General features: G+C 30.4%; 13 protein-coding genes and 1 pseudogene across 24 annotated transcripts; 6 read left to right on the forward strand and 8 right to left on the reverse strand.

Moving 5' to 3' along the window:
• The first annotated feature begins 13,774 nt into the window (after positions 1–13,774).
• Positions 13,775–15,824, forward strand: LOC114377391 (dof zinc finger protein DOF1.4-like). The gene is made up of 2 exons (XM_028335874.1): positions 13,775–14,009; positions 14,221–15,824. Exons 1-2 carry the CDS (start codon positions 13,926–13,928, stop codon positions 15,196–15,198), a joined length of 1,062 nt encoding a protein of 353 aa, XP_028191675.1. The 5' UTR covers positions 13,775–13,925; the 3' UTR covers positions 15,199–15,824.
• A 5,219-nt stretch (positions 15,825–21,043) lies between these two features.
• Positions 21,044–23,057, reverse strand: LOC114375744 (dof zinc finger protein DOF1.4-like). Its single transcript, XM_028333590.1, has one exon. The coding sequence runs from the start codon at positions 22,183–22,185 to the stop codon at positions 21,202–21,204; it is 984 nt and encodes a 327-aa protein (XP_028189391.1). The 5' UTR covers positions 22,186–23,057; the 3' UTR covers positions 21,044–21,201.
• Positions 23,058–24,370: 1,313 nt separating this feature from the next.
• Positions 24,371–26,032, forward strand: LOC114374871 (uncharacterized protein C6G9.01c-like). Its single transcript, XM_028332589.1, has 2 exons — positions 24,371–24,482; positions 25,310–26,032. Exon 2 carries the CDS (start codon positions 25,326–25,328, stop codon positions 25,704–25,706), a length of 381 nt encoding a protein of 126 aa, XP_028188390.1. The 5' UTR covers positions 24,371–24,482; positions 25,310–25,325; the 3' UTR covers positions 25,707–26,032.
• A 949-nt stretch (positions 26,033–26,981) lies between these two features.
• Positions 26,982–29,600, reverse strand: LOC114372856 (40S ribosomal protein S6-like). Its single transcript, XM_028330398.1, has 6 exons — positions 29,440–29,600; positions 29,295–29,359; positions 28,705–28,762; positions 28,491–28,599; positions 27,909–28,181; positions 26,982–27,428 (listed from the first exon to the last, which is right to left on the reverse strand). The coding sequence occupies exons 1-6, from the start codon at positions 29,443–29,445 to the stop codon at positions 27,190–27,192; spliced, it is 750 nt and encodes a 249-aa protein (XP_028186199.1). The 5' UTR covers positions 29,446–29,600; the 3' UTR covers positions 26,982–27,189.
• A 7,230-nt stretch (positions 29,601–36,830) lies between these two features.
• LOC114376837 (30S ribosomal protein S5, chloroplastic-like) lies at positions 36,831–39,375 on the forward strand. The gene is made up of 2 exons (XM_028335132.1): positions 36,831–37,638; positions 38,931–39,375. Exons 1-2 carry the CDS (start codon positions 36,938–36,940, stop codon positions 39,178–39,180), a joined length of 951 nt encoding a protein of 316 aa, XP_028190933.1. The 5' UTR covers positions 36,831–36,937; the 3' UTR covers positions 39,181–39,375.
• A 322-nt stretch (positions 39,376–39,697) lies between these two features.
• Positions 39,698–41,755, reverse strand: LOC114374323. Of its 4 annotated transcripts, none has more exons than XM_028331957.1 (3): positions 41,514–41,755; positions 41,250–41,407; positions 39,698–40,659 (listed from the first exon to the last, which is right to left on the reverse strand). In XM_028331957.1, the coding sequence occupies exons 1-3, from the start codon at positions 41,598–41,600 to the stop codon at positions 40,563–40,565; spliced, it is 342 nt and encodes a 113-aa protein (XP_028187758.1). In that variant the 5' UTR covers positions 41,601–41,755; the 3' UTR covers positions 39,698–40,562. The 4 variants fall into 4 exon arrangements, with proteins under 4 accessions (XP_028187758.1, XP_028187760.1, XP_028187761.1 ...); XM_028331959.1 differs by having other exon boundaries at positions 39,698–40,402; positions 41,514–41,753; XM_028331960.1 differs by having other exon boundaries at positions 39,698–41,165; positions 41,514–41,752.
• A 1,724-nt stretch (positions 41,756–43,479) lies between these two features.
• Positions 43,480–49,086, forward strand: LOC114376418 (pre-mRNA-splicing factor CWC22 homolog). Of its 4 annotated transcripts, none has more exons than XM_028334523.1 (9): positions 43,480–43,658; positions 43,836–43,972; positions 44,009–45,151; positions 45,258–45,447; positions 46,232–46,335; positions 46,469–46,571; positions 46,674–46,972; positions 47,462–47,767; positions 47,974–49,086. In XM_028334523.1, exons 2-9 carry the CDS (start codon positions 43,937–43,939, stop codon positions 48,337–48,339), a joined length of 2,547 nt encoding a protein of 848 aa, XP_028190324.1. In that variant the 5' UTR covers positions 43,480–43,658; positions 43,836–43,936; the 3' UTR covers positions 48,340–49,086. The 4 variants fall into 4 exon arrangements, with proteins under 4 accessions (XP_028190324.1, XP_028190326.1, XP_028190322.1 ...); XM_028334525.1 differs by having other exon boundaries at positions 43,930–43,972; XM_028334521.1 differs by having other exon boundaries at positions 43,836–45,151.
• Positions 49,087–49,434: 348 nt separating this feature from the next.
• On the reverse strand, positions 49,435–54,904 carry LOC114376416 (protein SMG7L-like). Of its 4 annotated transcripts, none has more exons than XM_028334518.1 (6): positions 54,642–54,902; positions 53,389–53,511; positions 52,695–53,297; positions 52,466–52,588; positions 52,149–52,357; positions 49,435–51,576 (listed from the first exon to the last, which is right to left on the reverse strand). In XM_028334518.1, the coding sequence occupies exons 2-6, from the start codon at positions 53,446–53,448 to the stop codon at positions 49,569–49,571; spliced, it is 3,003 nt and encodes a 1,000-aa protein (XP_028190319.1). In that variant the 5' UTR covers positions 53,449–53,511; positions 54,642–54,902; the 3' UTR covers positions 49,435–49,568. The 4 variants fall into 4 exon arrangements, with proteins under 4 accessions (XP_028190319.1, XP_028190318.1, XP_028190320.1 ...); XM_028334517.1 differs by having other exon boundaries at positions 53,389–53,516; XM_028334519.1 differs by having other exon boundaries at positions 49,435–51,573; positions 53,389–53,516; positions 54,642–54,900.
• Positions 54,905–61,690: 6,786 nt separating this feature from the next.
• LOC114373596 (protein RALF-like 19) lies at positions 61,691–62,489 on the forward strand. Its single transcript, XM_028331090.1, has one exon. The coding sequence runs from the start codon at positions 61,872–61,874 to the stop codon at positions 62,205–62,207; it is 336 nt and encodes a 111-aa protein (XP_028186891.1). The 5' UTR covers positions 61,691–61,871; the 3' UTR covers positions 62,208–62,489.
• A 4,308-nt stretch (positions 62,490–66,797) lies between these two features.
• LOC114377587 (VQ motif-containing protein 4-like) lies at positions 66,798–71,042 on the reverse strand. 3 transcript variants are annotated; one of them, XM_028336174.1, is made up of 3 exons: positions 70,068–71,042; positions 69,167–69,226; positions 68,863–69,035 (listed from the first exon to the last, which is right to left on the reverse strand). In XM_028336174.1, exons 1-3 carry the CDS (start codon positions 70,870–70,872, stop codon positions 68,959–68,961), a joined length of 942 nt encoding a protein of 313 aa, XP_028191975.1. In that variant the 5' UTR covers positions 70,873–71,042; the 3' UTR covers positions 68,863–68,958. The 3 variants fall into 3 exon arrangements, with proteins under 3 accessions (XP_028191977.1, XP_028191976.1, XP_028191975.1); XM_028336176.1 differs by lacking the exons at positions 68,863–69,035; positions 69,167–69,226 and adding an exon at positions 66,798–66,999 and having other exon boundaries at positions 70,068–71,040; XM_028336175.1 differs by lacking the exons at positions 68,863–69,035; positions 69,167–69,226 and adding an exon at positions 66,798–67,002 and having other exon boundaries at positions 70,068–71,040.
• A 9,207-nt stretch (positions 71,043–80,249) lies between these two features.
• LOC114373917 lies at positions 80,250–80,586 on the forward strand (annotated as a pseudogene).
• An 8,559-nt stretch (positions 80,587–89,145) lies between these two features.
• Positions 89,146–91,291, reverse strand: LOC114377206 (non-classical arabinogalactan protein 31-like). Its single transcript, XM_028335624.1, has 2 exons — positions 90,600–91,291; positions 89,146–89,658 (listed from the first exon to the last, which is right to left on the reverse strand). Exons 1-2 carry the CDS (start codon positions 91,186–91,188, stop codon positions 89,369–89,371), a joined length of 879 nt encoding a protein of 292 aa, XP_028191425.1. The 5' UTR covers positions 91,189–91,291; the 3' UTR covers positions 89,146–89,368.
• A 7,819-nt stretch (positions 91,292–99,110) lies between these two features.
• Positions 99,111–100,103, reverse strand: LOC114374234 (transcription factor bHLH162-like). Its single transcript, XM_028331852.1, has 3 exons — positions 99,966–100,103; positions 99,539–99,868; positions 99,111–99,464 (listed from the first exon to the last, which is right to left on the reverse strand). Exons 1-3 carry the CDS (start codon positions 100,086–100,088, stop codon positions 99,399–99,401), a joined length of 519 nt encoding a protein of 172 aa, XP_028187653.1. The 5' UTR covers positions 100,089–100,103; the 3' UTR covers positions 99,111–99,398.
• Positions 100,104–108,551: 8,448 nt separating this feature from the next.
• On the reverse strand, positions 108,552–112,677 carry LOC114376696 (serine/threonine/tyrosine-protein kinase HT1-like). The gene is made up of 3 exons (XM_028334932.1): positions 111,097–112,677; positions 110,136–110,591; positions 108,552–109,168 (listed from the first exon to the last, which is right to left on the reverse strand). The coding sequence occupies exons 1-3, from the start codon at positions 111,850–111,852 to the stop codon at positions 108,896–108,898; spliced, it is 1,485 nt and encodes a 494-aa protein (XP_028190733.1). The 5' UTR covers positions 111,853–112,677; the 3' UTR covers positions 108,552–108,895.
• Between the last annotated feature and the right edge of the window lie 5,096 nt (positions 112,678–117,773).

The following is a 117,773-nucleotide window of genomic DNA, read 5'->3' on the forward strand; positions in this document are numbered from 1 at the left end:
TTGAAACGGCTTAGGCTACATTTGATTTTTCATTTGGGGTGTTTTAAATTCAGTTTGGAGAGTAAACTCAGTTTAGTGACATGATTAGTTATCCTAAAAGATAGGTTTGCATATTAAAATTTTACCTAAAAACTAGTCTCGTAAAAACAAAACTTGAGTTACTATTGCAAACTTTTATCCAAATTAGCATACACTTAATTAGTGACTTTCCCTATATTAATGAGATTTCATTTTTGTAACACTTATCACCTACATGTGAATATTAATTAGTTATATAGCTTTTATATATTACTATAATTTTAGTTTTTTTACAATTGGCACAACATTCTCTCATTTCTTAATGGTAAGCAGAGAATTGCTGTGGCATGCCAATTCCTTCCAGCATTGCTTAATTATTTTATTACCTACCCAAATGTCACATTGTTGTTTCCCCACATTTAAAATTGAGGGAGGACTACCTGCTGCTATATATTTCTCATTGGAATGGCAAAACACGGCTCCCACTATCATTATCATGACGTTACAATTAAGATATATGCTGAAAGACTTTTATATAAGCATATGAGACTTGTATATACTAAACTAATAAATTATTAATTATTGTTGTCAATGTAAAATAACTATCTAGTACGTAAATTTGTATAATCATTTGTAAAAGATGATAATATGTCATGTATGTGTATTTAAATATAGAAGTTGGTGGCCAGTTGGTGACTGAGAAGTCAATCCCTACTGTTTTATTTCCACGAGAAACCATCAAATCTTAACTAAAAAACAGAAACCCAACAATTATGTTATGGTAATTTTCATGGGATAATGGGTATATCTTGACTTCTTCGGTCAAAATATGAAATAATATATATAAAAGTAGATACAATATATAAAAATTGAAGTCATAGGTACTTATGGCTTTCCAAATTTGAACAAGCAGAGATACAAAGTAATACTACCTAATTAAAAGACTGGTAAGGTTTGGATTTAACTACTTTTTAGTTGTACGGCTATGTCTAATTGATATTTCATCATTTTAGAGAAGTATGAGTGATGAAAAATTTGTGCTGAAAAAGTATTACTCTTACAGAGAAAATAGTTCTAGCTAGTAGCTACTAACGATGTAGTAGAAGCTACTGTGGATACCATTATTTTAATTCGGGGTCAAGTGGCCCAAAATCCTCAAGTACCTTACTAGTCCAGTAGTGCATCCAGATGATGCAGTCGTGAATCACATAAGGCAAAAAAAAAAAAAAACATATAGGACCGAACCAGGTTTAAATGACAAGGAGGTAAACTATAATAAAAAATACATTAATTTGCACATAAGAAAAAATAAATATTTTTTATCCTATATATTATTTGGTTTGTTTTATGCTATATATATAGATGATCGATCCATTAATGAAAGGATTTTTGTTGAGCATATTGCTCATGTAGGCGTTAATTAATTCTAACGATACCTTTGTTTAGTGGGAGCATATTTATGTTCTATGTTTTGTTTTCGACAATGTATTGTTTGTTTTTTCGTGAAATAAAGTTGATGATGTATTGTTCTATTTTGAACCCATTCTTGTTTTGTTATATATATGCAATGTTTGCACTGCATTTAGAGTATGTTTAGATGGAGAAATTGAAAATTCTGTAAAATTTTAAATTTTAAGAATTTTAAATATTTCAATTGAAATTTTTTTATTTTCAAAATTTTGTGTTTGGATAAAAAAAATTAAAATTATGAGAATGAAAAAAATGAATGAAAAAAGAGAAAATATCGTTGGTGAGTTAGTTATACGTATTCCTATATGCTCACACCCGATTGATATTTTAGGAGTTCAGACGGTGTTTCTTGAAGAAGACGGTAAGAAGAGAATTTCAATTTCTCACATTTTAGAAGGAAATTGAAATGCCAGATTTTTAGTTGTTTAAAATTCTGTTTTAAAATTCTAAAATTTTAAATTCTTCATAAAAAGCATCCAAACAATGAATTCTAAATTACAGAAATTCAAATTCTCTAATAAATTACTTTCCTTAGTTAAAATTCTCTATCCAAACACACTCTTGAGGATTTTGAATATATCTTACTAAAAACTAAAGAATTCACAATTTATACAGGTTTGTCTAAGATCACATTGCATGTAATGTAATGTTCATGCAAATCAATGAGGAGGAACTCTAAATGCCATTGGCCAAAATGTTCACGAGGCAGCCAAAAATGAACTATAAATTTATTATATTATCTGTATTGAATTTGTTATTAAAAAATAGTAAAATTTATTTTCTCTCTAAATATAAAGTAGAATAATTATATTAACTGGGAATACCTTTAAGAATTATTCTTTAATAAGAAAATTTTAAAGATTTTTTCTTTAGCAAAAATCTTTTTGGAATTTTTTTGTTAAGTTTTTTTCTCTTTCAATCTATTATTTTTATTGGTGCACAATTAAAAGCATAGATTCAAAGAGAACAAAAAATAATAATTAATTATATTTGTTGCACAATTCAACTTTTCATCTTTGTTTTTAAGTTTAATTCAAATATTTTTAAATAAATTATTAATAATTAAAAATAATTTTATATGACAATATAATTATTTGTTAAAAAATTGATAAGAATTTTAGTTATAATATAATATTATATATAATAAAAAAATTAATATAAAATAAACATTTATCTTATGAATGACGCATACTAATATATTATAAAAATTAATCACGTTCAATTATATATATATATATATATATATATATATATATATATATATATATATATATATGCACATGTGTGAATTTAATTTATTGTGAGCATCAATTTGATATCAGTAATTTTGATATTTTTTCTAAATTAAAATTAATAAAATAAGTATTAATAAAAGAAATTAGTATCCTAATCAAGTATTTCACTGTATTAAAAAATCTTTAAGTACATGTAATGTTCATAGAATATTATTACTTTTGTAATTATTATCAATGATTATTGAAAAAAAATTAAAGATCAAATTTTTTTAAGACTTAATTTGAGATAAACTGTGTTATAAAATAGTGATAAAATCAGTTATTAAAAGATAAAATATTAAAATTACTTCATTATTAAATTTTAGTTATTAAATATAATTCACAAAATTAAAAGACTAAATTAAAAATTGATAAATTATATTAAAGTGAAACTCAAATAAATTAAAAGACTTGTCTAAAACATCAAAACTCATGGACACAACTCTAACTGTAATCACCTATATTTAGAAACATTAAATTGTCAATACAAATATTTACAAAATGAAAGATCATCATATTAATTAATAAATCATTATGTTAGCATAGAAAATTATATATATCATTAATATTTATAATTTTAGAATGATTAATCATGTTATTAATGTAATGCTTTTATGGGATGTAGTAAACTAGTCCACGTCACGTCTCTTTCTCAGTTGTAGGCTGTCCAATGAGATATTGATCAAATGTTATATATGTTTGGTTTGATTATGATTTAATATTGTTAATGATTATTATATGGGAGTGTACCCTCAACATTTTTCGTCGGCAAACTTCAAACATATTTTTGTAAAGAGAATGCGTTAAATTAAGATTTTAAAAGATTATTTTAATATAAAAAATTGTGTGAATTTTAAAGATTATGTAATAATATTGTGATTTATAAGATTTTTATGATAGTTTGGATTTAATTTAATAGATTTATATCATAAAAATTTAAAGAATTTAATTTTTTTTATAGATTTATAAGATTTGAGAGGACTATTTTATTTTTTAAAAACACATTTAAAATTATAAGAGTTAATGAAAAAAATAAGAAATGATGAGATTTAGATAAAATAAAATAAAAAATTTTAATAGCTATATTGATTGTAGCTTGATGCCCTCCTATATTAATATTTCTTGTAATAGAATCTTCTCATTCTCATTTTTGGATTTGAATATTAGATTTAAAATTATACCTTGGTTTTCTTATTTTTTTAATTACTATAATTATTTCATGATAAATTTAATGACATGTTTAAATGAAGTGCAATAATAAACATATACGAAAAGAGATTAATGAGGGTAAAAAATTGTTAGAAGGATTACTAAGTTTGTATGAATGATGAAACTAAGAGTGACAGTCATGAAAACACTATATCGAGCGAATGATAGACATAATTAGTATAACAAAAAAACATAATTAATCTTAACGCATAAGAAAAATATTAATTTAATTTTAGAAAACAAAGAAGGAAGAAATATATTTGATATTTTTTATTCCAAAAGAATATGAAAATATATATGACACGCATTTTGAAGAATATTATTAAAGAGAAAAGAGGATATATGTGATGAGATAAAAGAAAGTCGGGTAACCAATAATAAAAAAGGTCTAACAAAATCTTAAGGATTTGAGTTAGATAGTTTGATAAATATTTTATAATAAAAAGTCGAATGAAATCCAACAAAATCATTCTTAAAAAATAATTAATCAAAATTTATATATTTTTAAATACTAATTTTTTTTTTATAAGTTATTAAAATTTTTAATTGAATACCATCAAATTTTTTATCTTCCTTAAAAACCTTTAAAGTCTTATTTGAATATCACAAGACTTATTTTTACTATTTAAAATTTTTGATCAAATACTACAAAATATTTTTATAAAAAATATTCTTTTAAAATTCTTTGAAATCTTAATCCAATACACTTTAAAATGTGCTGGTATTAAGATGGGCAAAATTTCCAAGGTATGAGTTATAATCTGGTTTGCCGTTATGTGGACCATTTGGAGACAATGGCATTATCTTCAACCATGATGGGTTGGATTTTGAAAATGTGTTGGAATTGATTAAGCTTTAGTCCTAGCTATATTTGAATTAGCTTGAATTAAAAGATGCTTGTTTCCTTTTTTGATTGTACTTCTAATAATTAAACATTTTTTGTTGATAAAAAACAGTTACTCTAGTATATTATTAAATGAAACAATCATAAAATTCTCAATGCAAAACACCTTTTTTGTTTTTTTTGTTTGTTATTAAATGATTAAATGATGATGTAATTGTTGTTTAGTCATAAATAATGTTTTAATTAGTAATCGAAGTTCCTAGTTCTTTTATAGTGTAGGAAATCCTATTGTGGAAAATGAAATCATATTTTGATCTGGTAATGCAAAAACAAGAATTCAGAAGAATGGTCCAGTCTAATATTTCTTTCTCAAGATGCAGTTTGCTACATTTCAGATGAATAATTACGTGTTTTAACAAAAAAATATATATGAATAACTAGGTTAGCTCAATCTAACATAGATATAAAATTTATTGAGTGATTAAGAGGGAAAAAAAAAGGTCACGAGTTCGCTCACTTCGCCGTTCCTTCAATTCTTAAAAAAAAAAGTTAACAAATTAATAATTAACATTTATTGATAAAAAAAAATGTTACCTTAATCAAATTTAAGACTCCGCTTGATTTGTCCGAGTAATTATCCTATTTTTTTAGGATCATTTGGAAAGAAATTAAGTTGTAATTTTAGATTAAAAAAATTAATATAATTTTTTTAATCTTTTAATACCTATATTGATTTTAGCTTGATGTCCGCCTATACTAACATGTCTTGTAATAACATCTTTTCATTCTCACTTTTAAATTTTAACAATAGATTTAAACTTATAAGTTGTTTTTTTTAATTAATATAATTATTTCATGATAAATTTAATGACATGCTTAAATGAAGTGCAATAATAAACATATACCGAAAGTGAGTAGTGAGGGTGAAAATTTGGCAGAAGAATTACTTAGTTGTGTAGATGATGAAATTAAAGGTGACAGTCATAAAAATACTATATCAAACGGGTGATAGACATAATCAGTATAAGAAAAACATAATTAGTCTTAACATATAAGACAAACATTAATTTAATTTAGAAAACAAAGAAAGGAAAAGTATATTTGATATTTTTTTATTCCAAAAGAATATAAAAAATATATATGACACATGTATTTTGAAGAATATTAAAGTGAGAAAATGACATGTGTGATGAGATAAAAAAAAGTCTGATAACCAATAGAAAAAGAAAGAAAAAAGTCTAGCAAAATCAAAAGGATTCGAGTGACATTGTTTGATAGATGTTTCATATTAAAAGTCTAATGAAATCTATCGAAATCTTTTTTAAAAAATATTTCATCAAATTTTTTATATATTAAATACTAAAAGACATTTTATAAGTTATAAAAGTTCATAATTAAATATCATCATTTTTTGTTGTCTTTCTTAACAAATTTTAAAAGTCTTAATTAAATACTACAAGACTTATTTATACTATTTAAAAATTTTGATTCAATACTAAAAAGTATTTATAAGAATTTTTTTAAAAAAAATCTTTTGTAATCTTAATCCAATACACTTAAATGTGCAAGTATTAAGATGGGCAAAATTTCCAAGAAGGTATGAGTCATAATCTGGTTTGCTGTTATGTGGACCCTTTGGATAAAATAGCATTATCTTCAACCATGATGGATTGGATTTTGAAAATGTGTTGGAATTGATTAAGCTATAGTCCTATCTATATTTGAATTAGCTTGAATTAAAAGATGCTTGTTTCCTTTTTTGATTGATTAGACTTCTAGTAAACATCTTCTGTTGATAAAAAAAAACAGTTACTCTAGTATATTATTAAATGAAACAATCTCAAAATTCTCGCAAAACACCTTTTTTGTATTTTTTTTGTTTGTTATTAAATGATTAAATGGTGATGTAATTGTTGGTTAGTCATAAATAAGGTTTTAATTAGTAATCGAAGTTCCTAGTTCTTTTATAGTGTAGGAAATCGTATTATGGAAAATGAAATCGTATTCTGATCTGGTAATGCAAAAACAGGGATTCAGAAGAATGGTCCAGTCCAATATTTCATTCTCAAGATGCAGTTTGCTACGTTTCAGATGAATAATTACATGTTTTAACAACAACAAAAATGAATAATTAGGTTAGCTCAATCAAGCGGGGATATAAAATTTGTTGAGTGGTTAAGAAAAAAAAATCGCAGATTCAATCTCACCTTATTAAAAAAAAAGAAATTAACAAATTAATAATTAATATTTATCAATTAAAAATAGTTACCTCAGTTAAATTTAAGACTCTGCTTGATTTGTCCCAGTAATTATCCTATTTTTTAGATCATTTGGAAAGAAAATAAGTTGTAATTTTAGCTAGACAATTCCCTGTCAAGGATAGAAAAATCAACTAATAAAAAAATCCTTATTGATTGGATTTGTATAGGATTACAACCCATCATCAAAAGTGGTGGATTTTCTATGGAACCTTGCAGTTTAAAGTCTTGTAGACCTAATTTAATTCACTTTCCTCAAAAATCCTAATCAGGGACCACAGCAAGCTGAAGGTATAAAATTGAATATTTATTATGCTCTGAAAATTGCAATCTGGTTTTGGCTACACAAGCAGATCCTATGCTCAGCAGCCACAGTTCATAATGGTAAGATTAATACTACAAATAAAAGGAATGTAAGCCCGTAATTACGAAGGTATATGATGATTAAAAATCATTAGCTATTGTTGGTGATCGGAAATTTTATAAGAAATTCATACATATTGTACAAGTGAACTTCACAGTTGACACAACATTTAATAAAATGGAGTTTCTTAAAAGCTTTAGATATGAGTTATTCTCACTATATGCTACTCAATCTGTCAATTTCTATTTAATTTAATATGAAATTTCTTACTCACTTTCACTGCAACCATAATAAACCAAATTACTCACTTTCATTTAATAAAATGGAATCCCAAACCAATTTGATTTCTACAGCTTAGTTAGGCTACTAGCATAATTGGGCTCCCGCACCCATTCCAAGGGAATGAGCAAAATATTAGAATAATCTTTATAAGGCATCTCAATATATAAGAAAATTTTTAGATGAACATCCATTATTGTATTTAATATCTAGAGAGGGAAAATATATATATATATATATATATATATATATATATATATATATATATATATATTAGGATTTATGATGTGATATATAAAAAGAGAAAAAAAAATGAAAAGTGATGAATGAATGTTTAAAATGATGAAATATTTTTATATTCTTACTCTATATATAATACTGCAGAAGAGTGATCCCCCAACATTCTCAAGGTCCAGGATTGAAGATACTTGAAACTTCCATAAGCAACCGTCCAAACCATAAGTATTAATTTGATTTAAATGGTAGATTCTGCTGTTAAAAGACCGTGTATGACCATTACCTTGCTGGAATTTTCTATGGTTGCTGTTAATGCCACTTAAATGGTCCAGTTCCCAGGTGTGACTGTTTAGCATTGCTGACTAGTAAGTAGTTTTCATTGTGATAAAGTGGTCAATTATTATATTAATTATCATAGTGCTTAGATAAGGTGTATAATTAAACAATTCCAACATGTAAAAGAAAATTAATTTTATAATAATTTGACAATCAAAACCTTGGACTAAGGTTCTTTAGGTTGCTATGTGAGATTTGAAAGCAATATACATAAATTCATGTCGTAATTAAGAATATTATAAACAGTAGCGAGAGACTTGAAAGAAAAAGAAAAATAGACGCAAGATTGATAAATTTCCAGTCTTTTTGTATGTTTTGGCGGCAATAGAAACTTGTTGGACGGGGTGACCATCAAATGTGGTTAATTATCTAAATTTCTAACAAAAATCATAAATACTCTGTATCAATAATCTGATAATAAAAAAATGAATAACATTGATAATTTATATTATATATTTAGGATATAACTTTTTGTTTATATTTAGCTCATCATTATATAATGTGTTTAAATATATACCAAAAATTCATTCTACTTCTCAAAATTATGATGATATCGTAAAAAGTAAAAGTAAACTATTCGATGATGCTGTGCTTTCATCATAAAAAAATAATTAATTATTTTTTACCATGAATCCAATCCAGACACACTATTGGTTCTGAGCAAAATCTTGGCGAATCACCTCAAATTGATGCTGTATTCATGGTAGATAAATTTGATGTGAGGCTCCAAACTCCAAAGCTTTTAAGGTTTGCAATGCAATCATATGGTTTATGAATTATTTCCCTTGATTTATAACCTAGCTAGATTGTCAATGAGGTGAAATTATGGTAGGGAGAGGTTAGTCCCATCTTTTTCTACCATCATAAAACTTGCCTGTTAAGTCATGATGAACCATGGCATGTGTGTTTCCTCTTGTGGTCTAATTCTTTTTGGATTATTACAGGACAGCAATCACCGTCTGCGCATAAGTACAGGAGGTACATGATGTATGAGTCCACCCTATGGAATATCAAGCTCCGCAAAAATCCATTCACATTCTTTCAAAGACCATCACAAAATTTAATTTAAATCCTTTTATCATAATGTATACAAAGCTAATTGAGAGAGACAATTTGTGATTTTTTTTAGAAGTTTTGATATTTCAAAGTCATGTTAAGTTTTAATTAATTTAAATGGACTTGAGACTTTTATTTACTATGTGATAGTTGCCGAGTTATTATAAATTATTTAATATTATCTTTTATTCTTATGAATAAAAAATATAAAATATTTATTAATTTTGTTAATGATTATTTTTTATAAACAATTTGATTGATTATTTACTTTTGGATTCTTGATAGTTGCTGAGTTATTATAATTATAAGATTTAAATTTGAGACTTTTAAAAATTCAAATTTAATTTCAATTTCATTTAAACTAAGATAGTATTGGTGAACTTGGGTGTTTATTTAAAAGAAAATAATCTTCTTATATTATATATTTTTTCGTTCGTAAGATTTAATCAAGATCTTTTACTTAAAAAAATTTAACTCTTTGATCACTTAAAGCAAACTAGACATTGATATATAAAAGATAGTGATTTGGACCTTATAAACAGAAGCACATGCATGACTATGCTTATCACAAGGGAATAGTCCATATTGTACATGGTCTAGCAAGGCAGAGAGAGAGAGGAGAAAAGAGTGGCAACATGGTCTTTTTCATGTGCATAGACATGGAAAATCAGAATGAAGTTAGTGGGTGTGCAAAATGGGTGGCCAAAATGAGATGAATGAAATTGGAAAATATTTGATAGAGATTTAATATATTATTTAACAATATCTAGAGAGAGAATAAATTATAAAATAAGAAAGAAAAATGAAAATATCATAAAATTTATGATATGATAAAAAAAAATGTTATATATATCATTACTCAATAAAATTGGAATAAGGTCTAGGTAGCTAGGAAGTGGAGAGTGAGATCTATGTCTTGCCATGTTGTGGGTGCACAATAGTGGAGCTTTGATGGATACAGTTGGGTTGGGATTTGATGCATTGGTCCCCCAAGACGTCTACTCTGTGCTTTAACGTGCGCGTTGGGTTTCTTTCATGCTTTGCCAAATTGGAATCTCTTGTCCGATGGTGAAGTGTGGGTAGGAGGACCCACCTCCACATTGTATTCTACCTGTACCCCTAAATTGACCAATGTCCCTCTCTATACTCTATAGTCTCGCGTGCTTCTTTAACTTTTTGTACTTGCAAACATTATAAAACTAAAATGCAAAATAATTTGTGGACATTTGGTGCTAAATAGTAATATTTAAACTAAAATATATATAAATATGCTATATAATATGATTTGATAAAAAAGAAGAAGAAATAATTCACTATAATTGACTTGTAGTATGTATGTTTGAAATTTTTAGTTTCTCATATAATTGAACTTTAGATTATGGAAACGAAAAACAAACAGACTCTTAATAGTGAGAGTTTAGATTTGAATAGTTTAGATTAAGTTTTAAGCTAAAATCTTATTATCGTCCTTATACATCAAAAAGAGATAGAAAGATAAAACGAAGTATAGGTATTAATGAGGTGTTTCATTTCGTATATAATAATGTTTACACTTTATATATTATTATTACTCCATTTTATAAAAATATAAGAAAAATGTTATTTATGTAATAAAATAAAAACAATAATTTCTATAACATTTTTATTATTATTTCTATAATATTTATTTTGTGTTCATAAAAATATTGTATAAAAAATTAATTTATTTAGGCATGCATGTTAGTGTGAAAACTTTATCAACCAAATACGTACAAATCATCCTCACTAATAAATATTGATCTAATTAATAAAAAATGAACTTATATCCCACAAAAACATGAGTATACTTTTGGTTGCCAGACAGACATATTGACTTTATTAATGAATAATTTATAAATATTTTTATAAAAAAAAAACTTAAGCCTTCAGATTTGTAAAAAAAAAAAAAAGAAGAAAGAAATCATCCTTAGTTTTATTTTTAATATAGTTAAAATATAAAAGTCATCAAAATATATTATACATAACACTTTGTTATTAGATAATAGTTTTAAAAAATCTTAATATTATCGTGAATATATTATTTATTCTAAAATTTTTTGTATAAATAAAATCTCTCTAAGAATAATAATTCTAAATTCCATGCAGCATTTATAACAATCTTTTTAACTATTAAATATAAAATAAATTATTTTATGTTTTTAAGATAAATATTATATCTATATAATATTTTTACGAAATAATAAGACAAATATTATAAAAAGTTATAAGACTGCTCTTAAAATCAACATGACCCCACTCACTTTCTACATTGATAACGATTGCTCTAAATTAATATTTTTTTAAGAATCTAACACTGAGATGTCTCTCATTCTCAGTGTATGGTAACCATTGGTTAAGTGGGTTAAATTATTCTTCAGTCTTCATTCACATGAAAATAGTATTGCTTAAATCATTACTCATAGGCCATAGACATAGTGGCCGAACTCAATTAGTGAAGATAGTAGTAGTTAATTAATATTGCATTTTACTAATGATTTTTATATGTATCAATTTTGCATCTTCTTTTTATAGAATCATACTATAAGGTTTATAACAAAAAATTATATAATTAACAATTTATTGACTTAATCTATTATTTTATTGACAATTTATAGACTTATTATCTCAATTAGCTATTGAAGATAGTAATAGCCAATATTAAAATTTACAAATATTTACTTCACATGTTTATCAGAAGAAGAAAAAAAGAAGCATACCATAACTTTTATGTAAAATATATATATATATATATATATATATATATATAAAAGGCTGCGTACAATATTCCTTCCCCATACCTTCGCATAGCGAAGAGTTTTTAGGCAATGGGAATATATATATATATATATATATATATATATATATATATATATATATATATATATATACTTATTATCTTTTATTTTGTTGCTAATTGTATATTTTGTATTTTATGATAAATCCATATAATGAATGTACAACCTTACATGTATTAACTTAAACAAAATAAAATATTTGCATATTTAGTGACCAGATACCAAGGTTTAACGGAGAATTTAACTGCTAAAGAATAATGATGAGAAGTAGAGAGGATGAGAAGATCCCTTGGAGAACTACAAAATCTGTTTATTCACACCCATATCTTTGCTTTGCTTTATCTCTTTCTTTTTATTCTTTTTCCTTCGAAGCTGAGCTGCCTACCACATGGCTGTGCACATTTAAGGTTCCATGCCTCCATCTCATAACATTCACCATCCTCACTCTCTGACACACTCACACTCTATTAACGGTTTATTGTCTTTGAATCTTTGATTAAAAATTAGTAAAAAAAGCTAGAACAAAACTTCTCTCTTGGTCAATATGAATTGAACGATAGAAGAAATAACACTCTTCCTCATTGCAAAGCGTGGTCTTCATTTTGAGTCTTGAAATGTAAATAGCCACATGATGTCTTTTTGTCCTCTTCATTTGGAGCTTTTTAGCCCGTAACACAAATTTATTGTTCTCATTTCCCTGCTTTCTACCATGATATACTTTTTTCTTTTAATTTGTTTCACCCTTTATGTGTAAATCCAAGCAAAAAAGAGTAAATCCTTTATATATGTTGCCTACTTTAATGTACTTAGGTTTATGTACTTACTACTTGTTAATCTTTAAATAGTTCATGTAAATGTCATATTCTCTAGCTCCTGTTTTTATTCAACAAGACTTTGCATTAAATTTCTTCAACAAGAAGTAAAAGAATATATTTTTGACATGAAAATAAATTATATTATACTATCATTTAGAATTACTATAATAAATAATAATGGGAGCAAGTAGAAGTGGGATTTGCTCTTAGCTAGTCATGCTTTGGACATTGAGCTCTTAGGGATTCCCTTGATGTGGTTATCTATATGATCCTCTCACTCTCGGCACAAGGGAATGTTATAACATTGGAATATATTTGCCATTCTTTTCTTTTCTTTCTTGAACCACTCAAGATCCACCCCCCTAATTCCGCTTTACCTCTATGTCCTCTTCTTGGATTTCGAATGTTCTTTTTTATATTCCTTTTCATTATTCCAATTCCATTATATTAATCACCCAAATTGGATTTTAAACCAAAGCCCATCACGTGAAACTATACACAAACATAAATTATTCTTAGGGGACTAATTAATTAATAATTAACCACGTTCATCATATCATGCTACTAGATAATCAGCCCTCGATCTCTACCGCACTGGCATGAAATTATTTTAATTTAAAGATCTTGAATTTGATTAAATATGTAGTTACGTTAACTATTTAAAAGAAAATAGTGATCCACAAGACTCAAATAAAATCATTTTTCATTCGGAGAAAGAGTTTATCGCCCATAATAATATCATAAGATTCAAATAGGATTACTTTAAGTTATAGATAACTCTGGTGTATACCAAAAAACGATAATCAACACTCTCTCCCAATCCTTTTCTTCTTCACTCCCTCTCTGTTTATGCACATAACCATTTGAAGCGTAACTCAAGGGGCCACACTCTCTTTCTTTGTCTCCCTTTATGATCCTGGTTTTCAATTTTTAGATCGAGAGAGCAAAAAAAATGTTTGGTGGTAATAACTGTGAGAAAATGGTAGCAGTAGTCACCCCTCAAACAGCGTCTAACAAATGGACACAGACACAACAGGTTCACGTCTCTCTCTTAATTATTAGACAAATACATGTCCACCCCAATTTTGTTGCTTTCCTTTTGGAAGAGAATATCTCCCACTGTGTTGTTATTTTTACCCTAGAACTCCAACTTAAAACACTTTCTCTTTCTTCACATCTTCTTCTTTTCCTTTTCCTCTTTTTTCTCTCATCAGTTATCTTCTTCTTTCTCTTGTTTATTATCTCAGATAGATGATCACAAGGCCCCAATGATGGGAAGAGTCATGGAAAAACCAAGCCAAGATCTTCTTCAGCAGCAACAACAAGCCCTAAAGTGCCCTCGCTGCGAGTCTTCAAACACCAAGTTCTGCTACTACAACAACTACAGCTTGTCACAGCCTAGGCACTTTTGCAAAGCCTGCAAGCGTTACTGGACAAGAGGTGGCACTCTCAGAAACGTTCCCGTTGGTGGTGGCTGCAGAAAAAACAAGCGTGTGAAGCGTCCAACAAATCACGGTGATTCTTCTTCTTCTGCTGCTAACTCTCCTTCTTCGTCCAATTCAAACCCTCCTTCACAGCCCCACATCGATAATATTATTGCCTCTAGCTCCACCACGAACCATATAAATAATATCAACCCTTTCTTTTATGGTGGTGATGTGATGAGTAGTGTTCCTTTCCCAAGGTTTAATCTTCATTCTCAATTGAATGCTCTTGGGTTAGGTTTTTCAACTGGGGTTAGTGAGAATGGGTTTAGTACTTCAAATAACAACAGCTTTTTTTCTGCTTATAACTCTATGTTTGGTTCTTCTTCTTCCTCAACTTGTGCACCTTCAACTCCTGTTATGGCTTCCTTGCTGAGTTCAACTCTTCTGCAGCAAAAGTTAATGAGTGGTGGTGGTGGTGGTGGGGTGAAGGGTAGTAGTGATCATGATCAAGGTGGCAACACTTTCCATGGCTTGGCACCGCTACAAGGGTTGCAAGTGGAAGGGAATAATAATAATAGTAATAATATTGGCACAAAAGAAGTGAGAGGTGAGGGACAAAACAGGTTTGATTGGAGTAATAATAACAATAACAACAATGGTGGTGGTGGTTGTCAAAACCAGATGGAGCATGTGGGTTTGTCTGATCCTAATTCGCTCTATTGGAACACTGCAACGGGTTTGGGTGCTTGGAGTGATCAACCTAACAACATTGGTCCTTCAGTCACTTCTCTGATCTAGAGAAAAAGATGAAGCATCGTTTTCAAAAAGCTACATATGAAGAAGAAGAAAGTCTCTCTCCCTCGTTTAATTAAGGTCATCTTTTGGTCCCTTTAGGCTTAGGTTTTGTTTTTATTGTTTTTCTGCTACTTTTTCTTTTTCTTTTTTTCTTGGGGTCAAAGTGGGTTGGTTGGATTTACTACTAGTACTTACATTGAAAAAGAAGAAAGAAAAACGAAAGAAGAAGAAGATACTTGATGAGATGAGAGCAGTTTGGGATCGGAGTGATCATGTCAGCTGCAAGAAATTTAGTTACTACACTTCAGCCTGTTAGTTTTATGTGTCAAGGTTGAGAAACATTGGTTATATTTGCGCTGAGAGGAACCTCGGATCCTCTTCTCTCATCGTGCCACCATTAGTAGTGTTTGTTTCCTGTGGAGATAGATCAAAAGGAGATGAATCCTTTGATGCAAGTTCTCCATAGTTGAGTAAGTTGGTCTTTTTTCATTAATGTATATAAGATGCAATGACATGTCCTTTTTTTTTCTACTTTCTAATGTATTGTGATTAGGTAGATGAGGTGGGAATTTAATTTCTTGTTCTATGCTGAGATATTGTTGGTTTCATTTACCTTAACTTTTTCTCAACATTTGTTTGGGAATATGGCAAAGTAGGAGAATTATTATTGGGGTTGATTAATTATTACTTGAATTGGGTGATTAATGTATGTGGGGTTGGTTTGGGTTATGTGTAATTGGCTTTGTGGTTCTTCTCTATTGGCAATTACTTTGGTCCTAAAAATAATTTTGCTATCTTTTGAAAATAAAATAAAATAAATGTGTCAATTATAAAGGACAAGTCATGTTAAATACTACCAAACCATGCTGAAATGATGTATAACTGTAAGTGGGCTATGAAGTCTGGCTAAAATCTGTAGCGCACAATAGGAATGTAAGCAGGACTCGGACTCATATGTTGTTGTCCTTTAGTGATAGGGGACATTTCGTGTCTATTTATCATTTCAGGTGTGTCTAGAACCAAGTAATAAATAGCTAGTGTGAAGTTTCGAACTAGACACTACATTAAATATAACCTCTTAACAAACATGAAAAATTTAATTTCCACCCTCATATTTTGTAGGGAAAAAAAGACAACGTGAAATGAACGTCCAAATTATCTAACGCTAATGTATAAATTTTGTTTTTTTTTAGCTACCAAATTAAAGTAATCAGTATTAGAATCTTTGCCTCTATACAAATCCAGCACCCTAACCCAATTCAAAAGTCTAGTGTCCGAGAAAATTCACGTTCTCAAATTTAGGACTTATTTCTCCATTTAATTTAAGGCTGAATGTCAGAACGTGTCTGAAAAGCCTTTAAAGTTAAGACATAGCTTACATGCTCTCAGTAGTCAGTATCAAAATCAGTGTGAATCTCGTATGCAGTTGCGGATGTGTGTGGTGCCATATTACAATGATAAATTCAAATTACTTGTCTCCTTTACCCCTTCTTTAGTTACCATGCATGAAAAAAAGAGAAGAAAGAGAGTTATGTAGAAGTGTAATGTGTTTGGTTGTGTAGAATTATATGAATTTTTAAGAATAAATAATCATTTTATGAAAATTTTGATTTAGTTTTTGAAAGAATAAAATTATTATATTTTTATACATTCAAGAATTAAATTAGAATTTTTTATTTTTTTATAAACTAAATTATCATCAATTTACCTATTCAAGTACCAAAATTATTATTTATTCATGTGAATCTCATATCTTTATTTCTCATGTATCAGACAACTTTCATTTAAATATTTCCTCTCTTTCATTTCATTCTATTACCTTCATTTCACTCTAGCTAATGGGTAGATTTTTTTGACAGGATGATGTTCTTGCGTTTTGCTCCTCTCATTTGCCTGTAATTTTAGAGGGCTCCCCATTATAGGTTTGTTTTTCCTTGACATGAGTCTTGGTGTAGTCCCCCATGTGGTTTTGTGTTTGTTTCTTTCTTGAATAAATTTAGGTGGGGTGGTAGCATGGGTTGCTTGAGGCCAAGGTGTCAATATATAATTAGGATATTGCTCTTAGTCTTTTTTTTATTCCGGAATCAAAAGTAAAAAAATTTATTATAATTATTCATGTATCTTATTCAATCAAGTGAATTAAACTCTCATCCTTGATGCTTTCTTCTCCCTTTTTTCTAAAAAAAATTACATTCATTTCTTTCCTCATAACCGACCAGACACACTTAATGTTTATTATAATCGTAAAAAAAATACTTCAAAGTTCAAAATATTTCTCTTTCTTCAAATAACAATGGGTGATGTATCTAGCGGGGATAGGAACTAATCTTTTACAATGATGTTTAAGTCTTCCTTGAAAGATGTGTTTATATTTTTTTTTGTCACTATAATATTTGTGTGAAATATCTATCAATTTTGTTAATGACTAATCTTTGTCAAAAAGATCTAGTTAATCACTTTAAGTAGAATATCTCTTTTCAATCATATTTTTCATTTACAAAACTCGAAATTGAAATCTTATTTAAAAGAATTGGGTCTAATTTCATTCAGAGTTATATTGGGGTATAAAAAATTTTAAAAAATATAAACGTTTGATAAATAGTTGTCATTTAACAAAGAATTATGTAAGTACCAACTAATACCAATTCAAATTACTTGATCAAGCAAATAGTTGAGAATGTTTTATTTGAAAATAAAGCAATAGAAATAATGAGTTGGGAGATGCGCTGATCAAATATACAGTTCCCTCGTCGACAAACAAATCAAATTGTCCGTTATTTAGTAAGGGTGTCTAAATTTAACGCTAATCAACATATTTTTTATTCGATTCTGAGTCGTATTAACATTTGATTATGAATGAAAGCCTTTAAGCATCCTTTATTCAAAAAGAATAAAAAAAACAAAAGACTAGGATACGAACTCCTTTTTCATGCTACGTAATTAAACTCACTCTTATATACAATTCATTCCTACAATTTTAGTTAGAACTTACGAAATTATATTAAGCTCAATTCCTTGGGTAAGAACTCTTTGCCTATCTTCAACTTGGAATTCAATTTGTCAACGAAATTTGCTCCAGCAGACAAGTAGAGAGGTTGTAGATCGAGCAGAGAACGTGAACTCAAGTTCAAGTTCTAACCTCTATTCTTACTGAGGAAAATATTCACACTTTTTTGAGTTTTTTTTCTAAGGTTCCACACTTGAACCGTGTATGCACGGTGGATTGGTGGAAGGACCCACTAAATGGAGTGGTGGAGCTCTAATAGAATTCGGGGAAGAAATCTGTACACCTAAAAAAGTATAGGAGGTCATTAATGAGGCATAAAATGTATCTGAAGTCATGAAATACCTTTTTATTTATTTATAATATAACACTAAATTAGTGAGAAAGACGATTAGGTTACTGTGGACTACAGGCCAAGTAGTCCTGCCTAGAATGAGTCCAAAACAAGAATAATGATACTTATAGGGTACATTTATTTAAATTTAGAAATAAAAAAATTTTATGATATAACTTTTTTCAAAATTATTTTTAAATTTGGGGAAAAAGTTATCAAAAAAATATTTTTTAATTTTTTTTTAAAAAACATTAAATGATTTTTTTATATTTTTTAAATATATCTTAAAATTCTGTAAAAAAAAATATCTTAATGAAAATGGTTTTCTTAAAATAGTTAAATGCATAAAATATTAGCCTCTTAATCTACTAAAATCATTTACAATTTTTTATATTTTTGCATGAGTTTGATAATAAAACGTTTAAATAAAACTCTTATAAGAAAAAAAAAATGAAAACAGTTGTTATATATGAATATTTGCTGTAATGATCGTGTATAGAGTATTTTTGTCTCGTCTTAAAAAGCCATCTCGTTTTCATTCTGATTGATGGGCATTATTATTTGCACCCTAGAATTTCTATTTAAACCCCCCATATTTTCAGAACTTTGTTTCTTGATGAAAATATCAAAACACAATGAAAACATACTTATATTATATATCTTGACAACATCTTATCAAGATACCCAACAAAAATGTATTTCCACAATGTATATATTTTGTTAAGATATATAATGAAATTATATTTTGTTGTATACTTCAGCAAAAGATGGCCAAGATTTTGTCAATATATACAATGAAAATATATTTTGTTTGGGACAAGATTTGTGGAGATGTATAATGAGAATATGTTCTTATCATATTTCTTTGACAAAATCTTATCAATATACATAAGGTAATTGTCTTTTCATTGTGGATCTTGACAACATTTTGTCAAAATACACATAAAAAATGTGTTTTTGTAATATTACTTATATATCTTGACAAAATTTTGTCTAGATATCAAATGAAAACATATTTTCATAGGATATGTTTAGACAAGATATTCTTTAGACATGTATTGATAATGTGTTTCCATTATAAATCTCAACAAATGCCAAGATATTTTCGTCAAAAGAAACATAAATTTTTTAAAAGGTATTTTCATTAGTAATTCATGGATACCAATATCCATTCATACTTTATTTTTGGTGTTTTATTAATTGACACTAAAAACATTAATGAAATTAGACAAAACAACAATATTGAATTATTTTTTTTAAAAATTAAATGATCAAATTGAACATTCTAAGTAGAGGAACCAAATTAAATAATAATTAATAGAATAATTTATTCATAAGTGTAATATTTAAATAAATGTTTTTAATTTATCTTTAAATTATTATTTAGATTAAGTAAAAATAAGAGTAAATGATCTTTTTAGTATTTGATTATGTAAATAAGTGAGAATTTAGTGTTAAAAGAATAAAAGTTTTGATTTAGTTTTAATGAAAAATAAATAAATTCAGTCTATTTTATTTTATTTTTATTATCAAACAAATTTGATTATAAGAAATTTAAATTTAATATAATTAAGTTAGTTTAGATTGAATTGATCCTTATATATATATATATATATATATATATATACTGCGCCATTAGTTGTCCTTTATTTCAATACAACATTTTGTAAATAAATATGTGATTTAATTAGTTATCTAACGAAAAAAAAATATTAATATTATAAAAAGTATAACTTTAATAAAATAAAATAAAAAAAAAACTGGCATTCAGCATTTCTGCTGTGAAAGTATGCTTGGAACACAATATTCAGCACTGAGCAGCACACGATTTTGTTTCGAATAAAAAAGGAATTAAAGTTAAGCATTTAGATTCTCGGCCTACAAATAAAGCAAAAGTGATTTAGTCACCCCACATGCACAATTAATGGGGAACCAGCTTTTACATCAACTTTTTAAACGAAGATTTCACATCTTTTTTATGAATGGCTTCAGCACTTAAGTCGCCTTAATCCTCGTTAGTTAATAGCAATCTACTTTTCTATCATACTTATGTTGAACACTAGTTTTTTTTTATCTTAATATTTTAGTCATTAAAAAATTTTAACTAACTCAAAATTCTATCGAAAAATAAGTAAAATTTAATAAAAAAATATCTTTGTTAAAGATCGGTGTTAAACACTAGTTTGCTTTGAATAAGATTGAGGATTGGAAGAAAAAAGCAAAAGGGCTCGCAAACTTTAGCTTTTGACTACATATATATTTAACCAAATTATATGTGAAGTTAATTTCCAAATTAAACCTAACCCAACACAGAAAGTCTCTAATTGTTACCCAAGAAACAAAATGGCTATGGTTGCTAATGCTCCGTTTAGATCGAATACCAGAATATAAAATAAAATCCTCTTCCATCAATAAACTAGATAACTAATTAAAAACATATTTTGAAGTTATAAAATTAACTTAATGAATAAAGAAAGAAGGAAGAAGAGAAACGTGGTGAATTCAGAATCTCTCCAAAACTCCTGCTAATAAATTAACTAAAAACTGAAATAATATTGGCTACCTTATTATGATAGTAGAAGGAAATCTAACACATGAAGGTGGTGACAAGACAAAATATATTAATCATTCTCTATCTCTTCATTTTAAGGGTGCTAGTGCTGCAAAATTATTGAGGAGGACCAAACCCAGGGCGATGAAGCCAAAGATTTGGGACCAAAGAAGAAGAAGAAGAAGAACTCCCTTTGACGACATTGTTCTGATCAGAGTTTCCACCGATGGAAGTGGCGTTGATAGTAGCAGCACTCCACAAAGAAGCATCAGAAGTAGTAATAGCCCTATGGTTTGTACTTGTTGAAACATTATGGTCTGTACTTGTTGAAACATTGTTGATCAAGCTTTGCGGGCGAACACCAGAATGAGAAACATCACTGCTACTACTAGCCATGTTTGATGGAATGTTAATCAAACGTTGTTGTTGTTGTTGTGCAGAATGCATAGATTGTTGCTGCTGCTGGTGGTGGAATCGCGGTGGAAGCGAATAACTAGCAGCGTTATTGAAGCCAGACACAAGAGGAGAAATATTAGAAGAACCAGCAACATGATCACCACCACCAACTTTCAGATACTGATCGGAAGGCTGTGATGGTGTGTTGTTGTTCAGAGAAGAATGAAAAGAGAGATACCCATTTCCACCAACACCAAGATTATAATAATAAGGACTAGTTGACTGAACCATAGTATTAGTAGTGAGTGGTGGTGGAGAAGGCCTCATCAACAGATTCTGCTGTGGCTGTGAGAGCAAATTTGAACAAGAAGAAGAAGAAGAAGAAGAAGATGGAGAATTTGTTTTGCCACGCTTCACTTTGCGGGAACCGCCACCAACGGGTATGTTCCTGAAGGTTCCACCGAGTGTCCAGTACCTTTTACACGCTTTGCAGAAATGACGAGGCTGCGAGAGGCTATAGTTGTTGAAGTAGCAGAACTTGGTGTTCATGGAATCGCAGCGTGGACATTTCTGATGCTGCTGAGGAGGAGGTTGCTGTTGTTGAATTTGTCTTTTCTCCTCTCTCCCTTTTTCTCCCTCTTGTTCCATATCTTTGTCTCTCTGTGATCTGAACTTAGTGTAGTGTGTGTTTGTTTTTTTTATCATGTGGATGGGGTTATAATTTGGTTTGTATTTATATATGTGTCCTATGAAACAAGGTTGGTGGATTGGATTCGAATTTTAAAAGCTTGTATGTGTTTCAGATTTCGGGGGGCTGTGTAATGGCTCCACGTGTCCATTGTCTTTGAGATTCTTCTATACTTTGTGCATGTTTTTTTACTGCCTATACCCACAATAAACTCAAAAGGCAAGGAAATCATATCTGAGATTTTATTAAAATTAAAACATTATGAGCATATCTGAAACTATGTGATGGAATTAATTCACCAGGATCGGATCTTGTTAGAAATCTAATAAGTGGATTCTCGCAATCTAGGATCAATAAATTTAAGAGGATTGAAGAACTGAACATACCAAATGAGAAAAGGTGAGAGGAGGGAAACTTGGTGTTTCTGCAAATATGGGTGATGGGGGATTGATGTGAAAAGTGTGCAAAGTCCAAAAAATGAAGGGTCTCAATCTTGGGGAGAGAGTTTTAAGTGGGAGCTTGGATTTACGAGTTTGATGAGAGAGAGAGATGACAGATTATGGTAAAAGTGTAAACAAAATAAATGGGGGTGGACTGTGGAGTGTCTTCTCTGACCAACTCAGAGAACATGAAAATGGAATAGAAATAATGCACTGAAAAAGTGGTAAGGTTTGTGAGGGAAACGATACAAAGAGAAGGGGAACAAAGACAACCTGAAACTTATTTCACACGGTTGATCTTTCTCTATCAGCTCTGGCTCAGAATGAAGTAACAGCCGGTACAAGGAGCAAACAACAAGAGAAGTAAATACCAGACTTGTGTGACATGGTTGGCTTTTGGCAATGCCGTATAACCTTAATTATCTCTTAATCATGTAGTCAGGTTACGAGTTCCATTCTTTTTCCCAAGTGAGAGAAGACATGTGTTTCTTAATTATTTATAGAAAATTTTACATACCAATTATCTCATTAAATAAATTATTCTCATAACCGTAAACATAAGGAAATCTTAAATCATTATACCCACCATTTGAGTTCAGAGTTCATTTCAAGTATTTGTGTGTAGAAAAACACCTATTAGGAAAAGATAGTTTCTTAAATGGATCTAAAGTGTTTCAACCAAAAAAATATCTTGGATTCCTAAAAAAAAGAAAGAGATAGAAATAAATTAATTTATTAAGACGATAGAAATAATTCTAAATCTTTTATAGCATTCTCAAATTTTATCCTTTTTTTGTAAATATTTAATACATTTATTTTTATTTAATATTTTTTTGTAAAATAATAATTCCTATTTTTTCATATATTTGTATGTTTTAGTCTTCTTTTTATTTTAAAACAATGGATGTTTTAAAATTTTGAAGTCTTAATTTATTTATTTTTTTAAGTATATCCTTATTTAATAGTTACTATGAGTGTAAAAATTAAAGACTAATAAGAAATTTATAACAACTTACATATTTTATTTAACCAACTAGGTTAGACTTCATTGATAGAGTTATTATTGTTGAGATAAGTAAAAATTTATAATATGATATCTTCTGTCCTTACTATAAGACACTTAAAACAAAATTAAACATACCAATAATAGGTAAATTTTGATTTAATTGGAATTTTTTTTTAAAAATGTTACTAATGTACCAATTTTATCCTTATTAATAATCATTAAAGTATTAAGAATGATGTAAAATTATTAAAGTCTAAGAGAGTATTATTCATTATTATCAATAAAAAAACACAAATATTTAGAGTATTTAAGAATGACAAACAATGAAAAAAAATATTTCATAAAAATTGTAAAATATCTTAAAAGAACAAAAACTATCAATTCTTTCTAAACGGTCTCTCATATTAACAACCAGAGGAAATAATTTATAATTACTAATGAGATACTATTAAATAAGGAGTTGTTAGTCCAAAGTTATATTTAATTAACTATTTCTTAATGCAGGTGCATTAACCATAAACATCTAAATATATGAAAAATTATATTTAGAGAGAGATTCATATTTTTAATAGTCATTTTATTTTTATTTAAATATCACCCATTATATTTAGTTAATATTATTTAAATTTTAAAAGTCCAAATACTTAATTTAGCCTTAATCCTAATTATTTTTTTAAAAATAAATTAATAATGTTCGGGCCGAGGATGACTCGGTTATTTTGGGCTGGCCCGGTACAAACACTAACTCACTCGTGTCATGTTTTCCACTGTGCTGAATCGCGGAAACAAAAACCTAAACATAACAACGCATAAAACAAACACATTTCGATTTCTCACCCCTGCTCGTGCTCGATTCATACTTCATACAGTAAGTGTTTTATTTTTCTACTAGTTTGAAAACGATTAAGCTGATTCTCTATTTTGTTGATTTTTTTTCCTGTTGAGTGAAGCTGGGGGTTTTGCAATTTCGAATTGTTTCATATAAATATAGCATTTGTCTCTGATAGTGATAGCAATGCAACTTAATGTGATTATGCGTTGCACAAGAGAAGAGAGTTCATCCTAATTATATATTATAACGTACACTGAATGAACATGTGATTCTTTATAACTTTGGTTCTCTTTTTGAATTGTATATCTGCTGCTACGGCAAAGATCCTATTCCTTATGAATATGTTAACTTTTGGGGCCGGCTTCTGCTACCAGATGCTTTGCTCTTCAATTCTGCAGAAATTCAGATTGGTCTATTAAATTAAAGGGGTAATGGGTTTGTTGGAACATAGGCTTGGCTTGAGTTAGATTTGTGTTTAAGTGATATTGGGTCAAAATTTGTAGTGGGCTCACTGAGGGAAGAATAAGTTCTTGTTGATTTTAATTCTTTACTTTATTTTTTTTCATTTTTTTTTTGTTTTCATTCTTACTTTTCTGATATTGCGGGTTTTAGTTAGGTTCTTTATTTTCTTCTTTGTATTGTAAGCCTTCAGATAGATGGCATAAAATGTATCCATTAATTTTTTGCCCCTTTATGAATATCCAAAATGAGAGAATCTAAATCTGAAATGAAAAAATGCTGGACCTAGCTACTGTGCTTTCAAATCTTAGCCAGCTGGTCTTAATCTTCTTTCTGCAAGTGCTTTTCTTCTTTGTGTTTGTTGAATATTTCAGTACTCACAAAGGTTGTAACATGATATGCAGCTTTCTTTTCACTCCAATGACGAAGAGTTCTAAAAAGACACCAACTCAGTTACAAGAGAATACTGTTGCAGAAGAGGAGAGATCTTCATCTACACCCAAAAAAGCAAGTAATGAAATTGATGAAATATTTGCTGCTGGGAAAAAGAGGAAGAAATCTGAAATGGAAAAGACTGGAAAATCTGGTGAAGTAACTAAAAAGACTGACAAAACGAAGAAGAAAAAGAAGAATCTGAAGAGGAATCAGTCAGATAATGGCAAGTTTGTAGACCTGCCTTCTCGACCAAGAAAGAAAACAGAGGATGGACTTACTGTCTACACCGAAGAGGAGTTAGGTATTAGTAATGCAGATGCTGGAAATACGCCTCTCTGCCCATTTGATTGCTCTTGTTGCTTTTGATTGTAACTGTATAATGTTATATGCACTTTATTCCTTGCTGTGGTGATTGACAGTGTTGTGATTGTCACTTACAGTCTTGGTTTTGTAAGCTAGGGGCATAGTTTTTTTCCTTTATTATATTTATAGTTGGACCAAAAATGGCTTGAGTTATCATGTGCTAAGCTTGAATTCTTTAGATCTAGATATGATTCCTCAGGTGATTTCAGGTAGAACTTTGCAGCAATTGATCTGCTTCCCATGTAACACAATTGTTTTAAGCATTGCACTCATGGCAGCATTTTTGAGAAATTTATTGCAAACGGGGGGAAGTGTACTTCTGGGTGCTAGAATTTTGTCTGTTATATATTTAAATCTTGGCATTTTCTCATGTTTAACCAAAGCAAACCCAACTTTATGAATTTGATATCCTTTTTTATTCTCTTGTTACGATTCATACCACCCATAAATTGCCTAACATCTTTATTTTTTGCTTGAAAGTTGAAACATTGATAGTTGAGTTGATATTATTATTTTTTGTAAATTCATAAGTCTGGTTTTACCACTCCATTGAATTGAAGGTCTCACATACTGTTGATTTGCTGGTCACTTTGAATATGATTACTATATACGAATCATCTAATCCATATTAAATGTGATATTTCATCATATCCTTTCAGGTTTTCGCCTATTACAAAATAAAAAACATTCTAAATATAAATTCTAAAACATTATTTAATTATTTAATAAGGACTAAAATGTATAGATTTTAGAACGTACCAGCTTACTAACCAATCGGTAACTAAAAATAATTAATAGCCATAGCTATTTTTTAGCACTGTTATTGTTAAAAATAATAACTCCAAAGTGAAACTCACAAGAGTAAGATTAGCAACCTCAGTTATTGAGAAAATAATAAATTTGATATTGCATATTCGTTTACATACCAAATCATGAAATTATGATGTTAAAACATCAACTGATAATTTTAAACAATGATTAAAATTACTTAATTCAGTCTCAGCTCTAAATCATTAGACGAGTCATACAATAAAAAAACTAGTAACGCATACACCAATTTCAAGCTGCAGCATGTTAGAACCAGTCCTAACGTAAAACTACAATTCTTTTTAGTTTTTTACTGTTACAAGATTTAATTCGAGATTTCCGTAAAAAAAATTGAGATCATATTTAGAATCTGCATCTACCTTTCGATTTGTGCAATTTTCCTGGGTGAAAAAACATATACATTGCACCCTACAAGCTTACGAGGCTTGTTCATGTTAATCACGGCGAGCATAAAATGAAAAGTATTATGCAACTTTATAGAAGCCAACAACACATCAATTCGATTCGATTGAACTCTCAAAAATTTGCAAAATACTTAAATGAACTCAAATGTATTTAAAGTGAAAAACCATAAATGTTTATCATAATCACCCTCAAACAAGACTACCAAAAACTAGGGTGAAGTTTAAACTTCGCCATATCTCTACCAGAAAGCAACCTATGCTGAGACAGTTGGTTTTGCAGCACTGGAAAGTTTGGATCTCCGTTTAGCCAAGCTCTCACTCCGGCGATCTCTCTGCTCCTTCAATCTGGAAGCAAGGAGTTTTTGATACTCTGCTGCTTCTGATTTTGCCTTAGCAATTCTCTTCTTCTTGTCGGCAATCCTTGCTCGTTTCCTTTGGAGTGTCAAAGGAGTGACCAATCGTTGAATCTTTGGAGCTTTGCTCACTTTTTTCCCTGCAAACAATTATTCATTACTCAGACTATAATTCACCACTAATCATGACCAAATTAATTGGATGTCCACAAAGAGTCCATAAATGTTGAGTAAAAGTGTAAAACAATTCTTTTATTCAAATAGATCCTCTATCAGACCATATCATAAGCATGCATTACTTGGTTTCATATTTGGAACTGTACAAGGAGATTGTTTCTAATTAGAAAAAAATGTTAAATTGATAAGTATTCCAAGGACTGAGGTAAAGCAACACTATAGTAAAAGTCAAGTTTTTCTCTCACTGAAAAAAAAAATTTAAAAAAATACATGTCCACAACAGAAAATACAATTATGTTATAAGAATATCCATCAAACAGATGAATAAATACAAACTTGGAAATAGGAAGTTTTCATAATTGATTTTCATTAACCAAATATATTTTCTCCATCTGCTCAAAATACATAGACAGATAGAGAATTTGTGGACCTCAGAAACTTACCAGCTTTTGTTATAAAGGTTCGACGGTATGTGTTAACATACTTTCTCACATCGTCCTCCTTGGACAGGTTGAACAGCTTACGGATTTTGGATGCTCTCTTTGGACCCCTCATCCTTGGCTTCTCAACATCAGTGAGACCGGGCAAGTCACTCTCACCCTTTTTCACAATTACCAAGTTCAAAACAGAGAGGTCTGGGCTGACAATGCACCCACGAACAGATTTCCTTCTACGCTCTCCATTGCGCCTTCCATATCCACGGAAACAAGGAGTTCCTGCTCAAATGCAAAAAAGATTAACAAGACTGCAAACAAGCATGGCTATGAGAATCTTGCATAAATAGGTTTCTAGTGAAAGCTAAAGGTCATTGCATATAGACATAGGCATTCTCCAATAACAACACACATAAAATAAGAAGTCACAAAAGAAGCCAGTATAGAAACAGGAAACCCTTCTAAAATTATCAAGGCCACAGACAAATGTAGAACACGGCAGTTGTATCAATGCCATCAACAGCAATCAATTATAATCATGATATTTATAAACCAAAACAACAATACATTGAGGCAGTAAAACAATCCTACCTCTATGGAGCAAGAGTCGAACACGACCAGGGGTCAACACTCCCTGCTTCATTGGGAATCCTTGTTTGTCACACCCACCAGTGATTTTGAAAACATATCCTTTAAACTCCTTCAGTAGCAAAGTTATATAGGTTAATAGATCAGTAATTAAAGCTCCACCTAAAATAGGAACAACTGACATTGATATAATAAGATTTCCAGCTAACAAACATACCTCACCCAGGGCGTCACCAAGGACCTCCTGGGAGATCCTCTTGTCCCAAAATGCCCGACTGCAAATATAGAACAATAGAATACAATAACAGATTAACAAACTAACAATACTAACAACTAACATTTTCCAATTAATAAAAAAAAAGAATAACATGTCACATAAAATTCCACCAAAAGAAACTAACTCCCCATAGTAACTACACAGAGTAATAGTAAAATTCAAATTCCCAAGAATATCAAGTCAACTAAGACATAATGTTCATTATGCACGCATATCAGCAAATCTATGGAGAAGCAACTAACATGATTGCACTACAGCTTTATGTGTCAGGTTAATCATAAAGCTAACAAACTTTAATAGAAAAAAAAGACAACCCTAAGATAGCAACGATTAAACTCAAAATCCCTTTGGCAAATTCGAAATCGTAATCAATAAGGAGTCCCAAACACAGCACAAAGCAACACTGAAGTAAAGCTTCGTTTCTGAGCATCCCCACTTAAAAAGCAACGGTTTTTCCTCTAAGCACAACACACGACACACAATCAGAAGAGTAATACAAATGAAAATTGCAGAGAAAGTGAAATGATTACAGCTTCAGGTCGTCATCGATTTCCAGCTTCTTCTGGCACCCAGTGGTGGGATTTGCAATGTTGAACTGCAGCAAAACCGAACATGTTTCAGCGACAAACACACAAAAATCCAAACACGGAAGCAATTAGGGTTCAGAGACAACACCTTCATTTTGCAATCTCGTGATGATCCCGCCGCGCCTAAACTCGCTGCGTGCCTTTGGAAACTATAATAACATACGGTAAACTAAGTAACGACAAAAAGGGTTAGGGCTTTACCCGTTTTGTGCTTTTATGCTCACATTTGCTTCCTGTGCACCCCCATTTCAATAGACAAAAAAAAAATATTTCATTGGGCTAATGTAAAACTCGTTGGGTGAATGAACGGTGTTGCTTAGGTGTACCTTGCTTGTGCATCCAATAATTTAAGTGAAGGGGTAAAAATGTTCTTTATTTAAATTTTAAAAATTCTCCCTCTTCTTCTTCATCCGTATCCTATTGTCATCTTCTTTCGTCTCATCTTCTTCCATCATCTTCTTTGGCTTGTATCGCGTCGTCGCTTTTCGTTGCTTTCATTGTCGATTTTGAGGATGTCTCCACCATCGTCGTGTCATTTCTGCCATCAAGGCAGGGTTTCATTGTTTCGTCTTCTTTGAAATTTATATAACATACGGATTATCGAGTTATACGGATTAAATAATCTGTATGTTTTTTTTTTAATTATTAATAAATTAATTTTATTTATTTTTTTAATAATAAATATTTTTTATTTATAAAAATTATTATTTTGATTTTTTTTAAATACTTATTTTTTTATTAAATATAAATATATTATTTTGTTTTTTTGTTTTTAAATAGTTATTGTTTATTTTTTAAATAAAAATAGATTATTTTGAATTATGTTTTCAAATAGTAAATTTTTAATTGTAAATATATTAATTTTCTTTTTTTAAATAGCTATTGTTACTTTTTAAAATAAAAATAAATTATTTTGAATTATATTTTTAAATAGTTATCTTTTTAATTGTAAATATATTAATTTTATTTTTGTTTTTAAATAGCTATTGCTTCCTTTTTAAATAAAAAAATATTATTTTAATTTATTTCTTTAAACCAATTTTTTATGTAAATATATTAATTTTATTTTTGTTTTTAAATAGCTATTGTTTCTTTTTAAAATAAAAATAGATTATTTTGAATTATTTTTTTAAATAGTTAATTTTTTTAATTGTAAATATATTAATTTTATTTTTGTTTTTAAATAGCTATTGTTTATTTTAATTATAAATATATTATTATGATTTTTTTTGAAATAGTTGTTGTTTATTAATTATAAACATATTATTTTGAATTTTGTTTTGAAAAAGTAATTTTTTAATCAAAAATAGATTATTTTGAATTATGTTTTCAAATAGTTATTATTGTTTTAATTAAAATATGTCGTTTTGAACTATGTTTTTAAATAGTTATTTTATTTTTTTAATTATAAATATATTATTTAGAATGTTGTTTTTAAATATTTAATATATTTTAATAAAAAATAGATTATTTTCATTTTTGTTTTGAAAATTTTATTGTTTTATTTTTAATTATAAATATATTTATAATTATTATATAATAGTTTTTTTATGTAATTAATTAATTATAGTGTTTTTTTAAGTTGCTTTTTAATAAAGAAGTTAATTCATTACATAAAATTAATTTAAAATAAAATTTGAATATATATATATATATATATATAATAATTTTTTTATTTATGAATGATTGTAAGGTAATTGATTGAAGTGTTGTTTGAATTTTGACGTAAATTTGCATGTATGTTCAAATTTGCATATTATGGTTAGAACTAGAGATTTAGGTTGTATTTTAGGCAAAGTTATAGGAAGAGTCCTAGGAGAGAAGATAACTATGATTCAGATGAAGCTCCCTAGCGATAAAGGCCCACAACATCTGCCGTAGGCAACGGGAAACTGCCGTTGTTGCTAAGGATGTTCATCACGTGGATGACGCAACTGAAGAGATCTTCCAACAACCTAAAGAAGTAGCTTTTGATGCCCATGGTTTTCTAGACAGGCCGCGTGACATATCAATTCTAACTTGCCTATGTTGATCATGTTGCAGTCATTGTTTGACATGGAGAGGTATTTATAATTTTAAATAAATTATATTTCAATAAGTATTTGTTATTATTGTTAAGATTGTTAAAATTATTTAAACTTTTTTTAGGAACGTCTTGAATTGAAGTTATCCTTCCACGGAAGGAAGGTTCATAAATTCGGGAGGCCAGCTATTGAGATTGAAGGGTTAGTTGTTACCACAAGATTAAGTCCTCTGATCACATGTTCATTGGACACTGGCGATCGGGGACTTATATCGGCTTTTGCAAAGAGGTGACATAAGGAAACTAACAGTTTCCATCTTCCAGTAGGAGAGGTCACCATCACCCTCGATGATGTGGCCTCTTTGCTTCATCTACCCATCACAGGCACCTTCCATAGCTTCGAGACTCTTCATGTCGACGAAGAGGTGTTGATGTTAGTGAAATTACTTGAAGTTAGTGTCGATGAAGCCAAAGCTGAGACAGTACAGTGTCATGGGGCATATGTACAACTATCATGGCTACGAGACATTTATCGTAGCAAATGTGATGTCGAACACTAGATTGTAGTAGCTCGAGCTTATCTACTGCATTTGCTAGGTTGCACTCTTTTTGCTAACAAGAGTGCAACACGCGTGAATGTGGTGTTCTTGGAGGCCTTTCGAGACCTTAGCTAGAGTGGAAGCTACGCATGGGGAGTTGTCGCCCTTATGCATATGCACAATAATTTGAATGATGCTTCTAAGAGCAACGATAGACAACTACTGAATATATCACACTATTACAGGTAATTGTAATTGAATTTGATTTAGTTTTTTTTTATGTATTGATTTGATATTTTTTTTTTTGTTTTTAAAATATGTGTAGTGTTGGATTTATAAGCATTTTCCATTTGTTGTTGAGGCTATTACTACTGAAGACTATCATAAAAGGTCACCATGTGCATGCCGCTAGACCTCTACGAAGGCATTACTAGGGTCGATGTATCGGAAGCATCTAGATCGAATGACGTTTGATGATGTGTGTTGGATGCTTTACGGTTACCACCGTGCAGTTAGAGACTTCGAGTTGATTTCATGAATCTTCACCCATAACTAATAAGGCAACAATTGCACGATATCCACAGTTACCGTCAGTTTTGACATTGACAATGTTTTCAATGGAATCATGAATGCATGAATAAAATTGATCCCAACATTGGCATAGTCCTTCTTGGAATTGACTGGTCAGATGATGATGCACTACGTTTGACTGAAGAATTACTATTTTGCACAGAATGTAAAACATCAACATACTCCAGTAGGACGGATCACACTTTGTTGATCTTTGATGTTTGGTCATCGGTTTTTATGAGCACCTTTGGTGTTGACCTTTTTTGGAGGAGGACACATAAAGTTTAAATAAGGGTAGGCAATTTCTCAGAGTTTACTTTTTAGACTAACTTTGCCATAAACAACAAGCTCTTCAAATCGCTTGGATATGATTTTCATCTCTTCGGTTATGGTCACTTGGAGGCTCAGATAATCCTTGGTCTAAAAAACTTAACCTCTGTCAAAACATATGGATTGCCTCAAATGGTATGGTACCAACAACATATTTGGATAGCTCACATGCACATGGAAGACCGTGAGTAGTTCTCATGACACATCCACAATGAGAAGGGTTTTTGCTAGCATAATGTATATGCTCAAACTTAGCAGCAATTTGATTTAAAACATACCTTGATACCATGCCAAGTAGAACCTTGTATAAGGTAACTTTAAAAACATGTCCAACCACATGTGTATTTGTTTCAAAGAATGCCTTGATTTCAATGTGTTGCAGTGTGATCATGTTGTTCATGACTTCCCAAACACTACATAGGTCTCCAAAGCTATTCTGTAACAGTCTTTTTAAAGTCCAATGAATAGATTCAACCCTGCATATGAAATACACAAAAAAATAAACAAATACAAGTATTTTTATCCACTAATTCCTAAACCCTAGTAAAAAAATGAAAATTTTCATACCTGTTTATTGTTGTATTTCCTAAGTGCATCACCTTATTCATCCAGAATTTAACAAATTTTTCTTTGTGGAAAATTATCCATGTTTGATTGACATAGTCAACAAACATTGGCCATGGTGAACAAACAATTTCAAACTTCTTAAAGCAATCATCGAATTGATGCTCGGAAGGACAATCAACCAAACTTTCCCAAGCATCCATGACATAATCTCATGCATTTTTTTAACCAATTAGGGATTTACATTTTGTCTTGACATTCTTGTCGATGTGAAACCTACGCAACATGTTGTTACACCCAGGAAATACAATTTTCACTACATTCATCAATGTTAGGTATTTGTCGGTAACAATAATTCCAGGGAGGACATCACATCTTAAAAAAGACCTTGAAACCGTTCTATAGCCCATACCACATTATTTACACGTTCTCCCCTAAATAGGCAAAATCAGTAGAAAATGTTATCCTTGTTGGTGTCACACCAACAAAGTCAAGTAATGGAAGTTTATACATGTTTGTTTTGTAGGTACCACTATCAAAAATACAAAATTACAGGCATTGCATAACTTCATTGCATCAGAATGACACCAGAAGATATCACGTACAACATCTTCATCCTTTAATTTATGTCAATGAATATACTGATCTCGTTCAAGAAGCTTCATTAGTTGTTGCATTTCAGTATCACTGTCTCTTATGGAAGAACGATATGCACTTCTTACATTGTATATTTGTTTGATTGTTGTATAACTATTGACATTGTGCTTCTTCAACGTTAGCAAAATATTTTTTGGTTTCACAATTGACTTTGTCATATCATCAATAATTATCTTTTCATCTTTAGTCAATCGACCAACGTATGGATGCTCAACAAATGAATTTGCCATTTCATGATTGTGACTCCCATACATTAACTTCACCATCCATACTTGGCCTTCAACCACGAAGTTTAAAGGGACACCCACATTTCTTACTGCCAGTATATCTTCTTACAAAATCTTTCTTCTTAGACCTATACTAACCACTTCTTTCACAACCAATTAAGATAAATGAAGTCCTTCCTCTGATACCAGTGAGCGTGTCTAACCTAATAATCATCGCCACAAATCTAATTTCATAAGCAATAGATTAAGCCTAGTGCAAAACATCATCTCGGGTAGCAAACACTTACAATGCAATCCACACAACTTTAGTCTTCAATGGACATTCATTTTATTACTTTAATAACAATAAATCACATTAATACCTAAGAAGTATTGAACGCATCAAAACAATCAACATGTTTTTCATTCACAACAGCTCCATCTTCATTTTGTTCATTCATATAAACTTCTCCAGACATTATATTGTCATACATCCATTGATCTTTGTTCATCTTAACAAGACATTCAAAAATTTTAACATCACAAGCAAACAACCCCTAACCGTACCATACATATACTATCACACAAAATCCTACGTAATTTTTTACTGCATATAATATTATAAAACATAGAAAATTTATTACCCTATATATTACAAACCAAAAACATCAACTTTTTCTACTTACAATTCATAACCACAAAAAAACAATCAATTTTAGACAACAACAACTCAAATAAATTATACATAAATTACAAGTGTAAATTATTTTACAATTAATACCATTTCCAAAATATAAAAATAAATAATTACAAATCAATTATCAATCTACACTTGTTTAAAAATATTTAAAATAATAATACGAATTACATTTCAAATAAACAAATAAACTTTTTTATACACATTAATTTAATTTTTTAAACAATCATATTAACATATTTATAATTTAAAAAAATTCAAAATTTAATATTTCTTTTAATTAAAAAAGTTAAAAATCTATATAAACTCAAATGGATTAACCAATCCGTATGAGTTATACGGATTACATAATCCGTATAACTTATACGGATTAATCAATTTGTTAGTTATATAAAACTTACGGATTAATCAATCTATAAGTTTTATATAACTTACGAATTCTTTAATCCGTATTTTACGCAAAAGAAAGAACACTAATGTACCTTCGTTAACAACCAAACCAACAACCGCCACAACCACCATCGATTAACCTGTGTAAAACTTTCATCTCGACTGAAGCAGCACAATGCACCTCTCACGACAATGAAAAAACCAAAAGAAACTGAGAAAACAAATGAATGAGTGCACTATCATAAAAAAACTTACTTAAAAGGAAGTAGAAAACACTCAAGGACATTTTTGAATTTTTTTATGTTGGATGCACAAACAATATGTTTGGTGCACCTAGCAACACTCCTGAATGAATTTGTTGGGCAAATTTGTGACAAAGAAAAGGGTGAGCCTATGTGACTATTTCATTGGGCGAATGTAAATTTTGCTAGAGGAGTTGGGGGCCTCACTGGTCAAACTTAATGACTAAATTAACCTTAAGGGGCAAGGGGCAAGGGTGGGTATATGCATCTTTTGAATGTGCGTAAGAGGGTGTTAAATAGTAATCAAGAGGTGCCAATAGTTAGACTAACCCACCCATGTAGGTTGAGATGACGAATCCAACTGACCCAAATCCATCTGTTACACACCGAACTTTGACTTTAAATTCTCTTGTGAATAATATAAAAATGTATTTATTGCCAAATCAACTAATGATAAAATTTTCGAATTGCTTGAAATAATTTTTAATACTTCAGAAGTATTATGTATGATACATGATGTATATAGTTATTTTTCTTATTTAAAATGATTCAGAATAAAATAGAAAAAAAAGAATACCAACTCTTAAATAAAACTTATTCATGAAAAACAATAACAGTATAAAAAGATTCACAATAACTCTTAAGAAATTAAGCAACATGTTATAAAATAAAAGAAATTAAACAACATAAATGCAGTGATTTTTTGCTGTTTTGTAGTTATTGGATGCGTAGAATAGGTGAAAATGAGTTTTACTCATTCTTCATCCAACTTTCAACCAGAATTTTTTTTTATACAATGAACATTTTTAACTACAATCAAATATAAATATATGGAGTGACTAAGATTATACTACAATCAGATAGTATTAATTATTTTATTATTTAAATTTCAAACGTAGGTAAATAATTTTTTTGAGACACAAATACAGGTCAATATAATTTTTGATATATATGAGATGAAAAATGGCATTGAGAACTTGAGGTAGAACAATCAATTAAGAAAATATGGGTAAATGAAAAAAAAATTTAAAAAAACTTGGGCTTAAATAATTTTTTTACTACATCTAAAATAAGTCATTTTAATTTTATCACTCAAACTATCATTTTATTTATTTATTTTAATATTTTATAATTTTTTATGTTTCATTTTAAAATAATATGATACTATTGATTTATTACTTCATGATTGAGTTGATAACATACACTCTAGTCTATCAAGTGATATATAATATAATAGAGGCTGACTTATGACATATGCTAAAATCCAACATAAAAAAAAAAGTCTATAGGTTATTTTATTACAAATTTAATTTTATCTTCCTGTATTACCTCTCTGAGCAGTCCACAACACAGTGAGTATTGTTCAGGATGAGGATAAGCCTTTTCCTGAGTTTCCCTCCTTCATCCCCTTCCATGGCAGCACCTTCACTCTCCTCCGCTCTCAACTCTCTCTCCTCCCCCTCCCTCTCTCTCTCCTTCTCCACCTCCTCCCGCCGCTTCTCTCTCCTCCCTCCACCCTCACACCAACCCTCCAAACCCCTCTTCCTCACCCTCAAATCCAAACCCTCCGACGACATTGACACATCGTTCTTCGACAACATCAACCCGCAAGATGACATCACATTCAATCCCCCGGAGCCCCCGGAAGGGTTCGTGGCGCCTCCCTCCTTTGACGACGGCCCTCTGGAGACCGAGGACGAAATCGCCGCTGCCTACGAGGAGCTCTACGGCCCCGGCTACAGCGGTGTCTCGGTCCTCGGCAACGACGTGTACGTGATGGACGCGAAGGTGAAGAAAGAGACCGGGTTCGGGTCCGGCGCCAAGAAGGAGAAGGTGAGGGACGGGTTCGAGGAGAGGGTGGTGCAGGTCAGGAGGGTCACCAAGGTCGTCAAGGGAGGGAAACAGCTCAGGTTCCGCGCCGTGGTCGTCGTCGGCGACAAGAAGGGTCAGGTGGGAGTCGGAGTTGGCAAGGCCAAGGAAGTCATTGCCGCGGTTCAGAAGTCCGCCGTCAATGCCAGGAGGAACATCATCAAGGTGCCCATGACTAAGTACTCCACTTTCCCCCATAGGTACGTTTTACATTCTCAACCTTAGACAATTCTCTTGTTGGAGTAGCGGAGTTGGAGTAGCGGAGTACAAGTTCGAGGTGAAGTCCCACACATTGGGTGGATAGAAACGGGAAATTCCCACATTGGATAGAAATGAGAAAATTTAAGGTCTTGGGCTAAATTGTGGTGGCAAGTCCACTTATGTGGTTTTCCTGGTGTTTACCCCCTCATATGCACATCAGACTCCATTTTTCCAAGATGTTGTAATTCTGTGTTTGACATGTCACTAGCTGTTAACTATTGGATGAAATAATACAGGAAAATTGAATTGATGGAAAGTAGTGTGGAATGTGGATATGTAATTGTTACTTTCTAAGTGACTATGGCTTGGTTTGGATAAGTTTATCCAGAAGTACTTTTAGAAGAAAATTAAATGAGTTTCTTCATAAGCTAAAATTAGCTTATGCATAAGTTAAAAATCATCTTTTAGAGAAACTATGAGTGAGCTTCTACATAAACTAATTTTAGCTTATAAACTATTAAGAAGCTCATTTCATTCTTTTTCTTCTTAGAAGTACTTCTAAAGAAGTTTATCCAAACAAGTCTTATATGGGACATGGTTCTGCCTGGTTTAAGTTGGTTACCAGCAAGACCCTGGAAGTACTGAAAGGAGCATGAATTTTTTACTGAGCCGATGGATGTAGGCGTGTGGCAACTTGTGATTGAAAGAGTATTTGATTGAGTACAGTTCTGGAATGCCAAAGATTCAAAAGGTTCTGATAAAGTAGCATAGTGATCCATCCCACCAGAAAGTCTCACTACTTAGAAATCGAGGTCAATGATAGTTTATAAACACTCTTCTTTTTTTACCCACTGAAATGTCTTTGAAGGACAAAACCATGAAGATGAAGGACTTTAAGCCATGATCAATATTAACTTTAACCAAGCAAGCAATGAAAGCTAAAGGTAAAGCTTAATAATGCAGCAGACTTGAGATTGAACACATAGTATTATGATCACTTTAAGCAGTAGTAACTTGAATCCTATCTCCCGTTGTAACCAAAGAAACTTTGTTCTGGAAGTTTCTTAACTTGAATAGGACTTGAAGTGCATAGTTTCTTCCTGATAAGAGTTGGAACATTTACTCGGAGTAGAAGTATGTATGTCAATGGTTCTGATATCTGGGAATCTGGATTGATTGACCTCATGTTTGATGAGTTATTTATGTATGAATGATCATGAGTTAAAAATTATGAATTGCTCTCATTCTGGATAGCTGATACTAATTTTTGTGTTGTAAATTGTTTTTCCAGAGCTGATGGAGATTATGGAGCGGCAAAGGTGATGCTTAGACCTGCTTCTCCCGGTACTGGGGTTATTGCAGGTGGGTCTGTGAGAATTGTTCTGGAAATGGCAGGAGTTGATAATGCTTTGGGAAAGCAACTAGGGAGTAATAATGCACTCAACAATGCCAGAGCGACTGTTGCTGCTGTGCAGAAAATGAAGCAGTTTCGTGAGGTTGCTGAGGAGCGTGGGATTCCAATGGAAGAATTGTGGAAGTAATGAAATTTGTGAAGGGAATGTAATTTTTAGATGTCGATGTTTGTGATATAGAGCTGGTCATAGTTCTGTTAAGGAAGTGAAAAACATTGTTCAATTTTTGTTGAAAGTTTTATGAAAGTGAACAGTTTCTTCAAAAAGCTACTTGTTCAGGTTGAATTCAATATATTCTTTATCTATCTGTTTGATTTGTATTTATGGTCGTCCAATTTACGCTTGGCTAAATCAATGTCGATGACTCAATTATTCAATTGCAGAAAGATTGTGTGAATCTTCCACCATTAGAGTGTTTCCTCATCACCTTCGATTAAGGAACCATGATGGTTAGTTAAGGTGTCTCTGAAAGGGGTGCTTTTTTCCAACCCTATTTGCTCCACCATTATTTTCTTAATGGTTGTTTCCTGTTTTCATCAAGGCTCAAAATTTGAAAACTTATATGCTTATTTTAGGTTTTTGATTTTGATATCAACTGATGAGGTGTTGAGTTGACGAGAAAATTCAAGGTAAGAAAAACCATTACTTACATAGGATAAAAATGACTATATATAATTGAGGGTAAACACAGTTCATCTAATCTACCAAATTACTTCTATTGAGAAGTTTCAGATTTACAAGTTTTTGGACTACGAATATTGAGATCCTCTTCATTATACATTAAACCAAAACAACCATAGAGTATTTCTCAAGCATTTTAAGACAGTGTCCTCGGAAATGCTCCCAATCTCACGCATCTTATAAGAAAAAAGTCATTTGCTCTTTAGGTTCTCTAAGCCCATCTCGCGCATTTGATGTTCAACAGAGACTAAACCGGTTTGTGTAAGAAACCTGCAGAAAAAAAATACATTCAGTACTGCAAAGTGTTATGAAGATGGATCAACAATAGTTAGTTAGCTAAGCTCTAGCCTTATAACAGAAATCTGTTCTAAACCTATTAGCTGTGTGATACCTATATTTGTAACTAGAGTTGGTGTATATAAGTCTCAGCTGATGTAATTCTTGTAGGACATATTCTTTAGTTTCATTGTGATCAAAAACAAACTCTGAGTGCAAGTGAGGAGAGGACATATTCTTTAGATTCATTGTGATAAAAAACAAACTCTGAGTGCAAGTGAGGAGAGGCTATTGTAAACTTCCCTAGAAGTCTTGCTGCTGCATGCTGTGTAGTTGTGATCATTGAATGAAGAAAGAATCGGCTACAGTGTGGATGTAGGGGTCTCCAATTGTCCTGAACCACGATAATTTTCTTGCTGTTTTACTCTTTCTTTAGCTCCTTTGTCCTTAGTTTTATTGCTCATTACAACACAAAGGAAAACCACTATAGAATATTCTGAGTTCTAGCCAACAACTCACTCATAATTAGATGCCAAAAGAAAACCAATGCTTTTCTAGAATTTACTTATACATATGCCATAATGATACAACATGCATTTCCTTTTTATTCTTCTCTTTGCAATCTTCCTCATGAAGGGAACACAAAGTGGCCTGTGGAATCACAATATGCTGACTAAATCATATCTGCACCTATGCGTTTTCCATGCTATTGCACCATGAAAAACTAAATCTAATTCACGAATTACAACATCACCAAATCCATCACAAAACATTTTGCATTGCCATGTGAAGTGCCACACACACACACACTTTTATAAAACAAAATACACACAAACATGCATACATGAAAAGCTTAACTAGGAGATATAAGGTTGGCTTGATGGTAAAGGATGAAGGGAGGGAGAGATAGATCACAGGTTCGAATCCCCCTATTACAATAACTAACAACTAATATTTGTCGATAAAAAAAATAAAAATGAAAAACTTAACTCATGCATGGGCATAAAACTTGGTCTTCCTTATTACAATGACAACACTTCCAATCCAAGTTGTGTCATTTAGGAACCAACATGGTCAAACAGAATGTCACATCACATTCACAAATCATAAGTGCATAGTTGTTACATGATCAATTTTAGACTCCACAAGGATGCAAACTGCATAGAAAGCATAAACGATGAACGAAATCTCAATTTAAATTTGAAAGCAATACACTTTACAATGGGTAAGGATGAAAGTACCAGCTGAGAAGCAAGAAGAGGGTGAGGCAAATTAGAACAAGGAATGCAACATGGAAAATCAACCATGAATCACTGGAAGAGAATGCTAAGGCCAGCATAACAGCAAGACAGAGACCCAGCAATAAAAAAGTGGACTTTAAAGTAATCCATGTAGGACCCTGAATCAAAACACACAATAACAAAAAAATAATCACAAAAATTTAACGAAAAAAAGGGTATACTAAAAGTTAAAATTGGAAGAGATCGCAGAGTGAAAATACGGACATTAACACCAGGAGCTAAAGCTCCAAGGAGAACTGCTGTGGCTGAAGATACATCTCCAGCATCTGATCCTGTGTTCCGGTTTTCCATCTTGCAACGGAAATTGAAGTTAGTTGATTAGGGTTTATAGCTGTTGAGCCAAATCTCAATTTCCCGTTAAACTCTTATTCTACATTTCTACCAGTTTTAGCCTTTCAGTTTCAGATTTAGAAAGAAGGAAAAATAATATTTTGGGTAGATAATTGATTGGGCTTCGAACAATTTGGGTCGAAGAAAATGTTATTATTTATACCTCCTTAATCCTTTTTATATTAATATATTTTCATTAAGCCAAAGAGAAAATTATAAAAATGATTAATTTGATTTTCTTGTAAAGATTAATTATCAACTCAAGTTGATGAATACTTTGTCCGAAAGTCATAAGTGAAAAAAAAAATATACTTTCAGGTTCTTCGAAAAAAACAATCAATGGCTAGAATGCTAAAAGAAAAAAAAAATAATAAGAATTTGACATGTGTCCTATAAATAATGGCGGGAAAAGACTCTTAATGGATAGTAATAGAAATAATAATTTTTTTTTTGAGTTGAATAGAAGTAATAGATAATAGATTTGTGAAATAAAAACATGTAATACATAATAGATAGATCGACTAGAACTTAATTTTATAATTAATGCAACAAGTGAATGCCCTTGGATTTATGTGGCTAAAAAAATCAACCTAACTTTTTTTTTCTTTAAAAGGAAAAGTTAGGTCAAAACACCTCTATAAAACATCTTGAAAAGAAAAATAACTTATTTTTTTAAAATATCGTAAAAATATTTAAAAAGCCAATGTAAGGAGATATTGAATCTCTATTCGAATCCCGGTGAGTAGCTTTTTCTTTTCGTTAAATGATATTTTGTTCTTTTATCTTATTCAAAAATATTTTAAAAAAAAATTATTTTAGCCTTTATCTCATTTAAAAATTCAAAATATTTTTTAAAAATTTGCTTTCATACTTTATCTTATTTCAAAAATTTAAAATAATTCTTTAACTAACTAAATATCGGCTAAAATATATATTTGGACCCCTAATGTATTTTTGGTTTTGAATTAGTTTCTTATGTTTTAAAAGTTCTAAAATGGTTTCCTAAAGATTTTTTTTTTAATACGTTTGTCCATCTATTAGTTTTATCCCAAATAATGTTAAACATGATAATCGATTAAGTCAATCGTGGCTCCACTGCAATGGTATGTAATGTCGTTACACACGAGAAAATTATCTAAATGACATTAATGGGATAAATTTTTTGGACATATACCTTATCAACCTCTCCATAATCATGGAATCCCAAGGCGGAATGCTAGAAATTGCATCACCACGAGAGTTAAGGAGTCTTTGGGTTAACTGTTTTTTTTTTTATTGAAAATAGAAAATAGTAATAAAAAAATGTGTTTGATTGAATTTTTAAAAATATCTAACAAGAAATAATCAAAAGATGAGAATAATAAAATCTCATTTTCAGTTGAAAACAAAAATCTTATTTTAGATAAAATGAAAATATAATGATAAAAAATGTAATTTTAAGGAAATTTAAAAATATAAAAAAGACAAGAAGTCAATATATCATAAATTTTTAGTATTTTTATTCTTGAAAACAGAAAATAAAAAATTAAACCAAACATATTTTCAAAATTCTAATCTTTTGATAATGAAAACAATTTTCAAAAAATAAAAATAAAAATACAAACTAAACGCCCTCTAAATAAAAAAAATGATTACGTTAACCACATTTAATGTCGTTGGAATTAAAACTAATGGACAAACAGACGTGCTATTAAAAAATCTTTAAAATATTATTTTAAAACTTTTAAAACGTAAAATATCAATTTAAAACCTAAAAATAAGTTTAGAGCTGAAACATATATACATGTATGTTAGCTATAAATATATTTAGTTTTGTCATTTGTCATTCAAAACTATTTTAAAGGTCATTTATCATTTTCTTTTTGGATTTTCCTTTGAAAAGCTCGTTCTCGTTCTCAAGTCTCAACCCAGAAGAGAAGTGTGCGCGCTACCGTTTCTCAACTTAACTCAACTCAACTCAACTCACATCCGAGGCTTTCTCATTCATTCTCTGTCGTAGTTCTGCGATTCACCACTCAGGCATGATTTTTCCATCAATTAATACTCTCATCTCTGCCATTGTTCCTCTCTTTCGCGTTTCATCTCTTTCACACTTCCTTTTTTTTTTTCTCGCTTACATTGCTTTTCCAAAACCTCTATGCTCCATGTTTTTTTTTCATCCAATACATGACTTTTTCTCATTTTCTGTAACTGCAGTTATTTTTATCGTGTGCTCGAAGTGAAGTCTCTGAAATTTGTGCTTTCTCTGTGTTCTTCGATTTTGGATTTGGCTTCTGTCGAATTGAATTAGGGTTTGTATGGCGAGAAGAAGCAGCAGCGAGTCTGAGGATGACGCGAGGAAGCGCAGTGGCAGCGAATCTGAGGATGAGGAGAGGTATAGGTATCGGCGGCGCGGTGCTGAGAATGGTAAGAAGAGTTCCGGTCACCGTGATGACGGTCATTCGGGGGAAGAACGAAGCGGAGCCAAGAGGGATGGTGGAATGCGAGGTGATAGGAAGAGTACGAGTAGGGACAGAAAGGAGGAGTCTGAGAGCTCTGAGGAGGAGGGTCAGATTGTGAACAAAGAAGGGGTTAGGGAAGAGAAGGGAGAGGATGAGAGATTGCGGCGTGGAGGGAGAGAAGATGAAGGAGATGGCTGGGGTGGTAGGGATTCTCGTCCAGGGAATGACCAGGGTGAAAGGCGGGGGAAGAAGGAGAGTCACAGATTGCATCATGGCGATAGATGGCGTGGAGGTGAGGAGGACAGATGGAGATTTAAGGATTGCCACCCACATAGTGATTCGAAGGAGGAGGATCACAGGGAGCTGGCCAGGAAATCAGAAAGGGATAGAGATAGAGATAGGAAGCGGAAAGTTGAAAGGGGTGGAGACAATGAGAGGGATCGCCATGCATGTCATGATTCGGATGAAGAAGATGATAGGGAGTTTGCTAGGAAATCAGAGAGGGGTAGGGATAGGGATAGGAGGCGTAGAGTTGAAAAGGATGGTGACAATGAGAGGAACCACAGGGAGAAGGATGTGAGCAGGCGGCAAGAAGAAAATGGGAAGAAAAATGACAGAAATGGAAGAATGGTTGAAGATGCAAATCCTCGACGGGGAACAATACCAGGAGGTAACTTGAATGGTGATGTATCTAATTTGGGCAAGAGTGGAGGTGTTTACATTCCCCCCTTTAAGATGGCAATGATGATGAAAGAAGTTCAGGATAAAAGTAGTGTAGAATATCAAAGGTTAACGTGGGATGCTCTGAGAAAGAGCATTAATGGGCTTGTAAATAAGGTTAATGCTACTAATATAAAAAATATTATTCCGGAATTGTTTGCGGAAAACCTGATCAGGGGAAGGGGACTCTTTTGTCGGTCGTGTATGAAGTCTCAGATGGCATCTCCGGGATTTACGGATGTTTTTGCTGCCTTGGTTGCTGTTGTTAATACCAAGTTTCCTGAGGTGGGGGATCTTTTGCTAAGAAGGATTGTTTTGCAGCTTAAGAGAGCTTATAAGCGAAATGACAAGGTGTGGTGTGTAGCTTGTTTTCTTGGATCAATTTTATGCATCAAATTTGATTTTATTTTTGTTTTGTTTCTGGTTGTGTTTTTCATTTGTCTTTCATCATTTATAGCCTCAATTACTAGCAGCTGTCAAATTTATAGCACATCTGGTGAATCAGCAAGCAGCTCATGAGATCATTGCTCTAGAGTTACTCACAGTTTTACTCGAGAAACCTACTGATGACAGTGTGGAAGTAGCTGTTGGTTTTGTCACAGAATGTGGTTCAATACTGCAGGATCTCTCACCTAAAGGCCTTCATGGTGGGTATCCCTTTGAACTATAAGGCAACTGTGTGATGACTTTGCCATTTGTCTTTTTTCTTGTTTCCTGTTACACTTCATTTTACATTTGGAATCTTTTTTTTTTTCTTTCCTTTTTTCTACTTCATGGTATTAACTACTGTAGGAAAGCATGGTAAAGCTAAGTAAATGATATTTGAGCTAAGATTATACCTCCTACTCTGCAAGAGAGGGGAGTCTGGAATCTAGGGTTTTAAGATTCCAGTTGCATGAAATTGTGTTAGAGTTTAAGGGAAGATTAAAGAAACGAGTTAAGATCGAAGGTGCTTGAAGGTGCGTTAGATGATATCAGGTTCGCAAGAAATAAAAATTAATTTATTTGGGTGCTGAGTGGTTAAAATAGGAGCCTGAGTCCCTTACTGAGTGTGGCGTAAGCAATTCTTATTTAAAATATCAAAGTTGTAATATTATCATTTATTATTTATTACTAAAACCTCCATGTGAACTTTTGTATCTAGTTTTTAGTTGTTTGATTCTGAGAATTAAAAGTTTTCTATCTAATTATAATGCCCAAACAAAAGCAAACATCTGTAATTTTTATCAAAACAAAAAAACTATGTATCTAATTATTGCTCTACTGAAGTGCTCCACTTGCTTCAGGTCTTCTGCTGGTTAATATTTGTTTATTTTCCTGCATGCTTGCAGAAATATGCTAATGCAAGACACTTATGTATACGTGCAAATGATGCTTGAGATCAATTTCAGTCTTGGAATTTTTTGTTAAATAAGATTTATAATTTTGCAGGTATCTTTGAGCGTTTTCGTGGAATTCTTCATGAAGGAGAAATTGACAAACGTGTTCAGTTTCTGATAGAAGGCTTATTTGCAATAAGAAAAGCGAAATTTCAGGTACTTCTTGTTTATTGTTTGTGAGGGGAAATTGCACATTAACAAAATAACACAGAATTCAACTCTTTTGTTAATCAGTTAAAAGGAATAGTTTGAAATTGAAATGTGTTACAATGGTTGCATTGTCTTATAGGGCTATCCAGCTGTTCGTCCTGAACTGGATCTTGTGGAGCAGGAAGATCAGATAACTCATGAAGTCTCCTTGGATGAGGAGATAGATCCAGAGATTTCCCTTGGTATATTTTGTATTGATAAGTTTGTATCTGTTTCGAATTTAATTGATTGTGGAAATACTCATGTCATTTTGATTTTTTTCATTTTCCATTTTGTTTTTTCAGATATATTCAAGCCAGACCCCAATTTCTTGGAGAATGAGAAGCGTTATGAAGAGTTGAAGAAATCAATGCTGGGTGAGGAGTCTGAGGATGATGAGGAAGGCTTGGATGCTGAGTCAGATGATGACGATGAAGATGATGACTCTGATGAAGAGGATGAAGAAGAGATGCAAATAAAAGATGAAACAGAGACAAATCTTGTTAATCTTCGAAGGACAATATACTTAACAATTATGTCTAGTGTTGATTTTGAGGAAGCTGGTCATAAGCTTCTGAAAATTAAGCTAGAGCCGGGTCAAGAGGTGAGCTTGGATCTCTTCTAGCAGTTACTTTTCTGTTGCTAGAATGATCGACTGCTGCCTTTTACTTATTCTAATTTTTTTGGGTACATTAAATTTATATTTTAATAATATGGAAGAACTTTAGAATCTAGTTCAATGATTGGTGTGATTATATTGAAAAAGATGAATGCTCTTTTCTTTATCTCTCCCTTGTATATAATCACTAATCACTAATTTGCCAATTTGTTTCTCGGCACTTATTGATCTTTTATATTTGGATTTAACTGGGCATGACTTGGGTGCAAGGTTATTTGGTTCTTTTGTTTTTATTGTTGTCTAATTTGATGCTCTTTTAAAGAACTAGTGCTTACATCATGTCTAACTGTTGTAAGTTATAACCATTGGCTGCATCTTTACATAGTTACTCAGATTGAACATTCATTTCCAACATCTGATTTATCATTCTCCACTAGTTACCTTTTAATTACAATTTTGTATAATTGGTTGCAGATGGAATTGTGCATTATGCTTTTGGAATGTTGCAGCCAAGAGAGAACTTATCTTCGATATTATGGTCTTCTGGGGCAGCGTTTCTGCATGATCAACAAAGTACACCAAGAAAATTTTGAAAAGTGTTTTGTGCAGCAGTACTCAATGATTCACCGACTTGAAACAAATAAACTGCGAAATGTGGCAAAGTTTTTTGCTCATTTACTTGGCACAGATGCTCTACCTTGGCATGTTTTATCTTATATACGCTTGACTGAAGAGGACACAACTTCTTCTTCACGTATATTTATTAAGATTCTCTTCCAGGTACTGAGAATGAAAATCAAATATTCCTCTTTTTGTTTCTTTATGCACTTGCATTATTATTTCACCAAGTTTGAATTATGAGTTTTAGAAATATACTTTTCTTACAATGAGACCCGCAAAGATTTCGGGGTTGTTTTCTAGATTGCATAAATTATGCCTACATCTCTGTATGTGGAAGATGCTGATTTCGGTTTATGATGTTGCAGGAATTATCAGAACATCTTGGAATCCGACTGCTAAATGAGCGATTAAATGATCTAACAATGCAAGAATCTTTTGAATCCATATTTCCAAAAGATAATCCAAAAAACACACGGTTCTGCATTAACTTCTTTACATCTATTGGTCTTGGTGGTCTTACCGAGAACCTACGTGAGTATTTGAAGAATATGCCACGTCTTATCATGCAACAACAGAAACAAGTTTCAGAATCTGAATCAGATGATGAGTCAGGGAGTTCTGATTCATCAGATTCTGGATCAGCTAGTTCAGACTCAGACTCAGACTCAGCAAGTTCTGATGAAACTGACCGTGCGAGTGACAGAAGACAAAGAAAGCGGAGGAGAAAGTGAAGCAATTGTATGCTATTGTCGAAGGCCCTTGCATCCACAAAACTGAGTATCCATGGTTTCTCAATCTTTAAATCACTGAATAAACTTGCCTTTTTATGTGCTGTGAAAGGGATATGTGGGCTTCCTCGGTAAGTGAAAACTGTGGCATGTGCTGTGCTGTTTAAGCAAATTTGACATGGTTCACATTGTTCCATGATCACCCCTTCATCATCGTTAGATCTGGAAAGATCCAATGGCCACATTTATGCTTAGAACCACACTGAACATGGCAGTGGGAACAACAACTGAAGAGAGATAGGAGTGTGAAGTTGGTGAAGGTTTTTGATAAGATGAAACGAAGTGGTGGAATGGTAACTGGGTTGCGTGAAAGGAACAAACTTGTTAAGAGTTAGACATGGTTCTGAAAGTGGGGTCAGTGTTTCTGGCTTTGTTTTAACACTTACTTCATAGGACTTTCGATGAAGACTTTTTTTTCTTTTTCTTTTTTGGGTCTGGGACTTTTGTTCTTTCACCGTGTGTGATTGAATTCATCAAAGTTTGAGTTTGTATGCTTGCAATGGAAATGAGTCATTATTGTCAAGAGTTTATGTTTCCTTCACGACAGAGAATTATTTTTACCGCTATCATTAGGATTGCAATGATTATGTTTTTATATGAAACTGATTTTGAATGTAATATGCCTGTTAATACAGACAACTCGGAAATTTGTAGTGTTTGCGACTACAAAGCTCTACCATTTGTTTTTAAGACTTGCGACCTTTTGTACCTCAATTTCTATGTAAAGTTCCGTCCATGTCTATTTTTTCATTCCATTAATAATCTGAAACCTTAACGAATCAAAAACTTTATCCCTTAGGTCCAATATGTGTTGGTTACCCTCTTTCATGTTTTCAATCACTGCTTGTATTTTATTACTAATTATTATATTAGCTATCATCATTAGAAGGCCTGTTTTCACTAATCGCGTACCCTAGGGGCAAGTATTTACGCTTCCTCGTAACTTCTGCACAAACTGTGCACCATGAAGATTATGCTTAAACCAGCTAGACAAGGGTAGAATGGAAGATATTTCATCCACTTTCTTTGAAATTAGCCTTTCATGGAATGGTTAAAACACTACACATTATATAAATATATACATATTTGATACTTGTATTGTAAGGAATCAAAGTGCAAGTAAGGCGTACAATTTTGTAATGATGAAACTAAATTTTCAGATCAGGGGAGTTTTAATTTCCCGTGAATGTAGGCCCTCTGAGGCTAGGGTCCTGCTGGAGTCTCCATTCCCTTTCCTTAAGGTACTCTAGCAGAGGCAGTGGCTCATTTCTCTGTTCTGTCACAGAACCACACCCATAAGGGCTTGGCCTTTGAAAATTGTGGAAGTGATTGGTTATGTGTTCACCAGCACCAAAAGCATAGGGATAATAACCTGGCAGCAATGGTGGGGGACCTGGTGGCTTCACATATGTGTACTGGTTAGGAGACGAAGGATTACCCCATTGATCAAATTGGTTGAACCTGTAGGTGTCAAGATGGAGGAAGTTTTCGTGATTTCCATGAACATTCAAATGAGTAGGCTGCATATTATAGTTGACCCTCTCAGGTGTTGGATTCCCTCTGTACCAACGCAGCCATTCTGAAGAAGTTATTCTACCTGGTGGCGGTGCATATCCATTGGAATAAGATGGAAAACTAGTATCATATCCAAGGGGTCCATAAGTAGAACTCAAAGCTGAATAACTATTTATCGGTGATGGGTTTTCTGGCAATGATGGAGCAGACACAGTAGATTGTACAATGACATCGGTGTACCAAGGAACATTATCTGGCAACAGTGGAGCAGAAGGAACTGGAACAGTATATGTAGCAGATGAGGAAGGGAAGTTTGGAAACTCATCTGCTGAACTGATGACTGCATTCTGAGTTCTATCGATGGAAAGATCGGCCAAGTACGAAGAAGCTAGTTCCTCAATGGGGTGCAACCTGTTGGTATCAAGGGCCCATGCATTGAGTGAAGGATGCCCAGCAGAGATTGGACCCTCAGAAAATGTGTGTGCATTTGATTCCTTCATTGAAGGTTCTAGCAGTTGGAACGATTTGTTCATCCTTGAATTCGTAATGTCACCTTGGAATCCCCACGGATCAATTTGAAATGGATTTTGTGCCATAGGCAGAGATGTAGTACGGCGCAGACAATCATCAGAAGGCAAGACTTTATCATCCTTGTCTTTTGGTGATGAAATCTGCTCATGAGGGGAAAAAAGTGCGTACAATGGTGCAGAATTATACCTCGCTAGAGGCCTGAAGAGAATCACTTCTTCTTCCTCCACAGCAGAAGGTTTTCCATTAGTGCTGGAACTACTTGGATTGTCTCTTGTATCACATTTTCCATCTTCTCCATTGTCTTTGCGAGTTTTCTGATTAGGGTCATCCCCACTTGTCCATTTGTCAGTGGACTCTACATTACCTGTTTCTTTCTTCTCGTGATTTTCATCAGATCTAGCAGAGTAAAATTTTCTTTCTAATTCATCACATATAATCCACTTTTGCAAATTATTAGATCTGTTAGCAATCCTCATTGCTGCTTCACTCATGCGCTGAGCACGCAATTCAGTGCCACTCTCAAAGTTGTTGATGTGTTCCCATCTACAAGAGAAATCTAGTGAGACATGAGAAAAAGCTACAGATGCAAAGCCCCTCAACTCATAGTCTTCCCAAAGTGGGGTACTACTATCTACAAGCTTCCTGGTTTCTTTTCTATTCTCATTGAGTTGATTTAGAAGTTCAATAAGCACATAAAAAAAGTAAGAAATAGCTGTTTCACTCTTTTGATCAGTTGCATATACTTCAATGGTATCAAGCATGCTTGCACACCACTCCATGAAAACAAGTACAGAAGGCAATAAGGGACAATGATTCAAAGGACTAGACTTCTGGCATCTTTCAACAAAACGGCCCATGAAAATGAATGCAGCAGCTAATGCCAGCTGTATCAGCACAAGTTGCTGACAATCATTTTTGTCTTTTGATTCATCTTTCTCATGCTTATCAATCAGATTCTTTAGGGTAAATATGAGTATAGAAACTATTTGTAAGGCTCGGAAAGGACCCTTTCTGGCCAAATCCATTTGTCCATAGGACTCCAACATGGTCTTTAGTTTTATATCTTCTAGCTCCATTATTTCATCTAACACTTCAATAGTAGATGCCAATGCAATGGGGAATTTCTCCAAACTGCTTCAGGAGACAAGGGGAAAATAACATCATTTCACATGTAGTAGAAATTGAAATTATGCATTAATGTGCATTATATCAGGATATTTTGTTATCATGACTTAATGTAACATTCCCAATTTACCAATTTATCATAATATGAAATCATATGTCTATTTCTTATTCTAAAAAAAATTAAGTGATCAATAGACTGGATTCTTCAACTTCCTCCAGCAATACGTGTAGACACTAGTATATAAGAAGAGTACCTAAAACTGTATGGGAGTGTAAATGCATATCACAGTGGTAGACACTTGTGTATATTGCCTTGTCCTAAAGAAATGACAGATGAAACTCTGAAACTTGAAAGAATGATATGTTAATTTCAGTGATGCGTTATGTCCTAAAGAAACACATGGAAGAATGATATGTTATTAATGGCTAACTCAAAAGATATGCACAAAATGAAATCCTATTCGAAGATGCATTGAATATGCATAACTCAAGTTGATTATACGGGGAAAATTCAAACTTAAAAAGGAAAGAAAAAACAAGAAGAAAATTCTAGAACAAAATAAATTGAATCCAAGATATACCTTGATGTTATGAAGAGGTAACTAACTGTTCTGACTATATGAGACCATAACTTTGTGTCCGTAAAATGATTACTTTCACCTTCAAACAGGTTGCCATTCGAGCTATCATTATTTGGTTGCATTCCAGTCTCTTTGCTGATCCTTTGAGAAGGTTTGAAGAAATCAAAGCAGACTTCACTGGAAACACATTCCAGATGAGATGACCTGTTCTGCAAGATCATTAGAGATGGCAGCTTGTGAAGCTTAGAAACATTAAACATAATAACATATGGATAAAATAGATTATAGTTTATTAAAGAACCTAAATATTATCTTACTTTTTCCAACAGTAAGATAAGATTATCCCAGGCATCAGGAAAAGGTTCTTTAACTGCTAAGCTTCTTACACAGTGGTATAAAGCAAGAAAATCATCTCCAATATATGTTGCCAATACAGCCAACTGCATATGAACAAGGTTACTTGCTTGCAAGGAAGAGAGTAGAGGAAAAAAATCTTTTCTTATGCAACAGGTCTAGAACTAATTTCAAAACAAGACAAAAGCTTACCTGGTTTTGAGGGTTTCCACTATCTGGCCAAATCCTTGTTGCTTCCAAGTAGTGTGTGGCTGAAACTGACCAATTTTGCTTTTGAGCATCAAGGTTTTCATAATGTTGTTTATACCTGGCCAGATCCCCCATGCAGACTAAGCAGCGATGACATAAATATTGACATTTCAGCATCGATTCTGGTTCAAAAGAAGCTGAAACACAACCCTTTTTATGAAACAAAGCCTCTTCTGGGACTCCATAATGTTTTCTGAGTTTTACAATTAGAGTTTGGTAAAACTCAGTGGCTTCTGAAAGAAATGACTTAAATGCCTGTATATGATTGTCGTTGTTTATCTGCACAACACCATCTTTCGGCATTCCTGATTTCTTGTTCTCTGCATTACCAGAGCTTCTCTTCATTATTTTGCGAAATTCATCAATATGCTTATAGTGAAGCTTCCACAAGGAATATTCAACTTCTTGAAGTTCTGAATGAGTGTGATTATTGAGGATTGCTCTCTCATAACTTGACCTGATGTTGTGATACAAGACTTGAACATCAGAGTGTAATAGGCCTTTAGAATGGATCAATGCCCACAGCTGCCTTTCAGAGTTCCCAATCTGAACATGACACAAGTTCAAAATTAAGGATATAGAAGAAAATATTTTTCCTAAGCCTTCATAGCTAGGAATGATAGTTTCAGAAAGTTACCTCAAAGAGAATATGTTTTTCTTTATGAACTCCAGAAGGAAGAGATGAATTAGTTGTCATGGCCAAAACTGAAGGGCTTTCTTCAAAGGTAATAATGCATCAGCTTGGCACAAAATGCAGTGCCTAACCTATTAGTATACTGGTGTCATTCTTGGCGCAAGGGCAGAAAAATAATTGGAAAGCTATACCTCAAAAATACGAATATAATCTTCTGCTCATTTTCAACAAGGAAAAAAGTCTAGATATAAGGACTTCAGAATCACAGTGTGAAGTTTTAATTCCATTGCAAATAAACGAATGCATTTTAAGAGTTAGGAAAAACAATCTCAATAATGAGTCCAAATTGGCTACACTGTAAAAGTTTATACGCAACCAGCAAATGGAAAGTAACATTATTATATTATAGTAACTAAGATATTTCACTTTCAGTAAAAGCAGTTAAACAGGTGTACTGTTTGGCGATCTGTATTAAAATTGGAAATTATTGCAGTTTAAGTTCTTAAAAATGCAGTGTACATAAAAAAGGACTCAGATCAAATGCCATTTTACACTATGTACATATATCTTTTCTTCATCTTATCTGACTGCCCTTGCAATGCTATAGTTATACTTGCTAACAGAAGAAAGAGAGAGAAAAAGAACAATATTTCCCAGTTATCACCTTGTTTCTCCCAAATTCCCAGTTATTATATTAGAGTTCACCAGAGGAAAAGACTAAAACACAATTAAGCCCACAGTAGCAAGAGCATGAATACCAAAAACATTCAACTCAAAATACAAATAATAATCAATTCAAGCAAGTCCAAGCCAAGATCTCCTTGATTGCAAGTTGAAGGAGAAAAAAATATCTCATTTGAGCACTCAGATGACTACCATCATCATCTTTATGGATAAGCAAACACAATAGGAAATAGCTGAACCTTTCTGAGAATTAAGGTATCAGTCAGAGTCAGACTAGAAAAAGAAAGTCTTCTACCTCTGCAACATACATTAAGAAACAATTTTGGAGAAAACATGGGACAAAGAACAAGTGATGAGGGAGTTACAAGTTTCATTACAACACCAAAAGTCACACACCAAAGGCTGAAATTGTTAATTCACGGTACAACCACGAACCACCACCAAAGACCACACACACAATCAAGATATGACAAGGCACCCCATCAAAGATTTTGTTATGTCAAAGGTTAAAAAGCAAAAAGAATAGCATTCAGAAAGTGAAAGACCAGAGTTTTAGGAAAAAAAAAGGTTACCTAATGGAGAGTTAAAGCTCGAATGAACATAAAGTCCAAGGACAGTGTTAGAACCAGAAAATGAGTCCAAATAATCCAAACAATAACATTCACTTTATGAGGAAGGGAAGGAGCAAGGAGAATTGAATTGAGGCACAGGTATGGTGTTGTTGTTTCAGTTGTCAAAATGGACAAAGGTTAAACCTGGGTTGATGTTGATCATGAAACTATCTTAAACCATTTTTTTTGTCTTTTAATATTGTTTGCAGATATTTATTATGCCATTAAAATTTCTTAAGAAAATTGTACCAAAGGAATAAATTAAAGTGTGCCTCATCATCATCCATTTCACTGACTAAATATGCAGGATCACTTGTAAATCAAGCCAAGATTATTGTCACCGTACTTTGGGAATTATCCGGTGCTTCACCGAACACCGTAATAAAATTGTACTGGGGCCATTCTCGTCATTTGCTAAATAAACTTTGAGCTTGTAAGAGTTTCCCAATGCAAACTCTTGCATTAATAACGGATCACGGTAAATTTTTCTTTTCTTTTCTTTTCTTTTTATTTCGTACATATCAATGAATAAAATGGTTAAAATAATAAATTAAAAAAAAACTTTTCAAAAAAACTCTCAATTTCAAAATGTCAACTCACAAACCACACACAAAATTTAATTTAATATAAATAAAAAGTATGTTAAAGATACTTAAAAATATAACAATTTTTTTACAGAAAAAAATATAACAATGTTATTTCTAGTCGTTTTAATTTTTTTATTATTATTCATGCAATGTTTGTCACTACATGTTTTGATCTCTATTGTGAAATTGTCATTAGTAGTAACATGTTTTACATCTTTGTAAATACAACAATTGTGGTTTCGTATTCTTATAAAATATAACTATTTTTATTTTTAGTCTCTAAAGTAATCTTTATTTCAAGTATTAAGTATGGAGGAATATTAAATAAATACTCATTTGAAAAAAAATTATTTATAATAATCTTATCCAATTCAAATATGAGTGTTTATAATAATTTATGTAAAAAAAACTAATAAGGATAATTATTCTTCTATTAATATATGCTTACATCTTAATTATATTAATTACTTAATGTTAAGTAAAATAAATTATAATCAAATGATGGTAATTTAGTTGACAACACATCTAAGTTTGTAGAGATCGAAGAATTTGAATTCAATTTTTGTATAATATACTCTTAAAATATATAAGAGCTTTAGTGTGACTAATTGAGAATTAATTTCATAATCGATTTAAAAAATTAAAACTTATAAAGATATCTTAAAAGTCAAATATCCTAATTACAATGATAAAAAAAAGCAAAAAAAAAAAAGCTATAAGTCCTACAATCCTAACATCACTTTTACCTTCAACTAAACTAAAGAAATCATATTAATGCAACATGATAAAACTTGATTGCAAGAAAAATTAGATAATTAAAAGGAAGAAAAAGGCAACTTAACTGTGTGTCACTTTCCCCTGTATGAGATAGGTGCCCATACATGCATGTATACAGACGAGTAGATAGATGCTGGTGGGTCGTTAAGACTCCATGGGGGTCAATTCCAAATGCTTGCCAATATTTCAAGATGTCTTTTTCTGACCAGTGCTGAGTCACATAAGAATGAAGTCATCTTATTTGAATACCTATTTTTTTGTTTTTATTTCAAATCAATTTTATTATTTTTTGTTTCTTTTTCTGTGTGAATGCTATTCTTAAGTGGTCTCTAACAAGAGCTGTATGGTTTATCATGCCAAATTAAGAAGAGGTGTTTTTATTTATTTATTTATAAATATATATTCACACACACAAAAGACATTTCAATGTGTTTTTTTTTTAAAAAATTAAAAATTATAAAATTGATTTGATAGTTAAAAAAAAAATTGTAGTGAGTTCGAATTTTTTTCACTAATATTTTTTTCTTTCTCATTTTGCTAATAAAAAACATATTCTTCCTATGATTCATCGTATAAAACTCCAAGCTGGATATTCATTTCCCACGCCTGACTTTGATTTCTACTTGAGACTTTTAAGGCACGTAATTTTCATTCGCCGCATAGATGGTTTACCCTGCGTGTTGGGTAATTTGAGTAAAAGAAATTTAAGAAGGAAGATAGTACCCTGTGTGCTGGATATTAGGTATTTTTTTTTTATTTGTTTGAATGGAAACTGAACAAGAGAAATTGTATAAACTTGTGTCTCATATTAATTTCCTCTCACTAGCTTTAACAATGATGTTGATTGAAAAATGTTGCTTAAAAATTAAATATATTTTCTAATATAACATTTAATAATAATAAAACATTTCTGTTAAAAAAATAATAGAATGAAAAATTAAAATTTTTTAATTAATAATATTTTTTATTTTTACTCATCTAATTTTTTTAATCGACAGGAACCAGGACCCTATATTTTTGCTCATCCAAATAAGGGATTGAATTAAAAAAAAAGTAAGGGATTTTTATTCACTTTTTTCTTTTGATTTATATTAATTCAAGGTTTAAATACTTTTTTCATCCTTAAATTAACATTTTTCTTTTTATTTTTATCCTTAGAATTTTTTTTCCATTATAATCCTTATAAAATGTGTTTATTTTATTTTCTATTCTTAAAATTCTTTAGATAATGTTTTTTTCTTGTTATTGAAAACATTTTTTTATTATTTAAAACATTATCTAAAATACTTTAAGGACGAAAAATAAATAAAATATATTTTATAAGGACTAAAATAAAAAAAATAATTTTTTTGAAACAAAAATAAAAAAACACTAAATTACACAGACAAAAATATATATTAAGCCTTAATTTAATTAATACTCTTTTTACTCTATTTTTATTTTATTAGCTAGATTAAGGTGCAAAATACTAATAAGTAAGTGAGTGAAGTCATCAAAGATAAAAAGACTATCACCATGTCAATATTAAGAGAATGAAAATTGTTGTGTGTGAAAATCGATTCTTAAAGAGTCATAATGTTAAGAGTCTTATATTAAATAAAACAAATTACTTGATATGATACTTTAAGTCATTAAATTTTCTAACCTAATAAACCTAACAATACACTTTGTAACATAATTTTTGTAAATATATTTTTTAAATATCAATAAAGAGTATATGAAATATTGTAATGTTAAATCTCATAATATTATCAAGGAGGTCTAGTTTAATTGATTGACCAGATAACATGAATATAAATTCTTAGTATCATGTTTAATTTTTATGAATAAAAAAAATCTCTTAACACCAATTAATTACATTGGTAAAGTTAAGGAACAAACACTTGTTATTGAATCCCAACACCGAGATGATAGTAGAAGATTGTTGAGTTCCAACTAACTATACATTATGATAGATTGGTCAAAGACTGGAAAGATTGACGCGGGTCTACGTAGTTGTTTGTTAGGTTAGCAATTCATGTTGATTTCATGCCAAAATTCAAACCTAATTATTCATGTATGAAACCTATTACACAATCATCCTCAATTTCCTATGATGCAGCATGTGCTAAAGACAAGTGATGATTTCTGACGATAACTATTTTGATTGTGAATGCGATGATTCTAAAGTCTAATATTTCTCACGGCATAGAAATATAAAAGAGAAGGACCGAGACAATAATTTTCTAGTAATGTCTAGTTATAACTATATCATATGCATTGACTAGCTTTGGCCATATCTTCCGAGTCATACAATTTGAGGAATACCCCTTTAATAAATTCCAATTGAAAATGATTGACAAGCACTTTATATAGGTAACCTTAAGTTGTGTTGACCAATTTTACCTGAGGGCAAGAATTTTTGGAAGGAACTTCTGGGGACTTAGTGTAAATGCAAACATGGGTTTAGTTGGAATTCTGTGTCACGGGCATGGAAAAAAAATTCACTAATGAAATTCAGGAATTCATGATTGATGGGTTGGATTATTACAGACAAAAATATGATTTTGAATAATTTTTAGAGTGCCAATACAACTTCTAAATGTGAACAAGTCTAATATATTTCCATTTGCTTTGTGGAGAATTCTCTCATTTGGAGTCTACCCATTTATTAATTTCAATGAGAAAATGATAGATATCACTATAATAATACTATCTTGCAAGGTTAACCAATTTCACAAGCATGATCCAGAAAGACAAGAACTTTAAGCAAAGTTTTTGACATTTTAGTTAAGTGGAATTCCATTTTCGTTTCAGTAACAAAACACCATATATTAATCGCCTATGCTTAAGGCCAAACTTTTACTGAGGTCAGTTTTTAAAAAATAATTTAAATTATATTATAAAGTTATTTTTAATTATTGATAAATCATTTTTTAAAAATATTAAATTCAATTTAGAGATTAGAATAAAAGAGAATAAATTAAAAGAAATAAATAGTTATGAAAATAAAGTATACAAATAAAAATAAAAAGAAGATATATAGTTCATTTGAAAGTTGTGTAATTTTCATTTAATATGTATAACTTCTATATAACTCCTTAATTTGTTTCCCCTCAGAATTCATTTCTTTATTCAATACGTGCACATTAGGTGATTTGTATGAAGATCTCACGGATTAGCTTATTCATATGAGGTTCAATCTGGATTTTTTTATTATTTTTTTTTCAAAAATATGTGTTACAAATTAATGATCCAAGCAAGAATTAAATCTATGACATTCAGGTTATTAACACAACACTCTAACCAACTGAACTAGTAGGTTAATTATATTTTAAAATAAATAATGTTACTATACATAACACTAAAATTTCTAATGTATATTTAATGCTCATGTAAATTTAAATAATAAATTTTATGACAATTAATTTTGATATAATTCATACGAATTATTTAATCTATATATTTTTTTATAAATAAAAATATTTACTATCAAAAAATTCAATATATTAATAAATTAAAAAAACCATATTTTTGAAAAAAAAAACAAAAGAAAAACATTTACGACATGATTTGTATGAGTCATACAAATTAACTCATACAAATTACGTAATCCGTATGACTCATACGGATTACGTAATTCGTACGACTCATATGAATTACGTAATTCATACTAATTAATTCACATGATTCATACGGACGTAATCTGTATGAGTTAACTTATACGAAAATTAATTTATACAAATCATACGGATTACATAATATGTATGAGTCATACAGATTACATAATTCGTATGAGTTAATTCATATGACTTATATGGATCACGTAATCTGTATGAGTTAACTCATATAGAAATTCATACGGATTACGTGATTCGTAAGTATTTTTTTAAATTTTTTTTAAAAAATATGTTTTTTTAATTTATTAATAAATTAATTTTTTTAATAGTAAATATTTTTTATTTATAAAAATTATACAGATTAAATAATTTGAATGAGTTATATCAAAATTAATTATCATAAAATTTATTATTTAAATTTATATGCGCATTAAATATACATTATAAATTTTAATATTATATATAACAATATTATTTATTTTAAAACATAATTGGCGGATAGTTGGTTAGAGCGTTGCTGTTTCACATTAACCATAAAAAAAAAGCCCAATTGACAATGGACCAAAGGTTGCACAATCGAAGTATCTTGGATTGAGAAAAAAAAAAAATTTAACCCTTACAATTTAATATTTTTTATCCTTGTAAAATCATTTTTATTTTTAGTTCTTACAAATTATGTTTGTTTTATTTTTTATTTTTTAACACTTTAGATAACATTTTGATCAATAAAAAAATATTATCTAAAATATTAAAAGGATAAAATTTAATGATCAGTAAAAAAATGTTATCTAAAATACTAAAAAGACAAAAAATAAAACAAATATAGTTTGTAAGAATTAAAAAAAAAAAAATAATATTACAATAATAAAAAAAAATTCTAAATTATAAGGATTAAAAAATATTTAAACCAAAAAAATATTGACAAAAATCAGATCAAATTATGAAAAAAATAAAAAGTCAGGAATTGAGCAAGGTTTATGATCTGCTTGAGATGACCCAAATATAGCCCCAATGTGTCTTAAAAATGTATTTGGATTTAATTTAATTTCTTAAATTTAAACCTATCAAAATTCTCTTAAAGCCGGTCAAATTAATGGGATAGGACGGATTATGATCACTCCTAATTTTAACAAAGTTAAATTATTTATAATAAGCTTTTTATAGTATTGTTTTCTTAATATTTTAATATTAACACATTTTTTTAGAAACATAGATAACCTCAACGAAAAACAATTCTGCTTAAGCTAAATTAGCTTATTACCGGCAATAAAATCTCTTCTTTATGTATTTAACATAATTATATATTTAAGACTCAAATTCAATATTATTATTTAATGAAAAATAACCTATCAAAAAAATTTAATTCAGTTAGTTAAAAAATTTGTATAAATTATTATAAATCTTCTAATATTTGTTTTTAATTCTTATAAATAAATAAATTAAAAAAAGGGAGAGAAAAAATAACCTTCTACCAATTAATGCTCAAGTTTGTTGCCTACTATCACAATTTTTTATTTTATCTCTATCTCTCACCTTTATAGATAATGATATCTAAATAGAAAAAAAGTTAATCACACATCCCAAATTTAAGGTGTATGAGTGGAAGAAGGAAAAAAAATTATAGACATGCATGGCAATTGATGTAATAGAAAATAAAAACAGAAATGAAATAAAAAAATGTGAGATAGAAGCAATACTAAGTATATAATTAATAATCCTATACAAGCTCCTTAAAAAAAATTATACACAAGTTTAATGTTTAATTATCTTGCATTTCTCATTTTAGTATCTTTCATTGCAAATAAAGTCATATTATTTATAGCCACACGCAATTCTTTTCAATTTATAGCAACTTCACCATCATGCATGGCAGTCATGCATTTGAACTATAAAACACAACACATGATCTCTATTTAATTAGCATATATAGAATTAATTCTAAGCCACAAAGACCAAAAGAGAAAAAGCAGGAACAAGAAACGGGCACTGCCCAAAATTAGGTTAAATCACAAGTAACTCAGCCACGAAACTCTATCCTTTTTTTATCCCTAGAAAAACTAACAACCACCTAATCAACTTTTTTCTCCTATATCCTCTTCTTTCCCCTCCTAAGCAAGGAAGGGCAGGGATAAAATCCGCCTCAGAGGGCTCTTCTCGTTCTCTTTTACATTCCAAAGCCAACAAAACAAAAAACTCACTAACCCTAACCTTACCCCCACCCTTTTGAAATGAACTTCAAACCCTGGCTCTCTTTCCTCCTCTTGGCCCTGGCCCTGGCCATGGTGGCTGAGGCTTCTAGTGTTCATCATGAATATGGCTTCCATGTTAATGCTGTGGTCCATGATCTCATTGGAGATGACAATGAGATGTTGCTAGATTCCGAATCCAATCGCCGAACCCTCACCGGGCGACAACGGTACATTAGCTATGGTGCCCTAAATGCCAACAATGTGCCATGTGGTAACCGTGGAAGATCCTACTACAATTGCCAGCAGAGGGGTCGTGCCAACCCTTACAATCGTGGTTGCACTAAAATCACACATTGTGCTAGAGACACCAGCTAGATGAACAAGTCATGAAGCTGGAGAGGGAAATATATATGATATATAATTATATGTTATATAATAAAGTATTAATTGTGGTTCTAGAATAACTTACGTGAGTTCTTGCCACACTTTTCTACATAAGCCTCCCATTGAACAGATTTTATTTTAATTTGTTGGGGGAGGTTATTTAATTAATTTTTTATTCAATTTTCGAGTGTTTGTGATGCTAATGTTATATGGGGACTAATTAATTGGTCTCTCTCTCTCTATATATATTTTTGGTATGTGATCCGTGTACAATTCTTTTCCTCTTGTTTTCAAATATATATGGAGCCTATAGAAAAATATCTAATAAATTAAAAAATTAGAAAGATGCGCAGAAGTACTGGAGAATGATGAAATTTCACGTTAATTGTTAAAGCTTGTCGCGTTACATTTTTATTTTAAAATAAACACATAATTTGTATTTGTCAAGAACGGAAGGCAAATGATTAATGTCTTCTAGCTGATGTTAAGTTTTCATTGTTTCTGCAGACAATACCATAATCATCTTCTCAAATATACAAGTAGTTTATCAGTACTTATGCATATAATCATATTCATATTCTTCTCTTTGTTTTCAATTTGATATATACCTTTCTCGGCTCCAAGATTATCCATAAGTACATTATTGTTTTGAAGACTGCCTTAATCCAAAAGCACTTAAAAAATGTTTTTTGTTGGCATAATTGAGCACATTTCTTACTTAAAGCATCTTATAATAGTCCTAATTTTTTGGTGATAATCTTATAACAGTCCTAATTAATACAATTTGACTAAAGCTAACAGCTTAACACGTGTGTAAACTGTATTTAGTTAGAGCATATCATCAGCTATACGATTGACTGGGAAGTTTTTGCACAAAATACGTTCAATAACCAATCATGACTGAGAAGGAAAAAAGAAAGTTAAAGAATGAAGACGAATATTAATTAATATACAATATAACAAATTTTCAATTTTTTATAAGTCGTTTTACGAAACATTATTAATTGGTACTAGTAACGTTTAACACTTTTCGCATCTTTTACCTTAGAACTTAGAAGGAAGCTTTCATTTTTTTAAATAAAGCGAAAATATATTAAGAAGAGTATTAATAAAGCCACAAGATGTGACCATAATAACACCAAACATACAACGTAATATCTGTCAATTACAGACAGATCGTGGAATACAAAGAGGACACCCTCCGAAATTACAAAATGGAGAAAAGCCAAATTACAAAATTAGAACCTAATAGCTTACGGCATGCATGAAATAGGTATAAACGGCAGCTAAAGCCATTTTTTTTTATCAGCAAAGTAATCAACTATTTCTAAAGAGGCGTAACAGAAGTACTCAAGGAAATATAATGTTAGTTTAATGGTTAAAGAAGGATGAAAAAAATGAAGAAAAAAAGAAAAAATTACGGGTTCAAATTTTTCAACAAACATTTTTAACAAAATAACATTTATTGATTGAAAAACAAAAGTACTCAAAAGATATATCAACATGGCATGACTTATGCATATCCGAATTACAAACAGACCATCCCCTGCAATACAAGGATAAAAATTCCTAGTCTATATACCATTGGTACCAGCCCCGTGAACCCTATAATTAATATTTACATATAGTAACGACCTGAAGTACTACAAACGAAAAACAAAACAAAAAGTAGCCTGCAAGAGAACAAATTCAAATAATTAAGATTAAATCACCAAAATGTAGCCAGAAATAACTAGCTAGTAGAAGCTAGTATTTTAATTAATTGCAAATTTTATCCACACCTGCTATAATTGTTAATACAAAAACAGTCTGCACATGCAGTCTTCATTCTTGAAATAATCCTCCTGGTTACCATAGTTAAGCACTCTATCAAAAGCCTGTGTTCTCCTATATACCCAAGTTCCAAGCATCTTGCTATTCATTGAGATTTCACGTACATGCCGCGGAACAACATTAACTATAGATTTATAGGGTTCATCATGTTCCTCCCCGAAATCTTTATTAGATATTAATTAGAAAAATAATAATAACAAGTTTTATGAGCCTTAAATTCTGAAAGATGAAAATTGTAAAGTTGTAAGTTATAAAGTATTAAATAAACAATTATGTGAGTATTCAGTATTCTTGAATAAGTAATTATGTGAGTAGTTACTCTATTCTAATATAAATAGGAGATCATACTCTTGTATTTTGTGTTGGCAAATGAAATAAAATCTTCTTCTTCTTCCAACAATCCTTTCCTTGACAAATTAATGTCAATCGATCACCACAGAGTAACTTTCCTAGCTTTTGCTTCTGAATCAATCTTACACAAACCTGATATATATACAACATAAATAAATTTTTAAAAAATCATTCAAATCCACATTTTGGACAAGTAGTTTGTCCACAAAGTAACCAAAAATTGACAATTCCTTACGATAATTTGGATAAGTAGTTTTTCCAAAAGGTAACAAAAAATTAATGCTAGACCAATGAAATTCATGGACACTCTCCAAATATATGGTTGGATTAATTGAATCTCCATTCTCAAATTCTTCCATGCAAATAGAACAATTACTTTGGGATTCAGTGGTTTTATCCACACAAAAGCATATAACAGGGGGTAAGGTTGTCGCTTGTGTTCTTTGATATTCTTTCCACTCATTATCAAGTACAAGCAACACAATTCCAGACCAAAAGAATGTTCCCAATAGACAACACAAAGGTATGAAAATTCAAGTTGAGAAAAACCCTATCATAGGTAGAACAGAAACCAACACAATCGCTAAGAACAATAGCAGCGATGAGGCCCCTTTGCGAAACATGAGAAATTAGAATAGAGTATGTATCTGAGTTGGGAATAGGAAGAAAAAATCAACGCACGAAGGAGTGAGGAAACTCGTTCTGTTTAGACTGTGAGTTTAGGTTAATTTTTATTTGTAAAATAGCGTGATACGATCGGGCTAGCTAAAATGTATAAATAATTAAGGCCAATTATAATTTTCATTGTCATCTAATTGTAAATACTGTTATGATTAATTTAATTGATAATGTAAAATCTTTTTATCCATAGTCGTTAAACTCTTCTCATAAACAATTAGTGGAAAAATTCACATGCTTTTTTATAAACTAAAAATTCATGAATTTAAAATTTATTCCTATATTATAAATTAAAATACATAAGGGTGAAACTCACACTCTTAAATAGACATTCTTAATATTTTTTTCTCTTTCATGCAATAATTCACACACTCTCCCACAACTAGAAAAATAAAATTCTCTCATATATCAACCATTTCAAATTATCTTTTTTATTTTATTTTTTATACTAGATCTTCTTAACTGTCCATCCCTTTTAATCTGTTCTTTTTTAAAAATTGAATTTAATTGTTTTTTAAATAGTTTAACTCACATGACTATCAATGTAAACATTTTTAGGTTATCAACTAATTAAAGTTTATCTTTGAGTTATTTTTAAGTAATTACTATAAAAAGTTAATAAGCTAATCATATTTGATGATTGTATATGTTAGTTTAAAAAAAAAAGTCTTTACACTGCCACTAATTTAAATTATTTTTTAAAAGAATTTTCAATAGTTAAAATAACTTCATATAATGATTTAAATCATTTGCTATAAATAAAAACTATGATTTATACGAAAAAATTATTTAATATACATTTTAATTATAATATGATATATATTAAAATATATTTATTTAGTATAAAATTTAATTGTAGAAAAATAAACATATATCATATGCGCAATGTAGAAGTTAAAATAGTAGTGATATTTAATAAATCCAACTTTAAAAAAAGTGATTTGGAACGATTCCATTTAATTTGTTAATGTTGCATGCTTAATTATATATCACCTAACATTCTTCATCATTCATATACGTACCCTATGCATCACGTGGTGGGTAGTTTCATGGAAACTTGTTTATACGCGCGGGTATTCCATGAAACTTTGTTTACATAAGATCACGTGGAGTATATACATAAATTGCTATAATAAGAACAGAAGTACACGAAATCATTTTCAAATAAATTCATGGCAGCAAAGGCTTGTTCTCTGAATCTAATCCAAGTTGCAACAGGAAAGGTATGTTAATTCATGGAGGGAAAACCTAATCTTTCGCTCAATATGCCAAATTGCTGGGAAATTATAGTATGGGAACTCAGACATGAACCAATGCAAGTGGAACTGCAGTGTAGTGAAAATTGCGGCACGTGAGACCCGTGTTGTTTTCTCGTATCCCACATATATATTCAATGCAACGTCAAAACTTGCGGCTACTCCTCTACACAGTTTAGTAGCAAATAGGATAAATTAAGCATTTTGAAAGTTGAGATAGAATAGTTTACAGAAAGCTAATTTGAAATGGATAATAATTGAGATTTAAGTCATTTGATTTAACAATATGTATAAATTGTTATAAATCCTTTAATATATGTTTTTTATTCCTATAGATTAATAAAGTGTATAACCTATATTTTATTTTGTTTTTCTTTTCAAAAAATATTCATATATCATGGTAGGTCTTGGTTCTATATAGATTTCTTCTTGATTATAAAATGCATATGCATAAAATTTAATCTGATCACCACTACCATTTCTCATTATAATTGCAAGGAAAATCTAGCCGCTACTTAGTACTTACAATCTTACATCATTCAAGAAGAAAAATATATAAAAAAAGAGCGTGTTCATTTCATTCCTTGCATTTATCGTACATTAAGCTATGTCTTGTCCCTTTCCTTATTGTTCGTCCATCCTGGTGCATCAGAAAAGTGGAAAATCTTCTGCGGCAAATATACACGAGTGGGTTAATTTAAAAAAAAAATACATGAATGGATAGATTTTAAAAATATTATATGAATAAGTCATGTTTTAAAACACTACTTAATATCATGCTTAAAAAAAGTGAGACTAAAAAAAGAAAAGCTTGACTATTTTTTTATTTCATCGTCACCTATTTTTCTCCTATTAATAGGGAGAAATTATCCTTTAGTACATATTTTGCTTCGTTTGATTCTATTTCACCTCTATCAGTATTCAAGCATTAACGTATTCAACTATTCAAGTTTTTTTGTCAACCATCATCCATCATTCCATCTCCACATAAATTGGTATTTTTTATTTATTTAAGGACACTAATTAAAAAAACAAAAATTAACATTAATGCATTTCTATTATAATTTTTATTAATCTCTCAATCATAATAAAATCTTTTTATTCACTAATTCTTTAACTAATGCCTTTAAACAAAAACACCTTTCATTTTATCACGAACCTGAGACAAGATTAAATAGAAGAAAATAATAATGATTACGTGTATCTTTTCAAAAGGATAGCATTACCGACCAATGATAACAAAACATAGTCGAGTAACCAAACCAAAATAAAATAAAATTCAAGAACACACATAAAGCTTACGGATTAGTACTTGTGGCTCTTACGAATTTGAAGGTATCAGTGACAGTCAAATATACCATGTTTGAATTTTCTTCTTCATCATAAAATAAATAAGATCTGTGTGGACTTTGAAAGGGGTTATTATCTAATAATGGTTCAAATGAAAACACGCCACATGAGGCATGTTGTCTTAATATCTTTCTCAAAAAAGGATAGCGAAGTTGATAATGGGATAGCAAAACGCCACTAGTGTTTCAGAGCAGTGCACATGTTGAGTTTCAAATTCCCAATAAATGCCACCACCAACCAAAGAGGGTTTTTTTTTATTTTTTTCCATATAGTCCTCAAAAATTATATTAGCCCACACAATCAAACAAACCAACACATAAGAGGGTCATCTATCTTATTAGCACCATGTTTTTTGGCTTTCCCATTTTCTTTCCTTTCATCATCACAAGTCCCACTTAGCCTTTCATTTTCTCATGCCCCCATTCATTCACTCACAACAGTTGTGGTCTCCTTCGAGTCAAAAAGGATAATTAAAAATTCTGAAATCAGAGATAGAGGAACTAACTGTCTTTGCAACATCATTGTTTTTTACGGATGTTCAAAGCTTTCATTCAACACCCCTGTGACTCAAAAGAAAACGAGGTCCCTACTATAAAGGAACAACAACACAAGAAAAGAAAAGAAAAAAAAAAAAACTTCAATGGCTCACACATCGTGTACTTTTTCTGTTCACAGTTCACTCCTTGAACGAAAACTACCCTAAACCCACTAACAAGCTAGTTTGACTTCTACTCCTTACACAACATTGTTGCGACAATTTCACGGTTCATGAAAACGATATCAATCATCACATTACCAAGTGTAATCCAAACTCCAATTAAGAACAAAACTTCAATTCAGCTTTAGTGTTATCATTCAATCAAACCATCATTCATCTTGATAATTAAAATTAATATAAAGTACCCATTTCTTTGAAGAGACCACAAATATCCTCAAGATCCACTGAAGATAATCTTGTTCAAGCAGAAAAAACTACAATGGGCCACAAACTTCTTAACATGATTGAATACCTAGAAGTTGAACTTAAAACTACTAATAATAAAACTGAAATAATCATGTGTAAGTTGATCCACAATTTCGGTTGCATATAAAGTACCCATTTTAATTAAATAGCAATAAGAAACATTGTAGTATCAAATTTAGTCCCAAAAGAAAGCTAATAAGAAGGCAAGACAACCTTAATAATTACACAAGGGTGTTTTTTTATTTTTTATTTTCAACGTTTGACAAGGGAAATACATGTTGTGTGGATCTACCTTGTCATTGGTGTGGTGTTAGCCTGCGGGGCTTTGGGAAAAGAGAGGCATAAAGTACACAGCATGATAAAACCGGTGGATGCGTTCTATTTGATCTACACACACAACACAAGAAAGAAAGAAAGAAAGAATGAAAAACCCACATAGAATGCCCTGAATGCCTGCATCTCTTGTTGGCACCTTCCCCTCACTCGGAAAGACAACAAAAAGGGTCAAGATTCCTTACCCATTCTTCTACTCTTTCTTTGACAGCTAGCCCAACAACACTGCTTTTGTTTTGCCATCCCTTGTAGTAAACCAACACATTACACATTACACATTACACATTACACATTTTAATTTCTCTCTCTGCAAGGACTGCACTTAGGTATAACGTTTCATTACAATAATCATTATTATCATTGCATTGCCCTCAAGCGGAAGCAACTGAATTCGATCACATAATTCAAATTCGGCATTAATTGAAAGGTTTGACAGTGTGCCAAACGAAGTGGAGTAAATTAAAATCCTCTGATATACGCAGCGACCTTGCAGGAACCACATTTAATTTTTAATTTATTATTTTTTTGAAATAAAACAAAGACCAAAAGTCCAAAACGAAGAACCGAAATTTACGGTTGATAGTAGTAAAAAACTTTTACTCTCATTAAATTCTCAATGCCCTCATCGGCATGGCTCCTAATAATTGACGAATTTATTATTGATACCCAAAGTTTAATTAAAACTCCACGAACTCAATAATTAGCATTTAGAGCAGCATAAAAAAAACGGTCAAATTAAACTTCCACTCTTCCGCAGTTCCGCTCCCTCTCTTAATTAGCATTAAACAAAGCAAACATAAAAAAAAAAAATTGAAGAAAAAAAAAGCAAAAATTTACTAGATACAATTGAAGCAAGATTCTTGTTCCATTCTCAGAATAAGCAATTACAAGTTTATCTCCTCTATTTCTCTCATTTTTTTTCCTCCTCATGAATGCCATAAAAACATATATAAGAATCTTACAAGAAAATCTAAATAAGGACAAGGGAAAAGGAAGGAAGTAATTAATAATAATAATAATAATTATTATTATTATTATTATTTAGCTGTTTGAAAATTTAAGAGGAGGAATTAGAAGAAGCAGAACCTGGGGACGCGTCGGTGGGGAAGAGGGGCAAAAGGCGAGGCTTTTCGTCACGGGGAGTGGAGGCCGGAGAAGGGTGCAAGAAGAACCCTTTCTCCTTGATGGCTTTCTCTTCATCTGCAGCTTCGATGGCGTCCATTAAAACGGTGCCGTTTTCGTTAAGGAAACGGGATCGGTTGAATGGGTCGGGTATGAGGGGAGTAACAGGGCTGAGAACGAGCGCTGGGAAGTCGAGGATGCTCGGGGAGAGAACCTCGGGTTTTCGCGACGACGGCGAGAACGACGAAACGACGACGTTTTTTATGTTGTTATCGCTGCCGCGGATGAAACCCGAGGTTCCGATGAGAGGGTTGATGTTGAGATTCTTGAGCGAGTTGTTCCTCCGCTCCAAGAGTTTGAAGCCGGTTTGTTTTCTAATGGGTGGGATGTGGCTGTGGGGTTTGCTAGGTTCCGAGTTAGGTTTGGGGGAGGCCGAAGCTGAGGCTTGTTTTGCGGTTTGGGTGGATCCGGTTAACATTTGAACGACTTGTTTGAAGGAGTTGGTGTCGGCTTGGACGAAGGTTGTCGGGTACGGGTTGCCGGATTCGGATCTGGTCACGGATTTCGGAGGGTAGGGTGATGTAGGAGATGGAGGAACAGACACGGTGGTAGGAGTCAGAGGTGGCAGTAATTGGGAGTGGTGGAGTCCATTGTTGTTGCTGCTGGTGCTGCTAGTGCTGCTGTTTGAAGAACTCAAACTGTGGCGCGGCGAAGGAAGAAGGTTCACACGGTGATGGTGGTGGTTGTGGTGGTACCTCGGAGAGTCCATGGTTGACTGAGAAGAAATTAACAAAGAAACGAAAATGAGGGAAAAGGAAAGAAGAGAAAGAGAAACTTCTCTCTGTCACTCTCTCTCTCTCTCTGTAAAACTTTTTTGGTTTGCTTTGGTAAGAAATGTATTCGTAGGGCCCTTTTTTTTCTTTGGTTTCTCTGAGAGTGAGAGCAATAGGGCACTGCCTACGCGCTATTTAAGCAGTGTGGACCAAGTGACCAACTAAGCAAGTTTTAAATTTGTTTCATGACATTTAATTTTATTTTTTTCTCTTGCCATATAACTCCATGTTCAGTTAATGATATTTAATGTTTTTTTCTTCTCTTGAATTTAATTTGATTTGATGTGTTAATGAGTCCTAGTCAAATGAACATAAAGAATTGGGGATGTAATTTTTAATGTTTGGGATTTTTTACTATAACTAAAAAAAATTAGCATTTACATGCACACACGCTGTTGACTGTATTTTCTTTTTAAGTGAAAATATTAATTGTTGTAATGGAGAATTTGGATTCTGCAAAATAATAAATGCGGCAGATTCGTTCATTTTATGCACATGACTAATTTATTCACTGTGTTAAAATGTGATTTTGGTTTGCTTGTAATGTACTACTTTCTTACTCCATTTTCTTTTGAGTTAAATTATTAATTGTCATAATGAATTATTTGGACTAAGAAAATGATAAATTTCTCTTGATTTGTTAATGTGGGGGAATCAGATGGGGGAGATTCATTTATTTCATGCACATGAATAATTTGTTACCGTGTTAAAATATGATTTTGGTTTTCTTAGTAAGAAAAATGCTAACAATAGTGTTTTTAACACTTGTTATATGAAGTGAAAATGTTACTGACATTCTTTTTTCAACACTTATTTTATGATTAATTAAAATTTATTGAGAATTATTAATTTTATGAATATCACTTATCATTTAATGATTTTCTCTCTTTACTTAAATATAAAATTTATTAAACAAAATTCAACCAATCATGTAAATAGTGTTACGAAAAGAGTCTCATAGAGAGTATTTATAACACTCGTCTCCTATATATTTTTTATTTTTTTTTAAAAATCTAATATGATGTGAGGATTTGTAGATTTTATTTGGGTAATAATGACAATAATATTTGTTAAGGAAAACGATAAATGGACACCCCTTATTAGTCACATAATGGGAGAGAGAGAAAATAATAAAATATAAATATTATAGGATTGTATGATATGATAAAAAAAAATACAGTAATGATAAAATTTAAAATGAAGGAATGCATAAGTATCATACCTAAATAACTAACTGTACATATGCATAACAACAGTATCCTTTTCATATGTAAATGGAGACAAAAAAAAAATTAAGTGTGCATCCTCATATCAATTCAATAAAAGAATTAATTATTTTTTAAAATCTAAATGCATAAATTTTTTATTTACTGAATCATTTCTTTAAAAGCTTAATAATAAAATGCTTATTTGATTCAAATTTTATATAGTTTGATTTCCCTCAAATAAACTATTGACTAGAATATTGTAAATTAAAACATAGGTGTTCAAGATTTTCTACTCCATCAGATGAATTTATCCAATTCAACTCAAGTCAAATTTGTTAAAATCTCACATGATTTTTAGATATTGAGAAACTGAAAAAAAATGCATAATAATAATTCTTTAACAATAAAAACTATTAGAAATATACATTGGATCATTCATAATTCTATTAAAACATTATTACAGTGAAGTATTTAAACTGAAAGGCAAATACTATAATTAGATTTCTTTACTTCTTAAAATAAAAAATTATTTTTAATGAAATAACATGTAAAATGCTATATATACTATATCTAACAATGAAATTTTTTTCTTCTATATACATTAAGGTCAATACATCATGCATGTAATTGCTACCTCAGTCAACTTTATTAAATGTAATAACACAAAATTGAATGATGATAATATTAAAAAATATTATATTAATTAAACATGTATCAATATTATTTTTCAAATAGTTTATATTTTTTTTTCTTGTTGTCATGAAAGTGCTTTGTACGTAGCACATATAAACAATCTTCACATATTATTTTCCCTATGACATTTAAATATCACATTACTATTCTAATCCAAGTAAGACCATTGTTGGAATAATTTAACATGATCTTTGCTTTTGAACCCATTTAGAGATTAATACACTATAATGTTAAAGTTTAAACATATTCCTTAACAATAAGTAAATTAAAAGTGATTAAAACATCTTTTAAACTAATAAAAAAAACTTGGGTATGACGAAAATGGCAACTCAATATACATTCAAAAAAATTCAACTAACTTTCTAACATTTATCAGAAGGCTAATTTGTAAATTATAACACTTTATGAAGGCTACTTGCTATACAAAGTCAACAAGGAAAAAAAAGTATAACACATTATAACATCATTCAAGCAGTGCTAAAAGAGCATGGAATCATGTGTCTTTGAGGGAAAAAAAGGTGTTTCTTAAGAGAAAATCAATGAAGATCTTTGTTGTGTCTCTTAAGTTAATTACTAAGAGTTAGTGTTTGTTTAGAAGCTTTGAAGTTAGTGTACAATTTGCAAAGGCTTTCTGAAAGAATATTAGTGTATGCTTAAGCCTTAACAGGTTATGGAAAGTAGAATACTTGTGTAATCAAGGTTTATTACAATCTACTTCTCATAACTTTCCAAACGCAAAATTTTAGCTTAAACCTTACATATAAGAACATTTTATTGAGCTTTAAAATTTTATTACAATCCACTTTGTAATTAAGTGATTAATTATAAATATTGGTGACAACATATTATTTGGTTTAATAATAATGGGATTTTAAGAATCTTTTGATGGTAAGGTGTGAAAACTGAATGTAATGCCTCTATTTTTATTTTTATTAAAGGTGCTTAACTATTTATGAACAACTGAATGTGAACTCAAAATTATGAGAGACATAGTTCGACTCAAAAACATTGAATGTTACTCAGTTGTAACTTTTAATAATTTATTCGGAATGATGGAAAAATACCTAGAACATCCTAAAACACGGTATTGGGTCAAAATAATAAAAACAATCGAGTCAACAGAAAATATTCTAAATTACTAATTCAATTGGTTCCTCTATATATTTATATTTAGTTTATTTTAGTCTCTTTATTATTAAAAAATTCAATTTAATCTCTTAATTTCAAAACTGATACAATATTTTTCCTTTTTGTTAACACCATCCCATTTAAATTTTTAACAAAGGTTTCCTAGATGGCATTTTTTTTTTATTGTGCCACATATACAAAAAGAAAAGTTAACGTTGTTTCTTCCAATTGAATATATGGAAAGGACAACATTGTATCAATTTTGAAAATTACAAGGGACGAAATTCAACTTTTAATAATTAAGGAATCAAATTCAACAGACTAAATTATAAATTTAGCAAAAAATTTAAGCATGTTAAAATATAATTGGACTTTTTAAATATTTTTGGAATTCATATGCAAAATGACCAAAATACTTTCAATTGTTAGTAAAATAAGAAAAAGCTATTTTAACCTATAAACATCATATTTTTAGATAAAAAAAATATGTATAAGGTTTTATTTATGTATCTATAACAATTCATAATTAATTTTTATTTTTCTTCTGTTAAAAAAATGGAATTTTCTTATTTTTTCCTAAAAATACAATACAATTAATTAAATGATAATTATTTATTTATTTATTTATTTTAGGACTAAATGTTTTCTCCTTAACTAGTACTTGGTGAGTCATCATTACAAATAAGCATTCAATTTTTAATTTACATTTATTATCCTAATTAATGGACAATTATATGAATTAATAGCAAAAAAGCAAAATTTAAAATATACTACGGATAAGAAACACATTATTGTGCCATGTCATGCACAAAAATTAATCACAAATTGAGATACAAAAGGATATTATAACAAACATTTCCAATTAATGTTAATTAAACTATCATTAATAATGTATAAGAATGCATTCATTGATATTAAAAATGAAAACTTTCTCACCTCTCTTTCTTTTCCTTCATCTACACACACACAAAAACACTTTTTTTCACCTTTTCATTTCTTTGTCACTAATACAGTAAAACTAGTTAGTTCTTGGTATTTAGGAGCAAAAAGTCTCAGTTTTATTGATGTTATTGGTGGAAGCTATTCTTTAGTCCCTCTCTTTCTCATTGTGCAAGCTTCTTGAGGTATGGGGAGTGACATGTTTTCTTAGGTTATATAGATATTGGTTTGTTGTTGCCGCAGGTATCATCATAGGTGGTCCAGACAATATATATATATATATATATATATATATATATCAACATAGTTGAGATTAGTGATAAAAAAAAACAAAGTTGGGATCTTGGTAGTTTTTTTTTATGCATATGTGCATGCCAAGCTTTTATTAAAAAAAAAAAAACATCAGTCGGTTAAAATATTAATATCTCTATGAATTTGATACAATATTAAGTGGGTTGAGATTTGGTTCAAATAGAAAGGTAAAGACAATGAAGTACTGCTGGTATTGTCTTTTAACCATGACATATCATGGGAACCATGCAACGAAGTACGAGTATGCGTTATATGAGTCATAAGTCATATGCATAAGCCTGAGTTTGAGAAACATGATTATTGAGAGAAAAACATGCAAAGAGAACATGTGTCTTTAGAGATGGGAAAATTAGAATTTTGATGGATTGATTGACTTGGTGTGTTTATGTAACTTATTTTACTAAATAATTTTTTATAAACATTAAATTTAACTATTGGTTCAAGAGTTTTGAGTAAGTAGATAAAATTTATGAAATTTTATATGATTTTAAAATATTTGATATTTTATCAATTAATCTTATTACAGCATATAATATACTTTTTTTAAAATAAAAATATTAATATTGACTCTAAGATCGTGTATTTATGAAAGTTCAATTTATTTAAAATCTAACATACATACATTTTATTTAAAATCTGACATACATATTTAATAACATAATATAGCACGGCTTAATAATTAGATTTAAAACTTTGTATTATAAAAAATTATTGAGGAAAATAAATGTCTAAGACTTATTTTTATCTTTAATAAAATTTTAACTTATTTTCTCAGAAAATATCTCATAGTTATAATAATTAAAATAGATAAAAATTGAGGTAGAGATATTAAATCAAGCTGAGACAGAATCACACTCATCGAGTAGTACTATCGAGAAAGAAAAAAAAAGTGAAATAGTAAGAAATAGAAAATAAAAAGTGGTGGAACATAAACACGCGCCTACAAAAGAAGGTGGGATTGAATAAAAGGGGTTCCAAATGGTAAGGTTGCATTGGTGATAGTAAGAATTTTAGACAAACATGAGTGGGGCTGTTGTTGTTATGTTATGACAGAGAAAAACAGAAAGCGTCAAAAAGAGTTTAATATTTGGCATTGACTCTCAGGCTGCGCCCATGACATGATGATTCTGACTACGGCAAAGCAAAGCAAAATACACCCTCCTAGTGCCTTGTTTGGGACGACTCATATTTTCATCCACTTTTTCATTAATGGTAACTACTCTCCTTATGCAATTAATTCCGGAAAGGAAAGTGTCTAACTAACCATATCATATTTTTATTTGATTTTCTTATCTCCAACATCAAGTTAATCCATTCTCATAGTAATAAGATTTTTTTTTAGGTTTAGTTAATCTTTTTGGTCTTTATACTTATCTCACCTTCATGTTTTATTCTTTAGACTTAAATCTTCTGTTATTTTAATTTATATACAACCAATTTTTTCATATTTTAATGTCTAATGATGTTGGTATACTCACAGAGAAAATTTTATTATTCATAATGATCCTTCTTAACTTAAACAAGAATATTTCTTGTATATCTATCATAAATTAAGTTTTCAAAACAGTGTAAAATCATATAAGAACTAGTAAAATATAAAAAAGTTTGTAGGTATAAAAATTTGATTTGCAAGGTGTGGATAAGTGTAGGCATCAAATGATTAATTATTTAATAATAACTTGTAATTTCACATTTACCCCTTATGTCCCACTAGCATGCTGAAAACATACATACATATCACAGGTTGTTCAGCCTTGTAAAAACTTATTTGGTACGGTGGCAGTTAAAGATTCTTAGAATTTATTGTCCCCACCCTCCTCTATGATATGTAGATGATAATTTAGTTGCTAAAGTTTGTAAACAAAGCTATATCCGGTTTTGTCTGTTAAGGATGAAAAAGGTTATGAATTGGGGTATAAATTTAATTTTTTTCCAAATTAAGATTCATAAAGAACAGATTAGACAAATGTCTTGGTTGATCCTTCCAAGTTAAGGTCTTGCAGAGGAGAAGGTCCGAATTTGTTTTTATATGCCAAAATGTTAATGCTATTAGCATTCACTTTCCTAGTATTACAACAGTATTAGAAATATTTTTCTTATAATCATTATTACCTAACAATTCCTATCTCTCCTTCTTGTCCTTCTTCTTCATCTTTAAGATGAAATAATTGACTATTTCTTACCTTCAATAATTTGATAACCATATGAAGGATCAAATTCCGTTAGTAAGATATCTCTTCTAGAGTTCCATTTGGGGTGTTGATGTGCAAAATAATTCCCTTCTAATTTTTGTTCTTTGTATTAGAAAAGTGAGGAGAGATACATAAAGCACCTGATTGATGTGGCCGGAGATCATAGATCTCAAAGAACAAAAGAGTACAATAAAAACAACTCATACTATAATTGATTGATTTGATTAAAGATACAATGAAAATGTGGAAGTGCTATATATATAGAACTTATTTCTGACAAATTATAACAACTCTAAACACTTTTGATTACTTGTCCAACAAAAAGAAAATTCAATTCAGTTGACTATTTTTATGCAACCTAATATTACCTATAAAAATACTAATGAAGAAAAAAATGACAGTTAACGACTGTTAGAGAGGACAAAAATTTCTGAAGTTCGAATTCCAAGTTTGATTAAATCATCAATGCCATTGAGGTGGGGTGCTAAGAGTTTGAGGACATTCTTTTCAAATACCTTTGCTTTTCTACAAGTCAGACATATTGAAGTTGATGCTTAATTCCCAATTCCAGAATCCTAAGCTACATTTGCTGGCAAGAAAAAAGTGAAAGTGAGTGGTGAATCCAATTCCCCTAATTTTTCTGTATTAAAATAAAAGGCTAAAAGACTACAAATGCTGTAAAATGATGGGAAGAAAAAGGAAGGGACCACATCACAGTGTCTAAGTGCAACATTTAGCAAAATATCGAGGTGCTCTAATAATCGAAAAAGAGTCCATTTATGTTTCGACAGTGCTACATGTAGCCACAAAAACACGTTTTACCACAATATTGATTCCAAAGAATTGACTAGTTCGCACGCATTATGAAAACGTAAAGTTCTTTATTGCTGCACATGGTCGTACGTTTCATACACTACATTTATATATTGAAATTTCAAGTCTATGGAGTAAGGATAAAAAATAATGTTAGTGGATAAACTAGAAAACTTGTTGGACATGTTGTAGGTCATTAGCAATTAACTTTGTCAACATCTACCATTAATGTAAGAATATAAAAGTCAGAACATTGAATATTATAAATAAGGCTTTCCGAATTAGTACTCAATCATTTAGGAAAAATACTATCAACCCAAAATATAAAGTCTTTGAAAGGCTTATTGCCTGATAGAAAAGCATACCGAGAGGAGCTAACTATATATTAATTTAAATTGAACTATGCCAATATGATAGGCGAAAACTCATTTAAAATTATAGAGGTTTTGAATATTTCAATTTTCAACCCCGTAGGAGGGATCCATATGCAAAAGAGGAGTAAAAAATTAAAGCAAATAAAATAGCTGGAATGACGTTAGGATTGGCTCCTTAGTGTTTCTACAAGAAGATGCTAGCATGCCCAATTTGATGACAAGATAAATAGTTATTTCTAGTGAGAAAATCAATCCTTTGAAATTCGAAGGATAGATATAATAATTAGATGATACTATTAAACAAGCTCATAAAGTTGTTCTTGAGATAACCTTTCTTCTGACTAGTACAGTACTAACATGATTGCACGCTGAATTTTTAGAAGAACTTTAAGTTTTACTGTAAAATTCTTGCCATTGTTGACATTGTTTATTGTCCTTTTACCTTTGATCTCAACGTCCTCATCTCCTATGCCTACAAGTCCTTCCTCATTCGTTGATCACTTTCTCCTTCTGCCCTATTGATTCCTAAATCCTCTTTCATTTTTTATTCAATTTTCTATGTTAATGACTATTCATTGAAGAAATTAAAAAAATATAATTGATGTTGGATTAGCTTAAATGTTTAGTTGTTTTATTTGTTGTGCATGCATCTATTTTTTTTATATATAGGAATTAAACACAGCATCAAATTAAAGAATTTATAACACTTAGTTATTATCTTGTTTAATCAATTGAACTAAGCTGCTTTCATAATTATTAATGTGTTCGGATTTAAGTTTAAGATTCACATTTTGTAACAATTCCTGTCTAGAATCTCTCAATATGCAAAAATAAATATTTTTTATTTATGTTCTGGAACATAGATCAACTTAAAGCAAAAAGTACACACTTATGCGTTATTAGTGGACTCGGGAGCACCAAACCAAATATGTTAGTATTTGTGTTTACAACTTTTCTTTTTTTGCTTTAAGTATATTATTGCAACATTAAGACTTCCTTTTGTCTTGTTACTTTTGTGTACTTATTATACATTGCTCAAATTATACTTCTCCTTATTTTGTTCGTCTGTTCTCATTTGACTTCTTTTGATCTCAAATAGTATAGAAGAAGTAACTTCACCCGAGCTAAGCAAATGCTCATAACAGACAACTCAAGGATACCTCTTTTCAGATAAATAATTGAATGTTATATTCCTGAAAAAAGAAAATTAGAGTTTACACGCGCATTAGTCAATAACTCATGATTAACGATTTCTGTTAAGTAATGTAGTATATGACAATATCTATTCATTACACTTTGTATTTTCACAAGAACATATGTTCTTTTCTATATTTTTTTACTTAAAATGAGCCCTAAAAACTAATGCTAATAAAACTATTTTGAAGAATCTTTAACTAAACTGATAAAAAATAAATAAATTAATGAACCAATTAGATCTTCATCCTTTTGATTAGAAAAAGGGTTGAATCAAATAGTGTTCCGTTATTTGTAGCGGTGAAAGAAAATTATGTCTACATGATTAATTTGTCATACTTTTTTATATGTTTAATGATTAAATTTAAATTTATTAATTCTTAAAAGATTAATTTTATTAGTGTCTCATATTTTCATTCACCGTCATCTCTTCCCTCTAGGGTTTCTCCTCTTCTCAACAATGGTTGCCGCCAAGAAGACCCATGAGAGCATCAACAAGAGGCTCCTTCTTGTCATGAAGTGTGGCAAATACATACACCCTCGGTTATAAGACCGTTCTCAAATCCCTTAGGAGCTCCAAAGGGAAATTAATTATCATTGCTAACAACTGCACCCCTTTGAGGAAATCAGAGATTGAATACTATGCTATGTTGGGAAAGGTTGGAGTTCATCATTACAAATGTGGACTTGGGCACTGCATGCGGCAAATATTACAGAGTGTGCTGCCTTAGCATAATAGCATTATTGATCCTGGTGATTCGGATATCATTATTAAGACATTGCCTGGCGAACAGTAAAGTAGTGATAAAGTTCCTTGCTTGTTATTTTCTGGTTTTATTTGATTCAGATTTTGAAAGAATATCTGATTGAGTTGTAGACTTTGGTGTAAGGTGCATGGTTTTTGGGTATTCTTGATGGGTAAAAAGAAAAAACTTCTTGAACAAATTTGATTATTTATATATAAAAAATCCAAATATGCTGAAGAAACTTGTCAGAGGGAGTTTTTCTTTATATATTTTTTGTTTCGTTTAAATATGTTGATGATATTTGTGATACTAATATTTTTTTAATTTATTGTTATCTGATTTTTTTGAAATTTAATTTTTTTATCTGATATTGTTTAAGTGATGTTTGATAAATTAATCCAGTTTTAACATACTAAGATTAAAAATAGGTATCAAAAGCAAAATTTAAAAAACGTAAAGTAAAATAAAAAATTAGATAGTAAATTGAAAAGGAAATATATTATAAATATGAAAAATATATTTAAATATTTTTATTTTAATCTAAACTCATACATATATATATATATATATATATATATATATATATATATATATATATATATATATATATATATATATATATATATATATATTAAAGAGTCTTTTTTTTTCAATAGCAGCGACATACTTCGGATTTCAAGGGATAGGCCAAGATTCCCTGCAAGATACACTCACAAAGGATTTCTCCATATAAAAATTACTCATAGTCCCTATGTGAATAGGGAATTTCCATGGGAGGGATAACCATTATGGCGTCATGGCGTGTTTACATTTTAGACATGATGAAAAATAAAATAGAAATCATAAGTTATCGTCTTAATAAATAGTGTCAGTCTTATTTTTCAAACCTTAGTAGTTGATACAAGTAGTTCAGAACTTACGTCTTTCAAATGAAATATGGGGTTCAGGCTTCAAATTTAGGGACAGAATTGTAATTAGAAATATTACTTTATTCAAAATGGACCAAACTCAAAAGAGGAAAACTAGTTGAGAATTAAATAAAAGCTTCATATACCTCCAATTTATACTAAAACAAAAACATGAATCATCCCTAGAGTATCCAAGTATCTGGGTATTGAATGCATATCCGATACAATATCTATGGCAAATACAAATATGTGTGCTTTATAGTATAACCACCAAATATATAGAACCATGTGTAAGCTCAAGTCATTTAATATAAAAAAAATGTGGAACATTATACCCACGTTTTGCATTGTGGAAGCTTCTTGCTTCGATATGAGGCCAAATTTGGACACAAAAGCATAGTATGCATAACTGGACGCATTACACTTCCTATCCTAAAACAACCCACTTTGAGAAAGTTATAATAGCCGTTGGATGCGTGTTGTTTTAAATCGTGCGGTTCTTTTTTTGTAAAGGCTAAACAAATATGTTGGAAAACCAATCGCCCCCGGACCCAAACAAAAGTCCCAACTTTTTTTATATTAAATATATTGAAGTAGAAAATTTTATAATTTACATTCGACTAGGGTGGGGGCTTTTATCATAGAAAAAATGTTTTTAGTTGTTATATTTTATAATTTTTTTAATGAATATTTTAGTCCTAAGTTTTTTTTAAAAAAGTATTTTTAATCTTTCACACACAGATACCATGTAAGAAAATAGTGTTAATAAAGATTGTTCCAAGGGACTAAAAATATTTATTTTTAAAATTTCAAAAATTAAAATGTTTAGATGGTAAAATATATGAATTTTATAAAATAAAAGGATTCAAAACATATTTTTCGATATAATTTACATTCAAATGTTGCAAAAGAAAAGTGACAAAAACAAATGTTGCACCAAGGTAAACAGAAAAAGGATCTATTTCATCCTTCCCCCACCCAATGTTTGGGCATAAAGCACGAATCTATGAGTGAATTAAACAGAAGTATGTCCCTACTGTTCCTCATGTGCTGAATTGACTTTCTTAATTATTGGAGTGTTCAGCTCCTGCAATTAATATTTAGTGTTCCTACTAAAAAACACATCTCCCATAGGTTGGTAAATGAGATAAAACAGATAAATGTACCTATTTTAGTGTGACCATGAGCTGACACAAACTTCATGAAACTTTCGCATAAGCATTTCTTCTTCGACCTAACAACCAGAACCAAAAAAATATTAACACAGAAATAAACCAAAACTATCTAATTGTATACATCAGGCAACATCATCAAAAGGGGCAACCAATTTATATTTGGACATAGACAGATTGCTAAATCCCAAAACTCAACATTATGATCCAGTCCAGAATTAGAACAACTTAACACTTTAACAAGGTTTTCCTCTCCACTTCTGTGGAATAAACCCATTTGCAATTGATGTTACTGAACATAATACATAGCACGTATAAGATTAATCAGAGAAATAGTAGATAAAATCAATAGGCTAGAATATTTTGCAGCACGAAACTGGAATCAAAGGGTCTAGGTTGATCACATAATAAGTTTACCATCAGAAATCATTAGTATCACTTTGCAAAGACACAGGAGTAGTCTACAACGTGATATAAGCATTTTGTGCAGAGGATAAATCAGACAAAGAGCTGATAAATAAATTGGCCAGATTGTTATGCTGCAAGAAATTAAAATCAAATGAGCCAGAATTATGAGTTAATAATTTACCATCATAAAATAATAACACATTGTAAAATCAATAATTTTACCCTCTTAGTCACATGTCGTGTTCACAACTTGACATCGTTAGCAGAACAAAAGAGTTGTTGCTTTCCTAAATTTGTAGCAGAATAAAGCATATATAAACAAGTGGTGTAAGAAAACAAAACCCAATACCCAAGTAAAGAATTTCGAGGAGAAAATATTACAACCTGAATTTTTTGCAATTCATGTAACATTGATCTATATGGTTCCCTAAAGACCTCATTCTGCTTGTCCTTATGCCTGTTTACCAGAAACATAAGAATAGAATATTAATTAAAAAACAGTTAAAAAAAATATAGCAGCAATTAATTAATGAGTTAACCAGAAATTCACAATGAGTTAATCATATTATGAAAGCACCCAGGGTAGAAGGGGGAATGTACATCAATAACTCTCCAGAGGCTCTTGTGTCAAATTTTCCAGGTTCCAATTTTCATCCTGATAAAGATAAAATTAATCAAAAGCGAAAGGGAACATTTTTGCTTAATTTTGGGACATGTTAAACGAGGCCCATAAAATATATGGCTTTGTGTGTGTGTTGTCTTCCAAAGAAAGGCTCTACTCCTCTCTGGGCCTACAATGGCCCAAACAAAAGAGCAGAGTCTGTTGAAAATGCCCATTTTTAGTAGTAGATTATAATATATATATATATATATATATATATATATATATATATTTTTTTTTTTTACACATAAAATTAATAATAAATATTTTTTTAAAACTTTTTATTTATTAAATAATTATGTAAAAAAAAAAAAAAATCAACCCCTTTAATACGCTTCTGAATTCGTTTTTGATCTTTATTCAGAGGTTTCAAATCATGCGTAATTCATGTCCCACCATCACCTATCCAATCATCTGTCCAGAAGCAAATGCTGCTGCCATCTCCTAATTGCCATTGCAAAGATTGTGAGATTTTTTCCCAACAGAATTTACTACCCTCTTCCAGCAATTTGAGGAATTTTTAGCAAGTTCCATGAGAGGTAAAATCTCCACATCGGTATTTACCTCTCAGGGAACTTTACCCATAATTTATCCCTTAATGCATATTTCCCAAGCCAAGTTTTGCATATAAGCATCATTTAGCTAGAAAGGTTTATTGCTACATACACACAAGTAAATCTGTTCATGCATGACATTATATTGCAACTTTAGTAAGTGCGGGATGGACAAGATAATTACCAATTACCATACAATGTGAAGAACTCTTCACAGAGTTCACAATCATGGTATCAGTGGATTAATTTTTGTGGGATTATTTCAATTTAACAAAAATCTCAAGTTATGAATGTTGTGTTAAATATTTGAAAGAAAAATTTAAATAAAAATGTTAAAATACTTTTTTCGTCTTTGTAAATTATTATTTTTTCATTTTTATCTTCACAAACTTATTTATTTCGTTTAAGTCCTTACAAAATATGTTTATTTTATTTTTTTTCTTTAAAATATTTTAAATGATATTTTTTCATTGTTTAAAATATTTTTTTTACTATTCAAAACACTATTTAAGGTGTCTAATAGACGAAAAAAATAAATATATTTTATAAAGACTAAAAAAATTTATAAAAAGACAAAAATATAAAAAAAAAACACTAAATTACTTCAACCAAAAATATATTTATATGGCAAAAAGAAATACCTGGGTTCTACAAGAAGAAAAAAAATACTGTATTGTATTATTCAGGGTTTTGAGTCTTTTGACAGGACCGGTGAAGTAAAAACCGTGGTCCAAAAAATCATATCTTAGCCTTGATATTTCCTTTTCCTTTTACTCATTGGGATCACAAAAGTAAATTTCATTAGAAGCGTCGCGAAATCGAGTAATGATTAGGATGTTGTCGGTCGATTTGGTTAAAAACATTAACTATTTTCCTCAACTAAATATGCCTTGAAACAATCCAACTTGAGGTCACGCATTCATATTGAAGGGTCTCATCTTTTTCTCTCTTAAACCCTAATAATGATGTAGTGGGCATTTTTAAAAAACGTTTTCAAAAAGTTTATATCATATTTTTTGAATTTAATGTTTAAACATTAATTGTATAAAATATATTGTCATCTAATCACAAATTATTATTTTAATTATTATAAAATAATCATTTTAAAATTTAACAAACTCATCATATATAATTAATTATAATTAAATGACGGTAGTGCATAACCTTTTAGTATGGTATTTTTTCTCTCTTACTTTTTGGTCCGTTCCATAGAGTCTTTTAAAAATTTGGTGTTACCGTCTTTTAGCAATCTGTAATTATCCAAAGTCGAAAAATCCAGTTTGTAATTGAAGTCAATTTCGTTAATGATTTGGTTACCTTGGAGGTAATTAGGAATTTGGGGGGACCCAAACTAGGCTTATCCATATATGATATGGACCCATGTTAGTTGTACAAATCCTATGACCTGTGTACACCACACTACCTACATACAGACCAAGGTTTAACTTCAAGGCTGGAAGAATAATAAATGTGTATGTATCTTAATGGAACAAATCATAGCTTAAAGAAGGAGTGATATTGAACATGAGTGTGCAGATATATATAGCTTAATGCTTGTATTTGGTTACAACAGAAATGGACCAGGGAAATTTTGAAAGGAGACAAGGAAAGAAGGAAGAGAAATCGAGAACAGATAAAAATAAATAAAACTAATAATTTAACACCGTGGAAATCAAGAGAGAAGAAAAAAAAAAGTGAGTCTCACCGTGATTTAGAACATACTTAAATTGTAATCTATGTATTATGCGCGGATTTTAAAATCAAATCCAATAGCTAATACAAACAGAAAGTAAAAGACAGGATGAAAATGCTTGCAAACCTTTCTTTGATTTCAATGTTTGTTTATAACGTTTATCCACATTTATACTTACTTTCTCCATTGACAAATGAAATTTTCTATAGTAACATATTTTTTCATGTAAAATATTTAGTTGTTTTTTTTGTTCCGTATCTATTATCAATTGTTTTCACATGGAAGCCAATTGATTATCAAATTTGATAACCAATTGCTTTAGATTTTGAAGGAAGACAATCGATTATCAAGTTAGTAATCAATTAAAAACTGTTTTTTATTCTATTCAGATTTTTCTCTTTATTTCTCTCAAGCTTAGCATTCTTATTTTCATTTATTTTATTATTTACTTTTTCTCTCTCTCTACCAAAACACATTCTAAGAAAGGAGAAGTGATATCAATATACCATTGAACAAATTTTATTACACTTTATATTATCAAAGTTAAAATTTATTAGAAATTATAAAATTCTAAGTGAAAGTTATTGAATAAGAATAAATATTAATAAAATTTAATGTTTTAAAGAAATTTTAGTTATTAATAAAATGTCTTAAAAACAAATATATTAAAGAGTGTGTTACTTATATTTTTCAACCTGTAGTTACTTTTGAATGTCATAATTTTGTGTCATAGATATTGGGCCAGACTATTTAAATTTTCTTTTCATTTTTAAAAAAGTGTTTTTTAATAAAATAAATAATTTATTTTCTTTTATAAGTTGTTTGTTTAAACTGTTTTTTTAAATAATTTTTTAAGAAGTAAAATCCTCGCTAATTCTAAAATAAGCGCTTTTTAAAAAAAATTAAAAATATGTTTAAACAAATGAGTCCCATTGGGCTATGAAAATAGCGTGTCCCACGTAAATAATTAATAATTATGTACTCAATCTTACTTTTTATCCAAATCTAAACAAAGAAAGCAGTAATCCTTAACCTTTTTTCTCCGTTTTTTCCATAAAATTTTTGCATTTGGAAAAAGGATTTAATGGATAGGAATAAAAGGAAGAGAAAAAAATATAAATATTCCTTCTTTTACCTTAAACAATAGTACCAAATAAAGTTAATAAATCTTGAACGTACTTATTGTTTTGTTTGCTTTTTTTCTCTAAAATATCAGACTGAAAACTAAGGCAAATATAAGATTAGTTTTTTAATTTTTGTTAAAAATATTTTTATTATAAACAAATAAGTGTACGTGTTTAGTTTAGTTTATATAAAGAAATTATTTTTTATTTTTTAACTTCCTAGAAGAACTTTTGATTAAAAAATAAAGCAAATGCAGTAAAAAAAACAAATATTTTTTAAAATTAAACAATATGAAATTTTTACCAAAATATATTTAGTACATTTTACTAAATATTTAAATATTTTTTTAAAAATTAAACAATTTTTATTTTTTAACGAAATATTTATTTATTTTCTAAAAATATTTCATACTTTTTATTTCTTTAAAGACACTTGCCAGTCATTTTTTTTTTTTTTTCTAATGCTAATAGAAGGCGATTCATTGGACGAAATCTAAATTCTTTTATAAAAGCCATGTTTTATAATTCGAACAGAAATCATTACACTCATTACCCATACATGTTTTATCACTTACAAAACATACCTGGCGTGATACAAGATAATAATGACTAATGATACTTGGAAAGGAAAGGAATAAAATTCTCTCCTCTTAATCCTTGTAATAAGAAAAATATATTAAAAAGTTATTGTCAAGTTTAACTAAATCTGCTTGTGATAATAATTAATATTTTTATGTATAAAATAATAATCTTCAAAATTATATACAGAAATTATTATGTAATTAAAAATGCAAATTTTTTATAATAATTGACTCACTTCTAATTAGTTGAGTAGAATGGCAAAATCTTTACATATATTAAAAATTAAATTTATTATATATAATATGAAAAAAAAATAACCATAATAATTACATTATAAGATATTGAATAACATAATTCTCACATATAGTATACCATGTAATGATTATAATAGTTTAAAAAATTTACCCGAAGCCCTAATGTGTTCTTGAACAACAGTTTAATCTTTACAACAAGTTTCTTGTCTCTCTACCTTATTTTATGTGTATCTCTGATTATGAAGATACAAGTTTTATTGTGTGTTCTTCCTTCATGGTAGAAAGTTTAATCATACATGAAAAGTGACTCTCTTCTTTACAGTAAGTTTATATTTAAAATAAAAATTGACTCTTTAACCGCTCATAACCGTATTTTACAAAGGGAGAGGAGAGGGATAATTTTAAGAACTAAATTAATTTCACTAATTTAATTATCCTTTCATATTTAATAATCATCACACTAAATATCTTTGTATAAACCAGCAATTTAAAATTACATGAACCATTATAGATTAAAACCAACAACACCGTCAATCCTCTATAACACATTGCAACATCTTCATCGGGACAAAGAATAACCTACTCACACACAGACTTGTATGGAAGGTTATCAAAGGCGTACCCATTACCAACTCAAATGTCAATACAAAGTTGAGAACCCTATGTATTAGAAGTAGAGGCTTTTGAGAAAGTAATATTACATTACATCATGTTACAATTTTAAGAATCCGTACAAATGGTTTACCAAGATACAATTTTAGTCTTTAAAATTAACGAAATAAAAATACATACCTCGAATTTTCTTTAATATAAGTACTTTCAGGGCTTGTTAAGTGTTTACGAGAGACACCATATAAAATTGTCACAATTTTAAGAGCAAGAAAATAGTTTATTGTAAAACATTACTTGAAGATCCAGAGTGAAAGGGCTATAAACGTCATTATAATCGTTTAGAGCCTTTTTTTTGTAGGTTAAGAGCCTCGTTAAGATAAACTAAAAACGAAAAACAAAATGACTTGGAATATTTAACATTTTTTTATACATATGGAGTTGTGAAAAATTATTAATTAATCAATTGATATAATAATGTAAAATTCTTTTAAACAGTCATTTTTTTTTATCTTTTTAAGATTCATTCTTCCTGGGAGCCTCTTCTTCCCTTTCTGTCATTTAATCATTTTCCTCATTCGTACGTTGCTAAACAAAAACAAGAAACGGCAACAAATTTAAACTAAAAGCCATAAACAACAATTCTTTTACACAAGAATTAATTTCATACTAGAACTATCCATTTCATACGTACTGTCACTCATTATTGTGTATGATCAATTCAAGCCCAGAGCCTACAAACGCAAAACCACAAATAAAAATGAAGACAAACAAAACAAAGCCAGAAAGAAGGCAAATTAGAGACAACACAGCTCTATCATATAACTTAAAATAACTTGAAATATGATATATCCATAATTTCTTGCATTTAATGGCAATTGGGCTCAAATGCAAGAGGCCCAACAGTGTAGAGCACAAAAGGAAGCCTCTTAGACAAGAAAGGCTTCTCGGGCCTGAGAAGAGCACCAGTGACACCACCATGGAGATTTGAGGCCTTAAGCCCATAGGGTGCACTAACCAAAACCACGTTACACTTGTGGGCCCCGTACGTGGTTATGCTCTTTGGTGCTTCAATGTAGAAGTAGCCGTTCTTGTCAGATTTACTTGTTTGAACCAGCTTGTACTTGGTGTTGTTGCATTGGAGCTTCACAACGGCACCTGCAGTTTTTTTTTTAACACAACACAGTTATTGTTATTTATGTGTCCTTTTGCAACAAGGGTGGAAAAAAGTCATTTCATAAGGGGTGAAAAGTGAAAAGTAAAAAGAGTCGCAACAAACAATGTCCTATAGTACTTCTCTATTGTGTTCTCAGTAACCGTGAAAGCTTTGCTAAAATCGACAAAAACAACTTTAACATTAAGCTTTCGCTGTTTTGCAATACCACTTCTCTCTCTTTCTCAGACACACAAACACATACACTGGTCACGTCATCATAGGTTTATTTTGCTTTACCATGCGTAATTAATTAAAGCTAGCTAAATTATTTATATAAAAACACTACTACTCATTAGTCAGGTTTTTAAAAGAACTACTATTATAAAATTTCCTTTCCTAAAATCATGCTAGAAAAAAAGTAAACTGAAATAAAATATTTTAAGGCATGGACACGATTATTATTCCCATAATATTGAAAACGATGTGCCTAAATAAACAAGAAAAATAAATAGCTGTGCCCGGTGCGATCCATGAAAAGTTTCAGAAAGAAAAAGTAAAATAAAAAACAAAATTTAAGTAAAAAAAGCTTAGTTTATCTACTTGGTTCCTATGTACACTGACATTATAATTTACAAGCAGTTAAATTCATGACAGATTAAGGTTTTAACATTGTCTACTTAGCTAGTGTAGTAAAGTTGAGGCATTAGATGAAAGCAAGAAAGGTGAAATAAAAAAAATTATTACAGTGACCGGATCTGAAAAAACAAGAACAACATTTGCAAGACATTATTTTTTTGAAGGTTAAATGTGTACTAGGATCGAACAGCATGCAGATAATTAGTTAATAAGCTAAAAAAAAATACTTTTTTTTTGTTGTCTTCGCAGCAAAAAAGTGAAAACAAGGTTAAGACTAAAGAGTGTTAGTTGAAAGAAGTAAGCGAACCAAGTAGTGGTGTGGCTCCCAAGAGGGTGTCAACCCCAGCATACTTGCAGGACTTAACATAAACAACTCCTTGAACTGCGACAAAGCTTCTAGGAAAGGGGTGAACCGGAACAACCGGAGGTTTAACAGGAGGGTGAACCGGAACAACCGGAGGTTTAACAGGAGGGTGAGCCGGAACAGGAGGTTTAACTGGAGGGTGAACCGGAACAGGAGGTTTAACTGGAGGGTGAACCGGAACAGGAGGTTTAACTGGAGGATGAACCGGAACAGGAGGTGGATTAACAGGAGCAGGAGGGTGATGGTGATGGTGGTGAGTAGGAGGCTTAGCAGGGGCAGGGGTAGGAGGGTAATTGTGGTGAGAAGGTGAAGGAACAGGTGCTGGTGCTGGTGCTGGAGGGTGGTGGTGGTGGTGGTGGTGGTGTGGGTGAGGAGCATTTGCTGGTGGGTGAAGAGGTGCTGGTGTGGGGGAGTGAACAGGGTGAGGGTGAGGGTAAGAGGGTGGAAGAGTTTCAAGTTCAAGCTCTACAGCAAACACATTACTCACAGCTATGAGGAGAAACAGCAGCACTGATGCCAAGGCTTTGGCCATTGCTTCAAGCAAGTGAAGCAGAGAGAGAGAGAGAGAGAGAGAGAGGAGAGGAGAGTTGTGTTGGTATCATATGAGTATGGCAGTGGTTGATTTATAGGGGCTGATGCCGGGATTCTCTGCGGTTTTTGTTCATATCTATACAAAAAATTAAGGATGTATTCGTTTGTAGAAAAATAGAATTAAAAATAAATTATTATATTTTATTTTAATTCAAAATTTTCATGTTATATCTTAATTTTTTTTTACTATACCAAATAAATCATAATTGTGAAGAAAAAAAAAAGTTTTTGCTTATTAGAGTAACTAGTGCTAGCTAGCTTAGGTTTGCGTGATGATGGCATCAGAGTGGAAAACTAGGGAAATGGTAATGTGAGGAAGGTAAATTTGAAAATCAGAGATCCCAGGCTGAATTAAATGGATCTATGAGTCTGTGATATATTACTGCTAGCCCTACGCTGATGTTAACATATTAGTAGTATTTGGGTAGTATAGTACTCGTGAGACACATTATTAATTATTAAGTGTGTATATGATTTTATATGGAAGAATTGATTTTAAGTTTAGAATTAATTTTAAGTTAAAATAATTTTAAGTAATTTTTGGGTTAGATAAAAAAATTATATTAAATTTTATTTCTTAAATATAAATTATATCATTTTAAAATTAATTTTATTCAAACTTATTTTTTTGACGTTAATCCAAAACTGCACAAAATACAAATTTTTTAAAAAATGGGTTTAATTATAATTTACTATCTTTTTATGTTTTTTTTTTAAATTTTGTCACCAAAATATTACGAAATCTGTGCATTCTGTCTCTACCTCCTATATTAAATCTAAGCATTTTTGTTTTAAAATTGGATGATAAAATATACAAAATTGTAAAAGTTAAGTAACAAAATGTGTCTGAAGAAAAAATGAATCACAAAATGAGCGATCCAGATTTTGAAAGAGTTGTGACAATATGTGCAAAATCTATAGTTTGATAGAAAATTTGGCAAAAGCAATTAAGGAAAAAAAAGTACATGAATTTTAGTAAATTTTGAACGGTAAATAAAATATTTTATAAAAAATTGTCCAAAAATATATTGATAGGCGTTTTTTTTTTTGAAACTTTGGTAGTTGGTTTTTGACACTTGTGTAAAATTTGACTACCTATAATCATAAAACTTTTTTATTTAACCATTTTATAAGTGTTATGTTTCTATATAAAAAAAAAAAAAGACATGACAAATTATTAACAAATTTGATTCTTTAAAAGAAACAACTCGCACTTTTTAGTATGGAATTGTGTTAATACAATTATAATTAAGAATACGCAAATGGCAGAATGAATGCACATGCATAGGTGCTTGTTATTGCACTTCTTACAAGGCTTATGTAGAAGTTTCCAAGGACTTCGGTAATAGCTTTGCGTTTTTTTATTACTGGCTTTGAGTTTCTGATATGGCATTTATTAGGGAAGAAAACAGAAATGACTTGAACAAAAAGAAAACCCACGAAAAGGTCAAATTTTATGAACACGAAAGAGGCGACATGGAATGATGGATAGAGAAGGCCAGAAGGGTTAGTAGCACTTTAATGTTTTTTATATTGGTAAAATCAACCCATTTTTTTTGTTGATAAAGTTAGAAATCGAAATAACCGAACACTTACAAATTAACTGATTTAATTAAAAATATTTTATAAAATTAATTAATAAATATCAAATGACATAAAAATATATATTTAATAATTTTAATATTTGAATTTATTTGTAATAACTTTTTAATATCATCTCAAAAGGTATGACTATAATTTTGTATTACAAAAGATAGAATAGTAAAAATTTGTGATAAAAAAGAAGAAAGTAACAAATGCTATAAGTGAATTAGTGGTTTTTTTATTGGAATTCAAATATAGAAATGAAAATATATTAAAAATAATGTAATAATTTTAACTAGAAATAAAAATATGGTAGCCTAATTTATCTTTTACCTTCATATGTTCAAATGTTAAAATGAAATAATTTGTGTTAGAATAATTCTATTTTAAAAATAAATTAGTAATAAAACTTAATGTAATGTTTTATCTAATACAAATTTATTTGTTTAACCTCAAAACCAATTTTAAATTCAACGTAAAATCAAATATCTAAACATATATATATCTAGAATTACTTTTGTTACCATTTTAACATCATGCACTAAATGGAATTGTACAAAAACAAAATCCAGGTTATGCAATTGTCATTAATGATAGTTAAACCTTTTGTGCAGACTCCAATATATAAATTAAACTTTGTTCATTCTAAACAAAATATTATTTAACAACTTCAATAAAAATTGAATTTATATAAATATCATCCTTACTTTTCTTCGTTTGCACCTCATTTTCCCGTAAATTTTGATGGAAAAGGACATTAATATAAGGACAAAAATTGTTCGGCCACGAACGGTCTAAAATAAAGCCGTTTGAACGTATATACAGCATTATCCTGTCCACCTTACAAGAAACACAATTAGAACACAAATTAGTTTTTATTGTTAACTTTTTTAGATAAACGTTCTTATTGTTATTTTATTTCTTCGAGTTTCGTAAAAGAAACATCTAAATAGATATATTTTTTGTTTTTTTACTGAATAAATGTATTATTTATTAAGAAGATTTAGTTGGATTGATTCATCAGCGCGTGTAATATAGTTATAATGGTTAATTATTTTTCTTTTTAAAAAAATCAACAGGATAAAAAGGAAAATAAGTATATACTAGCATTGAAAAGAACAGAAGAACCAAAATATTATTTTCGATAATGTAACAAAAAGGATAGTGATACGCTCCTATTGATTAAGTTTCTGTATGCAAAATCATTGAGCCATGCTGCAGACATGTTCTATCTTTCTGGGTTAGTGATGGGCACATCTTGTGTGCTCCCCCATTAATAATATATTTTCTTTGCTTCTTAAAAAATGCTACTTTTATTTAACAATTTATCTTTTTTACAAATTAATACATACTACAATCTAGTCTATTATATTGCGTAGTTTAGGGTTTTTTTTTTAATTTGTTTACACAACTTAACATTATTTTATAGTTTTGAACTTTCATTGTTTATTGTTCTTATTATGGGTAAAAAAACAAAAAACTTAAACATTTATTAATGGAGAGGTAGAGGTAATGACTATTCTTTGTCAGATTTTGTTAATCATTGTCCTAAGGAAAAAGGAAATAAAAAAAATGAATGTATAAATTATAAAATAGTGTAAAAAAAATCATGAAAAATATGGTGTCAGCCTTCTTAATTTCTTAACTAATATCTTTGAGACATTTATTAGCATTTGTTTTAGTTATATATTTAGTAAACATTTATTAAATTTATTGGAGGGAACTCCAAAATAATGCACATTAATTTACTAAATGTATTAAGACATGGATCCCGTCCGTGAATCCTGGTGCTTAGTTTGTTGTTATTTGCCACTACATTTTATGCTCAATTTGTTTATAAGCTTGCCATGCCCATCTGATAACAACTCATTTCCACTTTTTGGAGTTACATACAAGATTGCCGTCATTTAATTTTTGAAAATTTTATTGATTAAGTAAGGTTTATCATCAATTTGATGGAACATATATATACTAACATTTCCATCTAAATTCTACAATTATTATTATTATTATTATTATTATTATTATTAGTAGGATAAATTGTAATTTTTTTCTCCTTTATATTTCCATCTAAATTCTACCTATGTTTATTTATTTTATTTTATTATATTTTAATTAATTAAATTATTTTTATGGTACCTTAAATAAATATGTTAGGTCTAAAATTTAATTGGATCAAAATAAAAGAAATAAAACATATACAAAATTGAGAAATGAACCTAAATTATAAATTTTGTAAAAAAGTGGACTAAAATCACATAAAAAATTAAACAAACTAAAATTGTAACTTATTATTATTATTTTATTATTATTATTATTTGAAAATCAAACAATTCTCAAAGTCAAAAACATAATTCGCGTGTTTTTTTTTTAAAAAATTAAGAATAAAATTCATTGATATAAAAGTATAACAACCTTGATTACCTTTAACCAAATATATAGAAACTATACACATATTTCCAATAAGTAAACTAACATCCAAACACAAACTTCACTAACCACAACCAAACCACAGAATTACAATTTACACCACTCTGATGTTTTTTTTTCTCGGTTATTTAGTTTATGCTTTTATTTATTCTTTATATATGTCCCATTATAATGTAAGAAGAAAAAATAAGTATTAAAGTAAGCCTTGTTTTAGTTTTTTTAATATAATAATAACCACTTTTTCCTACTAATACTCGTAATAAGTAGTATTATTTTAACTTTTCAATGTAATATTAGTCTAAATTAGTCACGTACAAAACTTTTCAAGCTCATTAACAGCACCCCGGATACACAAGGCTAAAATTGATTATCATGTTGCAACTTTGATCATCAGAATCTGAACAGATTGAACTTCCAAAATTGCTCTAAGAGTCTCATTTCTTGTTGAAGAAGCTAGATAGTTGACTACAAAAATGTAATCAAACCACTAAATTAATGAAGGCAAACATAATAAAAAAGAAATTCATGTCACAAAGTTTTAGGCTAAAACCTTCACATGGAACAATCAATGCTATCTTCTAGATCTGTTTTTGAAACTTCTCAAGCAAACATATTAAACTTAGTTGGAACTCATCAAATACCACAAGCTGGATAAATTCAGCTTCATCCCTACCCATTGCAAACTAGAGAGTTAAAAATTTTGACTAACCCAAATTGTTTGTATGGGCTTCCTGGGCTGATTGTTTTGTTGGGCCTACAGTTTGCAATTTTGCACCCTGTATTAGTTTGTTGGTGTTGAAATTTAGGATGGAGATGAAAAAATTAACTAGTTGGATATAATTTTAAGGACTGATAAAATTAGAATACTGATATAATTTTATTGTTGTAAAATATAGATTTTGTGGCTAATATCAGAGCCTTAGAGCTGTACTTCCACACTTTACAAATGATATACCAATTTTTCTTTATAAACCTTTTCACCTTTTTATTTTTCAGATGTTTCACAATATATAGTTTTTTTCACTCTTTTTACAGCCATGTTATTTAATGCTAAATTTCAATCGATTATAGTAAATTTCTTTCTAAGAATTTGACGTTCTACTTAATTTTTGTGGCTTCTAAATTCCTCAATTTTATGTAGAGTGTAAATATTTTATAGCACTCTAGCAAGATTCTGTCATGCATAAATTAATAATTCGAATTCGTCAGGCATATCTAAGATTCGATCAGATCGATCACCTGATGTTAAAATATTTGATATAATTACTCATTTAATCCTTATATAATATTTTTCAATCTCTCTTAGTCCTCGTAGTAGAGACTAAAAAAGATTAAATGATGTGTAGGATTAAAAATATTATATGTTTATGGATTAAAAGAAAATGTTTTTTAAATTACTGAGATTAAAAAGAATTTTTTATAATTATAAAAATTAAGAGAATAATTAAACCAAAATTATTTGCATGTTTTATAGCAAGAGAATCAAAAAGGCAGTGAACTCATTGATGAATGCAATGGTTAGACTAACCCAACAAAATTACATTGAAAAGACACATTAAATTTTTTTAAAAATACCAGAAAGTAGGTTGAATTTAAATTATATATATTTTAAAATCTTTTTAAGAATAATTGATTATTTTTTTTGCAAATAACAGTAATGAAACAATAGTTTTAAGAAGGATATATAAAACTGATCAACAATCTTACAAGTCTTATCAATTATCTGGTGGGCGACAAAGGAAAACCAAAAAAAGAAAAAAGAAAAAACAAGGAACAAAATCAGTTCTTTAGAAAACACACCCCTGGTGCTTTGGTGCATCCGCATGTAACCAAGTGTCATTAATCTTTTCTTATAAATTGAAAAGCTTAAATACATGTCACCTACGTATAAATTGGTTGGAACTATGGACACTTGGTAGTCTGGATTACTTAATACTATTTTTTTGCAAACAAAAGAGATAGCAATTAATCCAATGTGAAGGGAAGGGGAATCCAAGAACATGAAGCTCTGCCCAGAAGTTTAAGAACCCATGTTTGCCGAGATATCCGCATATTGATTTCCTTCTCTATGGATATGCTGGATACAAACTATATTCCCTATTATAAGTTGTAACATGTCTCTGCAGATTGATAAATAATGGCAGTAAACATGTTAAAAGGTTGAAAATTGCGTACCATTACAAGGTCATTCGGTTAATGCATGGTTTTATAGAATTTTATATAACTTTGTTATTATAAACAAAATATGTATCTTACTAGGTACGTACTGTTTCTTTTGATTAAGAGGACTATCAACAACATAAGCTAGCATATTAGTGGTGAGGGCTCTCAGGCTGCCACGTACGTAGTAGGTCTTTGCGACCACAAGGGCAAGGCTAAAGGTGCATGTGTGAAAAGAGGTTGTTGGGGGCAAGATCTGAGGTTGGTGGCATTAAGAATCAATTAAGATGGTGTAACGTCCCTCACTCTGGAATCTTAAGCTCTTTTTTCTTACGAGTTTGCAACCCAAAAGGTCGTTCTTCAATTCTTCTACATGAGTACGTAGGTCATTAGAGTTGAGCAACATTATGTATACTTCGAAGGTCGTGTGTATTTTACACCAAAAACAATTTTACTTGATGAACAGTATAAAATTACTATGATAAAACTTTTGTTTTAAATGATTTATTTGATAATTAAATTAAATAATTTAATTTAATTAAATAAATATTTTAATTGAATATTATTATATTCTTTACTGAAAATAAGGATATAATTAATATAAACAAAAAGTATTATTTTATAAATATGAAAATTATTCATGAAATAAGAATAATTAAGATTCTACTGTGACATGCCAAGATCATATTATGTGCTTAGTTGTAAAAAAAAGTGAGATAATTTTTATTTTTATATATAAAAATAAAAAGATATAAAATTATTTTAAATAAAATCTTTTTTTTAAAATGTTTAAATTTGCATATCTTTAACTTTATACATAAACATATATCTAAGAACAAAATACCACACAAATTACAAAAATTCAAGCTAAATTTTTAGATCTGAAAAGTTAAAAAAAATAGTTTATTCTTTAGAATTTGAATCAAAGTGTTTAATACGTAGAGTCTATGTATTATTATTAAGAAAAAATTTATATATCTATTTATCGAGTGTACAAATTTATTTTTCTTTATTTATTATTATTGTATATTTTGAATGCAAAATAAATCTTATTTTTTTTATTATAAGTGTTAGAAATACTTCTGTCTAACCAACCGATATAAATATCTTGGGTTTCCTCTTTCCTTGGTGCCAATTTAATGTATTGATATAATTAAATAAAAATCACAGGCCTAACGAAAAATCATTATAATAACTAATGAACACATGCAAGGGAAAAATATACATGATTAGGATCGAGCTATACAATATACGGATCAAAATTAATATCGACACACACATTCACTAAAATGATAAAAAAAATACCTAAATGAATCGAAAGCTGCAGTTATATATCATAAACCTAAACGTTGTTCATTTTCATCATATATAGAGAGAGCGTGACGTAAAAGAGATATGATCACTTACATCGTTTACTGACTTTTAATCAGATACTTTTACTCTAAAATAGATATATAACCATATATACTTGAATTGATAAAATAGTAGAATTTATGCAGTTTCTTAACAGATCTGCATTTTCCAAAATGCAAATTTGGCATGGAAAAACCCTCTAATTTGTTTAGGAAACAGAAAGAGACCTGGAACAAAAATGTCGATTCATGAATTAATTTGCATGCATCTTCTCTGGATTAATAATTATTGTCAACTACCAGTCCTTCGTTCTTCTGTTAATTCTTTCTTTCCCAAAAGAGACTTAGATTTCAATATCATCCATTATATAGATATATCGTATATGAAATCGGAACACATGTTTGATATCCAAACTATAGTAACAAACTAAACAACCTTTTCATCAGATTTCACAAGTTCTATATATAAACATACAAGTGCGTGCTCACACCCACGTAAATCGATCAAATCTTAATTGTGAAGCCAACGCAAGACAGTGAATATGAAATTGCTTACTAGATAAAACGGTGGTATAGTATCCTCTTGAGAATATTCAATTTAGATTTCCACCAATAATTAATGCTATCAGCCATTGAAATACTTCTTTAATTTCTCAGATATCCTCAAAGCTCCATTTGCAGATTCCCCTACCTGAAAAATGCAAAAACAATAAAATTACATAAAATTCATAGGGCAGAGGGCAGAAAGGGGAATTTATGTTTCACCTGACAGTGTATTGTATGAAAAACTTCATTTTCAACAACGGTATAACTGGCATTAACAACATCTGATCCTTCTTCTTGAAGAACACGAACGGTCTCATTGAACATGAATTGACAATCCAACCCAGTTATTAGAAAAACCTCTAAAGTTGAACCCATTTGTTGGATTTTAAATTGTGGAGACTTCAACAATCCCATATTCATGCTAACATTTTTTGATCTTTTAATGTCTATTAGGTTGTTCTTTTTCTCCTTCATTTTCTCTAATTTAATCTGTAAATTCTTTATGTAATTTGTGGCTTCACCTATCTGATCCGGCCGCGAAATGGCCTCCTACAAAAAGATTTAAATAAAATTGAGACGTTTGTGTGCATATAATAATATAAGAGCAGTTGGTTAAGTAATTATAAGAGAAAGAGAGTAATAATACCCTTGAGCTTTGATGAGGCACAACTGAGTTGAGCTTGAAGAAAAGATCCTTCATATGATTTCTTCTATTCTGTTCAATGAATTTTCTATCAGTTCTTGATGATGAACTAGGGTTGTTCTCCATTAATTAATATCCCTTATGAATGCAATAGCTCATCCGCTAGAGAACTCTGAATACTCATCATTGATTTCATTAAAATATAATATTTTTCAGACAAGGGTTGCAAGGTAATTGGAGTTTCTCGTGGCTTTTAGAAAAGCTAGTTAGTATCATTGGATGCTACTGATAAAGGTTCATGTGATATAGATGTGGTGGGGCACCATTTTGTCGGATATATATACATTTTTTTTCCTTTTTTGGTTCCTATGATGAACACTAAATATAAATGCCCTATCAAAATCCACCAATGTGGGCTTACTAATTTTGGACCTCCACCAATGTTAAAGAAATATATACACATATAACAGCAATTTAAGGATTAGAATATTTCTTATATTCTATTAATATATTATATATTCGATTTTTTTATTGATGATATAAAACAACAATGTAGGAATTTCAGCTGTAACAGTTTTTAGGTGTAATAGATAATTGAAACTGGCATTTTACGTACTGCTCTGAAGTAGTTAATGACTTTTTCACTTATTATATTAGAGATTATAATTTTAAATAATTACTATATATCTAATATTTTATTGATACATACATAAAAATAATATTGTTGTACCTACAAAAGAATAATTAGGTAATCTTTCTTCTTGCTAACTCTTTGTCTAAGGTCTTATGCTTCTAGTGATTGATGCTTGACTGTAAAAGGAAGGAAACTCAAGTCGGATTTCAAATAAGAATAATAAACAAGCATATTTAATATGTTATGAATAGTCTTTCCTTGATATTCTCACATGTATTTATACATATTTTAATGGGTACTTGAACCTATGGGCATGAATACTTGTGTGTTTTATAGATACTTTCCTCTTTCATAATCAGGTACTTTGTTAGACTGACTACTTAGATACTCTTTAGGGATAACTTGTTTTCTGTGTGTTAAGGTTGAAAGCTATTTACGACTATTCAGATACAATTGTGATGTACAATACACCAGAAACATATATAATATAAAAAAACTATCCTCTATTAATGCACAAAAAAATCAAAACTTTAAGATTAATTTACATCCGCTAATATAACGCAAATTATCAGTATAAATATTATACATGGGTTTGCATTTTATCATTTTTTTGATAACGAGTGGTTGATTATTATGAGAAATAAAAAAATAATTACAATCATTACATTTAATTAACTCTTCAAATAATGTAATTAATAGATTAACAATAATATGTTATATATATATATATATATATATATATATATATATATAAAATAAATAATATGTTGCTTTGCATATATAGCTAGCTAGGTTGTAGTGAGAACTAGGAAACATTAACTATGAAAGTAATAAGACAAATGCTAATCACTTGATTAAATTAATTCATTATGGTAGTGAAAGTAATTAAAATTTTGCGAATTTCACATATACTTTATTTTTATTTTTCACGACAATCAAATCATTTAATTTTTTTTAAAAAAAAGTATAATTTTCCTCCTCATTTTAATTTTTTCAACCCGAAGACAGCATAACAAAAATTTTAATTTCGTACCCGAGGCACATATACCCCATGTAAGAGGACGATCACCCCATTGCTAAGGATAGAGTTGATCAGCATTACCCTGAGACCATGGGAGATGGAGTAGTGATCAACTTTTTTTTCCCTTTTAGTTGGTGGTTAGGGGAGAGTGATGGGAGGTATCCTAGGGGAGCCAGAAGTAAAGCCTTGTTTTAGAGTCTAGGGTTTAAATCCAAAAATAAAGAAAAAAAATTATTATCTCATAAGTTAAAATTAGTTTATACATTTCTTCATAAGTATTTATAGAGAGAGAAAAATAGAAAACTAAAATAAATTTATTTCATAAGTTAAAATTAGTTTATGCATAAGTTAATTTTAACTTATAAGAAAAACTTATCTTTTTTCTTATTATTCTTTATAAAGTTTTTAGGGATAATAATCTTATTTAAATAGGATCTTAATATGAACGAATTTAACTCACTTGATTAGTATTAATTCTTGTTATTTCCAATTTGGAACAATTAAATAGTACTGGCATTAAAGAAAGAAAATCTGCAGAGTTTGGATTTCACGATTAAAGATTGAAATGGACGTATATCAGGATATGTCGATGTGTATTCTGCTTTGTACCTGCAAATTATTTCAAATCGTCGCCTTTTACACTTTAGGGAGAGTACTTTTCAAACCTTTGAATGTATCTGAAAATTCACTAACGCGTGATCTTTTTCTCTAGCTGGATTTGAATCTGTTCTATTTTGGTCTTACAACTTAGCTATAATTTTAAGTTTGGGCTGGATTGCTCCAACTATATGTGCAGTAATCAAATATTATATCTCGCTTTCATAATTTGGGAAATGGTGGCACTTTCTAATCCCCTGGATTACAAGCAACATAAAACATCCGCTACAACATAATTACTTAACAAGTATTTTGCTGTTAAAAGAATCTACTTCATTTGATTAAGCAAGAGTATATGTGTGAATTATTGTCAGTTAAACTAGAGTGTATGTATGAGTTATTGTAAATTCTATAATATTATTTTTGATTTCAACAGATTAAAAAATAACTGTATTTTACTCGGTTTTCAAGCAAAAGAAAACCTAGTGATGCTGATTGTTGAATTTTGCACCAAATTGAAACTGTGACAATTTCGCTACTAAGTACTTTATCATTCAGGAATTAATGTTAGCGGAAACCACCTCTATGCTCCCCTTTTTACGGGTAACAGTTTTCAAACAATTAATAATATGTGGCAGTGGTTGATGCTTGCCTTATGTCATGCTTCGACCAAGAGCACTTATTTTTAGAATTTTTTAGAGTCATCCCACACTTTTAATTGTCAAAATTAGAGAATTAAATTAGAATTATGCATTTTGGATTTGGCACTTTAATGTTAAAGATAGAATCTTTTGGGTTTTTTTGTGTGATCACCTTCGTTCTTATGTGAGCCTTTAGCTTCTTAGTTATTAATAATTTGATCCATGCTTTATAGTCATCCCCACACTTTAATGTTTTATATATACATAGATAGATAGACATATTTGGGTGTGCGTAGGTTATATATATATATATATAAGTTGGGATACGCCTAGACATGGGTATTAAGTACGTGAGTTCTTAATTAGGTACGTACCATGTTCTTTTTTATGATTTGGAGAGATTTTAATTTGTATGAATTGAAAGTTGATATACTCGACAGGTGTTCTCTGACTCTTACATAATCATAAGTTAATTTTAACTTGTAAAAAAATTAATTTCATTTTTTTATCATTTATTTATTTATTTTAGAAGTACTTTTTAAAAAAATTATCCACACATATCCTAAATAGGTATTACATGGGTATAAGTACGTAGTCATCAAATCATTATAATTAATATACACAACATACCCCAAAATAGCTTCACACATCCAAGTTCTCTGTGTAAAGTAATCGTACGGCAAGCTATCATTAGTGTAAAAATCACGTTTCAGCTTTTGACGCCAAAGAACCAAAATGTCATTGTAGTCTCAACTCAACACGCTATGCTGTAACCTTTGTGCCTTGTGGGGTTTTAGTCTCCAAAAACTAACACAAAGAATTGGCTCCTTCATTTTGTCGTATCTAAAGATTTTGCATGCACAATAATAGTCAAGTGCACCCTATAATAATTACCCATGTTCATGGCAACTAAAACTAAAAGGAATGGTGTCCTTATAAAGTGGCTTTAGGTCTTGGTACTTAAGCCACAAACTGGAAAAGAAACCATTGGAAAACGACTATTCCAGAACTCGAATTAAATTTGTTATGTTGAATTCAGACACATATCTCAGTGATCTACAGTATTTATTGCAGGACAGTGAAACACTGTTAGTAAGCATTGGCTTTCATCTTTTATCATTTGTGATGGGTTCTATTGGCTGGATAGGGAGAATTGAACATTGGAAACCTCATGCAAAGTAATAATGGAATTATATCTTTGGGGAGTTTCATTCCTTTCATATGTGAGGTGCCTCTATGCATATAGGTGGTTGACTTTTCTTTTTCAGGAGACCTTTTTGTTAAGATGTGAATGTTGAAACTGTATAACAAACTATAGTATATAAGATTTTTATGTTATTTTTTAGGAAAAATAAAAGTCATGTTGACTGTTAGGATAAAACAGTTTTGATCTCATTCTCTAGGCATGATCTGTTAGTGATGTTATCTTTCTGTTAGCAGTTACTTTCTTTTCTATGTTTTTAAATACGTTGCTTCATATCGGAATAAAATAAGCCTTTGCAGTCTCAATTTCTTTCTTTACGCTCCTTTTCATTCTTTAATATTTCTGCCTGTTGTTATTAACAAAAAATAACAAATTGGTATCTAGAGCTCTTATCTTTAAGGGATCTGTGAGTTGAGAGAAATCGTAATGGAGGGAGAAACACCATACACAACAGGTCCACCACCAATTTTTGATGGTGAGGAGTACGAATTATGGGCTGCAAGGATGACCACTCATCTTGAAGCTTTGGATCTTTGGGAGGCAGTAGAAGAAAATTATGATGTTCCTAAACTACCTTTAAATCCAACGGTGTCTCAGATGAAGAATCACAGAGAGAGGAAGACCAAAAAGGCTAAGGCTAAAAATTATCTTTTCTCTACTGTGTCAAAAATTATTTTTACAAGAATTATGAACTTCAAGTCTGCCAAACAGATTTTGGATTATCTCAGATCAAAATATCAAGGCTGTGAAAGAACCAAAGGCATGCAAGTACTCAACTTGAACAGAGAATTCGAGATGCGGAGCATGAAAGAGACTGAAACAATTAAAGACTACGCTGACCGGCTGTTAGGCATAACAAATAGAGTGAGGCTTCTTGGGAAGGACTTTCATGATGAAAGAATAGTGCAAAAAATCCTGGTCACTATACCCGAGAAGTATGAATCGAAGATATCAGCATTGGAGGACTCTAAAGACCTGTCAACCATCACCTTGGGAGAACTCATAAATGCTCTACAAGCCCAGGAGCAGAGAAAAATGATGAGACAAGAGGAGGTGGTACAAGGTGCATTTCATACGAAAGCACAAAATTCAAGAGGTGGCAAAGACAAGAAGAACAACAAATGGAGGAACAAAAAACCAGAAGACTCCAACAAGCAGCAAGGTGAGACCTTTCCTCCTTGTCCACATTGCAAGAAGACAAATCATCCTGAAAGAAAATGTTGGTGGAGGCCAGATGTCAAGTGCAGAAATTGTGGCAATATGGGACATGTAGAGCGAATATGCAAGTCCAAATCAAAGGTGGTTACAGAGGAACAAGAAGATGAGAAACTCTTTGTCGCAACATGCTTTGCCACAAGAAATAGTTCCAGTGATTCATGATTAATAGACAGCGGCTGCACAAACCATATGACTAATGACCTGAACCTCTTTAAAGAACTTGACAAAACCATTGTTTCCAAAGTAAAAATTAGAAATGGTGATTTCATATCAGTTAAGGGAAAAGGGATTGTTGCTATTGAAAGCTTGATAGGTTTGAAATATATCTCTAATGTCTTATATGTGCCTGACATTGATCAAAATTTACTTAGTGTTGCTCAGCTTGTAGAGAAGGGCTTAAAAGTTATATTTGAAGAAAATTGGTGCTTGATCAATGTGGAAGCAATGTCTTCCAAGGTTATTTTGATGATGCCAAAGAATCAAGAGTCAAGCAAATTTCAAAGATTCAAGAATCAAGTTTCAAGAATCAAGATTCAAGAATAATCAAGATCAAGATTCAAGAAACAAGAGAAGACTCAATCAAGATAAGTACTAAAAAAGTTTTTCAAAACATTAAGTAGCACAAGAAGTTTTCACAAAATCATTACCAAAGAGTTTTACTCTCTGGTAATCGATTACCAGAAGGTAGTAATCGATTACCAGTGTTTTAAAACGTTAATATTTCAAATTTCAAGAGTTATAACTTATGTTTAAACAATTTTAAATCATTTTAAACAAATGTAATCGATTACACAATACTTGTAATCGATTACCAGAGCTTCTAAACAAAATAGAATCACCTAAATTGATAAAGAAAATCATAAACTGATACATCCTAGGCAAACAAGACATGCTGGGTGTCAACATTATCTCATTTTCTTTTATTTTTATCTTTTATTTTTCTTATCTTATCTTATATTTTTATCTTTATCATAATCTTTTATTGTTCTTATCTTTTACTTTTATTTTCTTATTTTCTTTATCTTCTATTTTGATCTTTAAATTTTTGTCTTATCTATTTTCTTATTTTTATTTTAAATTCTTTATCTATTACTTTAAATTGAATTTGCATTAATCTAAGTACAAACAAAGTTCTTCTGGATTCAACATTTGGACTTCCGAATACTTACACTTGTTAACGAGTTAATGTTAAGTTGACAAAATTTATTTATACTTTAACAAAAGATTCAGAAAATTATCAAAATTACATAATTTTAATGCCTATACAACCTAATTTGTCAATGTAAAAATAAAATAAAAAAGTTTTTTCAGGACCAAAAGTCAAGATAGGATTTATTTAAAACTAAATACAAAATCCAAAAAAAAATGAGCAAAATTAAAAACATGCACAAATTGGTGCCACGTATATAAACATTTCTTTTTCATGAACCAAAAACATGCATGCATTGATGTCGCGTATATAAATTTTGCGTTGAATTACTGGTACCAACAACCACTATTGTTTTAAGTTGCTTTAATGAGAGAGATTGTGTTATTGTGGGTTAGAATCCATCATTGATAAATAATATTTATGGATAAAAATTATTATTATTTTGTGTTGCTTTAATGATAATGTAGTAACTATTAAATTGAAGCCAGAGTAACATAATTATTTTTGGGCGCCGGGTGACATCTTCATCCACCCTTTAACAGATGAATGATGATGAGAACCCAAGACTATTCAGTCCTGTCTTGTTTAGAACAAGAAAAAGCCCAATGACATTAAATCCACTTTAAAAAGAAGGTATACATCACGGGGCCCTACTGTAAGAACGTTTCAATAATTTATAACGTGATAATGCTTCCAAATGCAATACCACTAACCGAGGGCATAGGTAAGCAAAAACATTGCATTTCGACAAAAACAAAAGAATAGTCAAATGTGACGCCATGACATTGACATAGCTTATTGTCAAATTACATCACCTACACTAAGTTTAAATTTACAACTATCATGCTTAGTCATGCTATTATATACCTCTCCTAATGAAACAAACCTAGGCTTTCTACACCTCATAATTATAATACTCATTTTCTACATGAAAGGCCTAATCGAAGCCTTAACATAGCCAAAACAACTTACCAATAGAATTTAGCAAGTCACATGCAATTTTTCAGATTCATTCAACATACTTAGCTCGTGTATGTAAAAGTGCTAAAAGGCAATAACTTGAGATGACAACACAGACATCAAAACTGCTCTTACAACGTCATTTAAGGGGAAAGTGTCGTGAATGTGACTCATTTACAGTCCTCAACAAACAGCTACTAAATAATGAAGTTTATGATATTAAGCTTTCAATGACAGAATACCACGTGGTATTGTAACCTAAACCATAAATTAGTGATGATTTTTTTTTCGTTCATATGTAATGGAAGTGAATGATTTGTTTAGTTAAAAAATTTGTATTTGATTATTATCGTGTTAAATTTTTTTTTGGACAAATAACATTTAGTAGAATTAATCTTTGATTCAATAAATCTAAAAAAAAATAAAGCATAACATATTATACAAGTATTTAGTTGAAGCCAAAGTAGGCGAATATATTACATAAACCCCAAAAGCAACAGCTCATAACACTAAGCTTTAGTGTCACATGCATGCCGAAACCTACCTTTGCAAGTGTGCATTAAGTCACTGAATACTGAGACATTTAGATGGGAAAAGGTAATCATCAATAAAAAGTGTTGATCCATATCAGCTACATTAATCTTGTTAAATACTTTAATACCCTCGTGTCTCAACAAATATCTTATATGACTATTTAATCCAAAATTAACCCAAAACCATATCAGTTAAATTTTAAGAGAATTTTTTTGCTTTAAATAAGTTATATATTAGGCATTTTTTGTCAATGTGTATGATAATTTTGTCAAAATGTGACTTTTTTTACTTTATAAAAAATATCTTTTTGTCTGTAGACTTAAAGTTTGAATTTTAGTTGTCTTATCCTCTTACTAGCACCTTACATTTATATCATTTATATTTTTCATTTTTATCAATTCACAATAAGTTGAATAATAAATTATAGTGCCAGGTGTTAACCATCAAATTTAATATCTTAGGTTGATGACTTGATTACCATTCTGACAAGCCAGTGGTAGCCTTCTGAAGATATGCTTTAAATTCAATTTTATAAGAGTAAAACAGAACTACAAAGAAAGCAAAATAAGCAATTATGAAATACACTCTCACCAGTTGAGTATGCAAGGTTCATTGCATCAGTTAAGAAAATAACACGAAAAAAATATAGAATTAAAACTTTGACATTAGAGAAACTAAAAATAGAAGTACCTTGTATAATAACAAATAAACAAGAAATTGTGTCCCCACCCCTCTAAAAAAAGAAACTTAACCTAGTGCAATTACTAAATTGTAAACAGTAAAAACAAAAGCTGTTTTCACCTCAATGTACAAGCCTACAAATCAATTTCCTCTTGCATGAACATCATAAGGAGGACTACAGCTAGAGAACCTCAAAAAACAAACCTTTGGTTTTTCTTTTGGGTAATTCAAACCATTCAATATTAATTACAATGAACCCGGTATACTACAAAAAGCCAGGCCACATTGAAGACTCATGTAAATTTTGGTTTAGGCACAGGGCCATTATTATGATGCACAGGACCAAGCTTTTGAATCCAATGGAGAAGCCCTTTCTTGTGATCTTGGCAACAAGGATTTTCCACCAGAGTCAGAGTTCCATCATGAGCAAGCGAAGATTCAAATTGTTCTAATACCTTAACAACCTGCCAGAACTCGGGCCTCTTGTCCGGATGCAAAGACCAACATTGCTCGATTAAAGCTCGCATTGCAGGTGGACAGTCTGAAGGAATAACTGGCCTTGCATTCTGAATACAGCATCACAAAAGTATTAGAATTGCATAGGTAAACAGTGTCATTTAGCTAGCAAAATATTTTCCACAATTATCCAATACATGATGATCCTAAGAATTCAATTTAGCTCCATTCTTGGTAATCTTATCAACTACTATGCTACATCACTTGATGAAACAGAGACATATGTAATAATTTCATATAAACTAATGCATGCTACATCAATTTTTTTTCCTCTTTTTTAATAAGTTGGTCATACATGTCAAGAATGGATGAAAATAATCTCTATATTTCACCATTGTTTTCAAAGCAAAGGAGGTATCTTGCCAAGGATTTTAGCCACATCTCAAAAATACATTTGGTTTAGCTATAAAATATATAGTACTCATCAGACGGGCTATAAACTCATTAGCAATTATTCAGTGGCAATATGATTGATTTCCTCAGCCAGGATAATGATACCTCCTTTGGCAATCATCACTCAACATATTGAAATAAAAGCTTTAAGAAAGAAAGAAAAAATGATGAAAAAATGGATGAAAATTGAAAAGAGTAGTTAAATCATGATATAAGTGGATGAAGCATTGCAAAAAGGAAAAAATGTCCTTCCATTTACAACATAAAAGGTTTCAACTGCTACATCTGAGAGTAACAGTCGCTTTTATAAAATACATTCAAAGATTGCAAAACATATTAGTTAATGGAGGATGTATTGTCTATCTTCAAGCGAACTGTATCATTAATGGAACCCATGTCCAGTTTGCATTACTCTTGTATGCCAGTCATTCAGAGAGGTTTGGGCGGATAAATGGGGCTGTAGACCTTTTCCTATTATTGACAAGATTTCAATGCAGAGTGCACAGAAAGCAATGCAACTTTACAACGAGTATTGTTACAGACAATGAAGAATAATGCAACAAATATTAGTAGATTGTGACATTCACATTACAATTCATATGACTTAATTGCGAAGAAACATACCTTATTTACTACGGCAAAAGCAGCCTGGATGGGAGTCATATCCTCATATGGTATAGTTCCAGTCACCATTTCCCATAAGATAAGCCCAAAACTATATACATCAACCTTTCTCCCATAGGATTTTCGTTTGATCATCTCAGGTGCCATCCAGCGGTAGGTACCAGGGTCATCAGCAAATAAGTCACAGTATGCTTCCTCACAAGCAATGCCAAAATCAGCAATTTTAAGGTGAAAGTCTTCATTGATAAGGACATTCTCCGGTTTAAGGTCTCGGTGAATGACACCTTGAGAGTGTATATACTCCATTCCACGAGCAATGTCCAGAGCAAAAGCAATTAGCTTCCCTAGAGAAATAGTTTTTCTTTCCAACTTATGCAAATATGACCTCAACGAACCTTCTGATAGATATTCTGTGATAACACAATAAACATGTGGCTTTCTACATGCTGCTACGAACTGTGTAATCAGATCAAGATAAATGAGAAGTGTGTAAGTACCAGCCTCCTAATCACATTAAATTCTCTGAACATGATATGAACTGCTCAATCAGACTATGGTAAAGAATATAAAATGAAGTATTCTTGCTTTTACTGGTGATTATCTCAACATAACTAAAGGGTCAAGTACAGTAATTAGCACAAAATAATGGATATTCTCACCCTGTATTCAACAAGAAAAACATATAGTATCTGAACAAAAGCGAATGACAAAACTTAGATAAAGTTCAGCAGGTGCGTGTAGTGCTGTTCTTCACTAAAAATGTGATAAGTGTCCCGTGTTTTTGGTACTACCTTATCCTCCTTTAAAAAGGTTTTAAAGTTAAGGTTAAGGTGTAAAAAAACAATACACATACCTTGTTTTTATCAGAAAACAACAACTGCGCCACAAGCTTGAAAAATGAAGCAAATAGAAGTTTGTAAACAGCATATACAAAAGGAGGTAAAGGATTGGATTAGATTACCTTTATAACATTTTGATGGTGGAGGCACGATAAAAGCGATACTTCTCTAATGAATTGTTTCTCTAATCGATCCACCAACATTCCATTTTCGTCATCATCCGGTACCGTGATAATTTTCACAGCTACAGCTTCATCTTTATACATGCCATGGTAAAGCCTGCTATGAGCACCATGAGCAAACCTAACACCAACAAAGAGCTTGGAGAGGTCAACATTCCATTCCTCAGCTGTTTCCACAGCAGTAACCTTTCCCCCTCCATGATCAAAGTACTTTGTCCATCCCAAATCCTTTCGGTGCTGCTTCGAGCTTAATTTCATCGAAGCAAGGTGCCTAATTGGACTGCTGTAAGGGGATTTAGTAGTAATTGGACTACTGTGAGGGGATTTGGAATTGGACACATGAGAATCCTTGTTGAGCAACTTCCCCATGATTCTCTTGTCCTTGTTCTGTTCTTTCCTCCTTGGACCAGGTGTTGAGAACCTCTTCTGCTCATGTCTGGCTTCCTTGAAGGTCTCAGAGAGAGAGGTTCGAGGCAAAGGGGACAAAGATCTCTGCTTGTTCATTATTGGTTTCTTCTGAGCCTTGTTGGAAGCAAAAGCCACTTCAGGCCTTGATTTCAGACTACTAGAACTGTGTTGTGCCCTTGGCTGAATGCTGAAAGAGCCAAATCCAGAACTGGAATAGTTCAACCTGTGACACACTGTGTGGGAGAATTTGGCCCTCCTTATCCAAGAATTACTGCTATCTTCATCCATCTTTTACCCTTTCTTCTTCAGAAGAAGAAGAAAACTGGAAGCACCTTACAAAATCACTTTATCCACAATCTGAGAAATAACTAGTCTTAAAGCCAAAAGGGTGGTGGTCCCCAAAAAACAAACTTCTCAGACTAATTTCACACAATCACAGGTAACTAGATTTCCTCAAACTCATCAACAACAACTGAGGGATTGAACCATGAAAAGTCAAAAAAAAAAAAAAATCCCAATTGGAATCAGAAAACCACTCAAAGCAATCAAAACCCAGCAAGAATGAGTTGATGGAAATTGGAAGCCCCTCCCCCCCAAAAGAGAGAAAAAAAATCTGAATTAAAAGCCAACAACAAACATGCAGTGCTGTAGCGAGAGGTAACAGAAACTCCAATCAATCAAAAAAAAAAAAAAAAAACTTGACCTTTCATAACCTCCTCAGCTGACACCTTTTACCAACAAAGTCAAACACCCACCACCTTCCGTAAATGCCTGGAAATCCCACACAGATACCAGAATACACTAATCAAACCCCAAAAACAAAAAATATTCACTTTAATTCAAATCAGCAGAAAAACCACAAGTTTAAAACTATTAGTACTTATTTTACGTTGATAATGCAGAAACACCCATCATTATACGTCCCCATTGACTAACAATAATACTCATTATTTTAAAGAGTGACGAGCCAAATAAACTATTATTATATTTCCAAAAGACCCAAATACAGAAACAAAAAAAATCATTTTTTTATAAAGAAAAGCATCCCCAAATACAAAGAAGAAAAGGGTGTCAGTAAAATGCTAAAATTTCATTACCCGGAGAAATATCAAACCCGCGTACTACAATTCTACAAAGGGTGTTTTTTTTTTGTTTTTCTTATATGAAATTATAAGAGCTTATAATATGCTGATAAAGACAGAAATTTCCTGCACCTAATAAATACTCCACTTTCCACGAAGAGAGAGAGAGAGAGAAAAAATCTTTTATTTACTACTATTATTTTATTATTTTGAGAATACATATACTTTGATAAATTTTAAAGGTGTCTTAGTATATTGATTAAGAAATTAAAGAAATGTTTGATAGAGAAAAAGTTTTATTATTTTTAAAATTATATTTTTAATAATGAATAAATTTTTGTTTGATTGGATATCAAAAAATTCTAGAAATTAAAAAATTATATAATATATTTACCAGTTATTTTAATTATTTATTACACTCATAATAATAACATGATTTTTGTATGTAATAGAAAAATTAAACTCGAAAAGTAAAATTTTCAAAAACAAAATCTTAATTTTTAAAAACAAATAAAAACACAGGAAACCAAGATTTTCAATCCTAAATTCCTAAAAAACTTAAAACTTTTTCCTACCAAAAGACTTTTTAAAACCTCCTAAAAAGAGGATTTTATTAAGATAAGTAAAAATATATTTTCTATAACTTTTTATACACTCTTATAAAATCTTCATGAAAAATATTCTTCTTCTAATTTGTTAACCAAATATCCTTGGTCACAAGTCAGCAACATCCATACTTACAATTTTAGAATGGTCAATGGTGAATACGAATGTGAACGAGTTTGGTATGACAAACGCAGGAAATAGAGATTAGAGAGCGCAGATTTTGGAAATTGGAAGATGATGTTTTGGACTAGAGACGGCCATGATGAGGTTTGCTCCTTTGGTGGGATGAAGGGTAACTGTGTAGGGTAGAGATGGGGATGGATGTACTCATTGTTACGTGCAGGAGAGTTAATATGTTTTGTATTGCTTTCTTAGTAGAAATATTTATTGTCATTAATTATATTTGGTAGGTTTTAAATATAAGAGATTCTTACATGTTCTTATGATAGTGTTGTTATACCATACTGCTTTAATGCTTGTCTTGATGCGTTTTTTTATTGTTTTAAAACATTTTAATGATTCTTGTGATTAGTAAAAAAAAATGTATTGTAATTAATGATTTACCTAACTTGTGTGGCGAATTTGCATACTTATAGCAATCAATTTATATAATGATATGTACTATACTGAATCGACAAAACCTTCATACTGTGTGGGCGGGCATGTACATCTCTTGTTTTATTTATTCTATGAGTCTCGACAGAGATTAAAAAAAAATTTACTGATTATCGAAGAGAAGAATCAAGGTAAGATCCCACACAGAATTGTCAAATAAGATAAGATTACATTCAAATAAGATAATAACATAATGTAAAATTGTTATTTGCCTATTAGTTTCCAAGAATAAATATATGTACTTATGTAACAATGTTTACTATTTAATCACAATTTTTACCATTACTGATTAGTTTGTTAATAGTTATTTTAAAAATTATATAAACAAAGATTTATAATTGATTAATATTGTAAAAAGAACTAAACTACAAATTAATATATCAATATGTAGAAATAAAATTTATATAATAATTATTAAAAAAAAATTAAAAGCTAATCAACATTTGATAAATGGAAGGAAGTGGGAAAGGAAGGAAAATAAAAGTCACGAGACAGAATTGAAAGTATGAGTTTTATTTTTGGTTAGAATAATTCTATTATTTTTAGTAATGTATTTTTTATAAATTTTTATTTATTAAATAAAGAAAGAACTAAATACATTAAACACATATTTAAAATATTGAAATATTTAATTTTTATTCAATATTTATTTTATAAAATATTCACAAAATTATAAGAAAAATATAGAGTAATTATGTTCATATTTATTTTTTTATCTTGTTTTTAAATATCATTTCTGTTTTCTTTTTTCATCACATCATTTATTATTTTGTTCTTCTACTTTTATTCTTCTTTCTTCTTCTTCAAATCTACTCCAAAATGAAAGGGATGTCTATTGTATTTATTTTTAAATATAATAAGAACTGCAACATTACTTTAGGATGTGTTTAGCCTAGAGAAGAAAAATAGAGGAAAAAAAAAGAAATAAAAAATATTTTTTAAAATTAAAATAAAATATAAAAGATATAAGTCTCACAAAATATAATATCAATTTTTTTGAATATTATTTTCCTCTTTAAACAAACAAATCCTTTCTTCTCTATATTGTTTAGTTACTAAAGAAATGGTGAGAGCTTATGGTGAATGGAGGAATCCATGTGTCACTACAGGGGAGAATGAGGTACGGATTCGATTTTTTGTATATGTTTGGTTCTGAAGATGCATACTTCAACGAAACTACTACACAACTTGGGTACGGTTGGTTGCATTGTACGATACGGTTCCCAAAACAAAACTAAACCCATTTGGCCACCAAACGGTACGAATCTACAGAACTTTGTACCTTGTTTACCCAAAAAATAAGAAATGAAATCGACTTAATTTAACACTTATTGTCACATTACTTGTTTGTTTCGATGTTAATGGCCTCTTATGCTGTCTTAATTAATAAGAACAAGATATAAATCTCATTAGAAATTATATTATTGGCTTAAGTTAGAGAAGACAAATACATGGGGACATGGGGTGATGGGGGAAGCCTTTGCTTGCACTTAATGTCATTGGAAAAATTTAAAAATTAAGAAATGCAATATTCAATTATTATTTCCCAATGGCCAAACAAAAAATCCTTATTGTACGGATTTTGAATCTCCATTCAATATTAAATGTTGAGTGATTATGATTTTTTGAAAATAAAATAAAATAAAAAGGTAGATGAAGATGGCATATATATGATAAGAGTTATTAGTTTTACCCATGCAACCATCTATTAGAATATTAGTTGAACATATTTCCCGTGACATGGAGAAGAACAATTCCTATTTTTTCATATATGTTGAAAATTTTCATACCTTGCAAGCAGGCATGGAAAACTTGACCTTGCACAGTCACACATATATGATAGGAGAGAGAAAGATAGAGAATTCGATAGCGAACGATTGAACGACGCATACGCACACCTCACATCAATCAATCAAAGAAAATAAAATGGGAATGGAATGTGAATTTGACATTTGACTCTTTTTTCTATTCTTCATCTTTTATGAATGAATTCTCACTTAGTGTATGAATGAGTCAAAAAATAAAAAAATAATCAACACTACACTTGCGTCTTCTTTCGTCATAAGTGACACATTATGACGTCTCTAATTTTATATATAACTATATAAACTTATTAAACTGGGACTATTTTATGTTTTTTTTTAATTAGATTGTATAATCAAATTCCCATTTCCTTGAAACAATAAAAACATTGGAAATCATATTAATTTCTTTTTGGCTTTTTAGGAAACGTCTTAGTTTTATAGAAATGCTATTAGCGATTTTTGAACTTTATAAATGACATGACGTTACACACTAATTGCATCTACTATAAAACTTCGCCTAAAATCTTTATTTTATTTTTCTTAAGTTTCAAAATTCATAGTAAAGATTAAAAACTAGTTGTTGATAATATTGAGGGTCATAAAAAGAGAACTTAATTATAATAATGCATATGAATGTCTTTCAAAAGGGGTTAAAAGAAAGAATATGTAATTTTTAAAATAAAAAAGAAAACTTAATGTAGTTTAAACGTTTCAAAATAAATATTTTACACTAAATATAGTTAAGAAAAATTCTCTTAAAACCTTTTTTTCTTGGAAGAAAAATATTAAGTCCATTTCAAATTTTAGTTATTTGTTAATAAAACAGCATGGAACTTTTATAATAATGAAAATATAAAAAAAAATATTATTAACCTATCTGTTGTATCTCCCCCAAATAAAATAATACAAGTAATAGTTTGCCTCAAAGAACTTGGTTGTCAAAGGACTTGGCCCATTATCGATTGTTAGTTTGTTATTAATCTCACTCCTATTACTCCTAGCCCCTACTAAGGAGCTTACACTTTTACAAATTGTCCTTCCCACAGAATTACGGTTCCATGGTGGGTCATGCACTGTACAACCATAATTTCATTCATTCTTATAATTTTCTTGTAAGTGACTTTAATTAAACAAGTTTCGTGTTTAAAACTAATATGTCATGAATTAAATAAGAGATCATTGTAGAACTTATAAAACTTAGGAACTAATTTAGAACAAAAAAAAAAGAGATTATTCCTATATTGTAGACTATTTTAAAAATGCAAATTACAAATTAATCTTCTTTTTTTTCAATTTGAGTCATTAGAACTCCCTTCCTCAATCTTGAACACCTAACCCGTTAGAGGTGGGTAAACAGGTTCATGATTATGAACCGGTCCATGGGACCCAGGGTACCACGATTTGTGTGGCCCGTGGACTAATTTTTTAAAAAAATGCATGACTATACAGGATTCTGCCTGATCCCCTGCCAATGCGCCAGCTTAACCACCCCAAACAACCATCCCACATTCTCATTTAAAATCCAGTGCATCCTCTGAACTCCTCCCCCAATTAAAACAACCCAAACACAATCAACACTTTTTCCTCTCCATTACAACTAATTTGGCCATTTCTCTGTTTGCCTTTTAGTTAATTTGTGCTTTTAATTTAGCCATGATTTTTTTTTTAATTTACCCCTCAATTTCTCGCAAGAAAAAACATTTAAAAACATGGGATATATTTAAGGCACGATTAATTGTTTGTAAGGTTTGAATTTGAAATCATCCATGGCAGGTTCATTGCACGAGGACGACAATGAAATCTCATAGAAGATAGTGGTGACATTGTTCAAGGCTAAATTGATTTTTGCCTTTTCCTCTAATGTTGGGTGATGCCATTTTTTAGAAGTTTCTTGTTGAGTTCTTGAGTGAGTCTATGCGTAATTGTTTTTTACTTTTCCTCTAATGTTGGGTGATGCACATAACCTGCATATGTACAAGTTGTTTTCGGTGGTGAAAGGAAAGGTAGATACGACGTCGTTTGCAATGGGAAGTTGTGATGCACATAACCCCTTTTTTTCAATTCGAGTCTAACAAGTCTTTTTTTCAAACACCTTACATAC

This window comes from Glycine soja, chromosome 11, assembly GCF_004193775.1.
Source record: "Glycine soja cultivar W05 chromosome 11, ASM419377v2, whole genome shotgun sequence".
In the NCBI taxonomy this organism is placed as follows: Eukaryota; Viridiplantae; Streptophyta; class Magnoliopsida; order Fabales; family Fabaceae; genus Glycine; species Glycine soja.

What these genes read in the sequence shown, in the direction of transcription:
- LOC114377391 (XM_028335874.1), top strand. Translation starts at nt 13,926, where the DNA reads ATGTTTGGTGGTAATAACTGTGAGAAAATGGTAGCAGTAGTCACCCCT. An exon ending in AATGGACACAGACACAACAG is followed by an intron (nt 14,010 to 14,220) that starts GTTCACGTCTCT and finishes TTATTATCTCAG; the next exon opens with ATAGATGATCACAAGGCCCC.
- LOC114375744 (XM_028333590.1), bottom strand. Translation starts at nt 22,185, where the DNA reads ATGATAAAAAAAACAAACACACACTACACTAAGTTCAGATCACAGAGA.
- LOC114374871 (XM_028332589.1), top strand. Translation starts at nt 25,326, where the DNA reads ATGACGAAGAGTTCTAAAAAGACACCAACTCAGTTACAAGAGAATACT.
- LOC114372856 (XM_028330398.1), bottom strand. An exon ending in ATCGATGACGACCTGAAGCT is followed by an intron (nt 28,763 to 29,294) that starts GTAATCATTTCA and finishes CTATATTTGCAG; the next exon opens with TCGGGCATTTTGGGACAAGA. An exon ending in TCGACTCTTGCTCCATAGAG is followed by an intron (nt 28,182 to 28,490) that starts GTAGGATTGTTT and finishes GCATTTGAGCAG; the next exon opens with GAACTCCTTGTTTCCGTGGA.
- LOC114376837 (XM_028335132.1), top strand. Translation starts at nt 36,938, where the DNA reads ATGAGGATAAGCCTTTTCCTGAGTTTCCCTCCTTCATCCCCTTCCATG. An exon ending in TACTCCACTTTCCCCCATAG is followed by an intron (nt 37,639 to 38,930) that starts GTACGTTTTACA and finishes TTGTTTTTCCAG; the next exon opens with AGCTGATGGAGATTATGGAG.
- LOC114374323 (XM_028331957.1), bottom strand. Translation starts at nt 41,600, where the DNA reads ATGGAAAACCGGAACACAGGATCAGATGCTGGAGATGTATCTTCAGCC. An exon ending in CTTTAGCTCCTGGTGTTAAT is followed by an intron (nt 41,408 to 41,513) that starts GTCCGTATTTTC and finishes GTTTTGATTCAG; the next exon opens with GGTCCTACATGGATTACTTT. An exon ending in CTCTTCTTGCTTCTCAGCTG is followed by an intron (nt 40,660 to 41,249) that starts GTACTTTCATCC and finishes GTGATTCCACAG; the next exon opens with GCCACTTTGTGTTCCCTTCA.
- LOC114376418 (XM_028334521.1), top strand. Translation starts at nt 43,937, where the DNA reads ATGGCGAGAAGAAGCAGCAGCGAGTCTGAGGATGACGCGAGGAAGCGC. An exon ending in CTCACCTAAAGGCCTTCATG is followed by an intron (nt 45,448 to 46,231) that starts GTGGGTATCCCT and finishes ATAATTTTGCAG; the next exon opens with GTATCTTTGAGCGTTTTCGT. An exon ending in TTATTAAGATTCTCTTCCAG is followed by an intron (nt 47,768 to 47,973) that starts GTACTGAGAATG and finishes ATGATGTTGCAG; the next exon opens with GAATTATCAGAACATCTTGG.
- LOC114376416 (XM_028334518.1), bottom strand. Translation starts at nt 53,448, where the DNA reads ATGACAACTAATTCATCTCTTCCTTCTGGAGTTCATAAAGAAAAACAT. An exon ending in TTATCTTACTGTTGGAAAAA is followed by an intron (nt 52,358 to 52,465) that starts GTAAGATAATAT and finishes ATGATCTTGCAG; the next exon opens with AACAGGTCATCTCATCTGGA. An exon ending in TACCTCTTCATAACATCAAG is followed by an intron (nt 51,577 to 52,148) that starts GTATATCTTGGA and finishes TGTCTCCTGAAG; the next exon opens with CAGTTTGGAGAAATTCCCCA.
- LOC114373596 (XM_028331090.1), top strand. Translation starts at nt 61,872, where the DNA reads ATGAACTTCAAACCCTGGCTCTCTTTCCTCCTCTTGGCCCTGGCCCTG.
- LOC114377587 (XM_028336174.1), bottom strand. Translation starts at nt 70,872, where the DNA reads ATGGACTCTCCGAGGTACCACCACAACCACCACCATCACCGTGTGAAC. An exon ending in CCCCACCGACGCGTCCCCAG is followed by an intron (nt 69,227 to 70,067) that starts GTTCTGCTTCTT and finishes GTTTACTACAAG; the next exon opens with GGATGGCAAAACAAAAGCAG. An exon ending in AAGAAAGAGTAGAAGAATGG is followed by an intron (nt 69,036 to 69,166) that starts GTAAGGAATCTT and finishes TTGTGTGTGTAG; the next exon opens with ATCAAATAGAACGCATCCAC.
- LOC114377206 (XM_028335624.1), bottom strand. Translation starts at nt 91,188, where the DNA reads ATGGCCAAAGCCTTGGCATCAGTGCTGCTGTTTCTCCTCATAGCTGTG. An exon ending in GGGAGCCACACCACTACTTG is followed by an intron (nt 89,659 to 90,599) that starts GTTCGCTTACTT and finishes AAAAAACTGCAG; the next exon opens with GTGCCGTTGTGAAGCTCCAA.
- LOC114374234 (XM_028331852.1), bottom strand. Translation starts at nt 100,088, where the DNA reads ATGGAGAACAACCCTAGTTCATCATCAAGAACTGATAGAAAATTCATT. An exon ending in TGCCTCATCAAAGCTCAAGG is followed by an intron (nt 99,869 to 99,965) that starts GTATTATTACTC and finishes ATCTTTTTGTAG; the next exon opens with GAGGCCATTTCGCGGCCGGA. An exon ending in TTCATACAATACACTGTCAG is followed by an intron (nt 99,465 to 99,538) that starts GTGAAACATAAA and finishes TGCATTTTTCAG; the next exon opens with GTAGGGGAATCTGCAAATGG.
- LOC114376696 (XM_028334932.1), bottom strand. Translation starts at nt 111,852, where the DNA reads ATGGATGAAGATAGCAGTAATTCTTGGATAAGGAGGGCCAAATTCTCC. An exon ending in ACCATCAAAATGTTATAAAG is followed by an intron (nt 110,592 to 111,096) that starts GTAATCTAATCC and finishes CTGATTACACAG; the next exon opens with TTCGTAGCAGCATGTAGAAA. An exon ending in CTTTTGCCGTAGTAAATAAG is followed by an intron (nt 109,169 to 110,135) that starts GTATGTTTCTTC and finishes TGCTGTATTCAG; the next exon opens with AATGCAAGGCCAGTTATTCC.